This window comes from Ascaphus truei, chromosome 3 (assembly GCF_040206685.1).
Source record: "Ascaphus truei isolate aAscTru1 chromosome 3, aAscTru1.hap1, whole genome shotgun sequence".
Lineage (NCBI taxonomy): Eukaryota > Metazoa > Chordata > Amphibia > Anura > Ascaphidae > Ascaphus > Ascaphus truei.
The window spans coordinates 102,816,196-102,953,846 of NC_134485.1; the positions used below are offsets into that span (position 1 = coordinate 102,816,196).

At 44.7% G+C, this 137,651-nt stretch overlaps 2 protein-coding genes across 9 annotated transcripts in view; both read left to right on the top strand.

Annotated features, from left to right (window-relative positions):
• LOC142491687 (P2Y purinoceptor 8-like) overlaps positions 1-37,111 on the top strand; it is an 82,048-nt gene extending 44,937 nt beyond the window's left edge. For 3 of the 6 annotated variants that reach the window (XM_075594611.1, XM_075594613.1, XM_075594615.1), the window contains one exon: positions 29,805-37,111. In XM_075594611.1, the coding sequence (XP_075450726.1) occupies positions 29,853-30,929 (1,077 nt within the window). In that variant the 5' untranslated portion in view covers positions 29,805-29,852 and the 3' untranslated portion in view covers positions 30,930-37,111. Of the gene's footprint in view, positions 1-993; positions 1,094-29,184; positions 29,517-29,804 lie in introns of those variants that run through there. The other 3 variants (XM_075594612.1, XM_075594614.1, XM_075594616.1) reach the window with 2 other exon arrangements.
• Positions 37,112-74,549: 37,438 nt separating this feature from the next.
• On the top strand, positions 74,550-121,479 carry ASMTL (acetylserotonin O-methyltransferase like). 3 transcript variants are annotated; one of them, XM_075594619.1, is made up of 14 exons: positions 74,550-74,680; positions 82,923-83,053; positions 83,438-83,569; positions 92,893-92,940; positions 100,587-100,651; positions 100,891-100,955; positions 106,057-106,165; positions 108,576-108,993; positions 110,864-111,026; positions 115,083-115,267; positions 116,410-116,542; positions 117,598-117,741; positions 119,080-119,202; positions 121,212-121,479. In XM_075594619.1, exons 2-14 carry the CDS (start codon positions 82,961-82,963, stop codon positions 121,415-121,417), a joined length of 1,884 nt encoding a protein of 627 aa, XP_075450734.1. In that variant the 5' UTR covers positions 74,550-74,680; positions 82,923-82,960; the 3' UTR covers positions 121,418-121,479. The 3 variants fall into 3 exon arrangements, with proteins under 3 accessions (XP_075450734.1, XP_075450735.1, XP_075450733.1); XM_075594620.1 differs by lacking the exon at positions 74,550-74,680 and adding an exon at positions 76,738-76,822; XM_075594618.1 differs by lacking the exon at positions 74,550-74,680 and adding an exon at positions 79,710-79,782.
• The last annotated feature ends 16,172 nt before the right edge of the window (positions 121,480-137,651 follow it).

Genomic DNA, 137,651 nt, shown 5'->3' on the forward strand with positions numbered 1-137,651 from the left:
GTTACACTGTCACCTAATACATCCAGTGCAGTCCTCACTCTCCAGACCCTCAGGCAGCGGCAGAGGCCGATATGGTGCACATAAGATGGCAAAGCAGCTACAAATAGTGACCTCCGGTACACAAACTGACACCCTCCCCAGTAAAGGAGCGATCTCACCCGTAACCTCCGACGTCAACGCGATGACGTCATCCCGACGTACGTTTCGCGCTCGGGGGCTGGCGCTTTCTCACCCTCCTACCTTGAGAAAGCGCCAGCCCCCGAGCGCGAAACGTACGTCGGGATGACATCATCGTGTTGACGTCGGAGGTCACGAGTGAGATCGCTCCTTTACTGGGGAGGGTGTCAGTTTGTGTACCGGAGGTCACTATTTGTAGCTGCTTTGCCATCTTATGTGCACCATATCGGCCTCTGCCGCTGCCTGCGGGTCTGGAGAGTGAGGACTGCACTGGATGTATTAGGTGACAGTGTAACTATTAGAACACTGCGCTGCACAGCTATATCGACCCTAATACAGGCTGCACCTCTCACGACTATCATTAAGCGAGGCAATTTCTTCCGGTATCACTATATCAATAGTACTGTACACACCCACTACACCCTCCCAGGTTTTAGGTGGTTTTCCCTGCCACATATCTATTAGCACCTACTGCTATCTGCATTTAGGCACAATTACTCCCACCACATACCACCCCTACCGGAGCTATCACAGGAGGACTTCATTTATGTAGTGGTATTATTGATATCTATCTAATCACTACCTCCTTATATACCCGTGCCTGTGTTTTAGTTGTTTTTACCACCTTCTGATCTATTGCGTCGTATTAATGTGCGTCTATATATACGTTTAATAAAAGTTTATTGTTTTGCCCATAGGGCATTTTAGGTAATTGTTCTATCCTAGTATTGGGTGCAATTACCAGCGTCAACATGAACTAATTAGTTGAATATTAATATCTTTTTTTTTTTTTTACTGCTTCGCCCGGGCACACAGCCCGTTCCTTTCACATACATAGGATTCTCTGCCGGGCCCGGCGCTAACGCAGAAGTGCATAAGGAGCGCCTTCACAAACGTCGATTGGTGCTAGCAGAAGGTAATCAAGGATTTTAAGACCAAGTTTAGGATTGTATCCTTTTTTTACTTTTGTACAAAGAGTAGCCCTGTTTGACTTTTTCTTTGATCTGGAGCAATGTTTCTGCCACGGAACTGCCCCCCTTTTGCCTTGATACGTACTGTACAGTATACCCCTATGCATATGTAAGAACAGTTTCTTACAGTACATCTGATGCAGACGTGTCTACAGCATAGGTGGCCGACTCCATTCCTCAAGGGCCACCAACAGGCCAGGTTTTCAGGATATCCCGGCTTTAGACAACCATAAAGAAAAACCTCCTGCTCAGCTATGAAGTAAAATACAGTGGATGGTGCATATGGGGATAATGGTGTGGTCCCTAGAATGGGATCCACAGAAACCATCCACCTTATTTGCGCTGTTTGTCACATAGATATATATTTGGATCGTATAAAAACTCCATATCTTAATGGACCGTCACTGTAAGTAAGTTTGAACCATTATAGATATGCAGTCACTATAACAGTTAATGAATACCTATAGACACAAGTACATACCGTAAGTTGACAGCAGATAAACGGTGCTAAATAAAAGGTTCTTTTATTCCAAACCGAAAACCTACTTTCCAGTAAAAAGATGTGCTAAAACATATCTAAAATTACAGCAATAATGGGGCTATATATATATATAATTGTGACATCACATTCTTGTAGGGCAAAAAGAGTTTGTAAATAAACCCAACCAGAGCTATGGTCTCATAGGGATAATTATAGTGGAATGGGTAATGATGGCTAATACCATATGTATCAATAATAATGGGTAGTAGCTAAATAGTGCCCCACATTATTATAATTGGTAAAAATATATGTGGATACTACTGCAAGTAGAGTAAATGAAACAGCCAAGATACAGGTATATCGTACAGTATGCATGCAGGGTATATCACACGAAGTTACACAGCATCATAAATTGATGTGGCAATGTAACTAATCCCAGTAATTATGTGTCCCACATGAGCATAGGGCATACGATGTGCACCAGTATATGCACTTATCTATAAAAGAGTAAAGTGCTACTGTATATAGTAAGCCATCAACTATGTTTCTTTAGAAATAAGCATTCTAATAGCCAAAGATCACACCATACATCAATATCTACCCTAGCAGTAATGATTTGCCCACAATAGCATGTTGTAATCCCGCTAGTACATGGGGGTGGTTCAAGTATACATATGTGTATAGATCTCCCCCGGTGTAAAGACCCATAGTATGGTCAGTGAATCTATATTAACCCCACTATTTCTGTATTGGTAACAGTGAGAATGTTCTATGCACTAAGTAGTACCATAGGGCAGTCTAACCGCAACAGCATCAGCATGATGATGCAGGGAACAGGGAATAAGTGTGAAAAGTACAGTGACCCGCAAGGTAAGGTACTGAAGGACTGAAGTTGGCCATCCCTAGTCCTACAGTATGTATCAAGGCAAAAGTGAAGTACTGTAATTCTATGGCAAAATAACTACACTAGATGTATCAAATGAATAAATCCTATTACTTTTAATGGGACTTTTTTCTTTGATACACATGGTGCTATTAAATTGCCCCAGTCTTGCTCCACGGTTGCCTTGATACATATCCCCCAGAATCTTTGACTCAAACAACTTCAGATTTTTGAGGGCAGCTAAAAGGGAAAAAGAATGACGCAGACTGTGATACATCTCATTATAAAATGTGCACCATGTATCTCCTACCCAACGCCTCCTACTGACACTCCCCAAGTCACAACCTGGGGCAAAATACTTGGATACATAGTGGTAGAATGAAGATGGTCCAGTTTTTAACCAAATTTGCCTCAACTCCTTTAGTGCCGGATGGGCTGCGGCTCTGGAGTGTCTTCAGTATAGGGTGGTCACGTGACCACTGCGGACTATAACCCAGAAACTGAGGAGGAGTCCTCTACCATGTTCCTTCACTTCAGAGGGCTCCTGCGCTCCATGTTAACGCAGGACGTGCTCCTAGCTGGAAAAAAAAGGTTTCATTGGGCTTCACGCAACTTTCAAATCATTGGGCCCCAAGAATGCCATACCTCATGATGCAGTAACTACGTCTTGGGGGCACCCAAATGGTTAATACATATATCAAGGCAAATGTGAAGCAATTATAGGGCAAAAGGCTGCCCCCCCCCCAAAAAAAAATACCATTGAAATCAATTTTTTTTTAAAGTATTTGATTTTTGTCACAGAAATGCGTCATGAGGAGTTGGGTATCAAAGCCTCCCAGTTCACTGAAATGGGGCAAGACTGCACCAAACAAATTGCACCAGAAATATTAATAAATGGGATTCCATAGGATTCAATAGGATTTTTTCCTTTGATAAATATGGTGCAGTTGTTTGTTTGTTTGTTTTTGCTCCAGTTTTGCAGCCAGGAGACTTTGATACATACTGGAGACCCCGGTATATTTTCTGTTTTGCTAAGAGTAATGCACTGTTGATGTTCATTTGGTAGTTGATGGAGCAGCTGTTTGTGTATAAGGGTGGCAGCTGTTTGCAGAACTTCCTCAGGAATGTTACAACAACAGAAAGATATGAACTCCGTATTGGATCATGTGTTATTTGGTTTCATCTTTACAGGAAAGTGATATTATAATTAGAAACCAAACCAGTCTGATTGCAAAAACAGATATTTGTTGCAAAGTGCAGGAAATGCACGTGTAAAAATTGCATACAGTACTGTACATTTGAGTTGGAAATGCTTTACTATGTGTAAATGGGTATTTGGGAAAAGGTGTGGTTTAGCTACTTATCCAAAATTAGACTGTAACCTTTTTTGAGCAAGGACTAGATGACTAATTACTGCTTAGTAAATACCCACTAAATTGCCAATTTCCAAATGATCAAGTAAATAAAATGTATTTTAATCAACTTGGATACATTACATCTGATTATTTCGTGCAGATCATGAATGAATTACATCTAATAAAACAACACAGGTAATCTATTATCTACACCATTCATTTTAGAAATAAAAATATATTTCACATGTCAGTTTCCAAAAATACTACTTAGATTGTAAGCTCTTCGAGACAGCCTTCCTTTAAGTTATCATTTACTTGGTACGGTTATCCCCATTCTTTGTACTTTATTTTCACTGTATTGTCATTTTGTTAAGAGCTGCGTACACAGACGCTATATAAATACAATGATTCGGAAAGAAAGTGAAAAGAAAGGGCACAAAACGCCCATAGTATAATAATGCAATTTAATAACACATATATCTAAAAACAAGTGATCTTGAACTCACAATATTTCCATAGGAAATGAGCTTTCACAGTTTTAAGGGGAAGTGTGGCACTCGCTGAGATAATCCTGTGCTGGCCGTCTCCTTGCTTCTGCTTTGCACTCTATCACTGCAGCTCGTGATGCAGACAGCAGGAGAAACCAGGACTTTTCCACTAGAATTCCGGCAAACAGCCGAGTTGCAAGTTGCAAATTAACCCTCCACGTTTCGTGATTAGGATCACTTCATTAGGTGGAACTCCCTTTTGATTTGCTTCTTGCAGATGGTTTATTTGAAATGTCTTCTGTTAGATAGTGTTTAGTTAGCACATGGGTGGGGCGCAACGTTTTCTGTGGGAGGGGGGGGGGGGCAGCTCTTACAGAGGCCCAGCGCTCTTCCTCACAACATTAAAATTAAATGCCTCCGGGACTTCTGACGATGCGTTGCCATGACAATGAGGCGTCTAGTGCCACACGTTGCCATAGCAACGTGACGTCAGATGCTGTTGTGACACCACATGACACCGGAGAAAAGGTAAGGGGGGGTGAGCAGGCAGGGGGGCGCAGACAAAGAAGTTTGAGCACCCCTGAGTTAGCATACTGTTGAGAGGGATGTACAGTTGTGTGAAAAAGAAAGTACACCCTCTTTGAATTCTATGGTTTTACATATCAGGACATAATAACAATCATCTGTTCCTTAGCAGGTCTAAAAATTAGGTAAATACAACCTCAGATGAACAAGAACACATGACATATTACACCCTGTCATGATTTATTTAACAAAAATAAAGCCAAAATGGAGAAGATATATATATATATATATACACATACATACACACACACACACACACACACACACACTGGTCGACAAATCACCCAAAAATCTACTCGCCAAACCAAAAAATCAACTCGCCACCTAGCCCCGCCCCTAGCCCCGCCCTAAAAAATAAATACATAAAATAAATTGAATAAATTCCTAGTAAGAACATTTGTTTGTGACATAAGTTTATTTATTGTATTACATTATACTACAATTAGTCCGTGTTACGTGTGTGTGTGTGTGTGTGTGTATGTGTGTGTGTATAAATGTCGGATCTAGGGGGGGGGGGGGAAACCAGATATGAATGACTAGTTTCCTGAACCCCTTAACCTGTGTCTAGATGCCCCCACTTCCCAATATCTAAAGCAGCAATCCCACCTGGGATCTTACCTGATCCGCAGTCCCTTGATGTCCAGGTACCCTCATTCCCGCAATCTTATATGTTGGAGGGGAGGCGTTCCTTACCTGTCTTCTGGGTTAGGGAGGATTCCGATGTCTCCTGTGTGAAGCTTGAGTCAGATCTGGAAGAAAGCAGTATAGGTTATTTCGGTGTAGGTATAGGGCATTTAAGATATATAGGGTAAATAAGCTATCCAGAGTGAGAGAGAGCGAGACAGACAGAGAGAGAGCGAGACAGACAGAGAGAGAGCGAGAAAGAGAGAGAGAGAGCGAGACAGACAGAGAGAGAGCGAGACAGACAGAGAGAGCGAGACAGACAGAGAGAGCGAGACAGACAGAGAGAGAGCGAGACAGACAGAGAGAGAGCGAGACAGAGAGAGCGAGCGAGACAGACAGAGAACGAGACAGACAGAGAGAGAGAGCGAGACAGACAGAGAGAGAGAGCGAGACAGACAGAGAGAGAGAGCGAGACAGACAGAGAGAGCGAGACAGACAGAGAGAGAGCGACAGACAGAGAGAGAGCGACAGACAGAGAGAGAGAGAGAGCGACAGACAGAGAGAGTGACAGACAGACAGAGAGAGAGCGACAGACAGACAGAGAGAGAGCGACAGACAGAGAAAGAGCGACAGACAGAGAGACAGAGGGCGAGAGAGGGTGAGAGAGACAGGGCGAGAGAGGGTGAGAGAGACAGAGGTCGAGAGAGGGTGAAAGAGACAGAGGGCGAGAGAGGGTGAGCGAGACAGAGGGCGAGCGAGACAGAGGGCGAGCGAGACAGAGGGCGAGAGAGACAGAGGGCGAGAGAGACAGAGGGCGAGAGAGACAGAGGGCGGGAGAAACACAGAGAGGGGAGAGACACAGAGAGGGGAGAGACACAGAGAGGGGAGAGACACAGAGAGGGGAGAGACACAGAGAGGGGAGAGACACAGAGAGGGGAAACAAGACACAGAGAGGGAGAGAGACAGAGAGGGAGAGAGACAGAGGAGAGAGACTGGGGGGGGGTGACTGACTGGGGAGGGGTGTGACTGGCTGGGGAGGGGGGGTGACTGGCTGGGAAGGGGGGGTGACTGGCTGGGAAGGGGGGGTGACTGGGGAGGGGGTGTAACTGACTGGGGAGGGGGTGTAACTGACTGGGGAGGGGGGGTAACTAACTGGGGATGGGTAACTGACTTTAACTGACTGACTGGGGAGGGGGGGTAACTGACAGGGAGGGGGGGTAACTGACTGACTGGGGGGGGCTAACTGACTGACTGGGGAGGGGGGGCTAACTGACTGACTGGGATGGGGGGGGGGCTAACTGACTGACCGGGGAGGGGGGGCTAACTGACTGACTGGGGAGGGGGGTAACTGACTGACTGGGGAGGGGGGGTAACTGACTGACTGGGGATGGAGGGTAACTGACTGACTGACTGGGGAGGGGTGGGTAACTGTCTGACTGGGGAGAGGGGGTAACTGACTGATTGGGAGGGGGGGCTGACTGACTGGGAGGGGGGGCTGACTGACTGACGGGGAGGTAACTGACTGACTGGGTGGGTAACTGGGTGGGGAGGAGGTGACTGACTGGGTGACTTTGACTGACTAGGTGAGGGTGACTGATTGGGGGGTTACCTCTAGTGTCCTACCCACACACACACACACACACACACACACTCTCCCATATACACACACACACTCTCTCTCCCATATACACACACACTCTCTCTCCCATATATACTGTACACACACACTCTCTACCATATACACACACACACTCTCTACCATATACACACACACACACACTCTCCCATATATACACACACACTCTCCCATATACACACACACACTCGCATATATACATACTGTGATGCCGACACCACATTGCAGTCTCTTTTGTCCCAAATGAGGCAGGAAACACTGTATTTCTCTATACATGGGGTTTATTTACAGGGATAAATAATATGAATAGGCCCACCGTCCCTTTGAGAAAAAACAAATAATAAAATCAAATCCTATTTCCTTTAGGAAAGCTAACTACACATTTCAGCAGCAACCCTTACTAACCCGGCTGCCAGCTAAGCCAGTTGTCAGCCCAAAACATGCCCTAGCATAAGCAATAAGGTAACAGCAGTCTTTGTAAACAATAGAAAGGGTTGTGCTTATCTTAGTCCATCTGGTGATGTCCCTGCTTCAGCACAGTCTATCGTCTTTCCTTCTTCTCTTTGGGATTCCACCCCACGGGAGCTCAGGGAAACTCCTGTGTTCCTCTGTAACCAGCTGTCACTGCTTCAGCACAGCTCTCTCAGCAGTGTCTCTCAGCAGTGTCTCAGACTTCTTTAGCCAGCTCCTGGTAGCTGGGAAGATCCTCTGTCTCCCCCTTCTCTGGTGAAAACTGTCTCTTAGTGCCTTGCTGCTTCCATACTCTTAAGGCACTCCCTGATTAATCAGCCAGCAGGTGAGCAGTCATGCCAGAGAGGATTAACTCTCTGTGGTGAAAAAGTCCAATAGCTGCTCCATTCAACGCCTAGAGGACAGTGATGGCACCACAATACACACACACTCCCATATACACACACACTCTCCCATATACATATACACACACACACGCTCATATACACACACACTCTCTCATATACACACGGGGGGGGGGTCAGAAGAGAGGAAAGGCCGAGACCAACACCACTACCCTGCTCCCTCCCCCCTACCTCGCGTCAATCTCCCGCCCCACTCGGGGAACATAAAAAAAATAAAAAACACGTGTGCTGCTTGGGCCAATAGGAGTTCGCCACGATGTTAAATCCACTCGCCCGGGGCGTGCAGATGTATAGGTTTGTCGAACTCTATATATATATATATATATATATATATATATATATATATATATATATATATATATATATACATACACTGTATGTAAGTACTAAGAGCAGATTTACAATGTAAAAGTTATAGCACCTATAACAAAGTATGCCACAACTGTATACTAAATGGTATAAGCACAATAGAAATTGCATGTCTTAAATGTAGGACACTGTGGTCTCCAAATGTACAGTAGGGTGAACTGTGTTGCTTATATGGATGTGGTCCTCACACGACAAAGAATTCAAATATATACTGTATCTGGAAAACAAGCACAGACAGGATGCCCCACAACATAGCACAATCAATTTATTAAATACAGGGAAAATATTAAAATGAATAAAAAACACCAAAAAGGTCTTATAACACAAATTTATGCAGAACTGGAGAGGGCAATGGAAGCTCCCACCCACGACTACATGCTACATTGGGCAGCAGAATTGAATATAGTTATAGACCGAGAGGATTGGGAAAGTATTTGGGAAACAGCCTCAGGAACTTCCATATGTACCACATCAAAGAAAACATATACAAAATACTATTTCGCTGGTATCTTACCCCAGTTAGAATAAATCAAATCTACCCCCTGGCTTCTGATCTATGTTGGAGAGGCTGCGGTCAAAAGGGGGACATGGCCCATATCTGGTGGACATGTCCGGAAATTCAGAAATACTGGGAAACCATACAAAACTTAATAAAAGAGGTCACAGACCTCATAATACCCATTGACCCACTGACCTACCTGTTGGCCAAGCCCTTAGAGACATTGGACCGACCAACAGGAAAATTAGTCTCCTTCATCCTCACAGCGGCTAGGTGTGCGGTGGCTGCCTGCTGGAAGAAAGTGTCTCCCCCATCTAAACAGTAAAAAAAAGGATACAAGAGGTGATGGAAATGGAGAAATTGTCAGCCTTTTTGAAAAGGTCCACTGCCTCTTTCTACAGGACATGGGACTCATGGCTAACCCAAACGATACTCCAACACTAAAACACCTCAAAGGAATAAGAGTGGAGTAGGGATAGAACAGGGACCCCAGAAATGGAAACTGAGGAGGGAGGCCACGGCCCCCTCCCCCCCCCCACTTTTCCTTTTTCTGTTTCTACACTCACACTGCCCCTGTGGACCCAAGAGGGTCAGGGGAGTGTTGAGGCTTTTCCCCGACAAACACCAACAAAATGAAAAAAATTCTGTATTAGGCCAAAATATTTGCTGTATCTGTAATTATGTGAAATGTACTAACGCCTAATAAAAAAACTTTGAAACAAAAAAATGAATAAAAAACTAGTTTGCGCTGACAATAATAAGTTCTTTGAACCAGCCTTAAGTGAAGGCCTTGATACAGGTTTATCCAGGACATCTGTGCCTGCTGCTAACCACCTGGCTCCCTGATGATTATTTTTATATATATATATATATATATATATATATATATATATATATATATATATATAAATTATGTGTGTGTGTGTGTGTGACTTGATTTTGGGGCATAACCTTTGATTATTTGAAGCCTGTGTCCCTTGGTCAACTGAATGATGTATCTTCCCAAATTATTATTCGATTATCTATGTACCAGCCACAGAAGACCAGGTTCGCCTCATGTGGGTTATTCACCTGCACATTCTCTTCCTCCAACCAGCCCCTAAAAAGATTGACGTCACTTGGGGCGAACCTGGTCCCAATGGCCGTTCCACATATTTGTAAATAGAATTGTTTTTTACAAAAAAAATAATATTTGTGATTTAGTATGAAAAATATATTCAACCAAGAAATATTGGACCACTTTAATACCTAGACTATGATTAATACACGTATAAGCGATTGGATATCATATGTGGCCCTTGGATATTTTTCCTCCATTTGATATGAGACATCACATTGAGTACGTGAATAATGTCTTTAAGATAGGACCTTGCATAGATACTTTTGGAGGAAAAAGTCAATAAATTGGGACACATTAGATGTCATGGCATTGATTCTAGAAATTATCAGCCTACGAGGAGGGTCCAAAATTGATTTGTGCATCTCTTCAGGAGACGATAAAAGAAAAGAATACTTGGATCATTGATATACAAAATAAATCCTTTTTTTGTTATGATACCAAATCCAAAAGATTTGGCTAAAAGATTTATGAATATATTTTGGTATTCACTAGTAGGGTCAGTGCATAATTTGACATTGGATGAATTTTCTAATAATAATCTACAGTATTATGAAAATGGTGGGGAATATTAAGTATTTTAATCAATCAGGTGCTTCAATGGTTAATGTAGTTACCATTTGTCTTAAAAACACAAGATATTGTGTTGACGGCAGGTCAAGACCCATGCTGGGTATTATCTGAATATACAGGAAAAAGAATTAATGGGTTTGAAACAAATGAAAGTCTGTGACATCATCATAGGGGAGAAGAAATTGAAATGGAAGTACATACATATACAGTACATATCAAAATATATAGAAATACATATCGCAAGAAGAAATTACCATCATTGGGCAAACTGGATTCCAAGAAAGATTAAAAGATCAAGACTACGCCCAAAAGTAATTGGCAGGATTAAAAAAGAAAAATTGTTGGAGCCACATGGAGAATAGAGGCTTGCAACAGCAGTAAAACGTACTAACTAATAAAAAAAAATGTGAATATTAGATATAATAAAAATAAAAAAACAAAGTATGGTATAACAAAAAAACACGAATTTACTTACATAATTGGAACATGACAATGTTTGAACTGGGGCGCTCCCTAAATAGTCTGGCTTTAAAAATATTATAACGCCTTAACTATATTAAAAATAATAAAAATATATGAATGTGAAGTTGTGTTCGTGGTGTAAAAGAGTATATGGAATATATACTGGCCCTTTTGTTGGGTTTGTGGTTGCCGCTTGACCTTGAAGAAGGGAACCCCGGGTGGGGGGGAGTCTGGGTGGCATCCACTTCACCTGCAACTGTGGTAAACCACCCAACAACCTCCCCTTTATATACCTGGTTCCTAGCCCAACCACAATCCTGCCAAAATGCACTGGCCTTCCACCTTGCCTAGCACATAGGCAGTAGAGTACCTATTGCCTATCAACAGCAGCCTGGGGGGAGAAGGTTATTCAAGTCACCCTCCCATCAAATGGCTTGGGGATATTACCTTTGCTTTAATGTTCACCTTCCTAAACACTTTTAAACTCTAATGATAGCAACCCCACGTAACTAATTCCACTTTTTTTTTTAGCAGTGTGGGAACTGGGTGTCCTCTAGATTTGAACCACATTATTTTCAGCTCCAGCTTGAGATAAAGCGAGAGATTATTTCCTAGGTCTCAGGTGTGTTCACGGGCTCCACTCCACGTGGAGTATGTGACTCTCTATTTCTCTTATCTTCATGCTTTCCACTTCTTGCCAACACACAATGAAGTAATGCTGGACCTAGTACTTACGAATAGGGACAAAGTTTCAGGTGTACTTGTGGGTTCCAACGATCATCAATAAGAGTGGCTTAGTATAAAGACAGGCTAAGTCATAACACAAAAAAAGATAAAGTCTTAGATTTAAATTGGGTTTATTTATCAAATATGTGAGATTATTAAGGGGATTATTTGGCAGGGTGGAGGTATTTGAGTGGAGTGCAGGAGCAGTGGGGAAAAAAATAAAAGATGCTATACTAAAAGCAACAGACCTTTGTACCAGGCAGGTTAGTAAAAATACAAGGAAAAGAAAGCCGATATGGTTCTCAAATGAGGTGGTAGCTATTGTAAAAGCGAAAAAGACAGATTTGAGGAAATATAAGCAGGGGGAGGAGAATAGATAACTATATCAGGCCAGGCAGGAAGGGGCTGCGTATATAATCAGATGTGCAACGGCTCAAGCAAAAGATACAATAGCTATTATACTAAACGGGTGGGGGAGGGTTAACGTATATAAATAAAAGGAGGAAGAGTAAAACTAAAGACAGAAGGTATTAGTCTTGTTGAGGGCGACGGAGGTATAGCAGACCACCTTAATAATAATGTTTGCTCCGTCTTCACAGCTGAAGGTGATAGATATATGGAAAGGAGTAGGACACAAGTCCATTTACAGAGGAGAAAGTCCTACTAGAACTTTCAAAACTGAAAGTGGGCAAGTCAATAAGGCCAGATGGGTTACATCTAATGATATTAAAAGAGCTTAGGGGTGTGCTGGCAACACCATTAACAGATCTACAGTATTTAACCAATCGCTATTAACAGGTGTAGTTCCAGATGACTGGAGAAGAGAAACCGTAGTCTCACTTCACTTCCAGGGGTGGCAATCAAAATGGCCAGTGATTAAGGTCAATTGGAGGCATGGTCAAGAGTGTGGCAACTACAATTGAATGCCAAAAAGTGAAAAATAATGCATTTGTGTCAGAAAAATGCAAACTCCGAATACAGAATTAATGGGACTATAATGTCAACTACTAAAGAGGAAAGGAACCTGGGAGTCATTATTTCAACCGACTTAAAAGTATGCGAGCAATGTACTGCAACAAATCTATGCGGAAAGCCAGCAGGATGTTTTGTTGTATAGGGAGAGGTGTTAGCAGCAGAAAGAAAGGGGTGGTTGTGCCACATTATAGGTCTTTGGTGAGACGTCACCTAGATTACGGTGTTCAGTTCTGGAGACCATATACCCGGAAGGATGTAAAGCATAATACTTATCATGAAAGATTATACCGGACCTTAATGTGGGCAGTTTAGACGCTAGAAGAGGGAGGATATAGGGGGGATGTGATCAAAATGTTTAAATATATAAAGGGCGTCAATAAAGTACAAGAGTGAATAATATTCCAAAGAAAGAGGAGTGCTAGAACAAGAGGTCATTCTCTGAAGCTGGAGGGTGACAGGCTAAGGCCGCGTCCATGGTGCGACCATGCTCGTGGCGTCACACGCGCCTGTATCTGGAGCGATTGGTGGCCTAGGGGTAGACTCAATGGGGAGGCGTGGCCGTGGCATCACGGAGCTGGTTCGCCCTCATTGGGTGAACCACTCACGTGACGCGGCCATTGCGCGACAGAAACAAATGTATTTGTCTGATCATGGATCGCGGGCGCCGGCGCTTCTCATCACGGGTTTGGTCGCACGCTCTATGGCCCATCTCATAGAAGCACAGCATTTTGATCGCTCCGCGTGCGTTGTCGCGCTCACCATGGACGCAGCCTAAGGGGGAATGTGAGGAAGTACTTCTTTACAGAAAGGGTGGTAGGGGCTAATACAGTAATGAAATTTAAAAAAATGCTTGGGATATACATAAAAAACAAAAAGCACAAAATAAATATTTTAAATATAGCACAAGTAATGCAAACGTGATATTAAACCCTGTAGGGGTTGCAGCTCTCAAAAAACTGGTCTCCCAGTCCGTATATGTGAAATAGCAAAGAAGGAATGAGGCACAAACACCCTCAGGAAAAATACTCTGTGACAAATAAATGTGTATTTTAATACACAATTATTTGTCAGAGGGTTTTTCCTGAGGTTGTTTGCCCCTCATTCCTTTTTTTGCTATGGAATATACATAAAGCTGTTCTAAATATTAAGGAAAGTCAACAGTCAAATAGGGTCTGAGGCTTTACAGCAGGTAGGAAAATGGGCTGACCAGGTGGGACAAGTGGTTCCTATCTGCCATCAAATTCTATGTTTCTCCAGCCACATCTGATATACTGTATAATTTACTTTCCCTCAACAATTATTTTTTCCAAGCTATACAGCTGCAATTGCCGGTTGTAGACAGCTTGCCTTGAGAATTCTGCACTAAAACCCATCCCACGTTGCAAGATTCCTGCAGCCAGACTAATGGCCCATTGAATTAACACAGTAGGGGTTCCTGCATTTGAATGGGACTCACGCTGTGTGAATCCTACCTGGCTGCGAGTCCCATTCAAATGCAGGGACACCGGCTGTGTTAATCCGATGCGCCATTACAGCCTGCTGTGGACCATCTCACGAGTTACTGCGAGATGGTCACAGATTTTCCTTGGCAAGCAGTCTAAAACTGGCAGTTGCATCTGTAGGTCAGTCAGACCCGCAGTCATGCCACCCATGTGCTAATGCCTCCGGAGCTTCCTTTTTTAACATCTGTACTGACTAACAACCTGTAAGGAATCCGCTCCACGGTTTACTGGTTACCTTACCTTGCAGACCGGTGCAGTCCGGGAACAGCTTTCCTGAGGTTTGCTGCAGCCTGGATTCACTCAAAGCAATACACACTCCCTCTGGTATCTACTGCAGCTGTGCAGCCTTTCATTGCAAACTATACTTGCATTCACTCATTAGGGGCAGGACCTTCACACCCCCGCCGGGGATTGGCCCGCTGGCCTTTAAGTATTGCTTGCCCATAATGCTCCTTGCCGAGCATAGTCCTAACTGGATGTCATCTGTTTTGCCACAAGCTCTCGCTTGTTCCCCTTTGCTGATACCAGGTCACGCCCTGCGTCCTTCAGCTTCCTTCAAGCCGCTTGTTCTCCCATGCTGATTCCAGGTTACGTCCTGCATCCTTCAGCTCCCTTCAAGCCGCTTGTTTCCTTGTGCTGATACGGAGGTATTCCCTGCGTCCTTCAGCTTCTGTTCCCCTGTGCTGAAGCAGAGGTTTCGTCCCTGCGTCCTTCAGCCTCCTGGATTCCTGCACTAAAGTAGAGGTTCGTCCCTGCGTTCTGCAGTCTCCTGGATTCCTGCACTGAAGCGGAGGTTTCCCTGTATCTACAGCTTCCTGGTTCCTGGGGCCTACTCTTTCCCTAATATAGAGAGGCCGTGTCCTGGTTCCTGCGCTGAAACAGTGGATTCCCTTGCCCGCTCAGGACTTTTGCGTTGTAGCACTGGTGCACCCGTACAGCAAGACGGTGTGCCATTCTGGTCTGCCTACCATCTCCTGTGACCAGCACCATGGGCCATGGTCGTCGCTCGCGCAAAGGCCAACCCCGCGCTCCTAAGCTGAAGCGGGTCTCTCCTATCTCCTTGTTGCCAAACTCCTGCATGGACAATGTTTATCCTGACGTCTCCTGTTCTGACCCTGGCTTGTACAACGACGACGCTGTCTTCTCCAATCCTGATCCTGCGACATACGACTACGAACTGCGCAACCCGGATCAGCCTGCGCGGTCTCAGGTCGGTGCTTTTACAACCCCACCTCAGCCTCGCGGTCCGGTCCTGGTTTGTGGCGAGCAGAACCTTGACAGTATGCTCGGCCCTACAAACTCGGACCCCGCTGAGGTGTGGGTTGGTAAGTTTTTTCCTAAAAACCTGTCCCAGCCTGTAGACCAGTCCCAGTTTGAGGATAATTATTTGTGCGATATAATACCTCTGATGGAAGATCCGTTTATGTTGGAGGGCTTGACTCCCTTGCAAAAGAAATGCCGTAATAATCTGGTTTATAAGGCTTACTGCCTCAGAGACTTAAAACAGTATCTGGCCAGTGTTTTGGCCATTGCTAAAATTGCCTGCTCCCCTGATTCCCCTTTAACTGGGGAGGAGCTGTGTCCTGTGGAACTAGTCAACGCCTGTAGTACACTCAATGCCCTGACAAAATCCTTGGACATTCCTATAGTATTCCTGGAACCTTCCGTCATGGTGGCTCTCGCTCACGAGACGATGCATGTACTTTCCCGTGCATTGGATGATTGCTTGTTAAAACAGGATCGTCTCTTAGCCGCTCACGCCGTCGTTTGGCGGTATCCCTCGGCTACCAGTCCTGTTGCTAAACCGGGGGACGTATCTCTCTCTCCGGGAGATAACCAAACAGAACTATTACCAATATCTCCCAACGTAGTAACTGCCACAGTCCCAAGCTCTGATTGTATACCCGGGTTCCCTTACACTAATGATATGTCTACATTAACCCCTGCCGATCAGTCCTGTGAGGTCCCCTTGGAGAACACATATGTGTCACTAACTAACACTAAGGTTCTTGTATCAGAGAATAAGTCCCTTAGTTCTCCTATTTCTAGCTTTGAATCCCTCTCTCTAGGTCTTGAGGGTTTTCCAGCTTTAACCTCTGCTAGGCAGTCCTGTGTACTTTCCCCGTCAGAGAAAGAATCCCTAAGTTCTGTTCCCAGGGTCATTTCTGTATTAACCCCTGAGGGGCAGCTCTCTGAGTCTCCTTTGATAATTCCCTGTTCTCTGCCAGCCACGGGCACGCCCCTAGCTCCAGAGGAGAGATCCCTTGTCTCTCCTAATACAGAGAAAAAATTACCTATGTATTACTCTCAGGCAATGTCTGCATTAACCCCTGTAAATTCTTGCTGCCTCCAAGTTAATGCTTTCGTTGTAGCCTCAGAGAATGAGTCCACAAGTCAGACAGCAGAGGTTGCATTGAGGGATTCCCATAACCGTACGGAGTCTCTAGATATTCTTTGCTATAAATCCCCTGCTTCAGCTCAAGTTTCCGCAGTTTCGTCTCCGGAGACTTCGGCTAAAGTTCTGGTTCCTGTTAAATGTATTCAGGAGTCAGGTTTTTCCCTAAGCTTAGTCACAGAGTTCCTTCTCCCGGGTATTTCACTGAACCAGCCTGTCGCCCACATAGCGGTGATCCCTGCTTCAGCGCATAGTTCCCACATTATGGAGTCTGCAGTAAGTTCTGGTTTCCCAGACATCCCTTACCAAATACCTACTTCAGAGACCAGTACAGTTATGATTAACCCCCGTGTACTGTCTGAGTTCTCCTCCTCTTTAAGCTTAGGGTTAAAGGCATACTGTAGTCTGTATGTCTCTCCTGGGGTTCATATTATGTTCCCAGGAATGTTTGCTGACGCACGGTTTTCTCCCAAAAGTGACGCTTTTCCATATAGATTAGTAAAAAGCTTGCACACTCTTTCTCTTTTCGCTGAATTGTGTCTTTCTAGTTTTGAGACTCTGAGAGGTAATGATTCCCCTTCTGATTCTGAAGCTCTTTCTACAAGGAGTATCCTGTCTGGGGGTCCCCCTGATTTCTCTCTCCAGGCTAATTCTCCAGGGATCAGCATATCTGTGGTCACTCCCTTAGTACTGTCTGAGGTCACCATGCATATATTACAAGTCCTGGGGTTTAACTCTGAGCTGTTTAGCTGTCCTGCCTTTGCTGAAACCCAGTCCCTCAGTACTGTGTCTAAATATGCCCCAGCAAACACGGGGTTACTCTGGGAAGAAATTAAAGCTCCTGTCTTAAAGGGTATTTTTTCTCACATGTCCAGCAAATTTAGAATCTCAGTAAGTGTTTCTATGTCACTTATCAATACATCTGATTTTTTCTCTAATCAAACCCAGATACCCTCACTATCGGTTAGGAGTCCTGTGATCAGAGATTTTGCACTAGAAAACACACCAATTCATGTTTTTGTCAGGTTAGGTACCCCTGTGGTTAGGGCCATTGCAGTTTTAGAGAAGACTCTTTGTACTCCTAAGGTGCATGTCATTAAGAGTTTTCATAGTTCATACTTGCTGCTTGTTGATTCTCAGGGCCCTGTCATTGAGGTACAGACTTCAGATTCTGATGTTAGCTTCCCTCCCACCACTACCCTGGCTCTGCCTTTTTCTCAAGCTACTGATTTGAAGATCCCAAGGACTATTCCTGATTCACTGACAATATATTCTCCCAATGAAGATTTCCCAGTATTAGAGAGCTCTACTGTTGTTCGCTTCTCTGCTCCTGCTAAACCATGGTTTTGTCCCTCGGAATTTTCGGTTGCCCCTGTTATTTCCTCTCAGTTGGAAATACTCGGTACGTATCCCAAGATTTCGGTCCCTATGCCAGGTTTACTGCTTGCCTTGTCACCTTCCATACCAATACCGGGAGATGCTTCTAACCAGCCTATACCTTTACTAACTATTACTTGGGAGCCTTCTAGAGGAAAAATTCCTCGCAAATTCCAACATGCAGTGGTCAGCCAAGACTTTTTCTGTTACAAAGTTTCTCCTGGTGTATTCGATCAACTATCAGGGCCGCTGATTCTAGATTCAGGTTTCTTTATTAAGGACTGGGCTTTCAGTGGGGGTTCTTCTACCGTTTTTGCTCTGGAACTCTCTGGTTCTTCACAGCCCTGGATTTCCAAGACATTTTGCAAGGCAAGCCATGTACCAAGGATGTTTCCTCCATCAATCTTATATCCTAGAACTGTACTCACCAAAGAACTGCTTGTTTACGGAGGCCCTTTCTACCTAAAGAATTTTAGGAACAACTCAATGTCCCCAAGGCCCATGGATGGTCCTGTCTGGCCACAGTTCTCACCGGGGGGTGGGGGTACACTAAGGACTAATCATGAGTCTCTGGAGTACGACTCTAGCCCCAATCCTAGACGGTTCAGCAACAATTCCCGGGCCTCCAACTCTATGAGTGCTCATGTTCGCCCGGAGGTCTCGCGTGAAGGGGGGGGTACTGTAAGGAATCCGCTCCACGGTTTACTGGTTACCTTACCTTGCAGACCGGTGCAGTCCGGGAACAGCTTTCCTGAGGTTTGCTGCAGCCTGGATTCACTCAAAGCAATACACACTCCCTCTGGTATCTACTGCAGCTGTGCAGCCTTTCATTGCAAACTATACTTGCATTCACTCATTAGGGGCAGGACCTTCACACCCCCGCCGGGGATTGGCCCGCTGGCCTTTAAGTATTGCTTGCCCATAATGCTCCTTGCCGAGCATAGTCCTAACTGGATGTCATCTGTTTTGCCACAAGCTCTCGCTTGTTCCCCTTTGCTGATACCAGGTCACGCCCTGCGTCCTTCAGCTTCCTTCAAGCCGCTTGTTCTCCCATGCTGATTCCAGGTTACGTCCTGCATCCTTCAGCTCCCTTCAAGCCGCTTGTTTCCTTGTGCTGATACGGAGGTATTCCCTGCGTCCTTCAGCTTCTGTTCCCCTGTGCTGAAGCAGAGGTTTCGTCCCTGCGTCCTTCAGCCTCCTGGATTCCTGCACTAAAGTAGAGGTTCGTCCCTGCGTTCTGCAGTCTCCTGGATTCCTGCACTGAAGCGGAGGTTTCCCTGTATCTACAGCTTCCTGGTTCCTGGGGCCTACTCTTTCCCTAATATAGAGAGGCCGTGTCCTGGTTCCTGCGCTGAAACAGTGGATTCCCTTGCCCGCTCAGGACTTTTGCGTTGTAGCACTGGTGCACCCGTACAGCAAGACGGTGTGCCATTCTGGTCTGCCTACCATCTCCTGTGACCAGCACCATGGGCCATGGTCGTCGCTCGCGCAAAGGCCAACCCCGCGCTCCTAAGCTGAAGCGGGTCTCTCCTATCTCCTTGTTGCCAAACTCCTGCATGGACAATGTTTATCCTGACGTCTCCTGTTCTGACCCTGGCTTGTACAACGACGACGCTGTCTTCTCCAATCCTGATCCTGCGACATACGACTACGAACTGCGCAACCCGGATCAGCCTGCGCGGTCTCAGGTCGGTGCTTTTACAACCCCACCTCAGCCTCGCGGTCCGGTCCTGGTTTGTGGCGAGCAGAACCTTGACACAACCTCCCCCTTTTACCGTATATTCTTGTTCATTTTATTTGTATTAAATATTCTGTGAAGTGCCACAGAAATGTTAGACTTTGTGGGTAGAGATAAAGGTAAATAAAATGTCAGTACAATTAATTTTCCCGATTCTAATTACAATCAAAGGGTGATGTATCAAAATCTTACAGCAAGAAAAGAGGGTCAAAAAGATAAGATTGGACGGGGAGGGGCTATTTACTAAAGTCTTCTGGCTAAATCCGAAAAAGACTCCTAATAGTGTTCGCTCAGATTTAAGTTGTGATGTATCAACCCAAAAATGTATTTGATGCTGCAAGGATGTGTCATTATACACAGTAAGTTTTACAAAAATCACAAAATGGCAATTATAAATAATACAGTATTATACTAATGATTCATATTTACAAATACTATTTTTTATAAATAAAAAATACACATCATTCTGTTTTAATTTAAATTGTATTAATCAGGTATTTAATATGGGGGATGCGTCAAAAATAATTTAAACAACAAATTATACGTCATATGTAGGAGTTCTTCATAAATACGACGCATATACAGTAGGTTTGTACAACTTTTTAGCACTAAAATGGTTTTGCCGCTTCCGCAGATATACATCTAGAATTACGTCCATAGTTGTGAACTGCAGAAACAGTACTTCACACTATATAGCTATGAAGGGAATAATTGCTTGTCTTCAAGAACAATCTTGCGTGTGTTTTGTGCAGGTGCAGTCTGTGATCTTAATGAAAACAGGAAATTGACTATCATGTGAGAAAGTTGAAAACTTTTGATGTGCAGACAAGATATACCGATTATATATGGCAGTCACCTAACTCACTGAATCTGTGATGAAAGTAGGCATTAGTAGCTGATTTCTTTAGTTTATACTGTAGATACGTGTACTTAGGATGGGCAAAACTGGGTGTGAGAAATCAGAACGGAACATGCTAAAACCAAACACAAAACTGAAATCCTTAAAGAGGCACCCATGGCAACACTTTTTTTGTGTGTTTTTTTATATATATATAGATATATATAACTATATATATATAAGACTGAAATAATGTTTGTGTGTGTATTTATGCCCCCTATGATTGGCCGGCGGACGGCCACAGCTCATTGGCCTGCGGGGTTGGCTGACGTCACAGCAGGGCGTGACAGTCACACCACCCACACCCGGGCGCCGTGCTTAACCTCAACCTGCCGCCCCTCACACCCCCTCCAGCACGAGCGGCACGCCGCCTCACCTCAACCCGCCGCCCCTCACACCCTACACCGTCCTGCCTCACATCGCCGCCGGCTCCTGCCTCACCCGCGGGAGCGCTGGGGACGGGAAGGGGGGTTTTGGGGGACGAGTGGCGGCTCCCGCATCACCCGCCTCCGCACTGCCTCCCGACTCACCGCCTCACCCACGGGAGCGCCGGGGACCAGGGTAGGGGGGGGAGCATGAGTGCCGGGGAGGGGGGGTGGGAACGAGTGCCGGCTCCCGCTTCACCTGCCGCCTCACACATAGCCGCCGCACTGCCTACCGACTCACCGCCTTACCCGCGGGAGCGCCGAGGACAACGAGCGCCGGGGGAGGGAGACGACGAGCACCAGGGACAGGGGGAAACGAGGACCGGGGGGTCATGCAGGGGGGGGGGGTACTGTGATGTCAGGTACAGAGAGGGGAGAGTGATGTGGGGTGCAGGGGGGAAACTGATGTGAGGTGCAGGGGGGAGAGACTGATGTGAGGTGCAGGGGGGAGGAGACTGATGTCAAGTGCAGGGGGGGGAGACTGATGTCAGGTGCAGGGGGGGAGAGTGATGTGAGGTGCAGGGGGGGAGAGTGATGTGAGGTGCAGGGGGAGAGTGATGTGAGGTGCAGGGGAGGAGAGTGATGGGAGGTGCAGGGGGAGAAACTGATGTGGGTTGCAGGGGGGCTGGATAGTGATGTGGGGTGCAGGGGGGCTGGAGAGGGATGTGAGGTGCAGGAGGGGTGGAGTGTGATGTGGAGTGCAGAGGGATGGTGAGTGATGTGGGGTGCAGGAGGGGTGGAGAGTGATGTGGGGTGCAGGAGGGGTAGAGAGTGATGTGGGGTGCAGGGGGGGAAGTTATGTGGGGTACAGGGGGAGAGACCGCAGCTGTGAAGGAGGGGGGGGACGGAAGCTGTGAAGAGGGGGGGGACCGGAGGTGTGAACGGGAAGGGGGAACCCAGATGTGAAGGGGGGTAAATCCCGGGTAACGCCGGGTATATCAGCTAGTATATATATATGTGTATGTGTGCAATAGACAGTTACACATAGGGCGCAACAGTGTAGACAAACAGTGGGTGGTAGTCACTGTGGCTACAAACGATCAAAAAAGGGGCCAAGCAAACATCACGTGATCTATCCACTGAAGTCCAGCGGATCACACAGATGCACCCGAGAGGAGAGGGAGACGCCTGCATTTCCCTTCCAATTGCCTGTGTGGTGGCACACACCCACAACTGTCTATTTTAAACTGCTACATTGTAAATAGCCATTTGTCTTTTGCGTTTTAAACCTCATCTCACAGTACTTCACCATATTGGTTCTCTTCTCATCATTTACAGCAGGGTTTCCCAAACTTTTTTTTTCCGTGACCCGGTTATTTTTGAACTTCTCCTTCGTGACCCACTAAAAAATTTATCGCCTATAGGGCCTGCACAGACACACACACAGCCACTGATACACACACACACAGCCACTGATAGACACACACACAGCCACTGATACACACACACACACACACACACACACCCACTGATACACACACAGACACACAGCCACTGACACACGCAGCCACTGACACACACACTGATACACACACACAGCCACTGATAGACACACACACAGCCACTGATACACACACACACACACACACCCACTGATACACACACACACAGCCACTGACACACGCAGCCACTGACACACACACTGATACACACACACAGCCACTGATACACACACACGCAGCCACCGACACACACGCAGCCACACAGAGACACTGCTACACACACACACTGATACACACACAGAGACACTGCTACACACACACACAAACACTGATACACACACACACAGACACAGATACACACACACACAGACACAGATACACACACCCAGACACTGATACACACACACATACACTGATACAAACACATACACTGATACACACAGACACTGATACACATACACTGATACACAGACACTGATACACACACACACACTGATACTGATACACACACACACAAACACACACACTGATATACACACACACACACACTGATACAGATACACACACACACACACACAGCCCCTGATACACACACACACAGACACTGATACAGATACACACACACACACACACTCGCTCTCCCCTATACGCACACAGACACAAACAGTGAATTACATGCAATGACGGATGTGAGTGACTGGAGGGGGGGGCAGGGACTGGGTGGGTGGGAGGAGGGGGGGACTGGGTGGGTGGGAGGGGGGGGGGTTACTGGGTGGGTGGGAGGGGGGGGACTGGAACTGGGTGGGTGGGAGGGGGGGACTGGAACTGGGTGGGTGGGAGGGGGGACTGGGACTGGGTGGGAGGTGGGACTGGGTGGGGGGACTGGGTGGGAGGTGGGTGGGGGGACTGGGTGGGAGGTGGGAGGGGGGACTGGGTGGGTGGGAGGGGGGACTGGGTGGGTGGAGTGGGTGGGGGGACTGGGTGGGTGGGAGGGGGGACTGGGACACTTGGGTGGGAGGCAGTGACTGGGTGGGTGTGTGGGAGACGGTGAGTGGGTGGGTGGGTGACAGTGACTGGGTGGGTGACAGTGACTGGGTGGGTGGGTGACAGTGACTTTGACAGTGACTGGGTGGGTGACAGTGACTGGGGTGACTTACCTTGCCGCCGGACGCTTTTCCCTGCTGCCCCCGATATCCCCTGCTGCCCCCGATATCCCCTGCTGCCCCCGATATCCCCTGCTGCACGGGACGGGAGGTGGGCTTGGGGGCATGGGAGGTGGGCTCGGGAGGGGGTGCCACGGGAGGTGAGCTCGGGAGGGGGTGCCGCGGGAGGTGAGCTCGGGAGGGGGTGCCACGGGAGGTGAGCTTGGGAGGGGGTGGCATGGGATGTGAGCTCGGGAGGGGGTGCCACGGGAGGCGAGCTCGGGAGGGGGTGGCACGGGAGGTGGGCTCGGGAGGGGGTGGCACGGGAGGTGGGCTCGGGAGGGGGTGCCACGGGAGGTGAGCTCGGGAGGGGGTGGCACGGGACGTGAGCTCGGGAGGGGGTGGCTCGGGAGGGGGTGCCACGGGAGGTGAGCTCGAGAGGGGGTGGCATGGGAGGTGGGCTCGGGAGGGGGTGCCACGGGAGGTGAGCTCTGGAAGCGGGTCGCGGGGGAAGCGGGCCGCAGAGGAGCTGGTACTTCCTCTTCCGTCCCACGTTGGGAGCGGGGGGGAGGAAGGGAGCGGGCCCTGCTTGCCCTGCGCATGCGCGCAGGACCGGGGGGGGAATCGCTGCCTTTTTTTAACTTGAGCGGGGGGGAGACACCGCGCGGCCAGCCTCGCTGCGACCCGGCAATTTTGGTGCCGTGGCCCGGTGCCGGGTCGCGACCCACCATTTGGGAAACGCTGATTTACAGGATTATTCCGAGTGGGGACTTTACACTCACATCCTATCAGGAACCTTTTTGATAGTTTGAAGTCACAGTGACTACCACCCATTGTTTGTCTACATTGTTGCACCCTATGTCTAACTGTCTATTGCTTATATTTTCATTTGGTCTTTGTGTGAGACATAAGACACTGTGGCAGCACTTTGGGACATCATTTGTATTGTTTAATATTAAATCTCCACACACACCACACACCACACATAATTGAATAGACAGCACCTATTAAGGCAACCAACCCAAAAGGTGGTTACACAGACCCCCAACAAATCACCAAATAATTTTGCCAGCACAGATGACCTACAATAACAGATAAAGAGTGCAAATGTGGATGTGGTGTTGATAACTATGATGGTGCAATGTGTGATGTAAAAAAATATGTGATTGAAAATATAAAACAAATGTTTTGTAAAAAATTAATATAGGAAAAAATGCAACAATAAAAATAAAAAAATAAAATATATATATATATATATATATATATATATATATATATATATATATATATATATATATATATATATATATATATATATATATATATATACATACATAACAAACAAAAGGAGTAGCGCCAGTGATTGTGTGGTTAATGTGCTCTAATGTGAATCTATAAAATATAGTATATAATATATAAACTCGTGAACAAATTAAGTGATATCACCACAATTATGAATATATAAATATAAATGAATAACTGATAATAACACAATGACCAATTGAACAACTAGTGAAAGAAAAAATAGAACAATATGCAATGATATATATATATATATATAAAAAATATATAAAAAAATATAGAACCAGTCCCAATATGGCTATATACACACACACACACACACACACACACACACACACACACACACACACACACACACACACACACACACACAGCTATATATACATACACACACACATAGCTATATATACATACACACACACATATAGCTATATATACATACACACACACACACACACACACATAGCTATATATATACACACACACACACACACACACACACATAGCTATATATACACATACACATAGCTATATACACACACACACACAGCTATATATACACATACACATAGCTATATACACACACACACACACACACACATAGCTATATATACATACACACACACACACATAGCTATATATACATATACACACACACATAGCTATATATATACACACACACACACACACATATATACAGTGGTCGACATATCACCCAAAAATCTACTCGCCGAACCAAAAAATCTACTCGCCCCCTAGTCCCACCCCCCAGTCCCACCCCCACCCCGCCCCTAGTCCCACCCCCCAGTCCGACCCCCAACCCTGCCCCTAGTCCCAGGCCCGCTTTTAAAAAAAAGACATAAATTAAATAAATTCCTAGTAAGAACAACATTCGTTTGTGACATAAGTTTATTTATTGTATTACATTTTACTACAATTAGTCCTTGTTACGTGTGTGTGTGTGCGTAAATGTCGAATCTAGAAAAAAAAGCCAGGTGTGAATGACTAGTTTCCTGAACCCCTTAACCAGTGTCTGGACGTCCCCGCTTCACAATATCTAAAGCAGCAATCCCGCCTGGGATCTTACCTGATCCGCAGTCCCTCAATATCCAGGTACCTCATTAATCAAATCGTTATATATCCCGCTGCCATACCTTCAATAGGGCTGTGACGGACCTTCGCCACATAACTCAGGTAAGTAACCCTATATACTTAATATCTGCAGCTGTCTCAACTAGTGGCTGCCACGTGTGGCCCATAACATTGTTTAAATTGCTAAATGAATATCGATGGAAGCGAGTCACTGCTATTCATGATCTGAAGCCGCCGCATCAGTCGCGCTGATGACGTGATGGTAACGTCATTATCCAAATGTGGGTAATGATATATAACGATTTGATTACCCGGGGTTACTAACTATCTGCTCACACATTTATAGAGACCAGTCATCTGTCTCTATAGCAATATGATAACCAGCTCATATGGTGTGGATTTATAAGGGCTAATACTTGAGACAGCTTTTTTCCACCACTTGTTACATCTCCTATCTATGAGGTTGCTCCGACATATGAGGGAGGGCTTATGAACAGCTGCGACCATCCCACATTAGGAGCGGAGAGTGTGTCCTAATATCTGGTGTGCTAACATATAGAACAGTAGCACTTCCTGAGTGGGTTTGAATGTCGCTGCTCAACTATGAAGCTGTTCTGATAGTATGCATGTGTTTACCGTGTCCAAGCCCTTACTGAGAGAGCAAGGTTACTATTATTACTGAGCCGGTGATTCACCCCCTCCCCCCAAACATCCTTACCAGCAGCCATTTGTCTGCATGGTGTCTGTACCTTTACATTTGTGGAGGTAGGAATAACAGACTTTTTCACTTTCATATGTTTGGTTGATTACATCTTTCACCACATTGTATTTAGATTGCAGCCAGCTACACTTTTGTGGGCCGAAAGAGGCAACCACGAATTGATACTATCTTTAGACACAATAGGTCTTTAGATATATGTTTCTTTGCATATCAAGGCTGCCTTTCTATTGATTTGATTAAAAGGGTTGAATTGCTCTGGGTGTCTTGAATGATTGGATTGGGTGTGTGTTACTTACCAGAAAACTAGCAGATGAGCAAGTTCACTAGTGTCATCATATGACCACTGTGCTCACAATTTGCTGAACACCCCTCTATCACAGGCATCTATACATCCAGCTTGTCTACCTACGCGCCTGTGTCAACACGGCTGACACGGGTGGATCAAGTTATGGATAGTTAGTACTATTTTGCACATACCACAAGCAAGTTTTTACAGCAGTAATTTATTGCTATATACTTGCTAATCTCTTCAGCAGCGTGTCTCAGTTGCTAGAATATATTCCACATCCCTTTCACAAGTTATAGTTGGGGATAGAGGTGGGATTTATATAGGCAATACATATTTTGTATTTATGTCATATGCTATTCAAGCGCTACTATTAATTTATTTTGTGTTGATGTTCATATATCTTGTTTATTAAAATGTATTTATTTTTACTATTAGTAGAGGCTGTGTGCATCCAAGTAGGGTCTTCTCTCTGTCGTGTTATTCAATATGCTTTTAGCCTGATAGCACCACTCTAGTAAATTTTGATCATATCGGTAGGCTGAGCAGGAATTTGTGTGTGTCTTTTGTGTGTCCTATAGGGGTACCCCCAGATTGAGCTTAATGTTTGTAGTTCAGGTTGCATTTTGCTAATAAGTTAGTAGAAATCAATGCGGTTCAGCTCCGGAGACCCCCTGCTTTAATCCTATAAAATAATAATAAGTCACTAGGAGTACTCATTTAAGGTTTTCTTAAGGTTTTTTGGAACCAAATAGAAAGTTTAGTGGTATACGCGCTCTAGCGCCGAATCACTGTAACGTATTCTAAAGATTAGAGAAAGATCAAAGGCACAGGGTATGGGGCTAATAATAATTAGATGGTGAGTATTCTTCTGAAAACAACTCCCTGATGGGAAAGAGTAAGGGGGTATAAGCCCACTCCTCAATACCTCATTGGGATAGTCCCAGGACCACTATTGAACCACGTGAGTTGAACAATTATAAATGTACTCACATGTTAGAAATGCCACCAGCCTGTGCCTTATGTAAGCGTGCTGCTAGTGATGAACTGAAGATAAGCACAATAGGAAGTACAGTATAGCGCACAGCCAAGAGAGTGGGTCAAAAAGTGTATCCAAAAATGAGCTTTATTCGTCCATTAAAACAGAGGTCTGACAATCCTCCTTCATGTTTCGTGCAATAGCACTTTATCAAGGCTGTGCGCTATACTTCCTATTGTGCTTATTTTTGGAACCAAAACCTGAACACCAAGCCAAGTGCCAATCTCTGTGTTTTCTTATGTCTTTTTAAAATTATTTTAAGTTTTCTAGGGATATTATTTTAGTTTCATAATTGCTTTTTTCATTTTTTTTAAATTAATTCTAAGATGTTTTCATGCTATATTATGCTATTTTAGCCAAAACCAAACAAATTGAGCTCTGGCACAAGCATAACCAAAACACAAACCATTGTTAGAAACAAAGCCACATTCAAAACCAAAACATTCAAATGTTCTAGAAATAAACAAGAGTGAAAGTTCCCACCCTTAGCATATAAGTTGCGGTGTGTAAAGAGGTGTAGAGAGGTGTAAACTTTTTGCCCGAGTTCGCACAGCAGGAACTGAGTCATTGTTTCCACCCTTTTATGTGTATTGAACAAAGAAAAAAGAAAAGAATATAACCGATGAAAAATACTAAAGTAACATATAAATATAGTTTCCAAAAATGTAATTATACAGGTTAACAAAACATATTCTTTTCTGCGTATGGCTCTTATAAATAATATTTCATATTTACTAAAACTAGGTATACATTTAAAAAAATGCACATCATTCTGATTTTATTTAAATTGTATAATTTAGGTATTCAACATGAGGGATGCGCCAAAAATAGTTTAAAACAACATTATGCGTCATATGTGTTAAGTCACATACTGTAACGTCCTTCATACATACGATGCACATTTTAAGTATTACCGGTTTTGCCCAATTTATAAGGCGATGTTTTTTTTTTTAATAAAGTTAGGTTGACAAGTACATACTTGCCTAATAATCGGGCATATTTCCCAGATCTTAATAATGCGCTTATTTTCTTTAAATATTTTTATTAGCAGCCAATTAGCAGTATGAGGTAGGAGGGTAAAATGGAGAAAGCTTCACCTTGTGGGCTCGAGACAGCCATGTTGCATGTGGCAGGAAGATGAAACCGAAAGATAGAGACACAGACACAAAGACAGAGAGATAGACACAGACACAGTGAGACAGAGAGAGACACACAGAGAGAGAGGGAGAGAAAGAGATACACAGAGACAGAGAGTCACCGAGAGAGACAGACTATGTGCGTGTGCGCGTGTAATCGGTTTTCTTTCCAGCTGCTTCTAAAATTAGAAGGTCGTCTTTTCTTCGGGGTCGCCCTATAATCGGGTAAATATGGTCATTTTTAGCGCCAACATTTTCCACACAACACAAATGTGTAAACATACATACAGTTTTTTATGGGGTTTATGTATCAAGGCAAATTGTATCATGTTCACCTTGCTTCTCTTTATGTCACTACATTTGGGAGAGGAGGGGGGTGTTCAAACACCCTGTCCATCTATAGAAATGAGTACTGTACCTAACATGGCTATGGTTCCAGTGCAATTGTAGATTAAACATATAGGGCACTGCTATACAAATTGAAAACATTACTTTTTTTTCTTTGCATTTCAGGTTTACAGAATATCCAAAAGCCAGTGATAAGAAGAAATCTGTTGCACAATGAATTTCTTCACTTTACCTAATGAAACAAAGCCGGACAATGAGACGTTAGAAATGCTTGAGAACAAGCTCATTTCCATCACTCTTCCTGTGGTTTATTCACTAGTGGTTGCCATCAGCATCCCAGGCAATATATTCGCACTATGGATTTTCTGTTTTCATTCCAAACCTATTACATCGTCTATCGTCTACATGATTAACTTGAGCATTACAGACCTCATCCTGGCTATTTTTCTTCCTTTCCAAATCATCTATCACATCAAAAACAACGACTGGGTCTTTGGGAAAGGCCTTTGCAATGTAGTGTCTGTGCTGTATTATGCAAATATGTATTCTTCTATATTAACAATAATGTTCATCAGCATAGTACGCTATTTAGGTATAGTCCACCCTATGAGGTCAACTACTTGGAAAAGAAAAAGATATGCAGTTGTAACCTGTATCGGAATGTGGACAGTTCTACTAATTGCATTTCATCCATTGGCGTCAACAGACCTGACCTACAAAGTGGAATATCTACAGAAAGTAACATGCTTTGACGTCCTCAAATGGAGTATGTTGCCAAACATTTTTTCGTGGGCAGCATTTATTCTTGGACTTTTTTTTTTCCTTTTTTTAATCCCATTCATTGTGACTGTGGCTTGCTATATTGGCATCATTTGGAAACTGGTTCAGACTTCTCATAGATATGCCAATGGACAAGGAAGCAGATCCCTAAAACTTGCTATTATAGTTCTTGTAGTATTTATCACTTGCTTTGCTCCCAACAACTTTATCCTTGTGATACATACAATTAATCGTCTGTTCTATGCAAAAAGTTACTACCATGCTTACAAACTCACGCTTACATTGAGTTGCCTAAGCAGCTGCCTGGATCCTTTCCTATATTATTTTGCTTCCAAGGATTTTTGCAAGAAGATTAGAGAAGTGATAGGTAAAAAAGCACAGCATTCGGAAAGCACTGAAGTCACGCGGGGGAGCTTACTCTCTGCTCTGTCTAACAGGTCAAGGACATTCTCAAGCGGGCATGAAAATGGAAGCAACCAAGTCTATCATCGACAAGAAAGTGATGTGTAGGTTATACCAGACTTCTCCTCTGCGTTCATGTATTGAGGAAATGGAGGCTGATTTGAATGAAAGCTCTATATTCATAATAGGAATGGGAGACGCTGTGCTTCTGAGCTGAAAGCTACTCGGAGATGGAAATGTGGTGAGAATCCACCAGCATGGACATCCACTGTGAGCCAGGAAGAACAAAAGCACGTTGGAAAAGTGGGCCCAATACAACAAGCTGCAATACATGCAAAAAGATGAACGAATAAAAGGATAACGTGGGGCATAATCATAAAATGAACTTGACCGATGATGAAGGTTCCAAAAGCATGGGCTCTATGGAAATAGAGTGAATTAGATTATTGTCAAATCTGTGGATAATATAAATGTCACATGCTGTACAAATGCTCCGCAAAGTTAGAAATGTATGGTGTGATAGATACATATTATACCAAGAAGATACCATAAACGACTACTAGAAATTAACCTTTAAGAACTGGGCAAAATAATGAAATTACATTTGATTGAATATGAGATAAACAAATATGCTGCATCAATTTGAGAAACGGAGTCTCCAGAAAGATCAAATGTAATTAAGATACAGCATTGTCTTTGATCATGAGTTCAAAATCATATGGAGCGGTTACATATTACTCTTACTATAAATGTGCAAAATTATTCAATTTGCAGTTGTAACCTTTTTACCGTTTTTTTCCCCCGATTCCTTGCAAAACGTTTTGCCTCTAAGGGCTAACAATGTCGCAAAATGAGCCTTTGATTTTGTCATTTTACAAGTTTTCTGTGAAATATCAGCCAACACAGTGTAAGGGCCCTATCAATAGTCTCAGCATTAAGCAAATCTAGTGATTTCAGAGATTTTCGCATATAGTATGAGCATATAAAGTGAAGTTGCAGTGCATATTGATCTAATGCTAGGCACCATTATTTTGCGGCTGACAAAGGGCAAATGTTGCCTGGTTTGCAACCTTGAGTGAAAGTTGCATATCTCTAACCCATACGTTCTCCATAAGAATTTATGCGCTGAATGCCAATATTGTTATACCTGTATAACTTTAAATCATTCTATCTATCATTTTACTATATAGCACTATTTGAAAATGTTTTAATATGTAGGATAAATATGTTGGCAACATATTTCGCTTGTCACGTGTCTTCCTAACACGGGCATATAGATCAAGGCAAAAGTGGTGCTATTCTGAGGCAAAAACATTGCTCCTGATACTTTAAAGAAAACAATTCTATTGATTACAATGGTATTTTTAATTTGATACAATACATTTGATACATAATCCCCCGTAACTCTTTTCTTTTCGTGTCAAGCAAAGATATTGAGGTTTCAATGTTTGATGGGAAATCTTTGATAATTAGGTTATCGACCTACCTACAGTGCCATCCAACCACAGCAGCCAGCTCTTCCCACGTTAGAACACAAATGAATGTACTGTACTTTAGATGTCAGTGTCTGTGCATGGCAGATTCTCACAGCCTGAATATGACCTCCCTGCATTTGCCCTGAGATGTACATCTACAAGGCTTCCGTCCAGCTAACTGTGCCATCAAAACCTCACCACAATATTCCCCTGCACTAATGTAATTGGGTACTAATACAAATATCTGCGGTTGTTTTTACCTTGCAATAGAGTAGTTAGTGTAAATGCTACTTAGGGTGTAAAGTATGAGCTCATAACCACAGGCAGTAATACAGTAATTAGATGATGCTGCAAAGGGCTCAGTTCTGCCTGCTATGGGCTTTATGTATCAAGAGTTTTGGAAGAATTTAGGTCAGGCAGGCACTCATAAAAATAAAAACTTATTAGATAATTTTTTATTTTTTTTTTTAAAGTTCATTTACAAAAATCAATTTAATCAAGGCAAATAACTTTGCAAAAAGTTTAATAGCAAGTTTAAAAATAAGAGGTACATAGTCTCCAAACGGATCTCCAAAGCATCACTTGTGTTTCAGGGCTTCCTTGCCCTTTCGTCAGGCAGTTCTGTTTTTTTGTATTTTCAAGACCGTTTTGGTGCAAAACCAGGGGATTTCCATTCTGTACCTACAGTATGTAGCAATGCATTTTTCTCCAATTTTACCGTGTCTGCTCTATCTTGTAACTTAATAGCGTATTTGTGATGGTGCTCAACAGTGCTGGGACTATGTTGAAGGAGGGGAGTACACTGGGTGATAATAATATTTTACAATGGCACTGTCCCTTTAATTGGGCATAAGGTACCCTGAAGGTAGGAGTGGGTTGCCAAAGACAGCCCTCTCTTTCCTCATTAGGTAGCCCCAGGTTTAGTACTCACTGAATCTTCTTTCTTCTCCAGTCTCCCCTCCAGAGCGTGCAGCTGTATTAGAGTGTAGATCCAAAGCCAGGGTGTGCAGCGCACAGCAATAAGGAGGAGCAGGTCTTGCAGAAAAAATAGTCCTTTATTTAATTCATGGTGTGGGACAACAGCAAACCTTCAACGCGTTTCGTTCAAGGAACTTTATCAAGAAGTGCTGTTTTAGGTTAAGAGCTACAGTTTATATACAGCTGACTGCCTTATTTTCGCGCCAAATCGTGACGTCATGTTTAATGTCTAAGCCACTAAGAATCGTTATACTCGCGCATGCGCGCGGCGCCAACAACTCTATCATAATCTCTATGGTATTCTGAGTCCTCCGCGCATGCGCGCGGCGCCAAGGTATCAGGGGGTATGCTGCTGATGTCCGCCGAGTATTCCAGCTTGTACACGCCCTTGGGGCGGTCCTAAGCGCAATCCACGCCTCAGGCTCACACAGGATAACTCCCCCTTCTTACTTATACCTCGCCAGCGCTCTTAGTGATCTCTGGTTGTATAAGACCTCCGCGCATGCGCGCGGCGCCGAGGTATCGGGTAGCCCACTCCTAATGTCAGTCATGTACTGCAGCATAAAAGCGCAATGCATGCCCCTGACTATAATGAATGAAGTCTCCCTACTCCACGTACAGCGCAAGCGATGAGGTAATGAATAACATATCACATCCCTGTTACAATTGGGCTATAGAGGGGCTATAATGAGCCACTATGAGATAAATACAAGGAATAAATTTGTATAATGGCAGTAGGCTGTATACATAAAAAACCTATAGGCAATATATGTATATAGATAAACAATAACACATGATAAACAAATACAATAAAATACATATTTTAAACAGAAAAAACACATATATAAAGGACAGTTTATTGTTTTAAAATATGCATTTATCAAAAAATGATTAAATGATAAACACAAAGTAATAATAAAAACATTTAAAAAAAAAGCAACAAATATGTCTCGTGCCTTAATTACAGCTAATTGCATATCCTGCTGGATGAGAGTAATAATCATGTAAGTTATTAACATCGATCTAATGTGGAGTTATGAACATATATATATTAATATTTAAATTTGTACCAATTACCTTGCCCTGACTTTATGGAAACTTCCAATTGTCAATATGGTTTATCAAATCAAGATAGGTAATTCTAAGTCAAGAGGTGGAGGTCATACTGAAAGATAATTTCTTATTTTGATTGTTTTGTAAACATTGAACTTATTATTTTAATTATCACGTAAACACATTCACAATATATAGGAACCTTTTGATGTGTTTCTATAGATCGTTCCAAAGTAAATAATACTCATTTTAGAAAATGGTTGATATTCCATTCTATATTTATTCCATCAGGGAACCTAGTTCTTAATGTAAATATCCAGTAAGATTCTCTGCAATCTAATGTTTTCACAATGTTACCCCCTCTTTCTTTTCTGATTATTTTCTCAATGCCTATAAATGAGAAATTACTGATGCCTCCCTGTCCACATTCCGAAAAATGTTTGGAAACAGGGTGTTCCCTATCATTTTTACGTATCAACCTACAATGTTCTTGCATCCTTATTTTTAATGCCCTTGTGGTCCTGCCGACATATCTCTTCCCACAGCCACATGTAATCAAATACACTACAAATGCAGTGTTGCAATTGATGAAATTATGTATGGTATGGCATTTATGTGGACTGTGGGAAAAGACATGTCGAGCTGGTTTCATGAACTGACACATGTTGCACTGATTACATCTAAAAGATCCCTTTGTCACAAAATGTTCTGATCTCTTTATTGGTGTTGATACTACACTTGGTGATAAAAAGGTAGCTAATGTCTTAGCTCGTCTGTAGACAAATTTTGGACCCTTATCTGTGTATTTCTTTAGGATTGGATCCATCCGTAACAATTCCCAGTGCTTATTCACAATCTTATTTATTTGACTACTAGATTTGCTATATTGTGAAATAAACAGTGGACATGCTTGGTCCTCTTTTCTGTCTCTTTTTGTTTCAGTATATACACCTCCCCTCTTCCTTCTGGACACAGACGGCATTACTGTAGCTCTTTCAATTCCCTTGACCTCCTGTAGTGTAGTCTGGAGGGTCTCCCTGTCGTATCCTCTCTCAATAAATTTGTTTGTCAGCTCCTCAGACTGAGTGATGAAACTCTCAAATGTTGAGCAGTTCCGTCTCAGTCTGAGGTACTGGCCTTTGGGTATTCCTTTGATCACCGACCTGGGGTGGCAGCTGTCCGCTAGAGTTGTTGGCGCCGCGCGCATGCGCGAGTATAACGATTCTTAGTGGCTTAGACATTAAACATGACGTCACGATTTGGCGCGAAAATAAGGCAGTCAGCTGTATATAAACTGTAGCTCTTAACCTAAAACAGCACTTCTTGATAAAGTTCCTTGAACGAAACGCGTTGAAGGTTTGCTGTTGTCCCACACCATGAATTAAATAAAGGACTATTTTTCTGCAAGACCTGCTCCTCCTTATTGCTGTGCGCTGCACACCCTGGCTTTGGATCTATCTTGTAACTTAGGCTGAGTCCCCGGTGGTCACGGTGGCGCCCGCTATGGCGTGCGTGCCACACACCACAGCACAGCCCTCTATGGGGCAGGTCCCAGTGGGCGTGTGTGTGGGCGGTCAAAGCGCTGTGATGCGTAGGCTGGCAGGGAAGACAAGAATTGTGTCTTCCCGTGCGGCGACGCTGTCACATTGTCGGCACGCAGCCAATGGCAAGGCAGATATGGCCGTGCCACCCCCTCCCCCCCCCCCCCCCCCCGCGCACTCCCGTAGAGCTCCCCTACACCGATCGTGGCTGTAGTCTCTGCACGCTCCACCATGCCGCCAGGCGCGCGTGCAGCCGGGAGGACAGGGGCCGTAGCTTTAGGGATTATCGGTAGGAGGAGTTATACTATGCCCATATTATAATGAGATGTGTCACATTCTGCATCTATGCACCACACTTTCTATTTTATTTGCCTCCCAGAAATCTTTCATATCTGAAGCACAGTAGCCTAACATCAAGAAAGTAAGAAACTGATCTTACATGCAGGTATGCTGCAGCTCTGCTCCCCAAAACTGAGCAGTGCATCAAAACACACATCTCTTTATTGAGACATAGACCCCAATGTAGACAGCACATTTTATAATAATTGATTCATATTGAAACCTTGTATTACAAACTACTGTCTCCAAAAGACAGCACCCAGGTATTCTGTGAAATCCATGACAATGTGTTGTGAAGATATGGCTCAGAATTAGAAGGATATTAAGCAACAGAGTTTTTTTTTTTTAACTGAAGCTATATAGTGTACATTTGATTACTTATTTCATGCCAAAAATTGATATTACAGCAGTAGGCAAGTGTATTACTGTTCCTGGCTTCTCGTCTTATATTATGTATTTAGTAGCATTAGCATTACATTTAGGTAAGTTATGTCCCGTCTTTTATGTACTATTCACCTACATGCACATATATGATGCTCATTAAGTTGGTCATTACTACCATGGTATTGTCTGGAGCGCAGTATTTAAAACCCCTGTTTTGCAAGTATTTATTTAATGGGAGAAAGATTGTTCAATTCACTACTGCCGTATTCATAGCTCAACAGCAACTCTGGCTTTCTCTGGGTGGATTATACGTAGCTCATGACGCTTAATCCATCAAGTTCTGTAAAAAAAATAAAAATAATTGCCGACCTTGTACAGTTGTTGAACGAGATAAAAACATGGAGATCACCTTTTGTTTTATCTCAAGCGAGGTTTTATTATGTGGTCATCCTACCAGTCTCAGGAAATTATGTATGTTATAGGTTAGAAGAGTATTCATAATAAAAGACATTTTAGGTCAGTGTTTGTTTGTTTGTTTTTTAACCCTGTAAAGCTGTAATCGCACATATCTGTTAAAAAACGACTTTTTGGAAATAATGTTAGAATCTAAAGGCTTCTTTTAACAAATCTAATGCTAAAAAAAATCTGTCTTTTTCCTTTTCTTAGACAAATAATGATGAGTGAGCTAGCTGCTAGTTCTTGGGGATTTCAACTTCAATTGGCTTGACCCTTAAAAAACCACAATATCCACACAAAAATTAAATCGCTTAACCTATCGCAACTCATTTCCCAACCCACACGGACAAACCTGAAATCGCACAAAAATTCCCTGCTTGACTGGATTCTCTCCTCAAATCCCAGCCGAATCCAATCCTCTGGCATCCTTCCTGATATTTTCAGTGACCATGCAATAGTGTACTGTGTAAGGAAAATTAAACCGCCCCAATCAAGCCCTAAAGTTCTCCTCACTAGAACATTTAGAAACTTTAACCCACAACAGTTTCTGGCTGACCTTACCAACTGCCCATGGCACAGAATCGATTTAATTCCCGACCCTGATTCTGCGCTCGACTATTTCCAATCCGAGTTCTTAAAACTCTGTGATACCCATGCTCCACTACGCAGAATAAGGGTACGGGGTGCCCACCTTCCATGGGTTACACCTGACCTTATAGCACTCTACCAGTTCAGGGATGCCTTGTGGAAAAGCCACAAAGTATCTGGCACTACCAAGGATCTCAATCACTACAGATGCCTGCGGAACATGTGCACAAGGCAAACAAGGCACACAAAAGCACAATATTACTCTGACAATCTCCTCCAGAACACATCAAACCCAGCTAACTTCTGGAAGGTTATCAACAACATATTCCAGCCTTCTAACCACCAACAGCCAAGTAATATCACTAAGGACGATATTACTCTGACAAACCCCACCGACATTGCAAATGCATTCAATGATTACTTTGTGGGGTGTGCTACTAACTTATTAGCAAAACGCAGCCCAAACCACAAACCTGAATCTCATCCTGGGAGCACCCTTATAGCCCCACCCCCTCCCAACACTTTTCAATTTGGCCCTGTATCCGAAGAGGAGATTACACAAGCGCTTCTTAAATTAAAACTAAGCAGCCAATGTGGACCTGACTTACTACAATCTAGGTTCCTAAGACTTGGTGCCCCAGCAATTGCCAAACCAATTGCTACCATAGTCAACTCTATCCTGTCTGCAGGCCATATCCCTAAGACCTGGAAAGCTGCCAGAGTTGTCCCAATCTTCAAAAGTGGGGACAAAAACACTGTCTCAAACTACAGGCCAATCTCCCTTCTCCCAATCCTATCCAAAGTCATGGAAAAATGTGTCCACTCCCAATTAAGCGATTACTATAACAAGACAAATTTCCCTAGCCAATTCCAATCTGGCTTTCGCCCCAAACACTCCACCGTAACTACCCTGCTAAAAGTTTACAATGAAATCCAGTGTGGAATGGAACGAGGACAACTTACTGGTGCAATATTCCTAGATTTTGCAAAGGATTTGATACTGTTGATCATGCTATCATGCTTAACAAACTCCAAAGCTCTGGAATAGGGAAGCATGCTTTAAACTGGTTTCAGTCCTACCTATCAGGTAGATCCCAACATGTGTCCATCTCTGGCTCTAACCCCCTGCACATCACCTGTGGCGTCCCGCAAGGCTCTGTTCTGGGGCCCCTACTCTTCTCAGTGTTCATCAATGATCTTCCCACAGCTTGTCAGGAAGCCTCAATACACATGTATGCAGATGACACAATCCTATATGCACACAGCCATAGCCTCTCTGACCTTCAACACATACTTCAGTCTGACTTTTTCAGACTCGAAAACTGGATTTCCCAAAACAAACTGTTTTTAAACACTGACAAGACTGTAACAATGGTATTTGGGACCAAGACTAAATTTTTAAAGCTTCCAGCGACTGAGCTCCAGATTAGAACCAACACTAACACCACCCTAACTCCTGTTACTAGTTTTAAATACCTGGGCATATGGTTTGACTCCCACTTAACATTCGGGATGCACATTGATACCCTGACAACCAAGACCTATGCCAAACTAGGGGTACTTTACTGGAACAAATCCTCCCTAAGTCTCCTGGTCAGAAAACGTATCGCACAGCAGATGCTAATGCCAATTATTGACTATGGAGACATGGTATATGGCTCAGCACCTCAAACCCACCTTAGCAAACTTGACACCATCTACAATTCAATTTGTCGTTTTGTTCTCCAATGCAACTATAACACACATCTCTGCGAAATGCTCAAAGAACTAGACTGGTCATCACTCGAGTCTAGGCGCAAAGTTCACCTTTCCTGTCTTGCCTTCAAATTCTTTATGGGCAAGCTACCAAGCTCCCTGAACAAGCTCCTCACCCCTACCACATGCAGCTCCTACCACCTGAGATCAGACTCCAAAAGACTGTTCATGGTCCCAAGGCTCAACAAAGTATCTGTCCGCTCCTCCTTCTCTTATCGTGCAACTCAAAACTGGAACAACCTACCAGAGACTCTCACATCCACCACCAGTTTAAGTTCTTTCAAATCTAAGGCTGTGTAGGCGGACGCTCACAGAGGTATGCAAGGGAGTCTGGTTATAGTGAAATTAAATAAGGCTTTTATTGCACCTGTTTCCTTAACATCAGAAAAACATCCAAACAAGGGGTAAACAAAGCTTCTATTCACTTGGGAGTATTTCTAGTGAAATACTACTGTATGCAGTCCACACTCCCTTTAGATAAGCATGTCTCCCAGCCCCAAACAGATAGCATGAAATAAGCAGATATACAAAGTCTCATAAATGAAAGGCTTATCTGTTCCTTGTGGTTTGGAGGGAAAATCTTCTCTGTTCCTGCGTTGCTACCTTTCCTCGGGTTTTGTCAGCATTCAGGTTTAGAAGTTTCCCCTGTGTCTTGAAAGCAGCTCTGCTGTTTCTTCTGGCAGGGCTCAAGACAAGTTGTGAGAGTCAAGGACAATCTCTGCTCTTTCTCCAAGTTCAGCTCAGGTGTGAGCTAAGGAGTCTCTCTTCCTGTCTCAAAAGACAGGCTTTTCTAAGCAATCTAATCAGGCAGGTGGTGTTTGTTAATTGACTACCAACAGTTAACCACCACACTGCTGGATTAGAGGCACATTACCTGAACAGGGATAACTCCCCTGTTAAAGGCTGTCACACATTTTAATCTGGTCTGTAACTGTTTCATACACCCATAATATATATTATCTTTAACTGTGCATGCAATGTCTTTTATATAATATATACCCTGCTCATTTATGTAACTGTATTTGTAAACATGTATTATTTGTCTTAACTCGGTGCCCAGGACATACTTGAAAACGAGAGGTAACTCTCAATGTATTACTTCCTGGTAAAATATTTTATAAATAAATAAAATAAATAAATTTCTTATGGGACTCTGAAAGGGGGAGTGTTTGTGAATCAAGTGGTTTCTTTACCTTTTGCTTACCTACCCTTGTCAGAGGACCTGCATTTATGAAAGACAGGAGAGAGAGGGGGTTTGCCCGTGCACAATCTCGCTGAACGCATATAGGGATATTCACAAGGTCAGTTGGCTTGAATGACAGTTAACACCACATATGTTAGCCCACAACATACCTTCGTGCTTCTCCCCCGCAGTGAGATTAGACAAAAGGGAGTAGCCAGGGAAAATCAAACCCCTATGAAGTCTCAGCTCACCTTGGGTATAAGTGCACTGTAAAATAAATATCTAAAAATACTGTCTGCCACAAATTTACGCCTATCTGATGCATGTCAAACAATCAGACAGAAACGGCTCGGGACACACGAGAGATGTTTCAGATTACACACGAAAGTTAAGATGGTAGTGTATAAAAACATTTTTTTTTTAAACCTATTAAATTCATTTGAAAATGCTATGTGTCTTTTTTTATTTTTTATGAAAGTATGGTTCATCAGTTTGTTTTACTCTATTAAAACACATCCACAGTAATGCTTTAATAGGACGAGATGCGTTCTCCCTTGACAGAGGTGAAAAAGATTTATGACACATGATATTAACTAGGCAGAGGATAGAGAAGAGTCCACACGGGACGAGATCCTGGATATAGTGAAGAGGATCTGACTTATATTAGAAGGTATTATACACGTGAAATTACGCATCGTTTTGAAAGAGTTTTTACAGGAAATTTGATGTTAAAATGTATAAATATCTTCTTCTCAAGCAAAGATTTTCACAATAAATTCATCTGCAAATTCTGAAATGTACATGTTGGGCTAAATGTTGATAAATGAGGTATAACTGTGTTGCATTATTCCTTTTGCATAGTACCACTGTAAAAGGTACATGTTCACATGTCAATAACAGAGGTTCCCATTCCTCTAATAAAACAACAACACAGTGATATGGATACTGATGGCTGATACGAATCATTTGGTCCACTTAGTTTGCCCATTTCAGAATCTTAATCTGCAATTCCAGATTCGGTCATGTTGACTTATTTAATTCTCTAATTTAACACTGTTTTGCATTCCCTTTATTACTGTGCTTGTCTGTCTTATTCTGCTGGGAGGTTGTGACCTCTATTTACTACTATTTCAGTAAAGAACTAATCACATATTCACTGAGCTTCCCATCCTTTAATGCAGTGATTTCCAACCTTTTTTGTTTGGAGGAACCCTTGAAGTATTTCGAAAAATCTTGGGGAACCCCTATCTGGCTGACACATATTAGGTTCGACAGGGGTCAGTCACAACATTTCATACCTCACGAGCCACCTCTATTTCCCACCCTCTACCCATGTATTTCTCTCCCATCCATCTCACCAACTCTCCCCCCTCCCGCCTCGCATGTATTTATCCCTTGCGTCTCACTCTTACTCTCTCTTTTACTCACTCCCTCCTGCCCCCCTCTCTTCCCTCACTCGCCCCTACCTTCCGTCAATTACCCCACTCTCACTCAATCCACCCTACAAAATACATACCAAAAAAAAACACCCCCGGGTGAGGGGGGGTGTCTGTGGTCCATTGGAGGAACCCCTGAGACTGCTTCAAGGAGCCCCACGGAACCCTGGTTGGGAATCACTGCTTTAATGTATGACTCAATTTCTGGAATTTAGTTATTTCTTTTGAACCAATTTTTGCTGTTTTGGGGATCACATTCCATTCTGCTTATCTCTTTCTGGGGCTGTGGGCTTTTGGTCCAGGACATAGACAATGTCACTTCTTATTAAGGCGCCTCTTCAATATGCTGTGAAACCATCTTCACCATGCTGCAGAAAAGAAATGTGCAAACGTTTTCCCCGAGCTCACGAACCACACAGAATCTGCCATTTTTCACCAAAGAAAGAATAGAATAGTTTTAAATCTTGCTCAACTCTATGGTATGTTTTTTTTTTTTTTTTGCACTGTTAGGGTCTGGATATTGCTTAAATATAGATCTGCTGTTGAAATTGGCCAATTTCACTAGCACTCAGAAAAGTTCCAGCAAAATTATTTTATCCCCCTTATAAGACATCATTGGATAATATTTCACTGGGGTTTTTTGTTTGCCTTCTTCTGGATCAATATACTGTAAGTACGGATATAGGATAAAGTCGTCTATTTTTAACATAGGTTGAACTCAATGGACATTAATATCTTTTTTTTATCAACCTCATCTACTATGTAACTATGTAACTATAACATTTTAAGACGTTTTTGGCCAAAAAAGTTGAAGGGAATTTTTTGGCAAATGTTCCAACTGTTTTGAAATGTTTGAGAAAAGTTTGACTGATGTAGCGGTGATCTCGGCAAGTTCACATATCTCTGCTTGAGAACAATTCAGCTACATTCAAATGAATGGGACTAAAAATGTCACCAGCACAGGTGGAATAAAGGCCTAAGTCTCTAAGTAAGAATTATTACTACAGTAAATACTTAAAGTATTCCTATTGCAAATACCAATATACAACAAGACGGCTGTGCAGTTTTGTAACATTATTTCTTAAATATAATTCCTTTATCCTTTTCTTCCTTGGTGGTTCCTGTTACAATCTATTTGAGCATAATGAAGTACTATGTCACTTGGAGGGTTATTTGTCAAAGGGCAATAGTGCTGTTCAATGGGACCTTCCATGCAGTAAGGCCCAATCAGCACTGCCGCACTTTCATGAATAACCTCTTGGTCTCTGTGGTTTAAGTGCATGATTATCTAGTGTAATCCCCCTCAGTGATTACTAGTACCTTAACGGGTTAGCTGTGTGGGCTCACAAAGAGTAAAGCCCCTTTCCCTGGTCACTTAATGCTGGAGATGACTCAGCAGAAGTTAAGCCCTGCTCCCTTTGTGCCTGGAGACAGTGACATCAGATGGGGGTATAAATAGAGAGTGAGAAGTTTCTGGAACTCAGTTCCCTGGAGGAGACACAGGAGAGGGATCTTAGTTATATAGTGAAAGTATAAGCAGTGACGTAGCTAGACATGCGTGGGCCTCCGGGCAAAAAAAAAATTCAGGGCCCTATTAAATACTGACTGCAATTCTTTTCTCCATTGCCCCATCCTCTCCCTGATCCTCTTTCTCATCACCCCTCATCATCTCTCCCCATCTTGCCTCATCATCATCATCATCATCTCTCCCCATCATAATCATCTCTCCCCCTCCTCATCATCATCTCTCCCCCTTTGCCTCCTCATTATCTCTCATCCTCATCATCTCTCCCCCGCCTCATTATTTCTCCTCATCTCTCTTCCTCCTCCTCATCTCTCCCCCACATCATCTCTCCCCCTCTGCCTCCTCCTCCTCATGAGCTCTCCCCCTCATCATCTCCTCTCCCCTTCATCATCACATCTCCCCATCAGCACATCGTTCCATCATCATCTCTCTCCCTCCTACTCCATGCATACCTGTTGGTGGTAATAGAGACAAGCATGGGGGAGATGGTATGCGGCGCTGGGCCCCCCGGTGTTAAACAGAGGATAGGCTGGCAGAAGAATGAGAAGTTGATACAGAGGCAGCGGAGGCCGGGGAGGAGCGCGCTCTAGCAGTCTGACCCAGAAGTCTTTCTTACTTACAGTGTCTGCTTCTATAGCGCACTCCTCCTGTGCCGTCCTCCTCTGCAACAACTGCTGATTCCTTTTATTTGTTTGACAGTTTGGGAAAGTGTCCCTTTTAGATAGTGGCCTTAAGAATGGTTTATTGTTACTCTGAGTTCATATTGCAGCAGCCTATGACCTGAGGGGGCTCCACGGTACACAGCCCCGGGGGATAGTTGGACCAACTTCATTGGCGGGTCCATAGCTGGCCCAATTATAGGTCACCATGAAGTGGCAAACAGTGCCCATGAGAGAGACACTGATCACAGGCAGAGAGAGCAGCACAAGGCCTAATAGAGGCTCTAAAGGGATGAAGCACCAGAGTACTATAAGGGATGTAATCAAGACAGTGTGCAGGAAGGTTTATCCCCCCACTGCAAGGAGTAAGGGTATCCCAAGTTGGGATGGGATAGGAATGGACTCAATGTGATAGAGAATCACATAAGCAGGTAACAATGTGTCCATCACCCCAGTTCAAGGAAAAGCACCACCCTAGGATTGCCAGCTTGTATCTGGGGAAGATATTGTATGTGTAAAGATTGCGAATAAATGTTACCCGTTTCCATAACTATAAAGTTCCTAGCGCCCATCATTTTCATCTGCATATACACCCAGCCTGCGTGGACTAGCTCCTCTGACAAGGTAACACATCCTGAGTAGCAAATATCACAGACATCTATGTAACCTCCCTAAGAGCCGGGCAGGGAGGGTTACACTACTATTTAATATTAAACTGTAGTTATATAGTTACATGGTTGTTATTCTCTTAACCAGTTCTAATGTTTCTATTCACTCTTCTTCATTAAAGTCATCCCCTTCTAAGGTCAACACTGTTGTTAATATTTGTGCCATTTGGAAGACTGCATACAGTTCTGCATTATAACTAAGAAAGGTAATGAATGGGTGAAATCTGGAGGCGACACCGTTGATAATGGGATTTCCCTAAAATTTTAAATACACATGATCTGTGTCATGTATACCATAGTCTTATAGACTGGTGTGCAAGCAAAGATGCTTGTTTTAGATTATGTGGTGAAAACAGCAATAAGCAGAAAGAAACTTGCATGCTTACCAAGAATAAGCAACTTTGTAAAAAGCAATCCATCTGAACTTTGTCTTCAAACAAGCATTTCTAACCCATGTGACGTACAATGCTTTTAAAGTCGTGTGACAGAAGGGATTTGTACATTCTCTTATAAGTCAGCTATGTTACCAGTAATTCTATTTTTGTAAAATCAAGTTATTGCAAATGAATATCAAAACGGCTTCATGATTTATTCCACCTAGTTAAACTCAAACTGAAAATGTAATATCTAACTAATACAGTTGAAGAATGATATTGTGGTTAATTCTGTGACCTCCTGCTTTGAGACAACTGCTTTGGGACTTCTGGGTGCTTCTGCTTCCAAAATTAGATTCTATGAGAATTATTTATTAAACTGTGATAGTGCCCATTGGGTTACTCCTGCATGCAAACTCCCTTTGACTTTAATGGGAGTGTCCATGTGCCCCAAGTGGCACTATTCTAGTTCAATGAATAATATTTTTTATACTGTGTCACTTGCTATCAATTTATCAAGTCGCTTAGCACCTATTTTGCACTGTTAGCTTGCAATTTTGGGGAATTAGTAGGTTATATTTATTCAAGTCTCTTGGCTGTAAAACTATAGCAAAACTGGTGCACCTAATTTATCAAAGGAAAAAAAAACATTGATTTCAAGGAGATTCCTTGCTGTAATAAATCTGGTGAAGTTTTTTGAGCCATAGTTGTCCAACTTTTCCAGCATAGATAAATAGATCCCTATGGGTTATTAAGCAATACACAATTGTAATGGGGTGTTTCAAATCCCATCTATCTAGACAGTTAGCAGCCAGGACAGTTCCCAAATGCAGATGACCCATGGAGTCTGGGAGATTCCAGGCCCCTTTGGGTAATGCTGATAACTGCAACCTATGACCTTAACCCCTAACCCTAAACCTAGAAACTCTAATATTACTAACCTTAACCCCTAATCCTAACCTTAACCCCTAATCCTAACCTTAACCCCTAATCCTAACCTCTAAACTCTAAAAACGCTAACCCCTAAACATAATATTCTTAGCCCTAACCCTAATCCTAAACCCTGCAGCAAAATACCCGGCGGCAAAATGGCCACAGCAAATTGTCCCATTCCTCCTATCTATGGTGGATCTGTATCAAGGCAATTTTGGAGAAAAAAATAGCTGAATTTTCATCTCAGAGTCATGCATCAAACACTTTTCTCTACTTTTTTTTGCCCCCATATGGAGGAGTTTATATGATCCACAGATTATAATGAAATGTATAGTATCAAACTATACCGTCTTTTCTTCTCCAAGTGTAACGCAACTGTACTCCAAAAATGATGCAACGCGTCAACATTGGGGCAACGTCTGTGCGAACGAGTTGCACCAGACTTATGAAAGGAAAAACTCCCATTGCTTTCAATGGGATTCCTTTTCTTTGCACTTGGAGTGAGCTACTTTTGCAGCCAGGAGACTTCAGTAAATAGAATCCACAGTTTCTTTGCTCCACAATTGCCTTGATACATAACATGGTCTTGAATCAAATGTATTCCATAAGCCTTCTGAGTTTATCTGGTCCCCCAATCCAAGGGGGGCCCCCTGCTGATGAGGAAAGAGACAGAATTGAAAAAAATAAAATATGACCACAGGGGTCACCAATGGAAAGTCGCAAACACATCTCGCAATGACGCTTTCACTTTCTATTGACCGTTGGAGTGAGCCTGACCCTGCAGCTATTCTGTGTTAATGGGAAAGTATACTTGACCAGTGCCAGGATCTTGAGAACAGGGGGTATCTGGAAGTCGGTGGACCACGGATCAGCTCCATGAGTCCCCCAGGAGGGACTACTGCTTTAACATGGGGCTTTAATTAAAGTAAGTTAACCCATGTATGTGGTTACCTGCAGCGCACAAATATATATTTAGTTCATTAAGATATCATTTAAAGCATTATGGCTGAATAAAGGCTTCAAACTAGCTATATGGCTTTAAAAATAATTTGGCTACCAGAATAGAAATGCTTGCTTTATAAATGTTCATGTTGCCTGAAACATTGTTTCTATTTGTGCTAATTTGATCATCTTGGGTTATGAAAAACGTCCTAATAAAACGACATAAAACATTGGCCTGTGTAATGGTTTTCGTGTTAATCCCGTCTCGTCATATACAGGGAAGTCGAGTAGTTTCAGTACATTTTTGGACGTGATGTACAGTATCATAAGATGTCATGTACATAAGCCTAAAAATAGCACACACACTTGTGCCAATGCTTCAGCAAAGCATGAAATGGTGCTGCGAGGTTTCCCAGTGCCATTTAGTAAAGGTTTTCACGTCATTGTTCAGACCAGATCGTGTGTTCTCTACCCCTCTGTATCAACAGTTTTTTTTAACGAGCAATCACTCATAGACTCAAAGTTTCCTCATTTCAGCGACATGTTTATGGGTTACATATGGGTGATGGATGCCTTTTTCACCAATATCTGTAAGCATGCAGACAAAGAATTGTGTTATTTGGAGAATTGGTGGTCCTCCCTGATGCGACAATTAAAAAGCAATTTACTGTGTAGTTAATATAGGTCAAGTATTTTTGCTTGTTGAGATAGACATTTGGACTACACTATGTTTACAGCCAGGTATTCGGCCTACAAAGCAGCGCAAACTTCTGACGTTGCACAGCCGGGATCGGGAAAACAGGCCTTCCTAAAACTGCAATCGATGGCTTTAGTAAATTACCCCCTTCCGATCTACAGTACAGTCAGATTCTGTGATATTCCATTTAAAATGTAATTAAAAAGCCATCATTACTCAAGCAGCTGAAACCCGGAGATAATAATTATCTAAGTAAATCGAAATGTCTCAGTATTCTCTAGATATGTAGTGGGGCAAAGCAAAGCATTTACCATAGTGGAGGATAAATTCACATACAGACACAGTAGGAGATGCTCAGGAAATGTCATGCTGCTAGTATGCCTGAGGGTTCTTTGGTCCCCATGTATATCATTCCTTACAAGTTGTACGTTTCAGAGTCAGTGCAAGTAGCATTGCTGGTTTAAGTCATCATTTCATTATCCTAGTTGCAATTAGTGCTGTGACATTACATGGTTAATAAAGCAGAAACTCCTCCAGAGAATTAAATTGAAAGGGTATAACACCACCCTGATAGTGTATTCTGTATTAAGCTGTTTGCACTTTCTTATTCTAATGCTTCAGGTATTGCAGTGTTTTGACGTGTTTTTAGCATTCATTTTCATCACAGGTTGCCATTATAAAAACGATGTGTTTTGTACACGTATGAACCTCAGCGGCCATTCCGCCTGTGGAGGAAACGGTTTAGAAAATTATGTTGCTGGCAGGCAGCTATGTTCAGCAATTTTCATGTTATGAACAATGAGCGTGCTCACCGCACTATGGGCATTCTGCAACTCACGTGGTTTGAGTTGTGTAAGCATAACAGCTCCTCTTTTTTGTCCTTGTAATTAATTTCAGTTTTAAGTGCAGCTACTGAAATACTGTAAAGATAAACCTTTAAAAAGGGAGCGATCCAAGCAATATCCTACTGTACGTGCGTGCTTCTTAAAATAAATCAGTTCTGTAGTATTACAGTAGATATTACTTTCTTTTCTTTCTTTTTTTTTAATTCAACTCAATGCCGTTTTCAATGAGCTTTAATATACTGTGCATTATTTTATTTCTTTAGCAGGATTTAGCCCACCTCGCCAGCAGTGCAAGATTTTTGCAACACTTTCCTGTTTGTAATCATTTGTTGCCCATATTGGCAGCAGTTTGAGCTGCACACTGTAACAATAGATAATGTTACCATAATAATATAAGAACACATTGTAGCTGCTGAGTTACACTGTGAAGGATTGATTGAAACTTAAATGCAGCCACTTAGTGAACTGTGGGAAGCAAGATTTTGCTGATCAATCACGGGAGAACTATCGATCGGCAGCATAGGTAATTCGCTTTCAATAAAAGTAATCAAAGGCTGAAAAAAAGTATATATATATTAATATATATATATATGGATCTACCTTATTGGGACTACACCCATTTTTTACTTGTTGATTACAACTTGAAGGAGGTTTTATTTTGAGGGTCTCAAGTGAAATACCACAGACCCACCTGATCTGTGGGAAGGGCCAGAAAAAGGGGCTCGCCCCCAAAATGTTGCCCCCCTTGTTTTTATCTGCACTTTTCTCCCTTGTTTTATCCCCCTCCTTTGCTCCCCCCTTTCCCCTCCCACTCCCTCCCCTCTTATTGTGTAGCATTGCTTTGTTGCGCGTGTGGTTCTTATTTGCGTGTGGTTCTTATTTCCTATTGTGCTTTTTACTATCTTTCGTCTTTGGTATACACTGTGTTTCTTGTGTTCACTGTATATCTCTATGTGTTTTTGAAGTGAAACTTCTTTCGTGGCACCTAGTCCTGATGGGACAAAACTGAATAGATGGGGGGCGAAATGTGAAACGGAAGTGACGTCACGTAATGGACACCGCTCCGCTCACACGTCCCCTGTCACATGCGGCGGCAGCGGCGATAGCCGCCGGCGCCACTCCTAATCGCCGCCGCACCCCCCACCCCAACACACCCCCGGCTGCTGACATATGCCATATGCGGCGGCGATAGTCGCCGCTCCTAACGGTTCCACGGCCGCTGTAATGCTGGTCCCCGCCCGCTGCCATGCCGCGCATGCGCAGTTGTGATGGCGCCGCTGACGGACGCCACACATGCGCAGAAGCGGCTGGCAGCGGCATCGTTCCCCCCATATGCTCCTAGTCCTAACGCCCATTGGCAGCGGCGCCATTCAGCCCTCCACTGGCACACGGTGCAAACCCGGGCGCAACCCGCGCGGCACAGGGGCTCGGTCACTCACGCCCGTGCCGGGCGCATGTACCCCGCAGAATTTGCGTGCGAGGGGGGGGTCCAGAATTTGCGTGCGAGAGGGGGGTCCAGAATTTGCGTGCGAGGGGTGGGGTGTCCAGAATTTGCGTGCGAGGGGGGGGGGTCATCCAGAATTTGCATGTGAGGGGGAGGGGTCATCCAGAATTTGCGTGCAAGGGGGGGTCGTCCAAAATTTGCGTGCGAGGGGGGGGGGGGTCGTCCAGAATTTGCGTGCGAGTGGGGGGGGGGTCCAGAATTTGCGTGCGAGGGGGGGTGTGTGCAGAATTTGCGTGCGAGGGGGAGGGGGGTCGTCCAGAATTTGCGTGCAAGTGGGGGGGGGTCCAGAATTTGCGTGCGAGGGGGGGTGTGCAGAATTTGCGTGAGGGGGGGAGGGGGGCACACAACACAACGAGACATACATACACAACGCAGAGAGAGAGACATACACACAGAACGCAGAGACATACACACACAACGCAGAGAGACATACACACACAACGCAGAGAGAGAGAGACATACACACACAACGCAGAGAGAGAGAAAGAGAGAAACACACACAACGCAGAGAGACATTGACACTCTCACACTGACTGACACTCTCACACTGACTGACACTCTTACACTGACTGACACTCTCACACGCACACACACTGACTGACACACACACGCACACACACTGACTGACACACACACGCACACACACTGACTGACACGCACACGCACACACACTGACTGACACGCACACACACTGACTGACATGCACACGCACACACACTGACTGACACGCACACGCACACACTGACTGGCACACACACACACACACTGACTGACGCACGCACGCACACACACTGACTGACACACGCACACACACTGACTGACGCACGCACACACTGACTGACGCATGCACACACTGACTGACGCACGCACGCACACACTGATTGACGCACACACGCACACACGCACACACTGACTGACGCACGCACACACACACACACACTGACTGACTGACACACACACACACACACACACACACACTGACCGACACAGAGACATTCACACAACACAGAGAGAAAGAGAGACATACACTGACTGACACACACACACACACACATTGACTGACACACACGCACACATTGACTGACACTCACGCACACACTGACTGACACACATGCACACACTGACTGATACACATGCACACACTGACTGATACACATGCACACACTGACTGACACACATGCACACACTGACTGACACACATGCACACACTGACTGACACACATGCACACACTGACTGACACACATGCACACACTCACAAACAAACACACATACATACTCTCTGACTGACACACATACATACTCACTCACTGACACATTGTCACAACCTGGGAGTCACGCCGCCCTCGGCGTGCTCCTCACTTACCCGCGGTCCCGCCGGGCTCTCCGGCGCCTCGTAGCGATCCTGCCTCCATGATGCCGGTCGCCATCTTGCCTAGACGCGCGCACGCCAGCACTTCCCTTCTAGTGTCGGGTCTAGGCGTGTGTCCGGTCACGCGCCCGCAGGGACGGCCACACGGGGGCGCGCCCACATAGAGGAGCGCCAGCCTCTTAAAGGCATATCTCCCATTTATAATGCTGCAATCAAATGCATCCGTTCGTCTACTCCCTCCTCCAGGAGTTCCTCTGGACCTATCCCTGCCTCAGTCTGGCCCATTCACCCACCCACACCTTGCTACTCGGCGTTGGACCCTCTTGCCTATATATACCCTGCAGCTTCATTAACTCATCGGCTGAGCATAGAACCAGTTGGTCTCATCACTCTCTGCCTCCCTAGTTCTGTCCTATCCTGTCTTGTTTTGCAGTCTTCCTCGTGTACCGAACCGGCTTCCTCTACGACTACCCGCACCTTTGGCACCCCGGACTTGGCGAACAGCACCCTCTACCATCCGTACCTCTCCTGCCCCGACTCGGACCCCCGGACCACTCTACTCTCAAGACGTGCCCTCGTGGCTGTGGGTGGCGTTATATCCTATCCCACCTCAGCACCGCAGTCCCGCCTCGTTTGTGGTGAGCTCGTCCTGACATTATGCTCAGCCCTACAAACATGGACCCCGCTGAGGTGGAGCGTACTTTAAATTCCCACACGAATCTCTTCACCAGGCTAGAGACTTATCTGGAACAAGCTGATAGGCGGATGGATATGTTTCAGCAGAGTCTTCATTCCCCTTCCGTTCAAGTCCGGGCTTCCAGTCGGGAACCTTCACCCACAGCCGCTGCAACAGCCTTTCCAGCACCTCTGTTTGCTTTGGAACCCCGTATTCCTGCTCCAAAACACTACGCTGGGGTACCCCAAGGATGTAGGGGCTTCCTTAATCAATGCCTCATCCAATTCCGACTTTCGCCCTCTCGTTTCGTCTCTTCCGTCTCTAAGGTCGGCTATATCGTGGCTCTTCTCACCGACGAGGCGCTGGCCTGGGCTTCTCCCATCTGGGAACAACAAGGACCCATCAGACAGGACATCGACCTCTTCGCCCATGAGTTCCGAAGAGTCTTCGACACCCCTGCACGGCAATTAACGGCAGCATCTTCTCTTCATCACATAACCCAGGCAGATCGTTCCGTCGCCCGGTACGCTGTGGAGTTCCGCACACTTGCTGCTGAGACGGGATGGAACAATGAAGCACTATCTTCAGCGTTTTGGCAAGGTCTGTCCGAATCCCTAAAGGATGAGCTCGCGGCGCGGGAACGTCCCACTGACCTAGAGGATTTGATCGATCTGTGTGTTCGGGTGGACCAGCGTCTGCAGGAGCGGAGGACTGAACGTTCTCGTTACCGTCAACGGGTTTCAAGGCCTCTTGCCCCATCGTTCGTGTCTCCAATACCTCGATCTTGGGACGCTCCAGAACCAATGCAGTTGGGAGGTAACAAGCTGTCTTCTGCCGAGAAACAACGTCGGCGCAATGCCAGCCTCTGCATGTATTGTGGCAATTCCTGTCACATAGTAATCCAGTGTCCCCACAAGCCGGGAAACGCCAACTCCCAATGAGATCCCGGAGAGTCTCGTTGGTAATACTGACCCTTTCTCCCATCATCAAAGACGTCCTTCCCACCAGGATACTGTTGCCAGTAACACTGTCTGGAGAGGGGTTTCAGACTCAAGCACGGGCATTTATAGACTCCGGTTCCGCAGGCAATTTCATAGATCAAAGCTTTGCTAGATGGAACAATATTCAACTTATCAGTAAAAGGACGCCAGTAGGTTTGGAGGCCATTGACGGTCGACCTCTACAGCCGGCATTCATCACGCTACTGACGGTGCCTCTCCTACTGCAGTTCGTTGACCTTCATACGGAGATCATTACCCTCGATGCTATCCACTCCCTCTGTTGAGCTAATTTTGGGTCTTCCTTGGCTCCAAGTCCATAATCCTCGCATCGACTGGACGGATCGGGAACCCATCCAGTGGGGTGTTCCATGTGCCAAGACGTGTACCAGGATTTTCCAGAAGGTTGGTGGGTTGACTACCCTGCCAGAGAAGGTTGACTCCCTACCATCTGTGTATTTGGAATTCGCGATGTGTTCGACAAAGCACGTTCCGAGCTTCTACCTTCTACGGTGCGTCCTTACGACTGCCCGATTGACCTACTGCCCGGGGCACCTCTTCCTAGAGGATGGTCCTATCCTCTCTCTCTCCCAGAGACTAAAGCCATGAACACTTACATTGCAGAGAATTTAGAGAGGGGTTTCATCCGAAAGTCTTCCTCCCCAGTCGGAGCAGGCTTCTTTTTTGTAAAAAAAAAAGGACGGTTCTCTTCGTCCGTGCATCGACTACCGGGGTTTGAATAACATCACGCGCAAGAACTGCTACCCGCTGCCCTTGATACCGGAACTCTTCGACCGTCTTCAGGGAGCTACAATCTTTTCTAAGCTGGATTTAAGAGGTGCCTACAATTTAGTAAGGATACGTGAGGGGGACGAGTGGAAGACTGCTTTTAACACCCATGACGGCAACTATGAATACCTGGTCATGCCGTTCGGTCTGTGCAACGCACCAGCAGTCTTTCAGGATTTCGTCAATGAGATTTTTCGGGACATTCTTAACAAATTCCTTATCGTCTACCTAGATGACATCCTAATTTTTTATAAATCCACTCTAGAATACATCAAACACGTGCAACAGGTGCTGTTACGCCTCCGGGAGAACCATCTCTTTGCAAAATTGGAGAAATGCCAGTTCCATCTGACGTCCGTGGCATTTTTGGGATACGTTATCTCTGACTCCGGCTTCAATATGGATCCAGAAAAACTTAAGGCCATTTCAGACTGGCCCCGCCCGACCACCCTCAAAGCCGTGCAACGCTTTCTAGGTTTTGCAAACTACTACCGGCGCTTTATTCGCAATTTTTCTTCTACGGTATCTCCCATAACTGCTCTAACCAAGAAGGGTGCAGATCCTTCATCATGGTCTGAGACCGCCATACGGGCGTTTAATCTTCTAAAAGAGACTTTTGTGTCTGCCCCTATCCTCATCCACCCGGACCCTAAACTTCCATTTACCCTGGAGGTAGATGCCTCTGACATCGGGGCTGGGGCTGTCCTGTCCCAAAGGACTTCTCCCTTAGCCAGGCTACACCCATGTGCCTTCTTTTCAAAGAAATTCTTGTCCGCAGAACGGAATTACGATGTCGGGAACTGGGAGCTTTTGGCTATCAAGTTGGCATTAGAGGAGTGGAGACACCTCTTAGAAGGTACGGAGACACCCATAACCATACTCACAGACCATAAGAACCTTCTCTACTTAGAAGGGGCACGTCGTTTGAGCTCTCGTCAAGCCCGCTGGGCACTATTCTTTTCACGGTTCAATTTCCTCATCTCCTTCATTCCTGGCTCCAAGAATCTGAAGGCGGACGCCCTGTCTCGACAGTTCCTTGCAGAGGACAAGTCTGAAGAGCAGCTAGAGACGATAATTCCCTCTAGATGTATTCTGTCCGCCAACTCCTTTGACATCATGGACAAGATTCAATCCGAGCAATCACAGGCTCCGATGGGGTTCAAGGTTCCGGAGGGAAGACTCTACACAGCACCCCAACACCGCAAGAGAGTTCTCGAGTGGTGCCATTCCTCTAAATCGGCAGGACATCCAGGGATACGGAAAACCAACGACCTTGTTCAACGTACCTTCTGGTGGCCAGAGAGGGCTAAGGATGTGGAGGAGTTTGTAAAAGCGTGTGGCACATGCGCTCGCAACAAAGTACCCCGGGTCAGACCAGCAGGCCTTCTCCTTCCTTTACCCATTCCAGACCGGCCCTGGAACCATATTTCTATGGACTTCATCGTAGAGCTCCCAAACTCCAAAGGGATGAATACGATTCTTGTGGTAATTGATCGTTTTTCCAAACAGACGCACCTTGTTCCCTTGAGGGGTCTTCAGAATTCCTCCAGGCTTGCGGATTTTTTCGTTCAGGAAATTTTTCGTCTTCACGGAGTGCCTGCAAACATCGTCTCTGATCGGGGGTCCCAATTTGTGTCAAGATTTTGGCGAGCTTTTTCCTGAAAATTGGGTATTTCACTACAATTCTCCTCGGGATACCACCCACAGACCAATGGGAAGACGGAGAGGGCCAACCAAAACCTGGAACAATACCTCCGATGTTTTATAACCGATACACAGGATGACTGGGTGGATCTGCTTCCTTGGGCCGAGTTTGCTCTTAACTCCCTTCGCAATGACTCCACTCAGGAATCTCCCTTCTTCATAAATTGTGGCTTTCATCCTTCCTGTTTACCTTTCTCCTCTCTATCCTCAGGAGTACCAGCGGTTGACAAGCGCATCTCCCGGCTGAAAGACTTATGGACTAGGATCCAGGAGAACTTAAAGGTGGCCACAGGGAGACAGAAACTCCAGGCAGATCGCCTTCGACGCAAGGTTCCGGAGTACGCCCCAGGAGACAGGGTTTGGCTTTCTTCCAGGAATATCCGACTAAAGGTTCCTACCATGAAGCTAGCACCCAAGTTCCTTGGTCCCTTTCCCGTGGTACGGAGGATTAATCCTGTGGCTTATCGCCTGCACCTTCCACCTTCGATGAAGATGCCTTCAGTCTTCCATGTATCTTTGCTTAAACCAGCATTTCAGAGTCCTCGCTTTTCTAAGACGACTTCTCCTCCACTTCCTCTTCTGATCCAAGGTCAACAGGAGTACGAGGTTCAGTATATCCTGGATTCTAGGATTTCCAGAGGAGGAGTACAATACCTGGTCCACTGGAGGGGGTTCGGACCAGAAGAACATTCATGGATTTCCCACCGGGATCTTCACGCACCACGACTCGTCCAGGCTTTCCATCGTAAGAATCCCTCCAAGCCATGTCATGGACGCCCGGAGGACGCCCCTGAAGGGGGGGGTACTGTCACGACCTGGGAGTCACGCCGCCCTCGGCATGCTCCTCACTTACCCGCAGTCCCGCCGGGCTCTCCCGCGCCTCGTAGCGATCCTCCCTCCATGACGCCGGTCGCCATCTTGCCTAGACGCGCGTGTGCACGCCAGCACTTCCTTCTAGTGTCGGGTCTGGGCGTGTGTCCGGTAACGCGCCCGCAGGGATGGCCACACGGGGGCGCACCCACATAGTGGAGCGCCAGCCTCTTAAAGGCATATCTCCCATTTATAATGCTGCAATCAAATGCATCCGTTCGTCTACTCCCTCCTCCAGGAGTTCCTCTGGACTGGCCCATTCACACACCCCCACCTTGCTACTCGGCCATTGGACCCTCTTGCCTATATATACCCTGCAGCTTCATTAACTCATCGGCTGAGCATAGAACAAGTTGGTCTCATCACTCTCTGCCTCCCTAGTTCTGTCCTATCCTGTCTTGTTTTGCAGTCTTCCTCATGTACCGAACCGGCTTCCTCTACGACTACACGCACCTCTGGCACCCCGGACTTGGCGAACAGCACCCTCTACCATCCGTACCTCTCCTGCCCGGACTCGGACTCCCGGACCACTCTACTCTCAAGACGTGCCCTCGTGGCTGTGGGTGGCGTTATATCCTATCCCACCTCAGCACCGCGGTCCCGCCTTGTTTGTGGTGAGCTCGTCCTGACACACATACACTGACTGACACATGTGTGCCGAGCACGCGCGTTATAAGTCAATTTCTGTGACAAAAGTCATAGAAGTTTCACTTACTATGCGCGTGCACAGCACACACAGCTTTTTTTTTGCTAAATTGTTACTAGCCAGTATCTTATTTTCTGAGTACACATACTGAATCTGTATATTAATTTCGCATTTGTCAATGTCCTTTATTATGACTTGATAACACAGTAAAAATTCGTTTTGGCGTACTCAGGTGACATTCATTCTTGATCTCACCTTTGAGTGCTGGGAACCCAGTTGGAGTTTAGGGCGGTTATTTTGGGGGGTTTAGCGTCCCTCTCCTATACCCGTTGCACCACTTTTATCCCATTGCGTACATTTGCTTTTCGTTAGAGTGCTGCTTAGTCTCTATACTTTTTGTATATTCCCCCTATGATAGGCGCGCACCTTTTTTCTTATAATTGGCCCTTACAGTATGTCGTTCATTCAAGACATTAGTGCCTCCTAGGGGAGTGCTAACACATTTGCGTACACTGAATTGGACGCAAGACGCATAGCCACTTTATGTGTAGGCAGGAGAGATTTTTTATCACGTACCAGATACCCCAAAAGATTTGGAGAAAATCCTCAAACATAAAACAAACCTTGAATTTGCATGCTACTACATTGGCTAAATATTTCTGCCTTAGGCTGAGGCCCCAGTACCTCCGCTGCACGCGGTGCGTGCAGCCGATTCCCCGGTCTGCAGGAAGAGAGACCGGGGGGGGGGGGGGCGTGGCGGGGGAGTGACGGGGGCGCGGCCATTACGTCACCCGGCAGGTTCGCCCTCATTGGCTGAACCGCTAGGGGCGTGGCTTAGCGCTCCATCACGAGTCCTGCTCTCAACTCTATTGAGAGCAGGAGCAACTCTCGCCACAGCGCTGCAGCCCCCCCTCGCAGCGGGCCCATCCGCCATTGAGGGGAGGGCTCTCATCCCTGCAGCGTCCGCCACAGCGGGCGCTGCAGTATCCAGTGGGGACCAGGCCTAAGCGGATCCCTAGGCGTTTACACTGTAACCTCAGACCCACCATTTTCTCTGAGAAGACTTCTGTGAAAAATGGGAGTGGATCTTGAATAAGGGTTCTTTAGCTCTAATTATTCTGACCAGAAAGATCTGGCAGATACCCAATTTCAGATTAGCAAACTGGAAGATTCCTTGAAACTTAGACTCCAGACAGCAGACATAGCCACCCTTAAAAAACAGTTGGATGATACAATATTTTCTTTCAGCCTTGATAATGAGAACAGAAAGCACAATACATTTCTAAGAGACGCCCGTGACTGCACCTTGGGCAGGGTATACTCCTGGCAGTGGAGAGATCAACACAAAGATGATCAAAGATGGAGAACTCAGAGATCATCCCCCTGATACCAACGCATTCCAGATTTCCTTGAATCCATGGAGAGTGATTCCTCTATTGGAATGGGCCCTTTCTTGGAACAGAGACAGCTCAAATCCAGATGGGGTCGAAACGAAGGGCGGGGCGGAAATACTGTTGCATACGAACCCCCGAGAAGGGGGAGCAGACGAGGTCTTACAACACCTGGTGGTAAATATTTCTGATAGAACACTCTCTAAGAAACAACTTAGAGTCCTTAAAAAAGAACTCTCCTTTGTCCCCACCACCCAGACAGACCCTCAAAGGTTTTTTTTCTAAATACCCCACTCCATCTGCGGCCCCCAGTTTAGATATTGAAGAGGATACACCATTTCATCTCTTGATCCAAGAATGTAAGAATAGGTAGATTTAATCCCCCACCCACCAATCATACTATTGTGATGTGTATTTCCCTGGTACTAAAAGATATAGATCTTCTTAAAAAAGAACCACATCACATTTGAGACACACCAATTTCTCAAATCAGGAAATGGTTATATTCAGGGAGCTAGAGATGGACTGACCAGGTACTTTTTACACCATTTATATATTTCCGAGATCATTCATTAGGCAAAACAAGATAGAAAAATTAAATTGTAATTTATTTAGGTAAATCCACGTACAACAAGAAGAGATACACAAAAAAACAGTTAAAAATACACTTACTGGGGGAAATACCTAGGCTTTCCTAGGTGCTGGGCGTCTGCTTGGATGAGCTTACCCTGACCGGGATATACACCCAGTTCCCTGGTCCTCTTTTGGCTTCAGTTCCCAGCCATGACCGCTGCGTTATAAAATGAGAACTTGGTCCTCGCGTCTGACTTAGTCTGTGAGGAAAACCTTTCAGGCTTCAAAACTAAGCCGGTTGCTCTGTTATTTCGAATAGAGCAACTTTGAAAAGCCCGACCTAGCTACATCGACTCAAATCATTGGTTGTGCACCCTCTCCCGATCAGCACTTTACATACACCCCACTGGGCTATCCCCAGAATGGAGGGGGAAGGAGCAGCCAATCAGAGCATGGGATTCCCTCACCGCCAGCCTACAGAAAGACGGGCTCGTCCCTCGGCTGACGTCAGAGGAGTACGCATGCCAAGAAGTCTCGAAAAGCCGTTTGAGCAGGAAATATGATTTTAGCCACAGGGAAAAGACTCTATGGCTGAATCTTCCCTTGCTAACTCATTGCCACCCATGGGGCCGGCTGCACTAAGTCTGGCAACTACAAAAGGTGTCCCCACAGGGTGCCATTTGTAGTCCGGACCTGGCAATTCTCTTTTCCTTGCCCACCAAATGTTTTCACACCTCTTGACATCCTCTCCTCTTTGAACTACCGACTCTATGAGACCTGCTGGCACCTTAACTAGATGCCCTGGCAGACTGCATAGAGCTTATAATAAATGTATCAAACATTGAAAAACATATTTTAATATGTGGGGGACCTTGGGGAGACTCTTGACTGTGAGGGACTTAGGACTGAGATATCAGGGGCCGAAAACCAGGGGCCTGGGGGACGCCTGACAGCACCGGTGTAATTCTACTCATGTACCGGCAAATCATGCCTGCTCACCGGGTAGAATTAAGGTACTACAGGTAGCTCTGGCCCCCAAACTCCAGCAAACACAATAATTGTATTCTTACCCCAATACCAGACCTAAAACTTACATACAGCAAGTTTCGTGAGTCTGGGACAAAGGGAACATGGAAAGTGGAAAAAGCAGGGACAATAACTTTTCATGTAAAGATACCTGGCCCCCGGCTTATAGTGCTAGATAGCTGCCAGGGACCCAAGGGCAACCAGTGGGCTTAACCTTTATTACGAAGCCTGGTAACCCTTGCCCGTCACACCTCCTCCCTAAGACGAAGGCTCTGGGGTGGCCACCTCATCCGGTGGTTCCGCAAGCCTGGAAGCTCTTGAGGTACATTAGTCGCTGGGGATGTCCTGTCAGGAGAGTCCATCAGCATTGACATGTTCACTGCCCTTGTTATGCTGAATTGTGAAGTCAAATTCCAAAGTGCTAGATAGCTGCCAGAGACCCACGGGCAACCAGAGGGCTTAACCTTTATTACGAAGCCTGGTTACCCTTGGCCGTCACATGGAACCCGACGTTGTTATAAAACCAGCTTACAAAGAGGGTGCCATCGTGATTATGAACAGGCTATATTATCGAGAGGAGATCCTACGACAGCTATCAGATATGTCCAATTACAGGGTGGCACCTCACAATCCCACTACAGATGTTGCTGATAAGATTTTTCAGGCCATCACAGCAGCCCTCGAGGGGCAAACAGAGGAATTTCTTTGTTAAACAAGATCCAATCATTCCAGTATTATACATTCTCTGAAAAATCCATCGCCATCCAAAAGTTTCATGAAAATCCAGTTCTATCCCGGCTAAACCGGGATGTATAGTCACCCTACCTATTCATTAAGCTTTGATACTGCAGAGGTCGCTGAAAAACATCTATTCAAGTCAATAGCCATTTCTCCGCAATTGCAGCTTAATAAATAGGGGCCTCAATCTTATACACAGTTAGGGGATTTACTAGTCTCCCAGCTGTAAAACCGGGACAACGTCTGTGCAAAATAATTGCCCCAGATTTATCAAAGGAAAAGCTCTCATTGCTTTCAATGGGATTCCTTTCCTTTGATGAATATGGCTGTTTTTTCCACTAGTTTTGCCTTACTTTCTCTATTAACCCAATGCTGCTACTTTAAAGTAGCAATCCTCCCTACCCCATGTTCTCAATATACTTAGTTGCCAGTGTTTTTGCCCCACTATCAATATTGTAGCCAAAACCTTGGAGAGATGACGTTGTGGATTCCTTTTGGATGACCGCAGGCGCCAGCTTTGAAAATCCAGGAAGGAACACGGGAAATGAAGGTTCTCATAATGTAAAAAAGAACAACAAAATATAAAATAGGCAATATTGCTGCTTTAAGCAAGTTTCTTACTTTTGATGCAAATTCTTAGCCAGAGTGGTATATGCCACCTGTGATAGCAGTGTGTTTTGACACTAAGAAAAAATAATGCATTATTACAGGGAGAAGATGTAATACATCGCACAATCATATGTGCATTATTTTACTACTCCCCAATTCATCCTATTGACATTACCCAAATCTCAAGATGATGCAAACACGAAAAAAAGAGGTGTAAAGTTACTTAGGAGTATTTAGTAAAGTCTCTCAGCTGCAAAACTGAGGCACCATCAGAGCAGAAGAATTGCAGCAGAAACTCCAGCTGCTTTCAATCAGATTCCTTTTCTATGCTATATAAAGGTGACGATGTTAGCACTACATTAAAGCTAAAGGATACAACATAAAATGTCACTCTCCGCTTCAACTTAATGGCAAATTGGCCTTTATACTTGAGGGTTTGTATCAATATCCTCTGTGTGCAAAACTGGCATAAAAACCGTCCATATCAAAGAAAAAAAACTCTCACTACTTAAATCTAGGACTGCTTTATTGCTCTGATATAAAGCCCACGTTAATCCCACAGTAGTGGGCCTACAGTATACTGATATCTTGTAGCAAGTGCTAAACAAAGCCAATGTTCCGTAAGCTCTACAGCGAGATAAAAAAGCTGTACATTCGGTACATTGCTTACGTGTTGTGTTTGTATGTTAGCAGTTTATAAATTGTGTTTATGTAGCACTGCTTCCCACCCCCCCACTCTGGGAGATATGGCCATTGATACTGGTGGTGTGGTGCTTAGTACCTGTTAGGCTCCAGGACATGCTGAGCTTCTGCTATTGTGGGGAACAGGACAGGCTTTTGGTTGTCATCAGGCTGTGTTCTTCTCCGGTGTAAGCGCCTCCATTCACAGCAGGTTCCAGCTTAGCTGGAGACAGTCCCCACTGTGAAACACATCATGCATATCCCCACCCAATAGACTGTAGACTTAGGCAGGGGTACTGTATAAAAAACAGGGTCTTCACACTCAGTTTCACCTTTAAGAAACTATAGTATTGTTGAGAACTCAGATGTTTTTAATCAGCTTCAGTAGAAACGAGGTAGCAAAACCCCATAAATGCAATTCCAGGAAACTCCCTTACAGATCTCAAAATGCACCAAGGAAAAAACCTTGGTAAAGAACCTAAAGTGTAACGAAGGGGGGAAATTAACGTCTTGTGCAAAACAATATCACGATTTTATAAAAAGATAACAACCAAACATTATTAGTCTCTGTATCACAACAATCATTAATGCACTAGTTGTCTGTTTGTAGGCATCTTACAATCGTGGATGGCAAAACTTGGCTCTACAGCAACAGTACTTTTTAAAACCAGAGACATAACATAAAACACAGACAAAGCTCAGTGCACATCCAGAAAAACTTATATACGGTACAGTGCCTAAATATACATGTATAAATAACTAATAAATAAAATGGTCTTTTAGTTTAACATTTTGTCCAAATTGTTGTAAGCCCTTGAGCCAAACTTCACGGCAGACCACGTTTCAAGGGTCCCTACACTAATATAAATTCTTAATAACCTGTGCATTGCCAGGAAGAATGATTTATAATAAATCTGTCAATATAAGTTGCAAAAGTTCTAAGTCTGATTGAAGCTTTTATTAACCTGTACATTACCAGGAAAAGCACTCTGTAATAGATTTGTCACAATCACACTGCATGCAGGCAAGTTCCCCTGATAGTTAGAGATGCCATGGAGTGAGCTTTTAACCATTTAAATGTGGGAGTGAGTGAGCTTCAATTGGATAGGAGGTTGCCACCCTCCAAAACAGCCAAGACTAGCTGCACAAGAATTATAAAACATACAGAACACCTACAAGCTCAAATTGAACCCCAAAATACCCAAAACATATATATAAGCATATAAGTTTCACAGAGGAGTGCTACTGAGCATGGCAATATAATTTAAAACCAGAGACATAACATAAAACACAGACAAAGCTCAGTGCACATCCAGAAAAACTTATATACGGTACAGTGCCTAAATATACATGTATAAATAACTAATAAATAAAATGGTCTTTTAGTTTAACATTTTGGCCAAATTGTTGTAAGCCCTTGAGCCAAACTTCACGGCAGACCACGTTTCAAGGGTCCTTACACTAATATAAATTCTTAATAACCTGAGCATTGCCAGGAAGAATGATTTATAATAAATCTGTCAATATAAGTTGCAAAAGTTCTAAGTCTGATTGAAGCTTTTATTAACCTGTACATTACCAGGAAAAGCACTCTGTAATAGATTTGTCACAATCACACTGCATGCAGGCAAGTTCCCCTGATAGTTAGAGATGCCATGGAGTGAGCTTTTAACCATTTAAATGTGGGAGGGAGTGAGCTTCAATTGGATAGGAGGTTGCCACCCTCCAAAACAGCCAAGACTAGCTGCACAAGAATTATAAAACATACAGAACACCTACAAGCTCAAATTGAACCCCCAAAATACCCAAAACATATATATAAGCATATAAGTTTCACAGAGGAGTGCTACTGAGCATGGCAATATAATTTAAAACCAGAGACATAACATAAAACACAGACAAAGCTCAGTGCACATCCAGAAAAACTTATATACGGTACAGTGCCTAAATATACATGTATAAATAACTAATAAATAAAATGGTCTTTTAGTTTAACATTTTGGCCAAATTGTTGTAAGCCCTTGAGCCAAACTTCACGGCAGACCACGCAATGCACAGGTTATTAAGAATTTATATTAGTGTAGGGACCCTTGAAACGTGGTCTGCCGTGAAGTTTGGCTCAAGGGCTTACAACAATTTGGCCAAAATGTTAAACTAAAAGACCATTTTATTTATTAGTTATTTATACATGTATATTTAGGCACTGTACCGTATATAAGTTTTTCTGGATGTGCACTGAGCTTTGTCTGTGTTTTATGTTATGTCTCTGGTTTTAAATTATATTGCCATGCTCAGTAGCACTCCTCTGTGAAACTTATATGCTTATATATATGTTTTGGGTATTTTGGGGGTTCAATTTGAGCTTGTAGGTGTTCTGTATGTTTTATAATTCTTGTGCAGCTAGTCTTGGCTGTTTTGGAGGGTGGCAACCTCCTATCCAATTGAAGCTCACTCCCTCCCACATTTAAATGGTTAAAAGCTCACTCCATGGCATCTCTAACTATCAGGGGAACTTGCCTGCATGCAGTGTGATTGTGACAAATCTATTACAGAGTGCTTTTCCTGGTAATGTACAGGTTAATAAAAGCTTCAATCAGACTTAGAACTTTTGCAACTTATATTGACAGATTTATTATAAATCATTCTTCCTGGCAATGCACAGGTTATTAAGAATTTATATTAGTGTAGGGACCCTTGAAACGTGGTCTGCCGTGAAGTTTGGCTCAAGGGCTTACAACAATTTGGCCAAAATGTTAAACTAAAAGACCATTTTATTTATTAGTTATTTATACATGTATATTTAGGCACTGTACCGTATATAAGTTTTTCTGGATGTGCACTGAGCTTTGTCTGTGTTTTATGTTATGTCTCTGGTTTTAAATTATATTGCCATGCTCAGTAGCACTCCTCTGTGAAACTTATATGCTTATATATATGTTTTGGGTATTTTGGGGGTTCAATTTGAGCTTGTAGGTGTTCTGTATGTTTTAACAGTACTTTTTACACAGACTAGCTAATGTAATGAAAATAGCATTTTGACAATGGCAGCCTCTGAATGACTCCTACATGTCACAGAATCCCAAAGTGTCATGAGTTCTTCATTAAAGGGCAAAACATGGTACTTAAGGTATGCTTTAAACCTATAAAACCAATCATCACTATGCCTGTTATGTTATCAGACCACAAAGATATATACCTTATTCAGAACACAGATGTTAGAAAAGAGATACAGAATTGAGGCAAGAGAACAAATATTGTCAAGTTAGTGATTAACTGAAGCCTTGACTGGATAACTCAAGCCATTAATGTTTTCCCCTGCTGCTAAATGTGCACTATACTATTGCACAACCATAAAAAGACTGATCAAATAACAAAATCAGACTCCCCCCCCAAAAATGTTTTCCCCTTGATAGGAAGCAGGGGGTCTCCAGAGCTGAACCGCGTTAATTTCAGCTCCGCATCCCCTCGGAGGTAAGTATTATCGGGAAAGCAGGGGGTCCCCGGAGATGAAATGAATGTGGTGCTGCTCTGGAGACCCCCTGTTTAAATCCCATAATTCTAAAGAAATAACAAGAAGGAAAGCAAGATTGCTGCTTTAAAGCAGCAGTTCAAGCTGCCGTTTAAAATATATATATATTTCTTTTTTTCCCTTTAATATGTGCATCAATACAATCGACACAATGATAAGTAATTAGCTAAGTTGCCGATCGATCCGTTCTCCTGTGATCGATCGGCGAAGATTCAGCTTGGGGGTTCACTAAATGGCTGTCAGTGCAGCAGAAAAGAACCCAAGATGCAAAGGTCTGTAGGGAAGATCATGTGACAAGGCAGTCACTAGATACAATTGGTGCACTGCTAGAGAGAGGGCAAGGCTCCAAAAGAATTGTGCCAAAGCCTGTTTGTAAATGGTTGCTAAAGAAACAAAAAATGCTTGTTAAATTATGATACATAAAAAATGTCATTCGGAGTTGGTTTTTTTTAAAGTGAAACTTCTTTAGTGGCACCTAGTTATGATGGGACAAAACTGGAGAGATGGGAGACGAAATGTGAAACGGAAGTGACGTCACGGCTCCCCCCCCTCTCCCCCCACACGCCTGGTGTTACATGTGGCGGCGATAGCCGCCAGCGCCGCTCCTAACGTCCGCCGCTCCCCCCACATGCCGCTCCCCCCACACTAACATATCGCCACTCCTAACGGCCGCCATTCCCCCCACACTTCCGCACAGACATGGGCGATAGATGCGCATACGCAGATGTGACCGCCGGGTCCCTCAGGCCAGGAAGCTATCTGTGCGAGCATGCGCACAATCGGCCGTTGATGCGAGGCAGCGCATGCGCAGAGTCGCCGCCCCTCATAGCAGCGTCGGAGGCTGAAGAGGAAGCAGCGCCGAGAGCGGGGATTCAGCCGTCCCCATCCCTCCCCGATCAAACGATGACAGGACAGCACAGCACGCGGTGCGGGAGGGGGGGGCGGAGACAGGCCAAGACACATAGAGAACGAAGGAACCCAAACCCCCCGCCACCACTGCCACCATCTAGTAGGAATGGAATGGGGGGGGGGGGAACTGCTGAAATGGGGGGAGGACAATGGTGCTGGGGGCAGGACAAGGGTGCTGGGGGGGAGGACAAGGGTGCTGGGGGGGAGGACAAGGGTGCTGGGGGGAGGACAAGGGTGCTGGGGGCAGGACAAGGGTGTTGGAGGCAGGACAAGAGTGCTGGGGGAGGACAAGGGTGCTGGGGGCAGGACAAGGGTGGTGGGGGGAGGACAAGGGTGCTGGGGGCCGGACAAGGGTGCTGGGGGGAGTCAGGAGAGAGGGGGCAGGACACAGACAGAGAGACATACACATCACACACAGAGAGACACAGATACACTGACTGACACACACTGACTGACGCACACACTGACTGACGCACACACGCACACACTGATGCACACACTGACACGCACACTGACACGCACACACACACTGACACACTCACGCACACTGACACACGCACGCACTCTGACACACGCACGCACACTCTGACGCACGCACACTCTGACTGACACACACCCCAGTGATGCGCCGAACACCGCCCATGAATGATGTGCCTATTCCCCTCCCCACCCCCCACCCGTTAGCTCCCCCACCCGCTCAACATCCATGATGCCGGTACTGCTGCCACTGCACTGCTGCCAATAAACATGACCCCGACAATCAAATTTACTCATGCTCTAAGCACTAACAATATTATTGTTACTTTATAGGTTGTTGACAACACACAAAGAAGTTTCACTTACTATGCGCGTGCACAGCACACACAGCTTTTTTTTTTTTTAAATCTCAGAACAGTACTGACTTATTTAAAAAAAAAAAACAACACATGTACAGTAGGATATTGCTTGGTCTGCACCTTTAAAGCAATATTGTACATAAATAACTCAAATAGCACCATCTTGTGGGCAACTATAGGCATAATTTTAAGTTTATGTCAAAAAGTTTGTAAAAAAAAACAAACTTTAAGTTCATTTCCTGAGGTGGGGGCCTGAGTCCTCCTCCATTATGTCAAACGTGGATTTAGGTCAGAAAACGGGAAACAAAGCACGGTAGAGTTTATGATATAACCGTATTTTTAAAGAAAAGTAGTATTGAGTATTCGGGTACCTCGTGTAGCCCTGATTGGTTTTTGGGCTATAGGTCTGCTCTCCTCCTGGCAGTAAAGCCTAGTAAGTGTAGGTTGCCAGGAGTAATTATGGGTATTCCCCACTCATTGCAGTGCAGCGAGTCAGAGAAGGTAGTGTCATCAGGCCTTGTGTCCAATTAGAGGCACAGGGGTGGTGGTTACTGGATCTGTACTTAATGCACGGTACTTCCTGATTTAGCCAGTCTGCCTCTACCGTGAGAGAGGCAAGGTTTACCCAACTAAGCTGTCAGGGCTCTGGTAGTTTGAGGCCCTCCCTTAGGGGAGCGGTGGGAAACCTATACCTCTTATCCCACCAGTGGATAACGGAAGAGCAAGGACCACTCTTGGTGCCCTTTGGCTGGGAGTGGATCCAGGGACATCCTGAGGGTGGACACCCTAACAACTGCTATCCTCTGTGGCTGCTGAATACAGAAAGACCAAATAAAGAATCCTGTGTTTTATATACCTCCTGCCTAAGAGTGAAGTCTATTAGGAGGGGGACGAGATTCTTCTGCAGAGACCTCTCCCCATACACCTGGGGGCTGCATGAGATGGAGGCGCTGCACCTGTGAGTACTATTCGGGCAAGACCCCAGAAGCCTGTCCTGTCCTTCCCCTATACAACCAGGCAGGAGACCCAGGGCCCCCTGTTACCAGCAGGTTTGCACCACACTATGCCATGTAACCAGAACAACATTCTCTGAGAGAGGCCCTATATGAGATTGGGTGGGGGAAACAGGGTTACACTTGTAATCCTAAACAATGGATCACTACATACATCAACATAATGTGCCCCCCAAAGCACTGTGTGGGTGTATGTCAGTGTCTGGTGCTGCGACCACCCAATCCTGGGTATCAAAAGATGGAGTGTTGGTGCAGACACACCGTTGGAGCTTATTAATACTGATAAGTGTCGGAGACTAGTACTTCGCAAAAAAATGTTTCGTATCACTTTAGATGAATGCTGTAGAGCAGGGGGGCGCAAACTTTTTTCCCTGCGCCCCCCTGCCGGCTGTCCCCTCACTCCCGCGCCCCCCTCCCAACCCCAAATTACCCGCGCTCCGGCGTAATGACGTCATGTTGCCATAGCAACGTGACGTCACATGACCTCGCAGCGTCATTCTGCCGCCGCGTTGCCATGGCGACACAGGGAGGAAGCCGCCGGAGCCACGGTAAGTTAGGTTTACAGAGGCCCTGCAGCTCCCCCGGCACTTAATTTAAGTGCCTTCTGGAAGGCCGCGGGGCCTCTGTAAACCCCGCGCCCCCCGTCGGCAGTGTCGCGCCCCCCCTGGGGGTCGCGCCCCACAGTTTGCGCACCGCTGCTGTAGAGGGTCCACTTTAATGGTGCTTGTTCCTCCAGGCAGCTACCACTCAGGTGATCTCCTGAGCCTCCTTGCGTGCATACCGGTCTCCCACCAATCAGCGCCCACTTTCTCCAGCAGAACCGGGGTCAACTGCAGCCAGTCCTGAGATCTATCAGGCTGGCAGCTCTCCCCTTGCAATTTGTTGTCCCTGTGTGTCTTGCCATGGACCCTTCTAGATTTCCTCTCTCAATCCCGCCTCTCCAGAGTCCAATCTCATTGGCTGAGGCCCTGTACATCACAAGTCACATCCTCCTGCACTGCAAGTTGCTTCCTGATGCAGTAAACCAAGCTGAGAGTTGTAGATTCCTATTGCAGCACACACAAGAGAGGTGGCAGACAGGGGGCAGTGTATGTGTGTTAGCTGCATGCAATACAAGGGGGTCACATATGTAGCACCCTTGGGGGTATGCTATGTTAATTAATTAGGTTCATGGTTCCTACAGGGAGTTAAGGGGTTAATCCTACTAATGGCCCTTAGACACATACTGTATGTAGCGGGGTACCCCCTGGCTACTAAATCTACCCAATGGGCTGGCAGTAAACCCTGGTATTCACAGGTTTGCCAGTAGTTATTATGGGTTTTCCCCCTTCATCCTTTGGTGCTGCGCTTGAGTGACAGCAGGGGGTGGCATATCCTGTTGTATCTGGACCAACGGGATGCTCGCCCTCTGGCTGTACCTAAGGGCAGGACCACCCTAAAGTTAGTGGGTTGTTCCTTCCCCATGAGGAAGGCAGGTCACGACTGGGAGCCTGAGATTGGGGCCTACCCATGAGCTCTTCCCTCCGGGGAGGAGTAGAGTGACTATACCTCTGCCTCTGCAAGGGAGGTGGGGAAGAGCTAGGATGGCTGCGGGTGCCCTAGGCCCATAGTGACGGTCCAGGGACTATCTCCGGTGATACCTGAGAGCTGATATACGAGACTGTGATCCAGCAGGTGACTGCTGAGTACATGTATTACTGCACTAAGGAGTAGTAATAAACCTGTTCCTGTTTTGCAATATACCTCCTGCCTGGTGTGTGATCTAACTGGGGGGAGAGTTACGATTCTACTGTGGGAGATCGCCTCCATATCCCTGGAGCCTACGGCAAATGGAGGCGCTGCACTGCTAAGTATATCGTGGGGTATGGACCCCAGAAGCCTGTTCCTGAAGTCCCAAAGTTACCGCGGACGACTCGGCCCTCCTGTCACCAGCAGGTATGCACCACAAACACCCAGTAATGGCCCCGATCTGCGATTGGGGGGGGGGGAACACTGTTACACATATATATGTTGCAAAGTAATGAAGGCCATTGTTTACCCACCCCCACCTTCTAGAAGGTGCCTAGTGTGTCACTAGATAAGGATACTTTGTAGAATGTTAACCCTTCCCCTAGTAGTAATGGTGTCTACTGATGTCACTATGGGGTATATATAAACTGTGGCTAGAATATTCTAGTTCAGATCTTAGTGGACACAGAGTGAGTGGAACCTCATCCATGTAAGCCATGTCACTCTGTAACTACTGTACATGTGTTCAGTGTTATGATCACTTTGTTGTTTTCCATCTAGGGAAGTGCCACTCCTAAAGATAGGAGCCCTCTATATGGCTCTGGGTGTGTTCAACCCAAAAGAGGGAAAGGACAGGTACTCCTAACTTTTGCAAGCAAGGGCCTGGGAGTATCACTGTAGAATTACAAGGGGTTACGAAGCTCCTTTGTTTTGTCAGAGATGATAGGATGTCAGCTCTCATGCCAGTGTGCACCCTGCCTAGGAATTCCAGTGAGGTGGGTGTCACGGGAGACCAGCACTTATTAAAATACATATAGGGGAAGGGGACAGGGGGGGACAAGGGATAGCAGAGGGATAAAAAGTCCAGATATAGTCACCATACAGTATATGAAAAATTACTTAAATCCAAAACAGTTTGGTAAAACTGTGTTTGAAGATAGCGCGAACAAGTGGAAATGTGGAGAATAATATGCTGTATTGATGGTGAAAATGCCGGCGTCTACTCCAGTCAGATCGCTGACAAGTTGTGCAGGGAGAAAACTTGGAAACAACAAGGGCTCGTAAGTTCCACAGGGTAGCGTATAATGAAGGCAGATGGATAATTAGTCTCACATCCTCTGTGTGAACAATTGTGCGCCTGTTACTCTGTCGACTCAGTCTCCATACAGTCCACTGCTGATGAGGGTAAGTAAATGTAGCAAGGCGTTCCGGCAGTAAGTAATTGCTACACTTTTGCTGTGTGAGCTGTATAAAACATCCGATATGAAAACTTTTGAAAGCAGCTGAGCATAAGACTAATCCAAGTCACAGCTAACAGCACTGTGACATCTGTAACGTGGATTCAACTATTTTTGTCACGCTATCAGGTGACTACATGAGGGATTTTATCAGGGAATATATATATATATATATATATATATATCTCAAATGGAAATATTACTGTATGCTTATTTGCATGTCTTAGATAGGTCTGCAACCCTGCCTTTCACCATTATCACCCAACACTTCCACTGCAGCAAGGGATTCTGGGAAATGACATCCAAATGAGCACACAGTGCCACCTTTTGCTTAAAAACCATATAACATGGTCCCTTGTAAGCTTATGCTTGCTACATTTCACAGCTTTGAGCACAGCCTGGTTTAAGATGCATAGTCAGTAAACCCACCCACAGACAGCCGTTTCGAACTTATCATGTGAGGTTGGTTATACTGGCTTTGCAAAATGAAGCTTAGGATAGGTTTACCATACTTAGGCCTGGGACATAGTAAGTTTAAGCGTCGCTGAGGCGGGCTGAGCCGCGCTGAGCAGATGCACAAAGCCCCTGCATCTGTCATCAGCGCGGCTATAGTTTCCCCCCTCTGCATGCGTGCTGATGCGTGCAGAGGCTGAGAAACTTGGAACAGGCAGGTTTGAAATTTGCCGCTCGGGGAAGCGGAGGAGTGGTCACGTGACCGCTCCCACCCAATGGGAGCGGGGGACTAGCTCCGCCTCCCGTTCCGCCTCCTGGCACGCCTCCGCTCCACCTCGCCTCCGCCACCTGAGCGCGCTCACTGCCTCGCCTGCAAGGACAGAAAAAAGCCCCATTTTCAGCAGGCGAGGCAGAGCAGGAGCGCGCCTCAGCGAGCTTCAATATACTATGTCCCAGGCCTTAGTTAAGTTATGGTGGGTAAAAAAAAAGTGACAAATACCCTCCACAGTAAAGCATATAGCAAATGGTAATATTACTGTATGCTCATTTGCATGTCTTAGGCCTCGGCCAAGGTTCTTGCTGGCGTGCGGAGGCGCGCTGAGGCTCAGGGAAAGCGGGTGCTTTCCCTGGCTTTAGACAGCGCGCAGTCCGGGGGCGTGTCAGTGACGTCACGGAGCTGGTTCGCCCTCATTGGCCGAACCGCTCACGTGACCGGCCCTGCGCTCCGGCAAGCGCTTGATTTTAAAATTTCCCTAAGACCTACGCTTCCGCGCGCTTGCGGAAGCGTAGGCAAGCCCCTACTAAAGCCGCTCTCATTGCGGCAGTAGGGGCTCACTGGTAAGTACCAGGGTGCCTCAGCACGGGTCAGCGCATAAGCGCTGACCATGCCCGAGGCCTTAGACAGGTCTGCAACCCTGCCTTTCACCATTATCAGGCTGCGGTCCCAGTGCGTTCTGTAGCACGCGTGCCCAGCGGGGGGCAGAGCGTGTACAGCGCTTCACCGCAGATCGCGGTCCTGGGACAGAAGCAGAGATTGCGACAGGAGAGGCATGGTGGGGGTTTTGCGGGGGCGTGGCCATGACCTCATGCAGTGGTTTGTTCTCATTGGCTGAACCGCTGGCGGGGGCGTGGCCACACCTCCGTCGCAAGTTCCACATACAATTTTTTTGTATGTGTAACCCTTATTCCCACCTCCCAATCTCATGTAGGGTCTTCTTGTGAATATACTGCTCTGGCTACATGTCTCAGTGTGGTGCATACCTGCTGGTAACAGGGGGCCCTGAGTCTCCCGCGATGGTATGGGGGAAGACAGGACAGGCTTCTGGAGTTGTGCCTCCATTTCACTGATTGGTGCAGCGCCTCCATCTCGTGCAGCCCCCAGCTGTATGGGGTGAAGTATCTGCAAGAGAATGATCCTCCCCTCCTCCCAATATACTCCACTCTCAGGCAGGAGGTCTCTTTTGTAAAATGCAGGATCCTTTATTGGTCTCTTCTTCCATTCAGTCTCCAGATAAAGCAAATGAAGGCTTCCACCCTCAGGATATCCCCTGAACGAACTTCCAACCAAGGGCCACAAGAGCTGTTCTTGCACTTCCCCTACCCTCTATCAGGGTAGGAGGGATGGTTAACACCTGCTCTCCCCAGAGGGAGGCCACAAGCCTGCCAGAGCCCTGGCAGCTTGGTCTGAGTAACCTTGCCCCTCTCACGGTAGGGACAGACTGACTAAATAGGAAGTTGCCTTGCAGTAAGTAACTCCAACAGTCACCACCCCTATGTCTCTAATTGGACACAGGGCCTGATGACACTGCCTTCGCTGACTCACTGCAATGCATGAGTGGGGAAAGCCCATGATGACTCCTGGCAAACCTGCCTTTACCAGGGATTACTGCACAGGAGAACAGAATAATAGCCCAAATCTTATCAGGACTACATATGTGTGAAAACTTGCAGTACAGCGCGGCTGCTTGACGCATGTACTGGGCCTGGACTGATTGGGGGGCGGTGCTTGTGCGCACAGCGCACGCCGAGGTGTGCGCTGTAGAACGCACAGGGACCGCAGCCTCACCCAGCACACAGCGCTTCCACTGCAGCAAGGGATTCTGGGATATATATATATATATATATTTTTGTGTCTTCAAATCACCAATATTTAATGAAACATCCCATTGCTGTTAGTTCAGTTTGGCTATTTAAACTACATTTAATGCAAACAATAAGTATATATTTTGTCTATGTTTTGCTTACATTACATGTGATTGAAGCCTCTCTAAAGAAGATATTTGCACTGAGAAGTTGCTTACCTTTCTTTTATACTGACTCGCTACTGGCGGTATAAATACACCTATAATAAAGACAAAACCTGATGCAAGGGCGGGGCTATAACCGACGCGGACCATAACCAATAGGAGCAGAGAAAGGCAGCACGTGGCATAGTACACAGCGGGGACCATCAGCAGGGGCGTGGTTATAGCCCGAAGTGGGCGGTGTCTGGACGTACTGTATGTCGTTCTCTGTTGAGTTGGAGAAAGGGGCTGCATCAACGCGCGGGCATTGGGGGTTGGAGTTTACGTGACGTCAGACTGGACGCGGTGGGCGGGGCTTCCCCGTGGAACCAATGAAACTGCGATGGGCGGGGCTTCCCCGTGGAGCCAATGAAACTGGAAATGGGCGTGTCTGCAGCCCCGGCATGTGCGGGCTTCCGGAGCCTGGTCAGGTCTTGGTGTCCTGGGTCCTGATCACTTGAGCAGGTACAGTGCTGCGGTGAGAGTCCGTGCGCGTGATCAAAGCTGCCTGCTGTGCACGGGGGCATGTCATTATATCAGCAGCAATGTGTGCTGTAAGAAGGTGTGAAAGGGGCCTATGTTTTTAAATGACAAAACCCCGTAAGAATAGTTATAACAGTAAGAAGCGGTTCAGTTTTATAATATAATTCCTTTTTTGGCAGCAATCTTTACAAACAGAGAGAGAGAGAGAGAGAGAGAGAGAGAGTGTGTGTGTGTGTGTGTGTGTGAAAATAGAATGATTACCAGCACAGGAGGAATAAAAGTACAAATATTACTTTATTAGAACATGAATAACACCCAGACTGGGTTCTGGTAATCATTGGGATGTTTTTTTTTTTCTTCACTTCTTTTTTTCCACCATAACGTTTTGAATGTCTACTGTAGTTATATCCACTTACCATCTTCAGCACTTGCCATCTTCTTCAGCACTTGCCATCTTCTTCAGCACTTGCCATCTTCTTCAGCACTTGCCATCTTCTTCAGCACTTGCCATCTTCTTCAGCACTTGCCATCTTCTTCAGCACTTGCCATCTTCAGCACTTGCCATCTTCAGCACTTGCCATCTTCAGCACTTGCCATCTTCTTCAGCACTTGCCATCTTCAGCACTTGCCATCTTCTTCAGCACTTGCCATCTTCTTCAGCACTTGCCATCTTCTTCAGCACTTGCCATCTTCTTCAGCACTTGCCATCTTCAGCACTTGCCATCTTCTTCAGCACTTGCCATCTTCTTCAGCACTTGCCATCTTCTTCAGCACTTGCCATCTTCAGCACTTGCCATCTTCAGCACTTGCCATCTTCAGCACTTGCCATCTTCTTCAGCACTTGCCATCTTCAGCACTTGCCATCTTCTTCAGCACTTGCCATCTTCTTCAGCACTTGCCATCTTCAGCACTTGCCATCTTCAGCACTTGCCATCTTCTTCAGCACTTACCATCTTCAGCACTTGCCATCTTCTTCAGCACTTGCCATCTTCTTCAGCACTTGCCATCTTCTTCAGCACTTGCCATCTTCTTCAGCACTTGCCATCTTCTTCAGCACTTGCCATCTTCTTCAGCACTTGCCATCTTCAGCACTTGCCATCTTCAGCACTTGCCATCTTCTTCAGCACTTGCCATCTTCAGCACTTGCCATCTTCTTCAGCACTTGCCATCTTCTTCAGCACTTGCCATCTTCAGCACTTGCCATCTTCAGCACTTGCCATCTTCAGCACTTGCCATCTTCTTCAGCACTTGCCATCTTCTTCAGCACTTGCCATCTTCTTCAGCACTTGCCATCTTCAGCACTTGCCATCTTCAGCACTTGCCATCTTCAGCACTTGCCATCTTCAGCACTTGCCATCTTCTTCAGCACTTGCCATCTTCTTCAGCACTTGCCATCTTCAGCACTTGCCATCTTCAGCACTTGCCATCTTCAGCACTTGCCATCTTCTTCAGCACTTGCCATCTTCTTCAGCACTTGCCATCTTCTTCAGCACTTGCCATCTTCAGCACTTGCCATCTTCAGCACTTGCCATCTTCAGCACTTGCCATCTTCAGCACTTGCCAGCACTGATGAGACTCATAAGGTCGATGTAACTGTGAGTAGGTTTACTGGCTGTGCACTTCTGTAACTCTGGCTGTGCTGAAAAGCTGAGTAATATGGCAGGCATAAGCTTAGGCCGCGGATATAGTAGGTGTGCACGCACGAAGGAGCACATGGTCAGCCGAACGATCTGTCGCCTGTGAGCCACAGTGATGGGGAGGCGTGGAGGTGGTGTTGCTGTGATGTCACGTGAGCGGTTCGCCCTCATTGGCTGTACCGCCCACGTGACCTAGCCATCGTACAACAAAAACAAAATTGTTTGTCTTGCGAAAAAACAGTTGCGCTTCATTGTGCGCGTGGCCGTGCGCTCTATGTCCTGCCTCATAGAGGCAGGGCCTTTTGTTCGCGGAGTATGGACGCAGCCTTATAGGGATCCATGTTAAAATGGATGAGAAGTAAAGAGTGACGCTGTGCTCATTTTCATGTCATTACCCAGAATGCCCGGCTGCAGTGGAAGCATTGGTTGCTGAGAGATAAGGGGGAAATACAGGGTTGCAGACCTGTCTGAGACGTGGCACCATGTGGTATTTTTATTTATTGTACATTTTTGGGATAAAAGCTTTTATTTATTTTTGCTATTTTTTTTGCTACAGTGCACAAACTGACCCTTAGGGCCCTACCTTTCAGTGAGTGTGGCCATTTTATGTATGTGTTTATACATGTATACATAAAAATATACAGACGGACAGGCACTCCAGTGGAAAAAAGGTGGTATTAAATGAGTCAATGTGCTGATAAAGGGACCATAGTTGGCTCAAACCCTTGGATATGTCTCAAATATTTTTTTTTCATTTATGTCCTGTGCTCTCTCCTTCCCTGGTCAATAGATTTTTGTGAAGGTTTTTATTTTAATATACATTTTCTATGATGCGTGCACTTGCCACAATGTGAGCTATGTTTTTTTTGTAAAGTGATATATATCAAATGGAAATATTACTGTATGCTCATTTGCATGTCTTAGACAGGTCTGCAACCCTGCCTTTCACCATTATCACACAGCACTTCTACTGCAGCAACGGATTCTGGGAAATGATATGCAAATGAGCACACAGTGCCACCTTTTGCTTCAAAACTAATATATCTCTATCTATATATCAGTTTTCCTGAAGTGTTCCCTTTCGATCCTGTTTTATCCTATCCATCCCCTCCCTTTCCATTTCCTATTCCCCTCCCCGTTGCCCCCATTTTTTCCCTTATGGTGTATAATCCCATGGATGGTTTCATCTATGATATGGTCCTTTATTATATATTTTAGCCTATATTTTCCAGTCCTGTCTTGCTAGTGCCATATGTGGTGGCATTTTTTAACAATTATATTGCCAATATGTTATTGTTATGCATGTTTAATGTTGACATATATTTTCCTTTGTAATTCATTCTTTAATTTATTGATATTATTTTCCATTTATTTTCTGATGTTTTTAACAGTAGTTAGTGGCAATATTTATTTATGTATTTTATCTTGATCTCTTAACACAATTATGGTTTTAAGTTCTGCTTTCTGTTTAAGTTAGCCCTTGTTCAATGCTTTATGTATTTATGTACCTATACAGTTTTGATGTTTGTTTTAATCATGTTTACATATTATTATTTGAGGGTTTTTTCCATTTGCACTGCTCAGTATTGGTTGCGCAGTAGATACAATTAAGTACAGTTGATTCGAAGAACCATTACAGGCTTTAAAAGGTTCACGGCTAGTCTGATACCTTAACCCCTGACGAAGGCACATGCAGTGACGAAACGCGTAGGGACCCGTATGCTGAGACATATTACGTCATCCCGTCACCACGAGCAATCTGTGTATCGAGACACTTGCTGTTTCTTAATTGCAGCTGTGGTTAAACGGGATACAAACAAATAGTATTTGTTGCAATTCCTATCCATTACCTTCTTGGTATTCTGGAGGTTTTCATATCATCTCTCCTCATCTCTCTTCTTCTCATTACTTGCCTTTAATACCTTATGATGTCCCCAATTCTTTCCGCCTCTCCCCTCCAGCATTCTTAGGCTAAGGCCCCGTTGCACGCGTTCGCACGGCTGTCTTGATTGCCGGCGGCGCGTGCAACTCACTGCACCGCGTTCTGCGGTCTGCAGGAAACTTTTTTCGGAGCGGGGGGGCGTGACCAAACGGGTCGGGTAGGCGGGGCCATGACGAGGGGGGCGCGGCCATGACGTGTGTCCGTGTGCTGGAGTGGAATATAACATTGACATATCTCCAGTTTAATCGGATGCTGTAAAGTCCCGTCCCGTCCACCGCCCCCCCACTCCCCCCTCAGTTTGCCCTGAAGCCGGGCCCCGTCCCCCAGGCCCTGCATGTAAATGAGTGTGAGGACAGGCAGTAGTAAATACATGTGTCCCGCTCCCCGCAGCCTCCCTGCTCCCCGAAGCCTCCCCTCCTCCTCCTCTCCTGCTCATTGCCAGGGTTTCCCCCCTTTCTCCCCCCCCCCGAATCTGCTTACACTGCAGACTATGAGGAGAGAGTCTGTGGGAGGGAGGAGGGGGGCTCCCTTGGTGCTGCTGCTGCTTTCCCTCTCCTCCCCGCTCCCCGAAGCCTCCCCATCTGATTGGCTCACAGCCACACCACGTGACACGTCGCCGCTTGGGATTACAATTCTCTTGAATCCCCTGGCGGCTGACGCGTCACAAAGAAAGACGTGAGGAGAAAGTAAGGGCTGGGACCCGCTGCGCCCGGCAGCGCGGGCGGCCACACGTGCGTTCCCCACCAGCAGGGGAATCCTCCCGAGCCGGTCTCGGTCCCCCCTGCCTGCACAGCTCACTACACGCTGTGACACGTCAGCTGCCAGGGGGGACCGGCTCGGGAGGATTCCTCTGCTGGTGGGGAACGCTCGTGCGGCCGCCCGCGCTGCCGGGCGCAGCGGGTCCCAGCCCTTACTTTCTCCTCACGTCTTTCTTTGTTTGTCTGTTTTCTGTGTAAACCTTATAGCTATCTTACTCTCCTTATCTGCCACCAGGCTAAATGTATTATGTTACATGCCAGATACATAGCCTACCAGGTACATTACCCAGTGTCTTACTTGGTTGTTCTAGGTCTTATAATTTGGGTGTGCATAATGACACAGAAACCATTCTGCAATATAAAGTAGATATCACTGTTATTTTATGGGTGCTATTTGTCTAGGGTTCCGTTTAACTTATGTGCAAATGCACAAAATATCCTCCTTTTTTCAGTTTGTGAATCCTAGTGTTTAACTGGATGTAGCTATTAGAGAGCATGGTCCTGTTGCTTGGCAACTGAATGCTATATACTGTTCAATAGAGCTGTTGCATCCTATCATTCCTGATGGTCACATGTGCAGGCACCTGCTAGTCACCCTCCTGAAGGACCCTACAGTGAGGGCATCCAGCTGCACTGAAGTATGCTGCTATTTTGAGAAGAGCAGAGAGCTTCTATCTACAGATAAGACAGTGGAGCAAGCCAGATAAGCTCTGTGAAGTGACTTGTTTATGCTGATTGGTAACTTCTGTGAGCCATTCTTTCTTTCTAGACCAAATTATATATATATATATATATATATATATATATATATATATATATATATATATATATATATATATATATATATTAATGTGAGTGCATCTATATTTGCTTTTATTGATATTTAACCCATTGAGTGCCATGGCTCCTTCGGCACTCAAGTGACGTGGTCACTTGAATAGTCCTTAATTGAAAAGAAGTCACCCCTCTTCCGTTCCTCATCAGCGTAGACGGCGTTCCCTGCAAGCCACAAGCTCCCCTAATAAAACGAACAGACTTGTTTTGATGTAGCTTCTACGTCACTGGGGGCCCGGGAGAGCCAATACCTATGACGTAGTAGCCATGTCTCAATGCACCCAAATGGTTAAATAAAATACTTTAACTATTGAGCTCACGCGTCTCTATTTTGCTTTTTAGATCTCTATTGTGCGTTTTTGTGCATCACTTTTTCCTCCCCTCAAACATCTGAGTTGAAAATGGTGGGATTTTGTGGCTTCTAACGGTCTGCACCAGATGTAGGAGACTGAATTACATTCAATGCTGTTGTTTTACCCCTTCCCCCTCCCCCCCCTCCTGATTGCCTTAATACAGAGTCCGCTATATTCCTTTCTGGGATGCCACCTTCAGTAGGTCTTGCAATAAATACAGGGTATTACAACCTGAACTTTTGGTGTACAGTCCTTAACCTTTACAGTAAGTGCCCATATGACATACCAGGTATGTTCATAGACACTTGCTAATTTTCTTGGGGCAGATTTGGAGAGGTCAGCCTATCCAAATGGAAGCAGAACCCTCTGCACATCAGTTTCCCACATTCAGTGCCTGCTCGCAATATGTGATTGCACTCACAACGCATTTATTTGTCAAAATAAAATGCAATAGATATACACTTGGTACGTAATTCTTACCCGTTTTATAAGGATGAGTTCTCGTGTGTCTGCTACACGCAATATTGTGGGATGAGTGTTGAGTCATTGGCAAAGTGCATATTAAAAAAGGAATCCATTTAGACCAATTAAAGCCAGCCCATTGTGTATTTTTGATCAGATTTTCATGTCCATGTCTGTCTTTATCACATTATCAAAAATCTTCCTACTGTATATTCTGTTTTTTTTAATTTTATTTTTTTTATTTAAGAAATATGAAAAACATTTATTCTCTCTTCAATTGTACATTTCTAAAAACAACCTTCAAGCATAATCCCGATCACTGCATAATTTGAACAGGTGCTGTTTTTTTTCTTTTTGTTAGGTGAAAGTTTATACTGAACATCATAATGTGCATTTTTGCATGCCTGCCTTTGAGCCTCAATTTGTAAAGCTATTAAAATATAGCTCTGTGAATTGGTCAATTCCACAGTCCTAACCTATTTTGGCCAAAATAAACGGGTATTAGTTTCCAGTGGTAGTTGAATTGGTGGCACTGTTGAAATAGAGGGGGGAGGGGGAATCCATATTAAATGTAAATCTGTATTATAAAGTAGCAGTCTCCCACGTGCTATTCCTGCTTCAGAAGACCTTCAGCTACGACATCCTGACACTTTCATGAAGTTCCGCCGTGGGTCTTAGGCCGCGATTATAGTGTGTGTGGCGTGAACAACGTATAGCGCCTCTATCAGGCCAGCCATAGTGCGCCCGGCAGAATGTAGTTTTTTCACATGCCGGCTGTGTCATGGCCGCGTCACGTGAGCGGTTCATCCAATGAGGGCAAACCAGCCTGGTGACGTCACGACCACGCCTCCCCATCAGAGTACACAGATCGCTTGGGCAACAGGGGCGCTCCCCAGCCATGTGGTTTTATGTACCAATTTTGTATTTCCTGACATAGTTGTATATCTTTGGATAAAGGCATTTTCTATTAGAAGCACAGTATTGCACCTACCTGGATCATTTAAGCCAGCAAATAAATAATACAATGAATGCTCCTTAGAGATTTCTTGTTAAAAAGCATGTTTGGTAGTAGGAAGGATTCGGATTTGTCGGTGTGGTTTTTAGCAAGCTTCATTTTTTTGACCAATATTGTTGTAAAATGTTTTGTACGGTGATGTGCACATTTTAAAAGCGATTTTAAAGCCTTGAATTTTTGAATTGCTGTTAGATAATATTTTCATGCCATAAAAAAAGACTGGTGTTTTTGGCTATGCAAACAAACTGTTCAAAAAGCACAGATCAAAGTCTGATCTTGATTAACAAACTACAGACCTGACAAATTTCACCCATATTCAGTGTCTCCCCCCACTTTCCTTGTTAAAGGAGCAGAAACAGGTATCAAATTAACCCCTTCATTCTGTCATGCAGCAGAGCAATCAATGTTTACTGCCTTCTTTTAAACAAGTTCTGTGAACCCAATGGTCGAAGTGGTTTAATGAAAGTTGTGTTGCTTAATTTAAACAAGATTGACATTCATGAAAAATTGTGACTGTCTGTGGACTCTATTTTAAGAAGTTTTAAAGCCGTAATCCGCCTAGCTAATCCCACCCCCCTCTTAATTCATATTTCCACATGAAGATGCGTAAACGTTTTTTTTATTATTTTTTTTTAACGGCTTAAAATTGCTTTTTGTGTTTTAATTAGTTTGGGAGAGGCACCAAACTTTCTGGAAGTAGTATGATCGTTCCCCCCAAAAAACTGGTACTGTGCTGAAAAGCTGTGTAATACGGCAGGCATAATTTGTAGGCGCCCATGTTAAAATGGATAAAAAGTAAAGAGTGACTCACTGTGCTCAATTGCATGTCTTTACCCAGAATCCTCGGCTGCAGTGGAAGCATTGTATGCTAAGAGATAATAGGGAAAGGCAGGGTTGCAGACCTGTCTGAGGCATTCAAAAGCACCACAGGTGGTATATTTATTTAATGTAACATCTCTCAAATACAATATAAGGCGCTGTGGTACTTAATGTGTGGACCTCAACCATAGTCTTTGAAAACGTAACGTTCATTCTAGCCAATTTGTCACAGCCAGTGACTTCTTCGGCTAACTTTAATACATAAATGTGGGTATGGAACTCCGTGGTATTTTGCAAATGGTGCCATTTTTGTGGATGCAAACGTTTCATACATCATTACCATGGACACATCACTCAATTGTTAAAGAATTATCAGTGTTAAACTCAAACTTTCTGTGTTATAGGCTGTTTAGAATCTAGAAGTCTCCATTCCAGAAGAGCGATGTTGCTGAACCCCGTCATCTCTAAGCTGGCAGGGAAAAGGGTAGTGTTGGCAAGTGGATCTCCTCGAAGACAGGATATACTCTCCAATGTGGTAGGTATTTGTATAACTTTCATATAAAGTATTATGGGCTAAAGATTGAACATGACTACCTGTAAAGTAAGTTAAAAGCGTGGTTCTCTTAATAGATGATAGATTGTAGAACCAGTTTATTAAGGTTTGCCTTGATGTGCTGACAGCCTTTCTATGTTTTTGTTTGTTATGTAATATATATCTTGCCATTTAAAAAAAACACCCCCAATAAATTAACCATTGATAAAGGATAAATTATATTTTAATTGCAGGTTTAATGTTTTTAAATGTCTGGTTGCAGCTTAGCCACAGTTGTGTGAACATGAATTTTAAAGGTATTGTACGATGATCTGAGTGTGCTCGAAAAAACTTCCATCAATTTGTTTTTAACCTTGACCTGTTTAGGGGCTTCGGTTTGAGGTGGTTCCATCTTGGTTTAAGGAAACTCTTGAGAAGTCCTCTTTCTCAGCACCTTATGAATACGCAGTAGAAACGGCTAAACAGAAGGCCCTTGAAGTTGCCGGGAGAATGCACGTGGTCAGTATAATCTGCAGAATTGTTGATGTTTCTCAATGTTAGATGTGCTGTTTGGAATATTCGTTACATGCATTCTCCATCTTGTATTCCAGACCAAGCCTTGGCAGGAAGGTAGCTAAAATACTACTTCATTTGTGTCCCCTTTTCAGTTGCACCTTCTTGACTACTTCATTACTTTGTACTCATCTGTCCAGTTTGTTTTCCTTGGAATTTCAGTGCTCAAACACTTCCACTTGAACTGCTGCTGCAGAGACTTGTAGTTTACTACTTTGCTGTGGTTACTTTTTGGGGTTGATGAGCAATTTACAAAACAGCATAATCGTCTCTTTAAAATGAATGAGGTCTTGTGGGGTGGGCAGTTAGAATTCATACAAACATTTTTATCACAAAACACATCTACAACTGTGTATTTCCTAGTTTTCCACATGGCAGTGAGCACCAAAGTTCCACCCTATAGCTGAGATTGGACAGAAACGAGTCTACTTGTACGAGGACCATAAGTAGTCATGCCTCTCCTTCCAATGTGTTTTTTTTTGCCTACGGCCTGAGGTTGGCTGTTTTTGTCATTTTTCTCTAGTTTTGGGCTTACCTATCTGCGTCCTGTAGTCGATCCAAGGGAGTTCTTGCCTCGCTCTCTCTCCTTCTGAAGCCATGATGTATCGCACTCCAATGAGTTACTGTTCGAGCAAGCGCAGAAGGGGCTATGTTGCACTGACGGCCTAGGTTGCTGCCCTGTTATGGTGAAGCGCGCCATACACACATAGATGTACATGTAAAGTGGTACCATTGTGACACGACACGTAACCACGGAAAATGTCAAATGGTTTGCCCGGCTTCTCTCAACGCTGCCATGCTTCCCGAGAACACTGCAGAGCCTGCATGCTGCTGTTTTGAAGTGCTGGGACGCTGCCTAGAGTTTATATTGAATAGATGCAGCCTCCTCTAAAGGAGCTGTACCTAAGGGTTTCAGGTAAGCCCCAGGCTGTGTATATAGGTTAGTCTTCTGTATGTATTCCATTTTATTTTTCTAGGTATGAGATGAGCTATAGTTTACTACCATCTGCGTCCGTGCTCCAGATATTCAGCCAGCAGAAGAAGGAGCTGGAACATCTTACAGAGCTGGCTATTAAGAAAAAAGCTACACGGAAAACCAAGTACTGCTTTGTTTGTGATAAGCCAGCGTTGGAGAATAAAAAGTTCTGTGAGGACTGCCTTGGAGACCCGGCTAAAGATCCAATGGAGCCAATGTCCAATTTCCTGTCATGGATGAAAGAAACGCGAACGCAAGGCATTGAAGCAGCTTTCTCAAAGTCGATGAATAAAGGTCACGCTAGCCTAGACAACAAGCCTAATTTTCAGAGGAATCGGAGGAACAATTTTGTGTGATGGATGCAGACATTTGCAAGATATGCAGAAAATGTTTGCAGGTGGACTCACCAACTTTCGACCTAGATCTCATAGAATCACTTTTATAAAGGCTGTGCAAGAGATTTTACAAATTAATGACAAATCTTTACGAAACCTAAGGGTAGGATGTTGAGATAATTAAATCAACCAGATAAGGTTCCATGTCTAGAAAATTAACAAGGATGAATCCTTTCAAAGAAAAATATGTGGAAGTCTGGGAGTAACCCCCAAAGGTTGATGCAGCAATTTCATGGTTCATTAGAAAAACGACTACCAGTTGATGATGTAACGTTTTTTCGGGACTATGGATAGACTGATGGCGAGTGCGTTAGGAAAATTGTTGGTTACAGCAGGGGCAAATTGCAGGCATCTGTGGCAATAACATTCATGTCAAGAAGTTGTGGATTGCAAATATGGAGAAGTAAAAAGATCTGGGTATATCTTGAAGATTGTTAAGAACTTTGGTTCTCCTGGAATACTCTTCTACAAAACGGCGGTAGTATCCGCAGAATTCTAGGAATGAGCGTAGCTCCATGACATTTCCGGGTCTTGGCCATTCCATCACGATTCAATTTTGGCGGGATCCGTGGCTATCCCCTCGGCGGATACTATATGTCCCACGTAGGTCACTGAGGTATGGCAGAATCAACATTTATCCAAGGATAACTTCAGACCTTCTTGCCCCAGTCAATCCAACACCTTCATTAGCCATACCTCATGTTCTTCCAAAGTCTTGCCAAAGACAATGATATCATCCAGATAAACGAGACATTCCAATTCTCCGATTTGTCTTTTCCATCAACCGCTGGAAAGTTGCTGGAGCTCCATAAATGCCTTGGGGCATGCGAGTGAATTGGTAGAAGCCATGGGGGCATACGAAAGCCGTCTTCTCCTGGTCTTCTGCACTCATAGGCACCTGGTAGTATCCAGACCTCAAGTCCAATACACTGAACCACTGACTTCCCGATAGCGCATTGAGAATTTCTTCAATTCGTGGCAGGGTATACTGAACAGGTATGGTATGGTTGTTCAGGGTCCGGTAATCGACACACAATCGCACCGACCCGTTCTTCTTCCGCACCACCACAATCGGCAATGCGTAGGGGCTACGGGATTCGGTCACGATGCCCGCCGCTTCCATCTCTCGTAACACGTCTCTCACATCCTCCACATCTCGAGGGGCGATATGACGGGATCGTTCCCGAAACGGAGTGGTGTCACTTAGCCGGATAGTGTGTTGGGCGTTTCGGCTACAGCCCACATCCATTTCACTTGTGGAGAATACGTCCTTTCGTTCTTCCAACTTGGCAGTCAAATGAGCCCTCCATGCAGCGGACAAGGCGGATTCCCCGAAGTCAAAGGCCATCTCCGTGGGCTGCTCCGGCGGTGCTGCATCGTCTACTTGGGTGGACATCATATCAACAGAGGTAACAGGGTATATCCGACACAATCGTTGTCCTTGGTCTAAGGGCATGGGATAGGGAAAGATGTTGTGAACATATACCTTGACGTTCATAGGCATTCCGCCCTTCCACTCTCGGATTTCAGGCACAAGTCGGTAGCCGCGATAGGCATCCTCTTCGGGCGCACTTTCTAAGGAGAAGAGCTGATCGGCTTCGTCTCGCTCTGGGTAACCGCATTCCGCGTACATGACTTCTACTCCCCCTGGTGGAATCACTGTCACTCCTTCGTGAGTATTGAATAAGTCTCCGTATTCTACTTCATCCAGGTTCAGACAGTCTTCTTCCGTCATACTGGGTTGGATGGGTAGAGCCTATAGGTGTAGTTCACAGGCCTCTTTTAGGTATGCTTGAAATACTGCATGTACCACGTCGGTATTTGTTCCTAGGATGATCAGAGCGCTGGGATGTTCTTGAGGCTCGGGGCATATCGACACCTCCACGTCCATTGGGTGGGACTTACCAGAATTCAACTGTAGTATGGCCAGCCGAAGCTTCACCACACCATCGATGGGGTAGTCCTCATGACTGAGTGCCCACAGTCTCATGGTGTCCGCAGTTTGCAATGGCAGGTGACTCAGATGTTGATCATAGAACGAGCGATACACAATGGTCACTTGAGACCCAGTGTCTAATAACGCGGTTGCGTATATGCCTTCTGCGAGGATGCATATGATGGCAGCTGGCCCCACACGAACGTAAGTGTACATGGTTACGGCTTCTCCAGTGCTTGGCGGAGTGGAGCCCTCGGAAGCAGAAGAGGGGATTTCTTCAGTCTGCGCCGTGCAGGTCATGGCTTTAGGTGGATCGGATCTGACCTTTCTGGTCCCCTGGCAAGCGTTAGCAACCGTTTTACTATAACTAATAACCTTGGTACTCTGTACCACACAGTAATAGGCATAACTATACGTATAGAAGTTCACCACCCACATATCAACATAGGTGTCCCCAAAGTACCTGGGTGCTGGGCACCAATTCCCTGATGTCCCTTATGTCCAACCCCACCCAAAGTGTTGGAGATAGCGCTATCCCGGTGAGTGTTAGTGCACTACTATAGGTACCTGCCCGGGGCTCCGGCACCCGGGTACCGCAGTATAACAGAATGGGATCCGCCTGATCCGACGTGCCGCCCGCCTACGCGTGGGGTGAATTCCAGCGTGGATAAGATCACCGTACCGTCTATATCTTGGGGCTGGTCCTTCCGCAGGCCGCAGTCACTGCGTGGCGGAGTCCTCCGTGAAGTCCTCCTCTGCTACCAGACCCAGTGATCAGGCAGCGCAGCAGATGAGTGTTTCCTTGGTCTAATCAAACAGCTAAAGGGGCAGATTCTTTACTTAAGGCCCATCCCTAAAGTACCACAAGCTGGGGCAAAGATAATAGTTATCTGGGACTTAGGGGGTAACTAGGCCTAGTGCCAGGGGCTACTGCTCCCTGCACACACACACACCCTAACCCAGCTCCAACTGTCACTCTTCAAAACTGTTTTAACTGTCATCTCACAGCTTCACTGGTTGCCTAGCAACATGTAAACTGCAGCCTCTGAAGCTGCTATACTCCTATCTAATTGCAGCCGCCCTATTGGCTAAGCTGCAGCATGTGACAATCCCCTGAGGGATACCTTGGCTACACATATATATTATACACACATGCACTCACCTTGGGCGAGGCATTTTAGCCACAGGCGAGCCGTCACTCACCCGTATTCTCCTTGTGCTATCTGCGTAGCGTAGGAAGAATAGAGCAGAGAACAGAGCGGCCTGAGTGCGCAAGGTAAGGAACTGAGGTGGGCGGAGCTTTGTGTGGTTGAGGGCTCATCCAATAGGAGCATGGAAGGGGCGGGGCACCGCCAGGCAGGAGCCACCATGCATGTTCCGGGGGCTTGGCAGCGGGTGACAAGCGATACCCGCGGGCACATGAGGCGGAGGCTGGAGCAGGTACCAGAGGAAGGGGGACACACGTTCACACCAACCACCCCCCCTCAGAGCCGGGGCAGATTTCCTGGGCCGGGAGGCTCGGACGGCGGTGACAGTTGGGCCTGACCTCTGACCGGGCCCCAGCTGTCCCGGTGCCGTCAGGCTCCACATTTCTTCCCCCCCCCCTGCAGCAGGCTCCGCTATTGCTGTGGCCTCCCGTGTAGGCCCTGCCCCCACTCCAGAAGTTTGGCGCGCGATGTGCAGGAGAGGACGTGATCTGCGATGCAGGGATCGGGGGGATGTGAGGTGGAGGGGGGGAGAGGGTGTTGTGCAGGGGTGGGAGAGGGTGATGTGCAGGGAGGGGGGTGTTATGTGCACTGCAACAATGGCTGCGCTGGTATTTGCTGTCGGGTGGCTCTGCTCTGCAGTTCCCCACTGCTCCTTCCCCTTCTGGTTACCCTCGGCCGGCGGAGGCCATGTTCTGGCTGGGTCTCCACTGCTGCTTTTCTTGCACTGGTGGAACGCCAGCCCGGGGCTTGCACTCCTCTAGACCAGGGGTGCACAAACTATTTGAGCTGCGTCTCCCCCCCCCCCCCCTGCCTGCTGCCCTCCATGCTCGTGCCCCCACCCCCTTTACCTCTTTTGACGCCGCGGGATCATGTGACATCATGTCAATGACCCCGCTGCGTCGTTTGGCACAGTGTTGCTATGGCGACGCGTCAACATCAAGCCTCTGAATCCCGGTAAGTGAAGTTGCAGGGGCCTCACGTGATCTCCCGGCATTTAATTTAAATGCCTTGGGGAAGAGCGTGGGGCCTCTGCAACCGCCCGCGCCCCCCCAGAAAAATCTTGTTTGGCACCCCTGCTCTAGACCACAAGGTCTTAGCTGGTGCAAGGAGATGAGGATCCTGGTGGGGGAGGTAGACAGGCACAGGCTGCTGCTTCTTCCTTGGCTGGCACGGCTCTCAGTGGTCTCTTCATGCTTCTCCAGCCGAGGAGGTGGAGGGCGGCGAATCAAACTTTGTGCCTTTCATTCCCACATTTTGCTATCTGGAGGTCTCTGCAGCTTTCCACATTCAGAAAGTGTTTTGAATGTGTTTGTTTGTGTGTGAGAGCCGGAGAGAGGGGGGAGCCCAGATGGAGCCCCTGCAGTGGACCACACTACAATATTCACTGTATGCCCTGGCTCTTTGCGCAGCTTTACATCGATCCAAGTGCTGGAAAGACCGGGGGCGGTGGGGTGACACCAAACTAAATATAAATTAAGAAAATAAATTTAAAACAATTCTGGTGGCTTCGGTTTTCTTCCTAAATGCCACTTGGATTCCCCTTCTGGGTGCAAAACCTCCAGCTCTGAATTGCTGCAGCCCTCCGAGTGTAACCATGTCATGGCACTTAGTGTCCCGTTCTCATTCATACATTTTAATATAATAAATGTATTTCAATTAGGAGAGGCTAGCTAAATTAGATTTATTTGCATTAGAAAATAGGCGTTTAAGAGGGGATACGATAAAGAAGTAGACATGGGAAGGATGTTGATCCAGGGAGAAATACAATTGCCAATTCTTGGAGTCAGGAAGGAATTAATTTTTCCCCTTGGATAATGTGTCACTTGGGGTTTTTTGTTTGCCTTCCTCTGGCTCAATATACTGTAAGTACAGATACAGGATAAAGTATCTGTTGTTAAACTCCACGTGGTTCGAACAACCGGAAGTTGCCTCCGAACTTTGTAATGTAATCAACTCCTTAATTGATTCATTAATATATGCAAATTTCCTTGTTATAAATACTATGGAGGGGCATCCAATGGGTATCCCCTGATGAAGTCATCATAGATGACGAAACGCGTAGGGCGTGGCTAAGACTGAGGTGTCACTTTCCCACGGACATTACCACTGCTGTTTGAGAGACACTGCAGGCTGTGTGAGGCTAAGAAGAAGTTTGGATCCTTTTTCCCCCGGTGGCGCACTGATCAGAAGCAGGGAACTGAAGGTGCTGGTTCCCGGAGGGACTTCCTGTGCGGGGCACCCGACCGGAGGGACGCCACTTCCGGTTGTTCGAACCACGTGGAGAACAAACAGGAGAAGGATACCATTGCTGATATCGGACGGCAGTACTGGCTTATGAGAGCCTATCTCAAACCTGCTTTTAAACCGTGTACCTTTGTGAGTGGGCATTTGACTGTTTTTATTGTTCTATAAACTAAATTGTTATACTTTAATGCACTAGGTGTGCGCCTGTTTCTTTTCTTTTTTCATATATATATATATATATATAATGATTTTTGTTTTTGTTTTTTCTCCTTCTTGGTGATTTTGACGTTGGACTGAGTCTCTGTTTGAAGAAGCTTTGCCCAGTGTTCACGATTCATCACTTTTACAATTATATTTAGTTAAGTTTTAGAGTTGAGAATTATTAGAAATGTATTACTAGAGAATTATATCACTTGCACACTGAGGTGTCTTTGGCTGATATCTTATCCCCTATTTTAAACTGTACAGAACAACATTTGGAAGATCTTACAGCAATCCACAATTCAGGAGAATCCAATCTGAAAGCAGATTTTGAGAGTTGAAGAACAATAAGCCCAGGAGTATAGTCTTCTCAAATGTTATCTTCGACCAGCTTGAGATAAAATGGTGACTTTCCCAAATAGATCTGATGGCTTCAGCAGAGAACTGAGAGCATTCTACTCACGGAGTTTCGATCTAGACACCTCTTCTATAGAAGCCCTTCTATTCCGATGGAGTTTCTAATTGGTGTTTCCACCAATACATCTGACCGAATCGTTTTGCCTGAAAGAATCTTGCAATTAACATCCGTAACTTCAGCACATGGCATCTGAGAACTGCAGGCACTATCCATCAAGAACCTGTTCCTTAATTGTCATCAAGGCATGGCGGTCCTTGGGCCAGTTCAGCAACTTTTGCTAAAAGTAATTCCCACTTTTCATCTAAATCAGGAATTTGATTTGATCATCCTTTTGCCCAAATCCATCAGTGATAAATGGGTCCAGCATTCACTGAAGGTTCAGGTAAGCAGACCAACTTTCTGTTCTCCCTACGGGAGAAAGAAGAAGACAGGCCACCTCTAAATCAACAACAAGCCATTGGATCATAGCTGCTATCAAAAAACCATATACCATTCAGAAAAAGCAGACTCCAGAAGGTTTAAAGCCAATTCTGCAAGGTCCATTGCCACATTTTGGGAAGCGAAGGCACAAACTTCCCCTGTACAGTTATGCAGTTTGGACTTCCATTAATACTTTCGTAAAGTGCTATTGATTGGATGTCCACGCCTCAGCAGATGCATGTTTTGGCCAGAACGTCCTTCAGTCCTATTATTGTTCCAAAATAATATAAACTGAGCTTTATGATATATCACTCTGTCGTCTTTATTTTAGTACCCCCTTTTCTTGGCACTGCTTTGGCACTTCCCTACCATGGGGACAACCAGGAAAAAAGTCTAGTTGTTACGTTACTGTCCCTTTCTTTTCCTTGGGCGTCTAACTCCATCTAACTATGAATATTCTCACCTTTTGACATGTTGCATTGGAAGCTCTTCTGCTCATTGTGTAAATGTGTTAGACGACAGGAGTGACCTGCATGTTTCATTTTATTTAACAAACTGAAGGGCAGAGGATAATTACATATATTTTTCTTTGATATTTCAAGAGCGGGTAAGTCGACAGGTACTGAGAAGTTGAGGTCTGCTGGGAAATTAAAGCTGCTCATATTGCTTAAATATTGGTGAATAATTTAGAATACATCCATGATAAATTGATAAATGGGGCTGTCAAATACATCAGCATGTTGTACTGTAACTGCGTCTCTGTTTAGTGCCATCTGTGAACCAATATAATTTATCATGGTAACCCACTATCCTCCAATTTCTCACCCCTGCTCTTTGAGTTTATGAATGCTGTGCTAGAATGTTAGTTTTTCTCAGTTTGAAAATAATTCCAGGAATCCTTAAAAGATGGGGGGGAAAAATTATGAATTGTTCCTTTAAACAGGTTTGAAGCAGGGGGTCTTCGGTGCTGAACCCCATTAATTTCAGCTCCGGGGACTCCCTGCTTACAGAGATACCTCTGTAGGGGGTGCCAGTAGCTGCTCCAGCTGAGGTAGCTGGGGTTTAAAGCCAGTAGGAAGCCAAACCTATCTGGCCCACAGAGTGCGGGGGAGAGCTTCGAAACTGCATTATGTGAACCCTGGTAGCGGAGCGGCTGCCGGAACCCCCTATGTAGGTAAGTATCTCCAGAAGTAGGGGTTCCCTAGAGTTTAAACTAATAGGGTTCAGCATGGAGACCCCCCCTAATTAAATTGAATGTAAAAAAAATGAAAGCAAAAGAAAAATAATGGCATGGATTGCCGCTTTAATTAAGATGACTGGCAAGTGAGAGTTTTAAGAAGTACCTTTCTTTTTGCCTCATTGGCGTCTGCTGTTTTGTGCAATGCATTCCAGCATGTGATATTTTTATTATTGGAAGGTTGTAGCACAACAAATTAAATGCAGGATGAATTTTTTTTTCTTCTAATTTCAGAAGCACCTTAAAACCCCTGATATTGTCATTGGAGCAGACACTATTGTGGTAAGCTGGAAATACAACTTCATAAAATACAATCTAGGCATTTAGTATCAGCCTTTGAATAAACTATTTTACTCTCAATGCTTTCTACTAATAAATATTTGATTTTGTTTTTGCTGTGGTAATCCAGATGATGAACTTGTTTGGTAGTTGGGTATTTCCCCTTTCTCACCTTTTAGCTGGTTGCAAAACTTTCTGTAGTTTAACATTTGGTTGTTGCTAAATAAAAATCATTTTATGTCAGGACTATCTTGGCTGCTGTAAAAAAAAAATGGAAAGAAACAGACATTCAGTCGGGCACACAAGTATTTCATCTAGATCAGCTGATAAGGTCAAGAAACTGTAGACCTCTTCTGCACCCACCAACATTATAGAATTCACAATATCTTCTCTTTGCATTATTCTACCTGCATCTAGGAGACCGTTTAGAGGTCTGGATTGAAGTGTATCTAAACAACCTCATTTATTAAATGACGTAAGACTTTGGTTCCAATCCTGAGTAAACTATCATGACATAGTAGGTCGTATTGTTGTGGTATTGAGTTTGATTTCATAATTTAAAACAAGCTTAATTCTCCTAATTAAGTAAAAGTGACCCCAATATTTTTGGGGGCTGTACTCCAAAATGAACTCTTGTACACATTTAGCTACCTTGTACATAGGTAGAGAAACACCTACTGTAGGGCATGTATTTCTGCGTGTTAACCAAGATATCAAAAGTATGATGTCTATTGTAAGGCCTGGGACAATAGTAGTGTGAGCAAGGCTGAGCGCTACTCATACTCGGCACTGAGCCCCTGCAGCCGCAATGAGAGCGGTTTTAGCAGGGGCTCGCGCACACATGTATGTATGTATGTATGTCTTTATTTGTATAGCGCCATAAAATGTACATAGCGCTTCACAGTAGTAATACATGTCATATAAATAACAAATATAAATAACACATCATGGGAATAAGTGCTTCAGACATACTGTAAAAGTAACATTAAGGAAGGAGTCCCTGCTCCGAGGAGCTTACAATCTAATTGGTAGGTAGGGAGAACGTACAGAGACAGTAGGAGGGAATACTAGTAAGTGCGTCTGCAGGAGGCCAAGCTTTGTGTCATGTGTCCATGATTATCCAGTGCTACTCATATGCTTCTTTAAGCAGATGTGTCTTAAGGTGGGTCTTAAAGGTGGATAGCGAGGGGGCTAGTCGGGTATTGAGGGGAAGAGCATTCCAGAGGTGTGGGGCAGAAAGTGAGAAAGGTTTAAGGCGGGAGAGAGCTTTAGATACAAAGGGGGTAGAAAGAAGACATCCTTGAGAAGAACGCAAGAGTCGTGATGGTGCATAGCGAGAAATTAGGGCTGAGATGTAATGAGGGGCAGAAGAATGTAAAGCTTTAAAAGTGAGCAGTAGAATTGAGTGTGAGATACGCGATTTAATCGGAAGCCAGGAGAGGGATTTCAGCAGGGGAGACGCTGAGACAGATTTAGGAAAGAGTAGAGTGATTCTGGCAGCAGTGTTTAGGATAGATTGTAGGGGAGACAGGTGAGAGGTAGGAAGGCCGGACAGCAGGAGGTTGCAGTAATCGAGACGTGAGAGAATGAGGGCCTGAGTCAGAGTTTTAGCAGTTGAGTAACAGAGGAAAGGGCGTATCTTTGTGATATTGCGGAGGAAAAAGCGACAAGTTTTAGAAACGTTTTGAATATGAGAGGAGAATGAGAGAGAGGAATCAAGTGTGACCCCTAGGCAGCGTGCTTGGGCTACTGGGTGAATGATCGTATTTCCAATAGCAATGTGGAAGGATGTAGTAGGGCCAGGTTTGGGAGGTAGTATAAGGAGCTCTGTTTTTGCCATGTTGAGTTTAAGTCGGCGGATGGCCATCCAGGATGATATTCCAGAGAGGCATTCAGAAACTTTGGTCTGTATAGCAGGTGTAAGGTCAGGGGTTGAAAGGTAAATTTGTGTGTCGTCAGCATAGAGGTGATATTTAAACCCAAAAGATGTGATTAGGTCACCTAGAGAGAGTGTGTAGAGAGAAAAGAGAAGGGGTCCCAGGACAGAGCCCTGGGGTACCCCCACAGAGAGATCAATAGAGGAGGAGGAGGTGTTAGCAAAAGAGACACTGAAGGTACGATGGGAGAGGTAAGAGGAGATCCAGGATAAAGCTTTGTTCCGAATACCAAGAGTATGGAGAATGTGAAGGAGAAGAGGGTGGTCCACGGTGTCGAATGCTGCAGAGAGGTCGAGTAATATGAGCAGAGTGTAATGACCTCTGTCTTTGGCAGCGTGGAGGTCGTCAGTTATTTTAGTGAGGGCTGTTTCAGTAGAGTGAGCAGTGCGGAAGCCAGATTGTAGAGGGTCTAGTACAGAATAGGTGTTGAGAAAGTGTAGCAATCGAGAGAATACAAGACGTTCAAGGAGTTTGGAGGCAAAAGGCAGGAGGGAGACAGGTCGATAGTTAGAAGGACAGGTAGGGTCAAGCTTGCTGTTTTTGAGTAATGGTATAACGGTTGCATGCTTGAAGGATGAAGGAAAGGTACCAGAGTAGAGGGAAGAGTTAAAGATCTGTGTGAGCATAGGGATTATAGAAGGAGCAAGAGGTTTTAGGAGATGGGAGGGAATGGGATCAAGAGGGCAAGTGGTAGAGGGAGAAGAGGAGATCAGCAGTGATACATCCTCCTCCGAGATAGCAGAAAAAGAGTCAAGAAAGACAGGAGGAGAGTTGGGAAGCATTGTGGGATGGGAGGAGGCAACAGATGGGATGTTCTGCCGTATGGACTCCACCTTATTCTTAAAAAAGTCAGCAAAGTCCTGAGGTGAGATGGAGGAAGAAGAGGAGGCAGCTGAGGGTGGTCTGAGTAGAGAGTCAAAGACAGAAAAGAGACGGCGTGGGTTAGACTTGTGTGTGTTGATTAGTGATGAAAAGTAGGTTTGTTTAGCCTGAAAGAGGGCAGAGTTGAAACAGGATAGCATAAATTTGTAGTGAACGAAGTCTGCGAGTGTATGAGATTTCCTCCAGAGGCGTTCAGAGGAACGAGTGGAGGAACGCAGCATGCGTGTGTGGGAGTTTAGCCAGGGTCTGGGGTTAGAAGGGCGAGGACGGCAGAGAGAAAGTGGGGCATGAAGATCAAGAGAGGAAGATAAGGCAGAGTTGTAGTTCCTGACCAGGTTGTCAGGGTCTGAAGCGGAACTGAGAGAGGAGAGGGAGGAGCGTAAAGTGGAATCAAGAGCTGGTAGGTTAATAGAGTGCAGGTTTCTGCAAAAACGAGGGCGAGATGGAGATGGAGATGGAGAGAAGCGAGAGAGAGAAAATGAGATGAGGTGATGGTCAGAGAGAGGAAAAGGGGAAATGGAGAAGTCGGAGAGAGAGAAGTTTTTAGTGAAAACCAGGTCTAAGTAGTGGCCATCCTTGTGGGTGCTGGCTGCAGTCCACTGTTGAAGGCCAAAAGAAGAGGTTAGAGAAAGAAAGCGGGAAGCCCAAGGGAGAGAGGGGTCATCAATGTGGCAATTGAAGTCCCCAAGGAGAAGAACAGGGGAGTCTGAGGAGAGAAAGAAAGAGAGCCAGGATTCAAAGTGAGAGAGAAAGGCAGAAGGGGGATGAGTAGAGGAAGGTGGGCGATAGATGACCGCCACATGGACCGGGAGAGGAGAGAAGATCTGGACTGTGTGAGCCTCGAAGGAGGGAAAAGCAAGAGAGGGGGGAATAGAAATTGTTCTGTAACGGCAGAGAGAGGAGAGCAGGAGCCCCACGCCTCCACCCCTGCCATCAGGGCGTGGAGTGTGGGAGAAGGAAAGGCCACCGTAGGAGAGGGCAGCTTCCAGAGCAGAGTCAGACTGAGTGAGCCAGGTCTCAGTTATAGCAAAGAGAAGCAGGGAGTGAGAGAGAAAGAAGTCATGCACAGAGAGGAACTTGTTAGAGAGGGAGCGAGCATTCCAAAGTGCACAGGAGAAAGGGAGAGAGGAGTGAGGGTGGCAGGGGATGGGTATGAGGTTAGAGGGGTTGACACCAGAAGGAGTAGAAGTTGCATGTGGAAGGCGAGGATGAGAACAAGTAGAAATAAGGCAGGGACCAGGATTGGGAGAGATATCCCCAGAAGCAAGGAGGAGAAGCATGGATAGAAAGAGAATGTGTGAGGATGATTTGTAGGGGTGTGTTTTAGTGCAGGCGGCATAACTGTGTGGTGACAGAGGGCGCAGGTAAGAGAGGAGTTCATGTGAACTGAGAAGTGGTGAAGTAAGGAGAGATGGCGAAATATGAATAGAGTTAGAGACATGAGGCTGGTGGAAGGAAGTGCATAATTTGAAAATAAGTGAGGTTACAGTAAATATAAAAAGTAAAGGTGGCATCACAGCAATAGTTAAGTGTTGAGATGTGGAGTGTGGGATGATAACCTTCTTTCCAGCGTAGTTCAAATGCAGGAATCAGAAGCAGTAGATGGTGTCCACTTTTTCCACTTCTTTTTGAACTTCCTTTTTTAAACTTCCACTACTTGAAAGATTTCTACTTAAAAGCATTTCTGCTTAAGAGCAAAGGCTGCTAGCAGCAATGGCTGTTGTAAGTTTACTTATATACATTTAGAAAGTCACCTGGTTGGTACAACAAACATAATTAGCACATGTGAGGGTAGTTAAACCAAATTGTTTTTCAAAGGTGGGTGTTGTCTTGCACAAGTGTGAAAGATGAATTACATTAAGGCAATAGGGGGATGATTTCTACACAGACAATTTGAGATGTTTTACCTAAATTGAAGTAAAATTAGCTAAATAGACAGCAGGGTATGAGGATTGCAGGACACACAGACAATTTGAGATGTTTTACCTGAGAAAAGACAAGAGATGAGATGAGATGAGAAGCAGATCAATGGTCCCAACTTCCTTTTTTAAACTTCCACTACTTTAAAGATTTCTACTTAAAAGCATTTCTGCTTAAGAGCAAAGGCTGCTAGCCTTCCACACATGGGGAAGCGTGTGTCTCAGGAAGTTTTCAGATTTGGTGCTCGCCGGAGCGCAGGGCCGGTAGTCACGTGAGCGGTTCGCCCAATGAGGGCGAACCAGCTCCGTGACGTCACTGGCCCGCCCCCAGACCCGCCCCTGACACGTCCACGGACGGCGCGCTGTGTAAGGCCAGGGAAAGCACCACTTTCCCTGAGCCTCAGCGCACCTCCGCCCGGATAAAATGACTATGTCCCAGGCCTAAGAAGTTCCATATTAACAGCACTTATCTGAGATCTGACTCCAAAAGACTGTTCAGCAAAGTATCCGGCTGTTCCTCCTTCTCTTACCGTGCACCCCAAAACTGGAACAATCTACCGGAGACTCTCATAGCCACCACCAGTCTAAGTTCTTTCAAAACTAAAACTTTGGTCTGTAACTATTACATACGCCTATAACATGTAATATCTTTAACTGTGCATGCAATGTCTTGTATATAATGTATAACCTTGTTCACTTAATGTAACCATGTATTTGTCATCATAACTCTATGGCCAGGACATACTTGAAAACGAGAGGTAACTCACTGTATTACTTCCTGGTAAAACATTTTTATAAATAAAGGGCAAAATAACATTATAGGTGATTCAAAGTCAACTGTTTACTTATTTTCTATAAAAATACAAAACTTATTTATACTGCGCCAGTGTACACAGTTTACTGTAGTATACAAAACCATACCGGGAGGAATAATACAATTTAGTAACAAGTGCATAATATATAAAAGTAAACATTTTATTAAAAGAGTTTACCATTTAACTGGTGTATTGGTAGGCAACCAGAGGGGGAAAAAGTACATGGAATTGCAAATGTTACAGGGCAATGTTTAGAAGGTAAGTATGTATGCAGTGGGTCATGTGGTCATTTATAATGGAAATGCTTCCTTGTAAAGGTGACTGTAACTAAAAGTGTGTGCGCCACTTGGTGGGCAAGGACAGACAGGAAACGAGAGAGAAGAATACCATATAGTGTAGTATGTAAAAATAAAAAATATATATAATATTTTCTCAGCAAATATAGAATCTTACAACGGTAATGGAGATATCTGTATCTTGGTATATCTGTGATGTTTTCGGGCCGGTTAGGGTGAAATCACTGCTTGTCTAGGCTTTTTGTATGTTCACTCCAGGTCCCATCTAGCTCCATTCATGTACATTCCGGTTTGCGTTCCACCAAGGCTGTGTTTCAAGGTCCTTTTCGGATACCGCTCTGTACGCTCTCCGGCCTTTGCACTGTTTCACCACTGCTCAGTAATGCCGCCTCCTACGTGTTTCGCCTGTCGTATTGGCTTCATTAAAGATCTACTCCCTCCACCAGCATCATCAATATATAGTCTTATTTATCACAGACTCCTACTTTGTTCAGCGATTCCTTGAACTTTTTACATGACTGAAAATCGATATAAAATAAAACGCATTTACAATGAAGTCAATAAAATATTAGCTCTATATATCATAACTAAATCATTAATACATATAAATTATATTTCCATTCCAGTACACATACATTATTTAATTAGAAATATATTGGGGGAAAAAACAATATACAATAATGAGGCATAAGAAATAATTGGTAATACTGAGTGTATTGATGGTGTCTGAAAAAGGCTTGGCACGCTAACCCCAGTGGAACGCAAACCGGAAGCCCCACGTGAATGGAAGAGGCGGAGCAAGATGGGACCCGGAAGGCAATGCGCAAATAGCCTGTACCAGCAGAGGATACCCCTAAACCGGCATGAAAACAGTACAGACAGTGTGCCACAGAGAGAAGGGAAATCCAGTTCCCTGGGACAGGCTCTGTATTATATACTGTTATCTCTATTACCTTTGTGAGTGCGATTTAATATTTGTATGTATTTATTTACTCTTCTCTCGTCTCCTTTGTCTTTTTTTGTTTCTGTCCTTACCCACCAATTGGCTTACACTATATATTCAGTATCAGTTGGATCTTCGCAATGTTGCAAAGAAAGAAATGGAGAGATTTAGCAACAGTGTGGCTGTGAGTGATGAAGACGGAGGAGTCCAATGTAATACCCAAGCAATGTGCTTGGGAGGACCAAATAGGTGATAGAAAAGGTGTCAATCGGACCAGGCTTAGGTGGGATTGTGAGGCGCTTGAAATTAATTTTTTTAGATAAGTGATCCAGGATGATATTGCAGTGCAAACATTAAGAGATTAAGGCCCAGACCGCAGGCACAAGTGTTGGGATGGATATGTATGTGAGTGGTGTAGATGTAACCTGCACAATGGTGATCCTTCCATCCAAGGAAGATAATGAGGTCACCAAATGAAATTGTATAGAGCAAGCAGGACGACAGAGCCTTGAGGTTCACCCACAGGTAGACCCACACAGGAAGAAAGGCAGCTGGCCAAAGAAATAATGAAGTAATGAGCAAGGTAAGAGGAAAAACAGATCAGTGCTTTGTCCTGTGTACTAAATGAGTGGAGAATGTTGGAGAGGAAAGCCAACCGTATCAAAATTGGCAGATACATGTACTGTAGGTCGATCAAAATGAGCAGGTGGGAGTGACCTTGTAACTTAAAAGCCTGGAGGTCATTGAACACTTTTTTTTTTGTAGGAGCAGTTGCAGTGGAATGACCAGTATGAAACCAGGTTGGAAATGGTCCAAATAATGTTTTCACTTTTTTTTTTTTTTTTTTCTAATTGCAGACTTTGGGAGATGCAATCCTTGAAAAGCCAGTTGATAAACAAGATGCATATAATATGCTATCAAGGTTAGTTAATGAATGCCAAGTTATACAGTAGAAAGCAGTTATGCTGCAGAATGCCGATTTATGCCATATTCATAACCACTTTAATATAAGTCCTGTTGATCCTATAAAGTATGTTGTAACCTGCAGAATAGTTGGGGGGGGGGGGTTCTATTACATTCATAGAGCGGACAAAAGTACAATGTTATACATTGTCTTTTAAGGTGACTACTCTAATCTATATATTTATTTTTTTCTTTTAGGCTGAGTGGTAAAGAACATAGTGTCTTTACAGGGGTTGCAATTGTCCACTGCAGAAGTGAAGAAGGTAACATGTTGTAGCCAAGTGCCTTGTCAGACTGTTGCATTTGCCAAAAGGAGACTGAACGATGTGTTGTACGATAGTAGTGTAACTGCATTTCTTTGTCTTGGGGGTTTCCTAAACCACATTACCTGCTCCCTTTTTGTTTCCCATTTTTTCATATCACTTTTTTGTCTTTCCCTTACTTATAGTAATATGCTCTTAAGCCATATTCACTTGCTTGGGATAATTCTAGCTCCTCCTACTTTTTTACCTTCTGCCCGTCTCCCTTTTCTCCCACCAATCTCGTCTCTATATATCTCATTTGTTTTCTCTTTATTTTCGGAGTCTTTTCAATAATCCCTTGTTCCGTTTCCATCTTTTGATTTCCTATTTCTCTGTTTTAGATGGCAACTTTGCGTTGTAATTTGATTTAGGTAGGTGGTTTAGTAGATAGATTAGTATGCCAGGGTTGCACTAATTTGACAAACTCATTTGTACATGTGGATAGTGACAGAGGGTTATTTTGAGTGATGGAGGCAGTCCAAGCAGCACTATATATATCTATATATATATATATCTCAAATGGAAATATTATTGGTTGGTAGGAGGAACGTACAGAGACAGTAGGAGGGCATTCTGTTAAGTGCGTCGGCAGGGGGCCAAGCTTCATGTATCATGTGTATAGTATTATCCACACTGCTACGGATATGCTTCTTTAAGCAAGTGTCTTAAGGTGGGTCTTAAAGGTGGATAGAGAGGGTGCTAGTCGGGTATTGAGGGGAAGGGTATTCCAGAGGTGTGGGGCAGTCAGTGATAAGGGTTTAAGGTGGGAGAGAGCTTTAGATACAAAAGGGGTAGAGAGAAGATATCCTTGAGCAGAACGAAAGAGTCGGGATGGTGCATAGCGAGAAATTAGGGCTGAGATGTAAGAAGGGGCAGAAGAGTGTAAAGCTTTAAAAGTGAGGAGGAGAATTGAGTGCGAGGTGAGGGATTTGATAGGAAACCAGGAGAGTGATTTCAGGAGGGGAGACGCGGAGACAGATCTAGGAAAGAGTAGAGTGATTCTGGCAGCAGCATTTAGGATAGATTGTAGGGGAGACAGGGGGTGCCCAATGCTACATCCCATTGACAAAACATATATGATGAAAAGTATAAAGTAAAATACTTCAATAATAATTATAATATTAAATACTTGGTTATTTGGTTAACCCTTTGGCCAAAGCGTCATAAGCCTGCATACCAACGTCAAGGTATAACCAAATTAATGCAGGTCCTACACTACACTGTGAACCCTTCCTTTTACCTCTGTAAGAGGGGAAGAACCATTATAGGTCTTGTTCCTGCAGCAAATGAAATGACCTCCCAAGTTAAAAAGGTGAAGGAGGAGGAGTGAGCTCTGGGGGGAGGTGCCACAGCCTCCAATTGACTGCTACCAGTCAGACATAGATTAATGTGTGTTAATCTTAGATTGTAGGGGAGACAGGTGAGAGGCAGGAAGGCCGGACAGCAGGAGGTTACAGTAATCGAGACTGGAGAGGGGCCTGAGTCAAAGTTTTAGCAGTCGAGCAACAGAGGAAAGGGCGTATCTTTGTAATATTGCGGAGGAAAAAGCGACAGATTTTAGAAACGTTTTGAATGTGAGAGTAGTTGAGTGTGACCCCTAGGCAGTGTGCTTGGGCTACTGGGTGAATAATAGTACTTCCAACAGTAATGTGGAAGCAAGTAGTAGGGATAGGGTTGGGAAGAAGTATGAGGAGCTCTGTTTTTGCCATGTTAAGTTTAAGTCGTCGGAGGGCCATCCAGGATGATATCGCAGAGAGACATTCAGAAACTTTGGTCTGTACAGCAGGTGTAAGGTCAGGGGTAGAAAGGTTAATTTGTGTGTCGTCAGCATAGAGGTGATATTTAAACCCAAGAGATGTGATTAGGTCACCTAGAGAAAGTGTGTACAGAGAAAAGAGGAGAGGTCCCAGGATAGAGCTCTGGGGTACCCCCACAGAGAGATCAATAGAGGAGGAGGAGGAAGTGTTAGCAGAAGAGACGCTGAAAGTACGATGGGAGAGGTAAGAGGAGATCCAGGATAGCTTTGTTATGAATACCAAGGGTACAGAGAATGTGAAGGAGAAGAGGGTGGTCCCCGGTATCGAATGCTGCAGAGAGGTCGAGTAATATGAGCAGAGTGTAATGACCTCTTTCTTTGGCAGCATGGAGGTCATTAGTTATTTTAGTGAGGCCAGTTTCAGTGGAGTGAGCAGTGCGGAAGCCAGATTGTAGAAGGTCTAGGAGAGAATGAGTGTTGAGAAAGTGGAGCAAGCGAGAGATAACAAGACGTTCAAGGAGTTTAGAGGCAAAAGGCAGGAGGGAGACCGGTATGGATAAAGGACCATGAGGTCCGAAACGTTGCTCTCTTTTGTATGTTCCTGATTTGATGCAATATACAACTTTTCTATCTTCAGTGAGTGCTGCAGGCTCCCTCTCCCTCTCTCTCTCCTCATATGCCGATCAATTAGTTCTTCCGTGATCGATCAGTAAAGGTCCTGTTCGCAGTACTCACTAAATTATTGCCCATAATTCACAGCAGCTACAGTTCTTATATTATGACGGTAATATTATGCATGGTTACAGTTTGTAGCTCAAGCTGCTGGGAATATTGGCAACAAATGATCACACACAAATATCTTGCACTACTGGGGAAAGAGTGCTGAAATCCGCTTTAGCAGTGGTTTCCAACCTTTTTTGTGTTAAGGCAGGGGTGTGCAAAGTGGGGGGCGCAAGATTTTCTGGGGGGGTGTGGCTGTTAGAGGCCCCGTGCTTCCCCGAAGGCACTTAAAATAAATGCCGGGGATCGTGTGAGGCCGCTGTAACTTTTCACTTACCTGGAGTTCCAGCGACGCATCTCCATGGCAACTGGCGTCATTTGACACCGGAGCCATGCAGGGAGGGGGGGCACGAGCCGGAGGGGAGCGGAAACAGGAGGGCGCATGTAGGTAAGTTTACACACCCCTGGGTTAAGGAACCCTATGTGAAATTCTGTGGGACCCCAACCCTCTCTAATAGCGCGTCTGGGATCAGATGCATTGTAAGGAACCCCAACCCTCTCTAATAGCGCGTCTCAGATCAAATGCATTGTAAGGAACCCCAACCCTCTCTAATAGCGCGTCTGGGATCAGATGCATTGTAAATTCTTCTGTATTTGGTCAAATTACAGAAAACCCTTAGGCTAAGGCCATTATGGGCGCGTGCATGACAGAGCGCATGGCGGCGCGCGTGCCCTTCACTTTCAGATTGATCGTGAAGGGGTGGTGGGGGCACGGCCATGATGTCACGCGGCTGGTTCGCCCTCATTGGCTGAACTGCCGCCGTGACGTGGCCATCATTCGGCCGCCGCGACAAAATACAAAATTCTTGTATCTTGGAAATGCGATCGCGCTTGACCGTGCGCGCACTCGCATGGACTATGGGCGGCCCCATAGATGTCCATCTCTTGTTCGTGCACAGCATCGCGTGGTCGCAATCCCTGTGGATGAAGCCTTACCGATGCCCAGGGAACCCAAGGGTTCCTAGGAACCCTGGTTGAAAAACACTGTGTTTATAGAAATGAAAGGACACTCAGTATATTAAAACTCATTAACGTGTTTTTTTTTGTTTTTTTTAAATGTATTGAGTATTATCTAATACTACAGATCAGATTTACTTAATTTAAATAAAACACATGTAGGATATTGCATGGATTGCTCTTTTAACCAATTGAATATATGTATTTATGCAAGTTATATAGTAACAATAATAATACAGTACTTTGGCCCCTATTTACTAAGCAGTACTATGCTATAAAATCCCTTTCAGCATTACTCTCTGGACACTTTGGACTTGCTGACCTGTTTCATGTAAATTCCATTTTTGTAGTAGTTTGCAGAAGTGGTGGGTTGTTTAATATTTGTTTTGGCTCGCATTATCACCAGTTACATGTTTATTTAAAGAAACTGTGACGTCTATTAAATATCCACCACACGTAACAACGATTACATATACTGTATGTCCTGAATATTTGCTGAAGGCATTAATCACAGAAATGTAAAACGAATGCAGTCCTGCTGCTTAAAAAGATTGCGGATGATTGTCCTGTCCCCATGGGAAATGACAAAAGATCTGGGTCTCATAATCAGTTAGACACTAAGTATATTGTTAATATAAATGTAAACAAATCATAAGCTTTTTCAGCAGAATCTGTAAACTCTTAATCTATTCAGGGTTTCATATTTTCCCATTAGCTACAGAAATTTCAGTCCAAATGCTAAAAAATAGCATAAGAAAAAAAATAAAAAAAATAAACACGAGTGAATAAGAACTTGTAAAAATTCTTAATCTATGTGACACAATCTTTATATCCTTACGTTCCCCCAGCCTTATCTACAAGAATATCTATGCGCATTATTTACCAATCAGTGCTTCAGTGTTTTAGAAGATCTGGAAACGGACTCACGGATTAAATGGTGAAAATAGAAATGTCTCCCTTGATTTGGCATATGCATAAACATTTAGGATAATACGATACTTTATTAATGCATACATTTTGTAAAACAAGGATTAACTAGACTCTTAATATGTACTGTCGTTCAGCAATCTCGGAAGTTATAAAATCGTGTAGGATGTTCACAGGCTCTGCCCCCAACCGCAACCATATTAAAAGACCTTGGGTGGAAATACTACACCACAGACATGTGGGATTATGTGGCGGGTAAACCCCACCCAAGATGTAGAGGGGACATCCCTATTTCAACTTCAGCTGATGAAAGCATACTCTAAAATACCCAGGACCTGAGAAAGATTCTTTATGTTGGCTCCTCCCCCACAGATGCTGTCATAAATGGAGATTTATAGGCCACAGGGAATTCTTGGATTGTACAGAGGAATTCCTTGACCCAGTATCTAAAAGCTGCTATCCCCCCTGTAACGTCAAAGTTTATTAAATTTTCTGTATTTTAGGAGATGTTGTAAGCCCCCTCTGTTACCGTAGCAACACAGTGTGATTTTTAGCTCAGTAACTCATACTGCAGAATGAGGCACATTAAATAAAATATGAGTATGAATCATATTTGATATGTTGCTTATTTTATTTCCCCAGACAATCGGCTAGAAACTGATGTTGTTGATTTTTATGAGGAAACCAAAGTCAAGTTTGCCGATTTATCTGAGGATCTTCTGTGGGAATATGTTCACAGTGGAGAGCCAATGTAAGTCGTTAGCCGTAATCTAAAGTATCGTGTGTGTGTGTGTGTGTGTGTGTGTGTGTGTGTGTGTGTGTGTGTGTGTGTGTGTGTGTGTGTGTGTGTGTGTGTGTGTGTGTGTGTGTGTGCATTATTGTTGCCAGTAGTGTCATGAAGGGACTTTGTTTTATATTTGGAAGCCATTCCACCTGGAGTATAAAAAAAAGTGAATGCACTCGGCCACGCTAAATCTTTCATACTGTAATTTATGATTTATTTATTAGCTTTACATAGGCCCCAGAAGCCGAACTGCAGACGGAACAATAACATAATCCAAAATATATGCATATGCAAGGGCTAGTTAGTGACTCCTTTTTATAAACCAGGAAAGACGCTACAAATATCTTTTCAAGCAAATCAATTTACGGAGTCCCTCGAGAAAATGTTTTTATTATATAGTCAGACAAATAGCCTAAAGCAAGGAATCTTGCTGGGAAACTGCTGTTTTGCCACTTGGTATGTGGTAATACCAACATGGTACTTTCTGAAATAACCCAATCATTTAATCCATTGGGGCATAATTTGCAGCAGCACTGTTTTTTGTCTCCATGTGACGACCAATAGGTTGCTCATGCGAGTCTTGAATTACTGGTTGAATTGAAGAGTGACTGAGCCACGACTCAAGGTGGAAAAGCCATTCATTTCATATATACCAGATCTGTGTTGTGGTGGGTCAGATGGTTATATCGGCTTTTGGTGAAATTGCCATTGTTTTACACTTTCAAAACACACGCTGAAGCCTGAATTCTGGTAATTGGATTATTGTACATTTTGGTTTGGGATTTAGGGGATTATTCATTAAGGTCCATAATGTGTTCCCTCTCCTGATGCAGCATTAACTCCCATTCAAGTCAATGGTAGTTAACGCCTGATTAGTTGTGTTAACCCATATTATAGGCTAAAGCTGTAAAATTCCGGGCATTATTGAAATCCCTGCTCTCTGATTGGTTAAAATTCCGGGCATTATTCATTCAGTAATGCCCGGAATTTTTGGCCGCTTGCCATGTGTTTATTTCTAGCCAATCAGCTTTTCCTTTTGTCAGAACAGCTCTAAGACAGGGCAGGGGATTGGTTAGGAGGTAGGAACAGCTCTCAGACAGGGCAGGGGATTGGTAAGGAGGTAGGAACAGCTCTCAGACAGAGCAGGGGATTGGTCAGGAAGCAGAAGCCTGTCAGTGACTCCTCCCTCTCCCTCCGTGAACAGAGCTCCACTGACAGTTGAAGAGGGAGAGTGTGTGTTTGTAGCTGCAAAGTGTCCGCAGAGTTTGTTTGTAGCTGTAGTTTCTATCTAGTGTGTGTGTCTGCAGTTTGTGTGTGTCTGCTGCAGAGTTTGTGTGTAGCAGCAGCTTGTGTGTGTGTGTGTGTGTGTGTGTGTGTACAGTATAGCAGCAGCAGAGTTTGGATGTAGCTAGTGTGTGTGTGTGTTTGTGTGTACACAGAGGGGACGGCAGTATGGATATAGATAGCTGCAGTGTAAGTGTTTATAGAGGTGCTTTAATGTATTTACCACTTTATTTTAATAACAAAATCTATATAAACTGTACAAAAGGGTCTATTATTTATGAAACAACCTACATTTAGCCTATAATGGTAATAATCCCCTCAGAACAGGGCATTATTGGCCAGTAATGCCCTGTTCTTCGGGGATTATTACTTAAACGTACCTAAATGAATAACACCGCTCTACTTGGAAGTCATATACAGGCATACCCCGCATTAACGTACGCAATGGGACCAGAGCTTGTATGTTAAGCGAAAATGTACTTAAAGTGAAGCACTCCTTTTTTCCACTTATCGATGCATGTACTGTACTGCAATCGTTATATATGTGCATAACTGATGTAAATAACGCATTTTTAACAGGCTTTATAGTCTCCCCGCTTGCGCACAGCTTCGGTACAGGTAGGGAGCCGGTATTGCTGTTCAGGATGTGCTGACAGTCGCATGCGCGAGCTGCCATTTGCCTATTGGGCGATATGTCCTTACTCGCGAGTGTACTTAAAGTGAGTGTCCTTAAACCGGGGTACGCCTGTACTACAGAAAATTTCAATAAACATGACATTGGTGGCTCCTTTGTTGGCTAAATGCCATTTTTATGTGCCATGAGAAGCATATATTCTTCACAAAACTCCACAAATGAATCAAATATGACTTGTACGTAGGAAAGACTGGGAAGCATACTAGTCGCGTGAATTTACTTGTTTTAGCTTCTGCGTATTTTGAGTCACCAGCAACACACTTCTGTTCAATGGGTAGCAGATTTAAGTGACTTACTGTACTGTATTTTGGTCCCAGAGTGGTCAATAAATATTTCATTTAGCCGTTGATTATGATCATGGTATTCACATCTACCCATCTTTTTATGCACTTCTTCCAGGGATAAGGCAGGTGGATACGGTATTCAGGCTCTTGGTGGAATGCTGGTGGAAAGCGTTCATGGGGATTTCCTAAACGTGGTGGGGTTTCCCCTGAATCACTTCTGCAAAAAACTAGCAGAGATCTACTATCCGCCATCCAAACGCACCATTAACCGAGTGAAGTATGACTCTATCCCGTATGTAGAGACCTTTGAGAACCTAGGTAATGTGGACAAAGACTGCCCTTTTCCGAGAGAGGTCCTTCAGGTGAACAACGGATTTGAAGAGAAGTGTGATCACCCCTGTAGCACTAATGGTTTGGAATCAGCACTGCCAGATATGGCAGTCACTCAAAATGGGATTTTAGACAGCCATAGAAAAGGTACTCCTCTTCCATCGAGAATCATTGAACTTCTGGATGGCTTTAAAGCATCTAAGGTACTGTCATTTTATGGCAAAGAATTGCTCTTTTCTTGTTTGCCCTCCCTAAATAGAACGTGTTTTTGTAATGAGACCTCAAAGTGTGTTCATTTACAGTTCCACTGATTTATAATAATGCTGAAGCCATATAACAACTTTTCTTTTGTCTATAACATTTTTTTCATAATCTGTGACATGTTTTGATAATGTTTAGGGCCAAAGGGTTAATTCCAAACAGCCCATCAAATATGCCATGCAACATTGCTGTGATCAGGCTGAATTCCTGGAGCATGCACAGTGGGAACATTAGTATTTGTTCTTATAGAGTTTTTGCATAAAATAAAAAATGCATGAGGGAATACTGAATAAAATAATTTTATCAGGGCCTTTTTAATGTGTAAAAGAAAGGACATAAAGTTCATCCACGGTGCAGCAGAAACGAATCACAGGTATGACATGTTACATCCAATAAATCCCATATATAATGGATAATAGCAATCTTGATCCTGGGTATATAACTCCTTATAAAGCTGCTCCAATATATTGAATAGGAGTACTGACATGAAGTGTCATCAGAACTTATAGCTTATGAACAAGTGGCCGCCGAATTTAACAGGCTTAAACCGCAGAGTGGGATTTATAGGGTACTGGGGAGACACAAATACCGATGGTAGTGTCCCCTTTTAACCAACCACACTCAGATAGAGCCACAGAGCATATATGTAACACAGTCAGTAAACAGCAGGGCAATACCACAGTACACTCACTGTTTGTATGAAGTGTAAGCGAACAACAGGAACTCCGTGCAAGCGTGCATCCAACTTGATAGAAGATCAACAGAAGAACAGCCTCTGGGGAGGAAAGTGGAGCACTGCGCAGGGCTAAAGTACAGGAACCGGCACACCAATGGTTAAACACTACTTTATTAAGCGACTAGGGGAGACACCAACAGTGGAGCAACCACCCACTCTGACGCGTTTCGGGCGAAGCCCTTTGTCAAAGAGTATAACCCCAATTACAAAAAACGCACACTTATATACACAATTTACCTAATAGATCGCGTCCTTAGCCGGAAGTGACGTCAGCGGAACCAGCCGAGGGCCTCGCGAGACTTACCAGTATAACAGGACTCTCAGGAGACAAACAGAGTAGATCCCACCTCGCCACCTGGCTTGGAGGACGCGTAAATACATAAACAAAGACAGTGTGTCCGGATCACGTCCGTAACCGGAAGTGACGTCAGCGGGATCAGTCGAGAGTCTCGCAAGACTTGCCAGTACATCTGGAGTCTCAAAGAAACAACAGGGAAGACCCCACAGCGCCAGCTGGCTTGGAGGACGCGCCATAAACATCACACAAACAAGTATACATACATAATCAGCAGTCTCCCACAATGTCAAAGGCAAGAATGACACTTGTCTAATCATGAAATGGAGGGACAATATCCTCACATAGAGTGTAGGGAAAAGAAGTAGGGAAAGTAGGGGAAGAAAGACAATGCTGAATGTATACATAATAGCCATAATAAAATAAACTTATTTCTTAAAAAAAGAAAAGAAAAAAAGGGAGAAAAAGGAATGGTGGTTGATAGAGAGGTATATACCTACCTACTTTAGCCCTGCGCAGTGCTCCACTTTCCTCCCCAGAGGCTGTTCTTCTGTTGGCCTTTTTAATGTGACTGCGTCCTCACATATCTCTAAATGTATACCTTATATCTTACCTTTACTTCCTTACATTTTTTTTTATATATATATATTCCGTGCTATTTGTGCTTAATTTGGAAAGCTACTATAAAGCAGTTTAAGTGTTAAACGTTAGACATAACTTTCCATGCCTGAGTGGTGTAGATTAACCTACAGCATTTCCTACCATTGCCTTCTGTTTACAGACTTTGTTTGCAGCATCTAAATTGAAGGTCTTTGATACATTGAAAGATAAAGGTGCCCTGAAGGCCGTAGAAATTGCAAAGAAGATCAATGCCTCTGTGTGCGGAACCGAAAGGCTTCTTGATGCCTGTGTTGCCCTTGGCTTGTTGGCGAAATATCATCAAGGTGAAACTTTTTGGCAATGTATATCTTTTGTAATGTAGTCTTAAAAGGGCAGAAAGGAAGCGATGTGAAAATATCAGCGATGCCCTATAAACAATTGATTTGCACTGGTCAACCGAAACGGCTACTTAATCCTGCAGTGGAAGGGTCTGTTTAGCTACAAATGGTATAACCAACTTTAATGGGTAGACGTGAAACAAAGCACTTTTTCTTTGATACAGATTACATTTGAGGTATATAGTACTGCTTCTTTAGCTTTCTGTTGGAAATTGCTTTGTTTTCTGACTGTTTTAATTGAATGGTTATCAGACTTCATTGTCAACCATATCAGGGGGCATGAAGCGATTTGTGTTTTAAAGGAAGCACATTTTTTGTTCATAGAAAGCTGTATCTCTAGTTATGCATGTACAGTGTGAACAAATCTAAATGTGTTTAAACGTTTCCACGAACCTCTGCGTGGGGGCGGAGGGGTACAGCCTGCCAGCTGCTCAGCGGGTGCATCCCGCACCATACGGAGACACAGACTTCCATCCACCTGTCCGCTCAGACCCCAGAGGAGGGAGGGGAGCCGGATCGCGGCCTCCATGTCTTCAAACTCTGTGGGGCGCACCCACTACCAGCTGACATGTTTTAATTGTGTGATACGTGTGAGTGACCAGTGAGGTCTGAGCAGGGGTGCCCTGAGATGTAATTATTTATTTAAATCCTCGTGGGGTGCCCCTGCTCAAAAAAAGGTTGAGAATGACTGACTGGTTTACAGCATCTCTGAAGTTAAAAGTAATAGTGTAATATTAGAAACACAGAGCAGGTGAGCGCTAACTAGATGGTAATAACACCCTATGTAAATACAAGGTAAAACCTTGCAAAGTAGATTGGACTCTTTGCAGGGGCTGCCTACATACTAAAACTGACCCCCTGGTCAGAATGAGATACAAAGTGAAACAGATGTATTATAGGCGCCAATATGATAAAGGATATATCACACCAAATGCAGGGCCAAGGTGAGGCTCAGGATAGATGAGTTGTACTTGAAAAAGAAGAAAACAAAAATACAAAACATAGTGTGATACTGTAGGTATATAGGACGAACAACATACAATACTAAAAACTAACAGCTGAGATCAAGGTGAAAATTATCAAAAAACATTTAGTAAAACATTTAATCAATTACTATGACAATGGACATAAGAAAAATAAAAAATAAAAATACACAGACTGATAAAATGACCAATTGGTTAATGGTGAGGACCACCTCACTGCGACACCGGGTGAACTGCCCACTCACCGGACGAAAGATGGTAACGAGCGGTTAATTCCGGTGCAGTAGCTGTTTGAGCAGCTGAGAGGGGATACTCTCCAAATTATCCACCGCTCGTTACCATCTTTCGTCCGGTGAGTGGGCAGTTCACCCGGTGTCGCAGTGAGGTGGTCCTCACCATTAACCAATTGGTCATTTTATCAGTCTGTGTATTTTTATTTTTTATTTTTCTTATGTCCATTGTCATAGTAATTGATTAAATGTTTTATTAAATGTTTTTTGATAATTTTCACCTTGATCTCAGCTGTTAGTTTTTAGTATTGTATGTTGTTCGTCCTATATACCTACAGTATCACACTATGTTTTGTATTTTTGTCTTCTTCTTTTTCAAGTACAACTCATCTATCCTGAGCCTCACCTTGGCCCTGCATTTGGTGTGATATATCCTTTATCATATTGGCGACAATAGTGTAATATTAACCGTACAAAACGAGGATGATAATGTAAAAACTTCATATAGCACAATTGAACTGGGTGCTGACTTGCTAGTGAATACCAATTTTTTTTTCACAAACTGCATTATGTTATTACTTGCAAACGCAAGTACATTATTTGTAGACTGTAACCTTGAGAGAAATTTAGAAGACTTCTGGATGAGGGAAATGGAAAAGACAGATGTTAGTGGGGACTAAAGCAGAGATCAATTGAAGTACAGCATGACCAAGTAGCAAAATGACCATTTGGTGACTTCAGAAAGTAGGAGCGAGCAGGTATGAGTGACACTGAGAACAAGGACACTGAGTGTGAACCAGGGGAACCTGATTCAATTCTTGGTGTCAACTCCTTGTGACCTTGGGCAAGTCACTTTATCTCCCTGTGCCTCAGTCACCAAAAACATAGATTGCAAGCTCATCTGGGTAGGGACTGTCTATAAAATTTCTATGGACTGTGTTGCATACTGCAAACTGTATTGTAATTGTGAAGAGCTCTGAGTCCCATTGGGAGAAAAGCGCTATGTGAAATAAAGTTATTATGACCAACGGATGGATACGTGTGTGTGTGTGTGTGTGTGTGTGTGTGTGTGTGTGTGTGTGTGTGTGTGTGTGTGTGTGTGTGTGTGTGTGTGTGTGTGTGTGTGTGTGTGTGTGTGTGTGTGTGTGTGTGTGTTGCTGCTGATGGCCAAGTATCTTTAATGGGCTGTGTGTGATATATAAATGTACTGTGCCATATACTGTATGGGAGTGATGTATTTTTCAAACTGTTTTTCTTTTTTGTTCTCCATGGTATTCTTAGTAAAGTGTCGATGTCTCCACCTAGTGGTATGGAAAAATAAACAACGTAAAATGTTTAACAAACATTTTTGGAGGTTTATCAGTAGTGGTGTACAGAGTACCCAGAATTACCCGGTACCCGGCGTTTCCCGGCACATTTCCAGCTACCCGGACCCGGCAACTGAGAAGTGGGCGTCGGGTAATGTCAGGGCAGCTAGAAATAATCTAATTACTTACCTTTTCGACGACATCTAGGACCAGCAGCAGCAGTCCTGTGACGGTGGCAGCATCAGAGGTGTCTTCAGCCGGCGGGGGAGCTGCAGGAATCACTTCCACACTTCCGTCTGTCCAATAGGAACGCTCCGTCTCCTGCTCCGGTCACGTGGTTCCCCGGCGGCTCACACAGACACTGTTTACCTGCTCCGGTGCTGTGGAAGTGATTTCTGCAGCTCCCCCCCTGGCTGAAGACACCTCTGATGCTGCCACCGTCACAGGACTGCTGCTGCTGATCCTAGATGTCGCCGCCACCCTGCAGGTGAGTGCCAAACCGGGTAACTGGGTACCCGCCCGGGTAGAACCTTTAATTTTGGCCGGGTACCCGTTCCCCGTTTTTTTTTTGTTTGTTTGTTTGTTTTTAAATGAGGACCCGGTCCAACACTACTTATCAGTGCTTTGCTGATTGTACAGATTACTGAACAAATGATTAGTAAGGAAAGAAAAAATGGAAAGTTCCCTGATGCTGCTTTCTTCTGCTCAACTTCATCATACATTCCAGGCAGAGTCTGAGGCATCCTTCTAAATAGCACTCATACTTTAGTTACTACAGGACCTATGTTGCATACTACTTCGGAGATTATATATATATATATATATATATATATATATATATATATATATATATATAATCAGAAACAGAGTACGCACAAAACTAAATATAAAATAAGGGTAAAGAAAGGGTACATACTGTCCAAAAAGACACAAAAAAAAGGGACAGCCGCTCCTATATGCAAAAAAGTGAAATTTATTGACTCAACGTTTCAGTTCCCGATGGGACTTTCTCAAGAGCAAGGGCTCTTGAGAAGGTCTCAGAGGGGACACACACACACTGTGGTTCCTTATTTATAATTCTAAAAAAGAAACCTTTTAATTTCTGTAAATATTACAGTACTTTGGGATTACCCCAAGCTTTTAAAATAGTGTAAAACCAGGAAAAAATATAGTTGGAAGCCCTTTTTTAAACTAATACCTTTTGCTGAAAATTGGCAACTAAATGTTCTTCTGCTAGGCTCGTCCTTCTGCACCATGGTTAGAAGGTAATATTACAAAATGTTTTTGTAATGTTTAATTTGATTCTAAAGTGTTAACACTTCTAAAAGATTAAGTAATATATTGTAACATTGTGTTGTGTAGTACTATCACTTCTACACACAAAAGTAGATATTAAGTGTCTAGATATAGTGGCAGTGTGTGTTTTTCTATTTCAATGATTATATATGTGTAACCTGTGCATTGGCTCCTCTTTCTTTATAGCCTATAGTAACACAGAATTGGCCAATACATATTTGGTTTCTGATAGTGAATATTCAATTCATGGATTCATCATCCACTCAAATGACAATGTGTGGCCACTGTTCACACACCTGGAATCTGCAGTCAAAGAGGGAGCCAATCAGCATCAAAGGGCCTTTGGGAAAAAGTCAGAGGATTTATTTCAGGTAAGACAATGTGCTGGTTTCTGTCCCCCAAAGACAATACTGTACTGTATGCTGGCGACCATAGGACGTGGTAATGCTTTGTACTGCCTGTTTAGTTGTAAGCAGAGGCTTGGTCCCAACCATAAATCATTAACTTAGCACTAAATATTTGCTCTGTTACTGGTGTCAGTAAACATTGGTGTTGGCAGGAAGGTGTCATTATACATTTGGGCTATATCTACTAATACATCTTCTGCCAAAAGACCCTTTCCAGACATTCCAGGCCATTCAAATCAATGGCCACTTCGTATATATACAGTTATTGGTTATACTGTTAAACATGACAGTTGATGGACTAAAGACTTTAATTGTTTTGTTTGAACTATACATGTACCAAATGTAAACAGACCTTGTAAATTTGAGTACAATTCTTTTAAATCCCTTTACCACTATATAATAAGTTGCATCCCGCTCAAACGTTCAAAGGGTATGCAATCAATTTTCTCATTTAATAAACGGTTTCAATAAAGTGAAAAAAAAATCACACAAATACAAAGTTTTAACCCTATTAATAGTCCTATTACTATAATTTAAAGTCCACGTTCTTTTTTTGGCACACCACATAATGTTTTTGTACAATTTGATTTAACTTTTTTTTTTCAATCTTAAGTACATCATTGTAACATTTTCAAGTTGTCCTCTTTTATATATAAAATAAAAAATAGGATAGAATGCAGCTGTTTTAATGAAGCTTTTCAATAGTAGTACATTGAACATCATCACCAGGGCAGTGGCTGTGTTGACCTTCATGATGTACTGTGGTCATGTGATGGCTGTACAAGTGGAGCCATAATGTCTGCGGGGATCTGCTACCACAGTCATGATGGCTAAGCAGAGAGAGAGATCTATCAGTTTTAAATGGTGCAACCAGCGTGGGAAGCACTATATGGTATAAACACCGTCACAAAGCCACCTACCTAGAAAGTCTTATTTTGGCAAAGTAAAATGAAGTGATGGGCTCTTGAAAAAAATCTCAGGCTCTTTAGCTGCAGCTAGTTTTCCTTTCACAATTCGTGCAGTGTTGGATTTATATTAGTAGCTTTTGTAAACAGTGAAATTGAGACACAGGTTTGCTTGACAACATAATGCTTTGTTTTTTATAGGATGCTTATTACTACAATCCAGAAGTCAAGGAACGCTTTATGGCTGCCATGCATTGCATGCTTAAAGTGACTGCAAGAGATATAGCAGCAGCATTTGACCTTTCCAAGTATAGTTCTGCTTGTGATTTGGGAGGTATGGTTAATTTAATGTTCTACCATACCATCATAATATTTTCAAAGAAAAAAAACTATTAAAGCAGTTTTGCAGGCTTGTGGTAAATTTGGTGTAAGCATAGTTATACTTGGGATTACACACTGTCACGAAAAGGGTTGACCAGGCTACCTTGGGATCGCAATTACCAGGCAGAACACGTTAATAAATGTGAGTTTATTTGGCCGGAGCCAACTGTACTGTAGGTAACATGCACAAAACAAGACCATAATCCACAATATACTGCTTTACGTGGGGACTTCTAGTTCACTAAGTGCAGGGCGCTGCCGAAGTTAGCATACCCTGGATGCTGCCACCAAAGCCAGTGAAGATCCCTGTTCCCCAGTAACAAGGGGAGACAATTCCGGGTCAATGAAGTCTTAGGATATGATGGTCTGTAGTCTATCAGTCTTCAACTTTAGAATCATTGGTCGGCACCGGGCCCTCAATCGGCAGTGTCCCTTAACCACTGAGCCAATCCTGAGCGAAGGGGGGGGGGAATCCAGAACGGATGGAGAGGAGGTGGAACCAAAGAACACCCCACCAGATGGACACAGCCTGGGAGCGTGGGAAAGTAGACCTGAACAATTAGGAACTGCGCCAACTGGGCTAGGACCCAAAAGGCAGACCCAGAGAAGTTCCAGGTGCCCGCAGGGTTGCACACCTTGCTGATGGGGAGAGAACAATGGTCTAGCCTTGGAGTGTCCCAGCACATGGGAGCATCCATCCCTAGTCTCCCATTGTTGCTGGACTCCGCACCTGACTTATTGTGTGCCTTGTACACAGACATAGTCACTGGTCCAAGCACACAATGAGCCAACAAAACTGATGCAAGATGCACAGAAATAAAGTGTAACATAAACTGGGGCACTCCAACCCTAGGGTAGCAATTTAACCATTCACTAAGTGTTACCCTATTGATGGGCAGAGGCAGCATGCGGGCTTGACATGTATTCAGTGTGCCATGCTGCCCCTGCCATTACACGGAATAAAGCTATACATTTTTCTAACATCACTAACTCTTATTACTTCCTAAGGCTGCACTGGTGCACTTGCCCATGAATTGGTTCGGATATACCCAAAGATGACGGTCAATGTGTTTGACGTACCTGAGGTTATTCAAAATGTTTCTCCTTTTATGCCTGTGGGATTGAATTCTTCTCGTGTGACTTTTACATCAGGTAATAATTGCCTTGGTACATAATAACTTTGTACTGGTATGGTTTTTTTCCAACTTCTCCTTAGGGAACACCAGCCAGATGTTTTGGGACATTAACAAAATAATGCTCTTTTCATTAAGGTGTTCTCATATGTGTTAATTCTTTGAGTATTCTTTGTGTCCAGTGTGGGAGAGGGTAAAAGCAAGTGCTCTAGGGGGAAATGAATACTTCAATACTCATTATCCACTTAACATATGTTGGATGTTGTTGTAGTAAAGTTAATGCATTTAAAGCAGAAGTGGTTGATTAGCAGAGGGACCCCCCAGCTAAAACTGTAATTAGTGGTCCCTCGACCACTGGAATACCCCACCCTTCCGCCCCATTAGAGGTGGGCGAAAGTGTCAAAATCTGTTCTGCTGATTTTTCGCACTGGTTTTACCAAAATCCGATCCACACTGAAATCCAAAGGCAGATTGGGCGCTAAAAAGAATCCAGCAGGCTACATCCAAATCCGACATCGAGACACACCCATCAGCTGGTTTAGCACACACTACTAGAGCTGCTGCCCAGAATAGCAGAGGTTGTGGGTTCAAATCCAAACTCACACCATTACCCCTTTCCTCAAAAGGTGCCTTAGACTTGTTAATATATAGCTCTTATGGAAAACAAAATGTAGGAAGTGTGGGATTTGAGGTATTTAGAAAGTATACTTTGCTTATCTCAGGTGTGCTCCTTTTTATAAGCACAGTTGTCTCTCCCAATGTTATTTGGAGGGAGGTTTGAGAGGATATATCTCTCGGGTCTCTTCTCGCACATTAATCCCAAATGATTTATGGACAAACACCACATAACTGTACATCACATTCAACATCACTTTAAAGATTTTGGCTGAACTCACTATTTTTATCCTTGACTTTAATGGCATGAGTAGATAACGCCAATGTCCAAATGGTCACCAGATTCAAGATATGCGACGGGAAGTATGTAAATAAATCCCCGGAGCTGCAAATAGTGATTTCAGCTTTGGGAACCCCCACAGGTTCCCACACCATAGTTGCAACACTTTACATAACAAAAATATATTGCAAAATCATTGGACAATAAGTGGTACACGCATCAAGTGGCGTTACAGGTAATCGCACCCGTTCCAGTATTGACTCCCATTGACTTGAATGGGTGTTAACGATGGAACAGGAGCAATAAACCATACCGCCACTTGATGTTTGTGCCCCAAAAGTTTCTAATCAGCCACTCAAATGAACAACAGTCTGTGTTGGCAAGTTTAGGACTGTGGCTAGAGAACATATTTAATTTAGTTGGTCAAGTCTAAACTGCGTGTTGCATTGTTCCCCCTCACAGGTAACTTCTTGGATGACAGTCTTCCCGAAGCAGACCTATACATCCTGTCCAGGGTTGTTCATGACTTGCCAGAGAGCAAGCTAAACCGTTTATTAGAAAAGATATCTGAATCCTGTCGTCCAGGTAAAAAGGAAATGATTTATGTGTTAGTACGTTATGAAAGCTGAAGAAACACTTTGGGAGGGAGGAGGGGGGGATTTATTTACTGAAGTCTTCTGGCTGCAAAACTGAGGCAAACCCGTACAAAGAAAATGAATCCGAATTAAAGCAAAATCCAGTTTTTCCTTTGATCAATCTGGTGCACTGGTGTTACAGCTTGAAAGCTTTAGTAAATAATCCCTAATATTTGTAGATCCACATGCTGAAGAAACAAAAGATGGTGATAAACTGTATAAACTGATATATTTTTCAAAGTATATACAGATGTAGCCAAACGTTATTTCTTCGGTGCCGCAGTCATGGCAGCGAAGGATTAATGCTGTGAGGGTCCCATTCAGAAGCAGTTCTATCGTGGCAGACACGCTCTCCAGCACCGCAGACTTTTACTTGTTCATCCACGGCGCTGGGGACAGGAAGTCTCGATACATCTGTATATAGTTTATTTATTTTTCACTTTTGGTGTTTTTTTAACTGCACTGTCGCTCATAGTGCTTCTAAATTGTATCCCCTTAGACATTGCATACAGGTCACACATCCCATGCTATTGACTATATCCTTGTTTTGTCGCCTCTTTTCTCTATGTAGTGAAGGAAATACAAAAGACACAGTATAAAATTGGTACTGTAGGACCTGCTCAAAGGGTCTACCTGGAACATGGTTGCAGACATAACAAATTTTGGCCAAAAGATTGAACTAAATGATCCATACTTATGAGAGAAAAAAAACATATAGAAATTAATCAAATAATTTGTTATATTGGATGTGCATTTGGGGCTTTTTGGTTTTTGAATCTATTTAAGATTCAGTAAACAAACATCAAAATGGTAGAGAACATGCTGGGTGACTTTCACTTGAAATCCACACAATTGTTTCTAAATGGACTGGCTCGTTCACTGCCAAAGAGACCTGCCACGCTTTGTATATACAGTATGAATCTGTATCAGTCCCAGTTCGCCACTGGGTAATCTGGCACTGGAGAGAGGAATAAAAACATTAAAATTGCCAGAATGCTAGTCATCATGGAGTCTAATTTTCTCATTCCAGACTATCTAAACATTCATATTAACTTGGTTGCTCAGCAGGTAAAACAAAACTGCAAAGGCATGTAGAAAAATATGAGAGCTGTTTCAGTACAGTTCAAAAGATGGAATCTGCGGGTGTGCTGTCTTTTGTATATAAAAACAGTGTGCGCTGAAACCTCTTACAGCTGTCTGCAGGAGATACTACAAAATCTAAGTGAGATCGCCCATAGAACAAGGAAAGAAGAAAAAATGCAAACAGCGCATTGGGTGTTAGATTTTTAGTATACAAGTCCACTGAATGTGGACCAAATTATTAAAAACAACATGGAAATATATATATAATGGGAAAAAACACAATTGTACACAATGAATAAAATAAAGACCACAATATAATAAAATAAATGGAACATACAATAAGTAACGGGGTGTGCTGGCCAGGTAGTTGGAGGAGAACTGCTGATGAGAATCGCTGATGTTGGTGTCAGAACCGCGATCTGTCCGCTGATGAAACGCTAGCTCTAACACCTTCTTAAAACTGACCTGTTTGCATTTTTTTTCTTCTTTCACTGTTTCAGTAGATGGCAAATGTTGGTCAACATAGTTCTCAGTTTAGAAGTGGGTCTGAAAATGATTTGTAGGCTTAGCTGCCTGAGGCTAAGGTAATGGGTTGAAACCCCTAATATTGTATTCTGTAACTTTCTGCCATTCTAATATGCAGTAGTTGTTTGCACATGAACGTTGAACTAGACCAGGGGTGGCCAATTACAGTCTTCAAGGGCCACCAACAGGTCAGGTTTTAAGGAAATCCTTGCTTCAGCACAGATTGATGACTGAGCTGAAGCAGGAATATCTTTAAAACCTGACCTGTTGGTGGCCCTTGAGGACTGGAGTTGGTTTCTCCTGAACTAGACTGTATCACTTCTTGGCTAATTTTTGGTTTTGTCATTGTAGGCCAAAGTGCCTTACTTGTGGCTGAAATTGTTCTTGATGAAGAGAAAAAAGAACCAAGAGCATTACTACAATCTCTCAGCATGAGTGAAGGAAAGCAGAGAAGTGGCTCCGAATACAGGGCACTCCTAGAGATCCATGGATTTAACAGTGTGCAAATCAAGATGACAGGCAACCTCTTAGATGCAATTCTGGCCATAAAGAGATAATATTGTACGAGAGATTGCATTAGGTGTCTAATCTATATCTTTAAATTGTTTTCAAAAGCAAAGGTGTGTGGTAGGTTTTTTTTTTTTGTCATTGTGAGTTACTTTCCACAGCAGAAGTATTTGTGTTCCTGTCAACAACGTCAACAAAGACATATGGACTGTTTTTTTTCTTTGCCCTAAAAGGTGGGATTTTTATTTTGTGTTGACATGCAAGATTTTATTTCCATTGACCACTGTGAAGTCCCCAGTGAGTTTCTTATATTCAAATTCATATATTGAAGTAAGAATATTGTCTCACTGTACTTTACTTCTGTTATGTTAATGTAATATGTAGTTGACGTAAATGACTGTAGCACACTGACTTCACTACAGATTCAGCACTATGGTCGGTCGCACTGCCACCCCTATATCCGCTGTGGCACCGTATTTTTTCTGTCTGTGCTCCCGTGTGCTCATGGTCATGTGGGCCGTGACGCAGGAGATTTAACAATGCATGGGGATATCGGTACCCTATAACATGGCCTGTAATACGGAAAGCAGGGGGTCCCCAGACCTGAAATGAATGCGGTTCAGCTACGGAGATCCCCCTGCTACATTACTGTGTTATTAAAATAAAAGCTGTGCGTTCGCCTGTTAGAGGTGCGCAGGTAGTGACTGAGTCAATCTTGCTCTTAGTGCGTGTCTCTTACAGATAGATGCAGCCCGGTTGGATACACACAGCGTGAGTCCCATTCAGACGCAAGAACCCCCCTCCTGTGTTAATTCTGATTGGCCATTACCGACTGCTAGATGGTGTGCCGCTGTCAGTCTTCCTAGACATCCTGCTCCCAGCCACAGTTCCCTTGTCTGTCCACCGGGTGTGCTGCTGTTTCTGTCTGCTCTGGGGTTCCACTGTCTGTCTGTCTCCTTGTTGCTCCTGTCCTTATAGTTTTCTGTTCCTCCCTTGCCTTTGTTTTGTGTCCTGACTCCTTATGCCCATGCTTCTGTTCTGTATTGAGTCCGGTACTTATTAAAGGCCTTTGCCTATGATCTGTCTAGTCCCGTTTGTGTCATGCTCATTGCTCCGTAGTCTCGGTTCCTGCTCCCCTGCCCTGTTCCTACCTTCCTGCTGCCAACCCCTCGACAATCCTTGCCTGCCGCCTGCCACCGCACCCTGCCTGTGACCCCGATGATCCTGCCTGGCGCCTGCCACTGAACCCTGCCTGTAACTCTGTCGATCCTGCTTGCCATCTGCAACCGACCTCAGCCTGTGACACCAACAATCCTTGTCTTCCCTGCTGTTCCGGCCATCGAGGTCCTACCTGCTCCTGGTGTTCCCGTGACAGAAAACAAAGGCCATCTCTAGACCTCACCGGAACAGATTCTCTGCCTTCCTGCTTCAGCAGAACCCAACCGCTTGTATTGGAGGATTGTTTGGATTCACTCTGCGCGAGTCCCATTCAGACACAGAGACCCCCGCTGTGTTAATTCTGATTGGCCATTACCAACTGTTAGGTGGTGTGCTGCGGACTGTTAAGGCATTGCACATGGTTGAAAAGCTGATGCTCGCAGGCAAGCGAAAGACCATAGTGCTACATTGGTATGTACCCACATTCAATCAAATGTTTTAAACTTTCCAACAGCACAGAATAAGAGAACCTATAGATATGTGGACTGTAAAATACATAAAAACAGTTAATTAATGCGCAGGTATTTCAAAATAAATATATATAGATATATATACAAAAAAGACTGCGCTTTGGTGACTGCTGCTGGCAACGCCCAGTCAGTAATGAACAATAAAATCTAAATGGATCTACACCAATGTGTTAATGAGCCATATATATTCCACTAAATTCAAGTTTGAAATATCTGTCTGTGTTCAATTTTGGATAATTTATTGGACTAACAATATCATAGTGTTTGTTTATATATATCATTTAAAACTGTGCTAATAGAGATTTATTTGTATGTTTTAAGATTTGTATAATCTGTATAAACACCTTTTAGGACCTTTAAACATTATTATTTTGATGTATGTTTAGTGGTATACCCAATTACACACAGGAGCCTCCATTTAACCAATTTAATACAATCAATTAGGACTCTGGGTATATATATCCGGTTGATATGTCTCAGTCCATCCCCTGATGAAATCAGCAAGTCTGAGGAAACGCGTAGGGTTAATGTGCTGTGGATGACCTAGTGTTTGTTGAGCAAGTTGCTGCCACCTCACTCAAAGACTGCTATCATCTGCGGTCCTGTCACTTCCGGCTCCTTCCTTCCCCCTTGCTTGGAATCAGGGACATCTGGTTTGTGTTCCCCGGGGGAAGAATTTGAGAAACCGCTGGTGCCGAGAGTTCCTGCTGGACGGAGACTCACGAGGACCACACTGGTCTGCGGAGCAGCTGAGCAGAGGAGAAGCTTCTTGCTGACAAATCGGAGCATGAGTATTGATCTCATACATGCTTTTTTTTAATCTTCATTGTTTGTGAGTTTAACCATTGAGTTTTTTGGAACATTAAATCCATTTTTTTATACAGTAATGCACTAGGATTGGGCGCTTATTTTCATATATATATATATATATATATATACTGGCTGATATACCCGGCGCTGCCTGGGATTTAATGTTCTGGCTCCCCCTCTCTCTCCCTTCCACTGTCTCCCCTCTCTCTTTCTCCCCCGTTCACAGCAACAGCCCCCCCCCCCTTCACAGCTCCGTCACCCCCCCTGTTCACAGCTCTGTCCCCCCCCCCCCAGTTCACATCTCCGATGGGTGAGTGGGTGGGTGGGATCGTGACTGGGTCGGTGAGTGGGTGACTGGGTGAGTGACTTTGGGTGGGTTGGTGACTGACTGACTGGGTGGGTGACTGACTGGGTGGGAGACTTACCTTGACCGGGTGGGTGGTGGTTCCTGGCGGCAGACGGTTTCCCTCCTAGCCCTGATATCTCTGTGGCATGCGGGGGGCAAGAGTGGCAGGCTGGGGCAGGAGGGCCGCGCCGCGCTTCCCCTCCGTCCGGGGGGCGGTGAGGGTGAGGGCTGCGCCGCGCTTCCCCTCCGTCCGGGAGCCGGTGCAGGGCGGTGAAGGTGATGGGGGGGGGGGGTCTGTGTCTGTGTGAGAAGAAGAGAGTGGCAGTTGGGTGATGTCATAGAGGCACCAATCTAATTGGCCAGAGGCTGAGGACCAATCAGATTCGCCGCATCTAGCACCAGACTCACAAGATTCACTTTTATTATATATAGATATATATATATATTTTTTTTTTATTTTTTTTAAAGCAAAAAAATCGAATTTGTTTGACATTTTAAATATTGCTGCATTTGCAATTTTGACCCTGCAATAAAATCTGCATTGGTGAATTTCACAGCATTGAGCTGGGTTTTCTGTTTAGTATGGTTTTCTTACCGTATTTAAAATACAAAAGTTTGTGCAAGTTAAGTGAGAACATTATAATAGGTTTCTACTAGGTCATGGGGCATCCAAATGGTTGACGTCGTGTTTCTCAATCCTCTCATTGGGAAGCTCTAGCCAGACCATGCTTTGGAATTCTTCAACTGCCCACACATTCACATATATGAAAAGTGCATACACTTGCTTGGTAATTCATTGACTTTATCTGGTCTGGCTAGAGTGCCATGAGGAAAAGATTAGGAAACACACAAGCTACAATATTTATCCTCTACCATCCCCTATAATTAACAGTCCATGGACACACACTCTGCCTGCAGCACTTTTCTTCTCGAGTACTGGTCCACGCAAACGGCTATTTCCCAGTTACTGCATTAACATATCAGCATTGCCACTATTGCATCCCACTAATTTTCCAGCTCCATATTAACACTTTTTGTTCTTGGTCTTACACTTGCCCATGTCTTCCTCTATCACTGGATCCTCCTGATATCAAAAAAGCCATCTATATTACAGGGAAGCCTGGTCAACTGTTGCAAATTGCACTATTAAGGTAATGGGCAATACAAAGTGCAATAGAACTGAATATAGTATAACATTCACTAATATATTAAGTGATGAGCACATATACCGGTTTGCTTCATATGTTAAGTAAAGTCTCAAAGCCCAAAGGCTTTGCTCTGTAAAGCTCACCAATAAAACGTTCTATAGATACTGCTTAGAGACGTATCATATTTAACAGTGGAAATATTGATGATGGTCTACATTTGAAGTGTTCAAATTGACCGTTCTTCCAAGTTTTATAATCGTGACCATCTTTAAGCAACCCCAAAATTATTTCTCTAATGTAAGTTTATTTAAAAGAAGAATATCTTTGGAAAAAAAGTGATTCGGCATCCAAGCTTTTCTAATCCCGGAAAAATGTATATAGAGAAGGCTATATGCTGAAAACTCTTTTCAATAGTCCTTGGATGTCTTTGGAATTAGGTCATTGGTTTCCATTTTATATATTAAATGCATACTGAAAATTGTCAAAGCACAAAAGTATACGTGGATAACCCAAATCAACTTTCTACCATTCTTAGGATTTATAAACTAACATGCAGGAGTTACTACTTCACTTAAATATTTAGTATTTAAGTGCTTTAAATGCTTTCTTAAATTTCTACAACCCATTGCTGACTTTTTGCTTCCTTAAGCCATGATTGCGTAACAAGCGGCAAGTCAAAAGTTTGCACAAATCTCTCTGATACAAGAAAGCTAAAAAGTGACACTTTGTTCATGTGCACGCTTCTTTCAAATGCATGATATCTGATTCAATTATTGTGTGATGGAAGGACTGCAAGCAGCTATTTTTAACACACATGGGAAGCACGGGGTTTCTCCCCCAGGGGAAACTAAATGGAGGTTTCAATCTTCCACTTGACGTGATCCTACAGGTAGATGCAACGTCGTCCATTGCGGCTTCCTTTTGTCCTGTGAGACACGGGGGATTTAAACAGGAAGTACCGGTGGCACCGTCCCTTGGTAATTATCTCGGGAACCGGGGGACACCTGGAGCTGAAATTAGAGGTTCGGCTCCGGAGACGACCTACTTCCTATCTGCACATTTTAAGGTATTCAAGGTCTGTCACCAAAAGCATATACATCCTCAGGTTTTGTTTTCCGAACAAGATGCAATATTTTCAATAGTACAGTATGTGTATAATGTATATTTAACTGTATTGATGAACACTTTAAACCCCTTTTGCCGCCAGAGGGGACCGGCCTGCATTGCAAAGCAACACATGGCTGGTCCCCCATCCAATTTGATAACATTGAAGTGGTCCATAAATAAGAAATTTTTGAGAACCCCAACAATGAATACATCTGTATTTTTGAGACCAGTACTAAGAATGGGATATTTTATTTATGTAAATACAGTTCGCTGCTGGCTTTTGTATGGCTCACTGTTTTTACATGATATTTTAACCCATCCATATAAGCTATTGTGGAAAACGTGCTTAAGCTCTGGATACATTGTGGGCCCTATTCTGTAAAGAAATCAACATAACCAGTACTGTATATTGGCTGCCTTCCACGTATGAGGTGTTCTCATGTCACAGACTTTGGACATAAGGAAACCTTGTGCTAGCTTTGGCACAAAAGACATTTGTCCTGGGTTGCTCATCTGTTGACTTTAATTAATCACTGGCCAGGGCAATGGGGTCATTCTCTATGAGCACAAGAAATAGAACAAAATTGTCACAATATAAATCGCTAAATGTCAGTTTATGTGCAAAATCTGTAACTATTACCAGGATTCTTTGAAATGGATGATATCTATGTAGGGCGTTGTGAATACCGATGATGTGATTGTGATGGGAGGTGGACCAGAATAATAAAGGTTAAGCTTGACCCTTGGCCATCTTTCCCTGGAGCTCACCTGGCCACCAGGGCCCTGAGCTACCCTGTTTATTTGCCCGATAGCCCCTTGCATCCCATGTAAACTTTTTTTTTTTTTAATTATTATTCCTGATGTGTACAGGGTGTAAAAGCGTGTTTTGTGCCCACAATGAAGCATAGTAGCCAAGGTCTCCAGACATGTGGGGCTGAGAAACACTGTACAGCCTGCATACTTAGAGAAATGATTATTGCTGGGTCTGGAGGGGGAGGTGAGGTACAGGAACACCGGAGAAAGTGGCCTGGGGCAGAAATTGGTCATGGAGGGAGCGGGGGCCGGCATCTGTCTGAAAAGTTGAGCGTTTGGCTGTTTCCCCAGCCAGTGTGGTGCCAGCCCAGCGGGAGCCATTGCCAACCCCCCTTTGGAAGGTGCTGCTCCCGTTGGCCCGCTGAGAGCCCATCCCCGGACCTTATCATTTGCCCTTCCCCACTCAACATTTGTCCCGACACTTAACCGCTCCCACTCTTTGTCTTGATCCGGCATTTCTATGTAAGCAGCTCGGCTGAGTGAATTACCGAGTCTGCCTGCATAGAAATGATTACACACAAATTACATTACTGGCTTGCTAGCTGAGGGAATACAGTTTACCGGTAATAAAGCGCCACCTACTGAACGCTGACGAAACTTGGTTTGCCGAGCGAAACGTGCAGGGTTCGCTAGGTGGCGCAACCTTTTACCAGAGGAGATACGAGGTTCTTTTGGAGGAGTTGGCAATTTGCTAGTTTTTGACACGTGACGTCAGACGTTGCAACATCGCTGTGACGAAGAACCCGAAAGTGCAGAGAGAAGTGAGGACGCCGGGAGCCCTGCTGTTGCTGGCATCAGCAGCGTTCCACAGGCTCCAATAACGGGACTTCCCCAGGTTAGTACAGCGGTGACACCCTTATGTACCCTCTGATGCTGCATAACCACAACTTAATATGTAAGTGAGAATTGGGGCTTGTGGCCCATAATACACAAATTGCACCTTTTACTAAAGCAATGATTGTGCTTGTCTTTTTTTTTCCTTTTATACATGTTATTGGGGGTCCCTTGGCTGGAACCCGGCCTTAAAGAGGAGAGTACTACTGTCTTCAAGTATTTTATATTTATTAAGAGTCTTTGAGTAGAGCACGGAAGTAAATGTGTTTATATATTAGGTTTGTAGTTTTTGCGCTTTTATCTTATCACAATAAAACTCACATTTATAGGCTGTTCATTAACCTCTTGGGTGCCCAATGTCAGACCCTACAACATTTTGCATATACAAATACAGTAGGTACCACTATACTTTCTATACTCGTGCTGGATGGAGGCACTTCAATGTTTCAATGGAAGTCCCCATTCCTATGCGGGTTGCCACACACAAAAACATTTGTTTATATAGCCATGGCTGGTCCAGCTATCTTTCTCCCCCTCCTGTCACATAAGTCCTAGTAGCTACAGGCTACCCTGTGAGGTTTAACCCCCCCCCCCCCCCTTCACGCAGCCTTCCTGAGTGGTGACATTGCACCACATTGTCTGTGTTGCAGCCAATCATGGTGCAGACCCTGTGCCCTCCCCTTTTTGCAGCAGGAAGGAGGCTTTCCAAATTACAGAGGAGTGCAGTTCTCCTACACCCCTCCTGGGGAGAGGAGTGTGTTGCAGTCCTCCTTCACCCCTCTTGGGGGTGAGGAGCCAGGACCTGTGCATGGCACAAGGCCTCAAACATTATCTGATGGCCAGCACCATCCAAGGGCCTGAAACCCTTCTCCACAAAGATGCATACGCTGTAATATCATGCTGCAGTGGCTGCACCAAATAAAGACCTCATTTATATACTTCTGGCTGAGTTGCGGTCTATTAGCCAGAGGTATAGGAGAGAAAGAACTCATGGTAGGAACTACTTGCAGCTTTGCTGTAGCCTGCTGTGTCTGGAGGCGCTGTCACCACATGGAAAGAACCTAAGGATCACCCGAAAGCCTGTCCTGTTCCCCACTACATCGCGGAAGCTCAGCTCTCCTGGACCCCCACATGTAACCAGCACCACACGTAACTGTAGCCTAGGCAAGATCTCCCAGGGGGAGGGGGGAACAGTGCTACATTTATTTAACCCTCCCTGCCCGGCTTCTAGGGAGATTACATTGGTGTGTATTATATGGCTACTCCGCATTGGTACAATTCCAAAGTGCAGGGGAACAGTTTCAGGTGAGCAGCATCCTGCGTGTGCAGCCAACACAACATAGACAACCTATTTCTTCAAAGTGCAGGTCTCCTCTAAGGCAGAGATACAAATTAGAGCTCTACTCACAAGTACATAAGGCAATTCTCCATTTAATGTAACAGCCAAGAGCAGTGGAAAGACAATGTTTCAGGGCCCATATGGGCCTTTCATCAGGTTACCTTGACTCAGGCGGATGAGTGATAAGGTGGCAAGATTGTAGAATAATGAGCGCCAGGAACGTTTGTAGTACCACAGTCATTTATTCGTGTCCACATGGACCGCTCATACACATGTAACCCTCCCTGCCCAGCTCTAAGGGAGTTTACAAAGACGTATGTGCTGTGGGCTATTAATGGTGCATTACCTTCATCCAAGGTGATGGTCTGCGCACACGGCATATATGCAGATGGTACAGATGGGCGCCAGGAGTTTTGTAGTTTTTAAACGAACTTTTTTTTGTTTATCTTAATTATAACACTTCCTTTGCGGCATCCCTGTGATCTTGAGGGGGGGGGGGGGGGACAATGCTTTTGGTATTGAACTGATTTACATTTTAAACAGTTCTCAGATAAGCAGGTTCTTGGTAGCCTTCTCTACCCTCTCTTTCCAGGGTCCCAGCTTGGGGTCCCCTTTCTTACTGCAATAAAATAGGGTCATTACTCTGTCCTGTTCTACCCACTCTGCACCCAGTCTTCTGGTACTGTATATGTATGTATCATGTATGTGTTTGTGGGGGTGTAATCATATTCATGCATGTGTTGCGGCTCTAAATATTTTGGTCAAAGTAAATGTTGAAAAAAAGGCTCTTCATCCCTGAAAGATTGCAGATCCCTGTCCCAGGGCATGCCAGGGGCTGTTAAAGCTGCCGTTTAAAAAATAAATAAAAAAAATTCCCATTCAATACGTATGTGCATTAATAGAATCTGCACACTGACAAGTGATTAGCTAAGTTGCCGATCAATCTGTTCTCCTGTAATCGATAGCCGAATCGGGGGTTATTTAATTCACTGTTATGCTGCACTTTTAGCACTGGCGACGGCGCCGTCACAAGTATTTGAAGTTCGTTGCGTGAGCGCGACGGCGCTGTGCAGCAACATGGCGAGCGAAATCGCTGAAGCCAAGGATTTTTGTCTTGGCCAGCGACGACAGCATGACGTGAGCGGTTCAGCCAATGAGGGAAAACTGCTTGCGTGACGTCACGGGCCATTCGTCGCCCTCCCAAGGTCTCCTGCACCTCAGTGCAACAATCGCAATAGCAATGGCAACGTGTGATGTCATGCGGTCACGTCACCATCACCATAATCTCATCCTTAGGGCTGCACAAGAGGACCCAGGATGCAAAGTTCTGTGTGGAAGATCATGTGGCCAGGCAGGCACTAGATACAATTGGTGCACTGCTAGAGAGAGGGCAGGGCTCAAAAACCAGAGCCTGTCTCTGAAGAGGAAGGTGGTGTGACTTTGTAAATGGTTTCTATAGAAACAAAAATGCTTGCTACATTAGAAAACATTAAAAATGTCTTTAAAAATTGTTTTTAAAAAAATGTTACAAGTACTTTCTCATAGAATAGAACTGATTTATTTAAAAATAACACATATGTAGGATATTGCTTGAACTGCAGCTTTAAGATGTACTTTTTTTGCTCATTTTGTAGGGGAGATTGCGTTCACCAGTAAATATACTCGGAACGAAAGAGGAGTAAACACACGATTGTGACTCGGGGGGCCACCAACCCACCAAATGGGTTAATCTGTCCAAGATCTCGCCTCCCTCTGGTGAGAGGGGGAGAAACCAATTTATGAGAAACTCCATTGACTTGTATACAAATCCATATACAGGAATGAGTGACAGCCTTTAATCTATATATATCTAAAACTCAAATGTTTGTCTGTCAGAATGTTTGTCTGTGGGTTTGTGCGTTTTGTGATTGGTTGGTTGGCGGACGGCCACGCCTCTCGCTGTAGAGCTGTCCCGTTGGCTGTGGGGTGGGGTTTGCTGTGACGTCACAGACAGGGAAACTTCACCCGCCGGTTGCCCTCCTCACTCAGCGCTTCTCCTCCTCACCCCGTGGGCCCCTCCTGCCCCCCCCCCCCCCTCCGCTCTCCCCCCCCTCCGCTCTCCCTATAATATATAAAAGTCTGCTTGTTTGTTGGGTTTATGGTCAAGCTCTCCGCCACAATCAGCGCCCGCACCCGCAGTCCAACTGCCGAACCAACTGCCCTGCATACTGCCAACCACAGTGAGTGCACCCAGTGACCTCCGCCGCCTGGAACCAGCCCCCCATGCCCACCCCCGCAGCCGGCACCGCCGGGAGCCGGGAACCAAAACGCAGCACACATCTGCCACCCCCCGGGAGCCGGGAACCAGACGGCAGCGCACCAACGCCACCCCAGTTCGCCGGGAGTCGGGAACCAGCCCCGGATGCCCCGTGCTGTGAACGGGGGGTGGGGGGGCAGCGCTGTGAAGGGGGGGCTGAAGCTGTGTATTGGGGGAACAGAGCTGTGAATGGGGGGGGGGGGACACATGGCTGTGAACGGGGGGGAGGGGGGAAACAGCTGTGAACGGGGGGCCCGGGGCTGACAACGGGGGTGCCTTCATGTCAAGGGGGAGAACAGATTCATGTGAACGGGGGAGAAAGAGAAAGGGGGGGGGGGAGAGAGGAATGGGGAGAGAGGGGGGAGCTGAGAGAGAGGGGGGAGCGAAGAAAGAGACGGGGGAACGGAGAGAAGGGGGGGAGCGGGAAAATTAAATCCCAGGCAATGCCGGGTACATCAGTTAGTCTTCTATAGACATGAATTGGTACTAGGGTACTTTTATTAAATCTGAAAAAAGCGACAGGACAATTATCATTCAAAAAATAATAAAGACATGTCATTATATTAAAAAAAACATTATTTGTATTGGACATGTACACAAAGTCTCTTGATAAAGGAACATTTTTAGACCGAAGCGCGTTGAGTCCCTTTTTTTCTTGGTGTCAGTCTGGTATATATTTTTATATATTATTATTATTTGTTTGGTATGTTTTTTTGTATGACATTTTGATTCTTTTAAATAGTCAAATGATTGACCATTGCATATGTCATATACAAATATATATGAGAGGTGAGTGAGTATAGGCCAGTGTGTATAACTCTTATTTCTATAATCAGATCTAAAGTACGTAACATATGGATACATGTTTCTGATAAATATCAGGGATTCTTAAATATATAATCAATAGTGTCGGATAACGAGCGATGGGGTTGAATGAAGATGACTGTTTAGCAGTGACGCACAGCAAGCAGCACTGGATTTCCACCTCCCGCCCGTGCTTAACTTAATGAATCTGCGGCATCACGTGACGTCTGATCCTCCGGCTCGCCCCCGCAGTAGCCAATGGGAAGCCGCAGCCTCGGCACGCGGGGCGGGGCTTGTGCAGTTGTAACGCGCGCGCGGGGATGGTGGTCTTTGCCGCACGAGATCGGAGTGATTGCAAAGTGCTGCTCCAGGAAAGCAGACCCCTCCCCCCCCCCAGCTTCCCTTTCCGTGTGACCGAGCACCGGCTGTATGGCGGAACAGGCCATTTCATTCGGCAAGGATTTCCTGGCCGGCGGGGTGGCTGCTGCAATCTCACAGACCGCGGTGGCCCCGATAGAGAGAGTGAAGCTGTTGCTGCAGGTGAGAGAGGGGAGCGTGTACCGGGCATCACCTGCACACACCGGTCCTCTGTGTGTGTGTGTGTGTGTGTGTGTGTGTGTGTGTGTGTGTGTGTGTGTGTGTGTGTGTGTGTGTGTGTGTGTGTGTGTGTGTGGGGTGGGGGAGTGTGTGGGGTGGGGTGGGGGAGTGTGTGGGGTGGGGTGGGGGTGTGTGTGTGTGTGTGTGTGGTGGGGGTGTGTGTGTGTGTGTGTGGTGGGGGTGGGGGTGTGTGTGGTGGGGTGGATGTTTATCATACTGACCAGCTCGCCCAATGTTTTGTATTTATTTTTGTTTGTCACTTCCTGGCTTTCTCCCTGCAAATATTTCCATTATCTACCTCAATTTAAAGTTTTGAAACTTTGTATCCTGCAAAGAAAGCTTTGAAAATGTTTGCTATTTTTTTTCTTGTGTGCAAGGAACTTCGTATCCTATACATGTGTGTAACGGTAAAATGCTATTGTCCATGCAGATGTCTGATCTACATATGCATAAGTGGTACACGCTGTTTCTTGGAAACAACGGCTATAACCACAAAGAAAATAAACATAAGTAATATGAATAAATTACTTTTATTTAAAGTATAAATAAAATGAGGTCCCATATGCACATAATACAAAAATATATTCCGAAAATTAAAATTAGTTGGTCCACCACTGGGTAGTCATGTGTACAGACACTGGTTGGGTATATCCTGGAAAAATATTTGGGTAATAATAATGGTATTAGCCCCAGAAAAATATAAATCGTGCCTGTTGTAATTGCTATCCCAAAAAAAAAATAAACGAACAGGGAGGCCTGTTCTAATCCCTGGTAAATCAAGGGTAGTGGAGATGGCTCCATCTCATATGACAAAGCATTGCTATGACAAGAAACATATGTTAGTGACGTTTGACGTCATATCAGTCGTGGTAGTTCCAATAGAAAGGGTAGTCGATGAGGGAGCTCGGCGTCTCCGGTTGGTGCCGTGGCCTACTGAGCCTGTTTCTTTATGTATTGATTAGCCCTACTATTTACAAGCTATGTTGGGTAGGGCTTACAGACTGGTATTACTTCATATAGTAGTTCATAGGGACCTCTAACTACCCAGCCCCTTGATTTATTAGGGATTAGAACAGCTCCCCCTTATCTGTATCAGCCTTTTTGTGCTGCACCCTCCCTACTACATCCAAGTGAGACTTATTTATTCTGTTCGTTTATGGTTTTTGGGATCGTAATTACAACAATTTTTATATATATATATATATATATATATATATATATATATATATATATATATATATATATATATATATATACACACACAAAAGGAGAAGTTGCTCAACACATACTATTTAAGGTTAACTCAAGCCCTTTAATAAAACTAACAATAAGGGTAAAATAAAATATATATCCCAATTAATGTCAGTATATAAATTAAATAGGACCTGATGGTGCTAGGGGATAGTGAAAACTATATAAGACACACAGATGAAAAGAACAAAGACAATCCCCTTAGTAGCACTCTAAATTACACCTAAACTAATCTATAAGATAAAGATGGTTAAAAAGAAACAGATGCTCCGCCAATTCAGAAAAAATGAACAAGATTTTATTGATTAAACAACAAGACACACTAACTTAAAAACATAAAAATACTAAAGACAGCCTATGAAAATATATATGTATCAAAAAATATAAAGAGAGGACTACTAATCAAACACTATCAGTATTACAAAAAGAAAAAAACTAAAATGTGTCTAAATAAAGTTTAAATAATGACAACAAAATAGTTTTAGTCTAACATAATAGGCAATACCAAAATATATTCCCACTGACATATGCATGAAATAATAATAAATCATTGCGTTGGAAAAAGTATATAGTCAATGACCCAGTATATAGCCAGGAAAAATTAGTATGTATACCAAAAACAGAGGGGGAAAAAAGAGATAAAGCAACCAGGGAAAAATAATATAACAATACTAATAGTTATACCCTGAACAGCATTTCCCCAAAATGAAATCAATGAGAACTGATGCAGCAAAATAAAGAAAAATATGACTAATAAAGACATATTAGCAAACAGAGTCATACATATTGAAAACACCACAAAGCGCAGCACTGCAAGGACAGGTAATGCCCAAACAGTAAGGAGGGTAATACTCAGCTGCAGCTAGATTGTGTAGAGTTTGTGTCCATATTGATTGTACAGGATGTGTTTCCAAAGTCTGCTTATAACAGGAACAAAAAATAAAGTCCAAATTGCTGCATCAGATCCATCATAAGTCCCTCAGAATAGAAGATTACATAAAGGCTGTAGTAAAGTAAACACTCAACATGTTTCACCCGTCGGTGGGCTTCTTCCCGGAGTGGTCATATATATATATATATATATATATTCGACAATCCTATACATTTACTCGCCCGGGGCGGGTGGATTTAACCCCCGGGCGTGTAAATATTGGCCAAGCAGCACACGTGGTTTTTTTTTAAATTTCCCCCGTTCGCCCTGAATTTCCCTGCTCGCGCTAAAAAAAAACAAAAAAAAAAAAACTCCCTACCTGACTCCTGATTGGCGCGCGCTCCCAGGCTTTGTGGGCGCGCGGCCAGGCTCTATATGAGCCCGCCCCCAACGAGCAGCCATTCTGCCTGGAGATCTGTTGGAGGGTAAGTACTCTCCATGCTGCGGCCCCTCTGCTCCTTCCCTGCGATCCCCTGGTCCCCACATGGTTCCCTACTCCCCACTGCAGGAGCGGGGCTGACTGTCACCTGGGGCGCCCAGTGGGGGTTACCTCGCCACGTGCCTCCCACCCACCCTGCTGATTGGGGGGGGGATGTCGGCCTGTCCCTCCACACGAGCGGGAGATGGGGGTGGGTGGGGGAGGAGCGTGGTGCTGGTCGCGGCCCTTCCTCCCCTGTGTGTGTGTGAGAATGTGTGTGTGAGAATGTGTGTGTGTGTGACACCAGAGGTCCCCCCCCCCCAGTCAGTAACCCCCCCCCAGTCAGTGTCAGTCACCCCCCACCCCCAGTCAGTGTCAGTCACCCCCCACCCCCAGTCAGTGTCAGTCACCCCCCACCCCCAGTCAGTGTCAGTCACCCCCCACCCCCAGTCAGTGTCAGTCACCCCCCACCCCCAGTCAGTGTCAGTCACCCCCCACCCCCAGTCAGTGTCAGTCACCCCCCCACCCAGCCACTCACCCAGCAAACCACTCACCCAGCCAGTCACTCACCCAGCCTCTCTCTCTCTGTGTGTCACCCACCCTCTGTGTGTCACCCACCGTTTCTCTCCCCCCCGCACTCTCTCTCCCCCCCGCACTCTCTCTCCCCCCCCGCACTCTCTCTCCCCCCCGCCACTCTCTCCCCCCCCGCACTCTCTCTCCCCCCCCCGCACTCTCTCTCCCCCCCGCACTCTCTCTCCCCCGCACTCTCTCTCCCCCCCCGCACTTTCTCTCCCCCCCCCGCACTCTCTCTCCCCCCGCACTCTCTCTCCCCCCCCGCACTCTCTCTCCCCCCCGCACTCTCTCTCCCCCCCCGCACTCTCTCTCCCCCCCCGCACTCTCTCTCCCCCCCGCACTCTCTCTCCCCCCCGCACTCTCTCTCCCCCCCCGCACTCTCTCCCCCCCCGCACTCTCTCCCCCCCCGCACTCTCTTCCCCCCACCGCACTCTCTCTCCCCCCCGCACTCTCTCTCCCCCCCCGCACTCTCTCTCCCCCCCCGCACTCTCTCTCCCCCCCCCCGCACTCTCTCTCCCCCCCGCACTCTCTCTCCCCCCCCGCACTCTCTCTCCCCCCCCCGCACTCTCTCTCCCCCCCCGCACTCTCTCTCCCCCCCCGCACTCTCTCTCCCCCCCCCGCACTCTCTCTCCCCCTCCCGTCACTCTCTCTCCCCCCCCGTCCTCACTCTCCCCCTCCGTCCTCTCTCTCCCCCTCCGTCACTCTCTCTCCCCCTCCGTCACTCTCTCTCCCCCTCCGTCACTCTCTCTCCCCCTCCGTCACTCTCTCTCCCCCTCCGTCACTCTCTCTCCCCCTCGTCACTCTCTCTCCCCCTCCGTCACTCTCTCTCCCCCTCCGTCACTCTCTCTCCCCCTCCGTCTCTCTCTCCCCCTCCGTCACTCACTCTCCCCCTCCGTCACTCTCTCTCCCCCTCCGTCACTCTCTCTCCCCTCCGTCACTCTCTCTCCCCTCGTCACTCTCTCTCCCCCTCCGTCACTCTCTCTCCCCCTCCGTCACTCCTCTCTCTCCCCCTCCGTCACTCTCTCTCCCCCTCCGTCACTCTCTCTCCCCCTCCGTCACTCTCTCTCCCCCCACCCGTCACTCTCTCTCCCCCTCCGTCACTCTCTCTCCCCCTCCGTCACTCTCTCTCCCCCTCCGTCACTCTCTCTCCCCCTCCGTCACTCTCTCTCTCCCCCTCCGTCACTCTCTCTCCCCCTCCGTCACTCTCTCTCCCCCTCCGTCTCTCTCATCGACTCTCCCCCCTCCGTCACTCTCTCTCCCCTCCGTCCCCACCGTCACTCTCTCTCCCCCTCCGTCACTCTCTCTCCCCCTCCGTCACTCTCTCTCCCC

Excerpts from the sequence above, each read along its gene's own strand:
- ASMTL (XM_075594618.1), top strand. Across the intron at positions 83,054-83,437 it reads AGGATATACTCTCCAATGTG|GGGCTTCGGTTTGAGGTGGT; the intron begins GTAGGTATTTGT and ends TGACCTGTTTAG. Across the intron at positions 111,027-115,082 it reads GTTGGCGAAATATCATCAAG|CCTATAGTAACACAGAATTG; the intron begins GTGAAACTTTTT and ends CTTTCTTTATAG.